Source organism: Alexandromys fortis, unplaced genomic scaffold (assembly GCF_014885135.2).
Source record: "Alexandromys fortis isolate MF-2015 unplaced genomic scaffold, M_Fortis_MF-2015_v1.1 scaffold_120, whole genome shotgun sequence".
NCBI lineage: Eukaryota > Metazoa > Chordata > Mammalia > Rodentia > Cricetidae > Alexandromys > Alexandromys fortis.
This window is the reverse complement of record NW_026067999.1, coordinates 3,590,810-3,734,988: the sequence shown is the minus strand read 5'-3', so window position 1 is coordinate 3,734,988 and position 144,179 is coordinate 3,590,810. Positions and strand designations below refer to the sequence as shown.

The window sequence follows — 144,179 nt, the reverse complement described above, 5'->3', positions numbered from 1 at the left end:
CTGACAGAGAAGGAAGGTATGGAAAAGTGTCCCTAAACAGAAGTTTTTTGTGTCCCTACAATCCTCTAAACAGGAGCAGCAACCAAAGTTCTAAATGGTCTCCTTTGCTCTTCCAAAATTCATTTTAAACCGACAACACTACAGTATCAGCTTTGTCCTTGCTGCCACACCCACAGTGCGAGTTCTCCAGACTTTTAACATGATACTGGATTGATTTGTCAGAAATCCAATGACATGATTCATAGGCCACTGAATGAAACTTCAGTAAGTCAGATGATGTGAACTATCAGCACACAAAAGTGTGCCAGAGAAGAAACTGGGTCAAAGGCAAATGGAGATAAGGGCTTTGAGAAAAGCCAAGCTTTGTTCCTTTCTTTAGAGAACTTAGACAAATAGATATACTAAGATTTTCCTCAGAGTTTAAAGCTTTCTTCTCATTAGTGATCTTGAAGCCTCATTGTGTGCTTGTCATATCTATGAAAACATATTAAGACATATTGAAACAGAAAAAGACACAAGTAATAAGTGAAATAAGCCCAGCAAAGAAAGACAAAGGCCACATTGATGAGGCTGTATGGACCCAAAATAAGTTAGACTCCGAATCAGAAAGGACAGTGGTTACCAAGAAGAGGGAGATGAGGAGGGGTCAGGAGAAAAATAACATAATGATCAAATGGTACAATATTTCAGCTAGGCAGGAAGAATAAGATGTACTGATCCATTGTATAAAATGGCACATGTTGCATATTTTGAAACTGCCAAAGAGTAGAATTTAAATGTTACCACAAATAAATAAGTGTATTAATTAGCTTAATCTTGTATTTCTGACATGTATGTATATATCAAAACATCACATTATACCAATAAATGAATAATAACTATTACTTTTTTATGTATGAAAAGAAAAATATTCTAAGTCAGCGATTCTCAACCTGTGGGTCTCAACCCCTTTGAGGGTCACATATCAGATATCCTGCATTTACATTACAATTCATAACAGTAGGAAAATTACAGTCAGGGAGTAGCAATGAAAATAATGTTATGGTTGGGGGTCATGACAGCATGAGGCACTGTATGAAAGGGCCGTAGCATTAGGAAGGTTGAGAACCACTGTTCTAAATTTGTATTATAAATCACAATTTAAAAGAATGTCCGTTTTCTAATTGCAAATGGTTTTCTTATTTTGGGCAATTTCATGAAAGTATGCAATATCGGTTTTGACACTTTCATAAAATATATTTTGATTAAAGTCACCAATTACTCTCTCTCATCTCCCTTTACCCCCTGCTGACCTCCTTCTTTCAAAATAGTTTCCATCCTGCTTTCATGTCTTTTCATTAGTGAACTCAGTATAAAGATCAGGAAGAAAAGATGAATGAAACAGATGAGACTTTCCATGAGAAACCAAGAAGTGGGAGCTTAGCTCAAAATAAAGTACTGACCAGGTATGCCCCAAATTCTGTATTTGATTTCTACACCACTACACCTGATAAAGAGGACACACAAAAAAAATGACAAGACAAAAAAAGTAATAATACAAATTCTACTTAAAGAAAACTAGAACATCAACAAAGCTTAGAAAGCCTAGATGTAGTAAGAAAATAACAGAAACAGAATTGGAGAAAGGTATAGTGAAAATGAAAATAAAGGAAAAGAAAAATAAAACCCAGCCTCTGAGGATGAGGCACTTCCCCGCTTGTCTAAAACTCTCTAAGAAACTCAATGAAGCCTGTTCTGGAAATCTGACAATCCTAGACTAAGTGCCAGTGTTAGACTGAGTGAAGACCCACTACTACAATGACAATGGCAGATAGGGACAGGTCTCCCTCTAGTGCCCCCTACTGGCAGAGCCATAAACGGGCAAAGGCTGACAAAATGCCTGCCTTAGCATGACAAAAACACTTATTTTTGGCAGCTTCATACATATATCCAATTTGACTTGACAAATCATATGAATTATTTTGATAAGACTCATCCATTACTCTCCTGTCTCCTTCTATCCCTTATTGAATCCCTTCATTCCAATAAATGACTATTTAAGTTTAAGATCTAAATACATGAAAATCAAATGAAAGAAACAGTAGGGGTTGGGGTGACCCAAATCACATGGGAAGGGCTACAGATCATATTGGTAACCAAGCGTGGGGAACAGTGTGACCCAAATCACATGGGAAGGGCTACAGAGCATCTTGGTAACCAAACTGGGTAACAGTGTGACCCAAATCACATGGGAAGGGATATAGAGCATCTTGGCAAGTTTTATCTTTTATACTGGTTCAGCAAAGGTGGCCCATTCTTCAAACAAATAACAAAACCATGTCATTAACAGAAGACTTTTCTTCCAGATGATGGCAGTCATGGGGATATTTGGAGTAATTACATTTAGAATCATGTTTCTTCTAAACAGTTCATATCACTCATTTAATTTTACAATATAGTTACATAGTTTTATATTACGTATTTCATGCATAGCACCGAGATTTTAAATTAATTTACTTTTAAATATTTATTTTGTTATGGTGGGGGAGATACACAAGGGTCTGGAAATCAGAAAAGAACTTGTTAGAATCAATTTTCTCCTTCTGCCATGTGGGTCCCAGTATTGAACTCAGGAGTGGTAACAAAGGCCGTTACCCATCAACTCATCTTATAGATCCTAGAAGCTGAATTTTTACATCTGATAAAACAAAAACAAAACAAAAAATAACTTCTCAAAGAACACAGTGTCTTCCTAGAGTCAACAAGACTAATACACAGGTCCAAGCCGGATGCAGTCCCAGAAACAAAAGGGGGAAGTAGACACAATGTCCCACTCCTAATCAAGATACTATTTGCAATTGGTACCTGCAGGGAAAATGAAAATCAGTTTGCTCCAATAGAGTGACACTGTGTATATTAACCACACCACAGGGTACACCCCAGTCCCAGGAGTAGATGGCCAATACAAAATTAACTAATTTTGTGTGGGGAGGACTTTTCTTTTGTTTTGGCATTTTGTTGGGTTTTGTTTGTTTGTTGGTTGGTTTGTTTTGGGTTTTGTTTGTTTTTGGTTTTTTTTGTCATACTAACTTTTTGTTTGTTTTGATTTTACGTTTTGTGGATTTTTTTAAAAAGAGAGATAAAGTATAAATATAATGTTGAGTGGCTAGTGAGGAGAGGAGGATCTGAGAGGAGTTAGGAGATGGGAAAATAAGATCAAAATCTATTACATGCAAAAAACAATTAAAAATGTATGTTTTTGTTCACGCAAGTAAACAAAAGGAACACTGAGAAATGGCATCTTTTCCTAGACCTTTAGTCCCTGAGCATGTCTAGCGGACTATATGCTTCTGGAGTTTGTAAATTATCCATCAAATTGTAATAAAAAAACTATAAGCAGCTACAACTTGACAGAGATACACAGCTGTTTCCAGAGCTGTTGATTAAACCTCTGGAAGTGCCTCAGGCTTTCAAAAGGGAGCCCAATTTTTTTTATTGAAAATTTCCACCTCCTCCCCTCCTTCCACTTCCCTCCCCTCCTTCCCCCACTCCCCCCTCCCTTTCCAGTCCAAGGAGCAAGGAGCCCACACTTTCACATGAGAATTTTCTTTTCTTTTCTTTTCTTTTTATTTTTTGAGAATTTTCATTTTCTTTGCTTGCAATTGTTTAGCAGGATGTTAAATGTTAGGAAAGAATAAACTGAGTCCAGAAATCCAAAAGTTGATAATGGAAGATAATCACATAAGGTATCACGACAATAAAAGTAATTTCAGCTCATAAAATACATTCGCAGCAGACCTCAGGGAAGAATAAAGGTTGTTTTTCTGGCTTGATGATGAGTCACCACATACCATCACAGGCAGGCTTTCGAAACAGCTCAGAATGAATCTTTCACCTGACAGTCTGGGATGTTTACAAGATGTTTGCTTATTACAGTAGTGGTGAGCGGAGTGCCTTGTGCTCTCGCTCTCTGTGATGCTGACCCTGACATTATCTCTGCTATGCTAATCAGAGGCAACGTGATGGACACCTGGTTAGGTCAGCCACTAGCTTTGACATGATCGGAGTTACCAAATTATTTAATCTTCAATTTCCTTACCCTTAAAGGATATCTTGAGGATTAAATGAGAGTATAAATCCATGTAAACAAGCTAAAACATTTTTATCATGTAGACTTGTACTATTATCAATAGATTTTTCCTGTAAAGAAACAATTATTGTTTCTTATCTGATAAACCAATTTGTATACTTAGCAAATGCTAATTGAGTGTATGCTAGGTACCAGACACTCCACTAGATTCTTGTGAACATATCAGTGAGAACATCAGACAAAAGTCCATGGCATTATGGAGTTAATGGTATTCATCATATCAAAGACATAACACCATTATTCATAAGGAGGAATCATTTCTGTCCTTTAGAAAGTGATATCCCTTTCCCTTAAAAACTTACAAATGCCCTTTGAGAGGAGTCATGATTAGCAACAAATGATTCATTCCTGATAATTAGAATTAAATGTATAGGAGGAAATCCCAACTTTAGTACCAGAGAAACTAGATAGTAGCACTATTTGAATTTCACATCTTACATTATCAAGAACACTCTCTGAATCCTTCTTTACCTACCAAAACAGGAGGAGGTACAAGGGTGTTCTCAGCAATAAAGTAGTATGTTATAAGCTTATTGTGATCATACTAATAAGATAGGATATGTTCATGAAGACTGAAAATATTTTTCTATTTAATATCATAACCAAAAGTACTTCTATCGTTGTAACTTGAGGTGGAAGCTTTTAGGGAATCAACATAATTTTTCTATTGAAAATAACAAAAATAAACTTTTTTCTTTTTTCTTTTTTGTTTATTTTTTAATTATTGAAAAAAAATTCTGCCTCCTCCCTGTTTCCCATTTCCCTCCCCCTCCTCCCACACATTGCCCCCTCCCCCTACTCCCCTTCCCCTCTCCCCCTCCCCCCCACTCCATTCCCCCTCCCTCTCAGGAATGAAGAGCAGTCCAGATTCCCTGCCCTAACTTATTTTTTTTTAATGGCAACTAAGCACCGCAGAATGTTGGCAATTTCTTTGACAAAACATCCTTAAAGCTCTACTAAGAGAAAAGCCCAGTGAGACCGGAGAAAGGTAACAGTAGCTAGTTATGGGGTTACTGTTATAACAACCAGTAACACTTATAACAACAGTAACAGTTGCTGTTATAGCAACAGCAATAGTTACTGTTACAGAGCCCTGTAACACCTGAACTTCTTCTCAAAGCTAGAATACCTCTCAGAATCGCCCACCAAAGGTAAGGAAGTCATCACACTTTCCCATTTGGGTTCAATTTCTAATTAAAGATTATTCCACAGATGTCAACAATTCCACTCTCTATACCCAGGCCATGGAGCAAAAGTAAGGTGTGAATTCATGGGTTGAACTGTGTCCCCATGGATTTCATATGTTGAAATGCTAACCCCAGTATTGTAGAATTTAACTTCATTTGGTAATAATCTTTGTAGGGATAATAAAATTATTAAATTGAGACCTAGACCACTACGACTGGTGTCCTCTAGAAAGTGGACAAGCGTAGACAGGGTGATACCAGCATTCAGGAGGTAGAAGACAGCAAGTTCCAAACCAGCCTGACCTAGAGGAAAAGATACCACTTCATGATTGGAGCTACCACCTCAAACTAAGAGACAAGCAGAAGCCATGAAAGAGCCCTGGAAAAGACAGACCCTTTCCCAGTATCTCCTGAGGGGTCAACAATGGCCAGCACCTTGATGTCAGCTTTCAGAACCTTGAGACCAAAAAAACTCTGCTGAGTGAGTCACTTGGTTTGTGGAATTTTGTTGCAAAAGCCTTGGCAAAATAATGACACCGCTGGGTGGAATTTGAGCATGGGAGGAACCGTGCGGCACAGCTGTGCCTGAATTCCCAAGTTGCAAGGGAGGTGTCCTGGGCACTGAAAATCATATGCCACAAAGGTTAAGGTTGGTAGAAGTACTTAGGCTGAGCAATCAGCCCCACTGTTTCTCAGCAGCGGCTCAAAAAGGGCAGAACAGGTATGACCAGTAATGGCTAGAATTGTAGCCTGAATCATCACAGGGTTTGTTCAATATATTTGAAGCAATGTTAAACTACCCTGTTCTCATCTATTGTTAATATACTATTTCTTCCTGGAGAAGCCATCTAGATTCCATTTCCCCTTTTATATGAACCAATTACATTTGCTAGCACATTTGAAAACAAGGACATTTTTAACAACCTGATTTCTTTGTATGGTGAGAATTACAGAAACAAAAAGTAGTATAAAAACTGTTTTAAACTTAAAATCCTACATTTATATTCATAATCTTTTTATACTGGGAAAGCTTTAAAAGGTGTAATGAACTCACTATAAATGTATTCTAGAACTGCCAGGGAAATTGGAAACCTGGGATTTTTTTTTTTTGCCTGAAATTTAAAATTCTCTAACTGGGTCAGGAATATCTTGCTAAAAGCACAGCTTCCAGACACTGTCATTTTGTACTTTTCCCCCCAAAAGCATCAATCTCAAAAGAATCACATGAAGAAATTAGTGAGATTTTATTTTCCAAGACACTGAACATGATAGGATAGAAGAGCAAGGTTCTCCATGCAAGCCTTTCCATGGCCTACTTTGATTAGGAACATGAACCTCCTTCCACACTTACCTGACCTGCCCATCCCCAAAGTGCAGCCATTTTCTGGAATGAATAAAGACTTTGCACCCTGCTGATGAACTGAAAGCAGGGGCCAGGTTTCGAAATCAATGCACCATTTTAAAACATCTGATACCTTGAATTCAAAAATTCAGTGCATTGTCTCACTTTAAAGGAGCTATAGGTTTTCAAGAGACAAAAATACAAAGAGTTTGTTGGAACTAGCCTTGAAATTTTGTCACAAATAGTCTTTCCATTTTAGTGCTGTAGATTTAAGAAGAAAAACGTGCCTTTTGGGTTTTATGATTTGTTGAATAAGGAATGAAAAGTGTTATCTTTTTCTAACACTTATTGTCAATACTAGATATATTCTAAAATATATCATAAGAGAACTTTTTTCCTCTCCATAACATTTCCAAAGAAAAAAGAGAAATTAAAGGCATGAATCTTATTTTATGGGAGAGATGTTGTTCCTGCCATGTTTTGAATTTGTACTTTTTAAAATGCCTAATGTCAAATATAACAGCAAGTAAAAGAAAATTATAGAAATTTGTAGCTAAATCTCCAACACTTCCCATTGAACTACTCAATTAAAAGCTGCATTGATGTTACAGTGAGGTATGACTTAATCAGTTAAACTTCCATATTTACTTGATATAATTTATCTGTGTTTTAATATGCTAAGGAATTGAATTCTCAAAAATGGTTAATCAATACCCATTTTACAATATTTAATTATAAATTCTTACATTGTTATAATTATATTGATTACAACTCTAATTAATTATTATAATTTTTACAGTGTTGATCATAAATTACATTATTTTTATTTGTATATATATGTGTATCTGTATGTAAATGTGGCTATAGCCCTCAGAAGACAACATTATAGCAGTTAGTATTTCCTTCCACCATTTCCATCTCTGGGACTCAGGTTTTTAGGCTTATGGCAAGTGCCTGCCTAATGTTCCATTTCACTGGCTATATATACATATATATATGTGTGTGCATATATGTACATACATACATATATGTATGTATATAAAGTTTCTCATCGATTTAAAAAAATCAGGGACCTAAAATGTTGGATCAAAAGTCTAAAACATGTTGCAATTAAAAGGAAATAAAGCATTTATTTATGCTAAAATATGGTTGAAATTTGAACATAATACACTAAGCAAAAAGAATCCAGTCAGAAAAAAATAGATACTATGTGGTTCTATTTACAGAAATGCAGAGAATAGGCAAATATACAAAAGTAGAAAAAGGATTATCAGTTACCTTGGAGTGATAGCTAAAATCAACCTAGTGAACAACAGACGAGAAAGTATGGGGAAGATGAGTGGAGTTATCATGCCGAAAACCAGATGCTTTGCTTAGGTTTGTTTCTAAGGAGGAAAGTACACAGATGTTTTTGGCAGTCACTTGTGAATATGGAAGGCATGAAAACTGCCAGCATAAAAGTAATTTTCCAAAATTAGCTCATGTAATGTCCATGGCTTTTGAATCTCTAGCTTCTCAGTTTCAATATGATGCTTCAAATGTTTCTTAAGTAGCCATTACATGCTCAAATTATTAGCATATTATTATCCTGACATGTCTCTATTTTTGTTCTAATACATTTGCTTTCTGCTGCTGCTGCTGCTTCTCAAAAGAAGAGACTCCAACCTTGATCTTCCTTTCCATTTTCAACAATATGCAATACGCACACTTGGGTAGATGCTGAAAGAGTAATTTGTAGTTCATTAAAATGTCACTGGCTCAAAGAGAAAGACCAGGTAGTCTTGAAGAGATGGCGGATTCTACTCCTCACGTGGATACTAAAGGTAACTCTGGTGAGGGTTCAGAGAGAAATGGGGTGCCCAGCACAGAAACTTCTACCATCTCAGAAGGAACTACTAGAACAGAATGTTAGTAGAACTATGAAAGTCCAAAGTGCTCCAGAAAAGTCTCTGGACACAAGAGGAAAGGCCATCTTGGTTATAAAGTGACAGAGAATGTGACCGAATTGTGTACTAGTATTTTGTGGAAAGTAGAACTTTAAACTGATCAGCTTTGTTCTCTACCTGAGATGATTTCCAAGCTAAGTGTTGGAGGCTAAGAACTGATTTCTCTTCACTACTTACAATAACATTCTAGAGGACAGGCGTAAACTGAATAAAGAATTGCTTTTAAAAAGAACTAGCACTTTGATGTCTTAGGAACGTCTCCACATTCTTAAATGCAGGAAAACAAATATCAGTGCTTAATGATGTGACTGATAAAGAGACTCAGGATGCAACACAGGTTTAGTGCACCATCTCAGCAGCAGACCAAAATAGTGATGGACTTGCCTAGGCAGAATCTGTACAGAACTGCCATGTCCAGTGACTTGAATGTCCATGAATTTCATTGAAAATGTATGCAGTTTGAGACTCTCATACTAGAAGAGACACTGTCGACTTGGACTGACAGGAAGAAGGAAAAGGTCTTTGGGAAGTCTCACAGGGAGAATGAATGCCATGTGGACGCAGAAATGGTTGGACTGACATATTTACAAGACAAACAAAGTGAAAGCTAGTCAGGAACTACCCAATGTCAGGAAGACAGAAATCCTAGCCTTAAGAACTCAGAAGTACCATGGCCTGCTGGGTACTTTGATTTCAGACTTGTACATATTAAACACAGGAGAATAAATTTCTAGTTTTTAAGGGACTCAGTTTGTAGTACTGTCGTGCCAATCCTAAGAAAGTAATACAGTATCAAAAAATACAAACTAGCTGAAATTTCCCCGTGTTGCAATTACACAAATGTTCTAGCCCAGTCTAGTGAACCAAAATAGACATTTTAATTTAATAAACTTTGCAATAAATTAATTAAACAATTTAACTAATAATTATATTTTTTAAAGCTGGCTTATGATACATTTAAAAATTCTAATATTTATCATTTTTGTCTATCTTCACCTTCTCTGATCTCTGAGGTCTTTGCCTCCCCTTTTATATGAGTGTAAATGTCTTAATGATTTTGCATGCTGAATCCAATTAAATAAAGCAAACATTATTTTGGCAAGCACCTCTGCTTGTTAGGAAAGGATTTAAATTCTGCACAGGTTTTTATTGATGCACTGAGTAACTAATTGTCAGTCACTTTGATACGCGCAGTAAATCAGAAACACCACCTTTATGAGATGAGTGTCACTGATTGGAAGTCACAAATGATGGAGGTATAGCACAGGCCTCCAAATCTCTGTGATCTAAGTTGCTAGGATGGAATGAACATCTAGTTTCTGACTTCATGCTCTATTGATCAGGTAACTTCTTTCAGCTCTTAGAAAAGTCTGGATTGGATTGCACTGCACACTTCTTTTAGCTTTAAAACTACAGGAAATGACATTCATTAGCTTGAGATTGATCCTACTGATTCCCATCACTCCCTTCTACAAGTAGTTGCTTCTTGTTGGGTCTCTGCAAACAAAGCTTATCTTTAGCATGTGCACGCACACGCACGCACACAAACACAGTGGGTGACAGAGCTGTGTGTCGCGTATCCTGTTGGGTGCCATGTTATAAAAATTTTGACAAATATAGCTCTCTTTGGCATTATCATGATTTCAAAGTATCTTCAGTTTAGAAATCAAAAGTCAGAGTTTAGGAGATGGAATTCTACTTCTGTTTACCTGATTTACACCTCCCATCCTAATGCTATCAAAGTTGTGGCCTTCTGACTGCATGATTCACTCCTGAACACTATTTTGCTTTATAGTCTCTTAGTTTACATTTATGCTTTAATGAGGACATGATTCTTAAGAATTCGAGATCGCTCTTTTCCTCCGGCGTGGTGAGTGAGTTGTCTGCTACCGACGGTCCTATTGTCATCATGTCATCATGTCATCATGGGTCGCCGCCCCGCCCGGTGTTACCGGTATTGTAAGAACAAGCCGTACCCAAAGTCTCGCTTCTGCCGAGGTGTCCCTGATGCTAAAATCCGCATCTTTGACTTGGGACGGAAGAAGGCAAAAGTTGATGAATTCCCGCTTTGTGGCCACATGGTGTCAGATGAATATGAACAACTCTCTTCCGAAGCTCTGGAGGCTGCCCGTATTTGTGCCAACAAATACACGGTAAAGAGTTGCGGCAAGGATGGCTTTCACATTCGAGTGAGGCTTCACCCCTTTCATGTCATCCGAATCAACAAGATGTTGTCCTGTGCTGGGGCTGACAGGCTCCAGACAGGCATGCGTGGTGCCTTTGGGAAACCCCAGGGCACAGTGGCCAGGGTTCACATTGGCCAGGTCATCATGTCCATCCGCACTAAGGTGCAGAATAAGGAACATGTGATTGAGGCTCTTCGTAGAGCCAAGTTCAAATTCCCTGGCCGCCAGAAGATGCACATCTCAACGAAATGGGGCTTTACTAAGTTTAATGCCGATGAATTTGAAGACATGGTTGCTGAGAAGTGACTCATTCCTGATGGCTGTGGGGTCAAATATATTCCTAATCGTGGTCCCCTGGACAAGTGGCGAGCCCTACACTCCTGAGGGCTTTCATGGTGCTCTCCTCTACCCTACCAAATCATATTCAGTAATAAATCTCACATCCAGTCAAAAGAAAAAAAAAAGAACGTTCGAGATCTAGTATGTTAAATCAGTGAGTGCTAGAACCTGAGACTTCGTAGCTGCTTACCAAACATATCCAAGACTGTTTCTCACTGGCACCTCAGGCAAACCACACAAATATCCAAACCCATGATCTTCATTGCCCCTCCAAACTGCTTCCCATATTTCAGAGAAGACATGATTATCCTTCTAAAATGTTCACCCTGGCTTAATCTTCCCAGTGACTCATTGACCCACCTGAATAGCCCATGAATTCACCGTGTTTCACCACCCCTCCTCTGCTTTAGCATAGGAATTGTGTATTTTATATCAGACTGGAAGGGTTTTTTTTTTTTTTTTTTTATTCTTCCACTGGGCTTCATTCTATGCCTGAGTGTAACCAGAGTCATCTTCGTAGACTTTAGCTTTAGCACCATACATTCAGTTTTTTGCTTTTGTTTTGGAGATGAGGTCTTATTTATGCAGCCCAAATTGGACTTGAACTTGGGGTTGATTCTCGTGGTTTCTATCCCCTAGTTCTGAGTTTACAGGAGTGCACCACCACAAGTGAATGAGCCTCTTTACAACTTTCAATAGCTTTTGGGGAAATATGCCCCAAAGTATTATATGGTACTCTATATGATATGGTTCATTTGGATGACTCCAATCCCATTAGCTACAATTCACTGGCATCCTCTAACTCTCCCATTCAGCTCCTTCCTGTCTTTAGAACTATCTAGTTCTTATCCTTCTTGAATGACTTCATTATTCCTATTGCTTCCTCCTTCTTCTCATTATCTTCAGCAGAAGTCCAATGTCTAATGAAACAATCATATAAGAAAATGCTCTTCTGAAACTTATATATGTATGGCATCCCAGAATAGATGGTCTGCATTTGGTAGAATGCATTATTGAAGTTCATATGGCAAAAAGATAAAAAAAAAGATTTGAATTCAATAGCGAGTCAGGTAAATTGCAGTATTTACCACAATAAGGCATTTATGACATTCAAAGGAATGGGATAAAGGGTTCTTGATAGAAGAGGCATGATGGTCCTATCAGAAAAAGGAAGAAGATTTGTCAGAAGAGTGTGCAAACGAAAGCATCCAATACTGTTGTTAGATGCCGTGACTTGAGAAGGAAGACATCCATTGAGTGGAAAGAACAGTCAAGAAATTATGCTGTACTGGAATGCCTATGGTTCAACTTCATATGGCTTCTTGTGACTCTTCTGAGATGTGAGCCTCTCTATGATTGGCAAAACTTCTGTAAAAATTGCTTCCACTGGCACATGTGTTGATGTAGGACAGTAACAAGAGAGAGGAAGAAGTGATACATGGCATGCAGAGAAGACAGAGCTGCCGATGTCTAAGCGGACCAAGGTCATAGTGAGGTGTAATCAGACAAAAGTTGGCTGGACAGCATTAACCAGACATCTTGAATAACATGATAGATTTTCTACCACTTGAATAATTTTGTCTCAGAGAAAGCAGCTTATCTGACATCAGAGTAAAAGGGGGTGTAACTATGACAAGGTGGAAAGAATTAGCAATTTTCAGGCAGCTGACCCTTGTGTTAGAATTTCAACCCAAATTATAAATTTGTATAACTGCTATAAAGTAACTAAAAATCTCTGAATAGATAATTATAATAACTATGCAAAATAGAATAAAATAAATATACTTCTATGAAAATAATAACAAAATTATACTACATTGTAGATCTAAGGCAACTATATAAGATCACTGATGATAATTTTTAAAGGGAGAATGTTCTCCGTGGTTCCTTAATTTACAAAAATATTGTGTTTCCAGTGGGTCATAGGCATAATTATGTAATTTTGATTCAAAGTGAATAGAAGAAGTATGTAGAAATGAAGAGAGAATTGATTATAATTGTCCTGGAATTTTTGCAATTTCTAATTTAGAAATCTAAGAAGCTAAATCAAATTTCCATTATATTTTGCATAATAGGACTTATATAATAGACAAAATTCCTCAAGTTTGGGATGTCACAGCTCAGAACAAATTTCAGTTCCAAAAGAAACCATTTAGGCATAATGTAGGCACATAGTTCAAACAGGTATATATAACATTCAGTACTTACTTGCAGGGACACAAGGATTTTAATGGAGGCTATCATCTCTCTAGCACCTTCATGCTAATTAGCAATAGAGAGAACAGTATGAAAGAATATGTATATAAAATAATACATCCTGATTTCCAAAACAAAAGCAACATCCCACAGATTTGTGGCAGCTCCTGGATTGTAGAGTAAAAGCTAATGAACTTTGGTGTATTCATCAAGATAATTTATACTGCACAGTAATAAATTCAATATTCTCAATGATACATCACAAGATTGCTTCTTAGTCATATAAAGTCTTCAACAGACTTTGGAAAATGGGTTAGTGCCACTGTTCTCTAAATAGACACAATTTTGTCACTTCAGTGTCCTTATTTGCCCATATCAATATGCACTTCCAGCAACTGTGTAAATAAGTATCAGGGCAAGAAAATGAGATGATATTCTGTCTAAATGAATAGAGAAAGAGCATCAGGAATAAGGATATTAGCAGACAGCTAAAAAGGATAGAGTAATGGAGGTGCTCCAGAGAAAAGTAAGAAATATCCCAGAGTTCCAACAAGAGGAACTATATTTAAAAGTATGAAGATTAAACAATATGCTTTTGAATGATAAATGGGTTATTTAAAAATCACGATGGAAAATTTTTAATTACTAGAATCAAATGGAAATAAAACACAACTTATCAGGCCTTTTGGGATATAGCAAAGTAGATCTAATAAAAATATTTGTGGTTATGAGTACCTACATGAAAAAAATGAAGATCTCAAGTAAACAACCTAATGCGGCATTTTCAATGTTCAAATTAACCAGAAAAAAGAAAAGACCTAAATTGATAGAACTATGTATTGGTTAAAGAATATTACAATAAGCACTACTGAAATCCAGATAATCAAGCAATATTTTAAAAAGTTATAATCAAAGAAGTTGGAAAATCTGAGAAACTGAACACATTTCTAGACAAATGCCACTTAATAAAACGTAATGAAGAAGGTATTAAGACTTAGTTTATTTCTATAATGAGCTATGATATTTAAACAATGAGTCTGACAACAAAGAGAAGCCTACTACTAGAATAGATTAACTGTCAAATTCTGACTACTAAAGAATAACACTTCTCAAACTATTTATAACTCATTCTAAAGAGTCAATATTAATGAATTAATGATATACAAAAGAGAGAAAGCTGAAAACATTGGTTCATCCTTGAAGAACGTGGATGCAAAAATTCTCATATATATGAATGTATGAATTTTGTATGCATTATTACGAATACATATATTTTGCATATATGTGTACACACATACAAATCTAAATTACTACATTTATATTACATATATGTACACACATACATATATAAATGTACTACAGAACATTTATAGAATCAAAGACAAAAATCACAAGTTATGAAACAAAGAAAAAACCTTTGATAAATGTCATGTTCCTTGATAATAAGAGCCCTAAAGAAACCAGGAAGACAAAGTATTATACACAAATACAATAAAAGCTTTATGTGACAAACCTATAGCCAACATTACACAGAATGGCAGAAAATAAAAAGTACTTCTTCTAAAATCAGGCAAGTGACAAGGATGTTTAATGTCTCTCTCTTATTCAATACAATGACTGAGCCCTCAGCTAGAGTAATGAGGCAAGAGAAGAAATACAAAAGGAATATGTAAACAGAAATGGGAAAAGCCTCATTACCTATTTGTGGACAGTATGATTCTAGGTTTAAAGATGAAAGACTCCACCAGAAAACTTTTAGACCAGATAAAAACTTTCAACAAAGTACTGGGATACAACAACAACATAAAAATTAGTAGTTATGGGTGTGGGTGTGGTAGTGTATACCTTTAATTCCAACACTGGAGAGAGTCCGGCCATTCTCTATAAATTCAAAGCCAGCCTGGTCTACCTATTGAGAACCTGTCTTAAAATAAAAACAAAATAATAACAGGCAACAACAACAAAATCAGTAGTTGTATATGTATTAATAGCAAACCCTATAAGGAAAGGAATTAAAAACGAGAGTAAAATATGGAAATGCCTTCCAATATTTAGTGATAGGAATAATTAATATTTTTGAAATGGTCATAGTACAAACAGCTATCTATGGTGTTAATACAATGTCCACAATTCCAGTGAATTTCTTTACTTTTTAAAAATTTGCATGCAAATAGCCAAATTATGACATTATCATGCATAGATGATTTTTATTGACTGACTTCACTGTACGCCCTTCACCTAGTCCCTCTCCCCTTTTTAGCTAGAGTAAGCCCTAATTGGGGGTTAATATTATAACAATTCTCTTACCCTCTTTTCTCTTACTCCTTTTCTTGAAGACCTTTTCTCCCCATCATCGTCCTAATCTAGTTTTTAAACCTATACCAGTAAAATAGCCCACAATGTATATATGCATATATAAAAATTAAACTTTTATGTCTGCATATGAAAAAATAATTACCTTTTGCACTAACATTAGAAATGACAGTTCCATTGGTTTTGAGAGAAATGTCATGACTTCATTTTTTGTTAAGGCTGGAAAAATTCCTTTGTGTGTGCCACATTTAAAAATCTTAGAAAAAAAGCAACTTCAGAATTCACATATTAAAGGATTATACACATTAGTGATTAACTATGAGTCACCAATAATGCGTCACTGTCACATTAAGGAAAGAAATAAAAGCACTTGAAGGAAGAAATAATAAAAGCACTTCCCCTTGGAATTGGTTAACAAAGAGCGAGTCCTGATTTGAATTATCTACTTTATACTCCTTGTGTCTTTCATCCTCGTCTGTCTGTTGTATGATCTAAATCTGTGCCCGTCTAATAGCTGTCTTGTGTGTTGCTGCTGCATGAGTTGTGTCTGTCTGTGTCCATACCAAGGGGCTTTGCTTTGTGTTTATTGAACATGACGGAAAGCGCCACAAGGGAAGGAATGGGATGCTTTACAGAAATCCTTAACAGTTTTTTATAAGGGCTTAAGTCACTGGCTCTAACTGAACACAGCTGACCCAGACAGCAAACATCATTGTTTATCATCTAATACGCATAAATGAACGCTTTCAACATTTATGGTAGACTTTAGGAAGTTGTTTTCAACTTCTGTATTTGCTGCTTTCAGCAAATGATACCCAGGCATTATCTGGGTCAGGAGCATGAAGGAATACATAACTTTAGGCTGCAGCTCTGTATTCGCTTAGGTTATAAAAGTTGATTGCATGTGAAATCAAACGCGAGTAATATTGGTTTTTACATTTGTTCTCCTAAAGGCACATTCAACAAACAGGTTGAGTGCACAGGAAGCTAGCCATCCTAAGTCAAGTGACCTCAGGGTGTATGATTAACTTTGGCTGTGAGGTTCAAAGTTCCGTTCTCCTAGAATGTAAGGGGTATTTTCATCATATTGCACGACCACACACCTGGCAGCTCAGCTGGAAGAGACATAGCAATCTTGAGCAAAATGAGTAATGCTACAAGCATCTCAATACCCCATTTCAAATTACATTACACAGCAACAGAAACAAAACCAGCGTGGTATGGGCAGAAAACAGGAATTTGTATCAATGGAGTAGAATAGAGGTCCTAGAAATAAATTCATGCAGTCACAGGCATATGATTCTTGACAGCGTTTCTAAAATTGGACACTAGGGGAGAACGGTATCTTCAAAAAGTAGCTCCATAAGAATCAGATGTCCCTAAGTAGAAGAATGAAACTAGATCCCTATGTCTTACAAAGTACAAAAAAAAAATTCAGTTTAAAGTGAATCACATACCTTGATGTGAGAGCTGCAATTTAGAAATTGTTAGAGAAAACATTTCAAGACATAGGCATAGGCAACAGCTTAAAGAAGATGCCAATGGCTAAGGAAATTATCACTGACAAATGGACAAATGAGATTGCATAAAATTTTTAAAAAATTGAACAACAAATGAAACAATTACCAGAGTGATGAGACAACTTACAAATCAGAAGAACTGCCCTAGCTAGTCTATTAACAGGATATTAATATACAAAATACATAAAGAAGTCTAAAATGCTAAACACTAAAATAACATGCAATTGGTTCAATAAATTGGCAGGTGAATTTAAAAGACAATTCTCAAAAGAAGTACTACTAGTCAATAAACAAAAACAGCATGCACAATGTATTTGGGGACTATAGAAATTTAAGTCAAGACTTCACTGAGATTCCATCACACTCTAATTAGAATAACTATCATCAACAAACAATAAGAAATGTTGGGAAGATTGTGGATGTGGGAGGGATTGTTAATATTTTATATTAATGAAAATGCAAATGTAGATTCGTTCTCAAAATCTATCCTTAGAATGGCCATATGATCTAGCTATAACTTTCCTGAGTGTGGTGGTTTGATTGCAAATGTCCTGTGTTGGTTCATCTGTTTGAATGGTCCCATGACCAAAAGCAACTTGGGGAGGAAAGAGTTTATTAGGTGTGAATATCCCAAAAACAGTCCATCATGAGGGGGAGTGAGGGCAGGATAGAAACTGAGGCAGCATGAAGGATTCCCGCTTCAGTGTCTTGCACTCATGTCTTGCTCGGCTCGCATTCTTCCACCACTCAGGACCACTTGCTCAGAGACAGTGAGCTGGGCCCTCCTGTATCAATCATTAGTCAAGAAAATTCTCCACAGACATTTCTCCAGGCCAGTTTGATGGAAGGCATATTCTTAATTGAGGTTCTCTTCTCAGTTGGCACCAGTTTTGTCGAAAAAAAAAAAAAAAAAAAAAAAAAAAACCTAGCCAGCACACACCCACACTCCAGCTCTGATAATCCAAAGGGTCTTTAGAAATTTGGCTTATTTCTCATTGAGAAGCTATTCATTATTTTAAGTGTGTTTTTGATTGAAGTAGAATTTTATCACTTTCCCTGCCTCCTTTCTGACAACCAGCCCCTCCCAAGAATCCTCCCTTCAGCCCCTCACAAGAACCCTCCCTCCAAACCTTCCCATCTCCCTACTCTCAAGCCGATAGCCTCTTCTTGTTTGATTATTATTGTTACGTGTGTGCACCCGCACATGCACACATAAATACAAACAGTTGGGTCCATTTTTGTTCCTGTGTGTATATGGTTTCTGGGCTGACTACTCGGCATTGGACAACCATTCAGCAGCCTCACTGAAGGGACACTGTACATGTGGCTCTGGAAAGCCTTGTCCCTCTCCCCCATTTTCCCTGTCTTGCTAAAATTGCTAGATGCCGCCAAGGTCTATCTCCTTATTTGGCCACTTCCTCCTCCTGAGGCTGACTACCCAGGTCCAGTGATCAAAGTATTGAAATCTAGCAATCAAAAGCTCCCTTTGGCTCACCTAATTAACATGCCCAATTAAAATTAAACACCTGATTTTAATACATCCATTTTATTTTTATAAACTGCTGTTTTCCTATGTTCCATGTCTGTCTCCTTTCCATTCAGAGACAGCCCTTTGTCCCTGGGAGACAAATATCCATTTCCTCTTTCTTGTTCCCTCCCCCTTCTCCCTATTCCCCTATCTCTTTTACCACCAGATCCTGGCCCATTCTAACACAGACCTTCCCTTCTCCTTGTAAAAGTTACACCTGCAAGGACATTGCTGCTGGTTTTCAGCCTGAGTCAGAAAGCAGCCAATTTAACTTTTCTTTCCTGCTTAATAAAGGATCCCTCTTTGAAAATGGGGGTTTGGGTGTGACTTGTGCCTAATCCCGGGTGAGGGGAAGCTCTTGTTGTACCCTCCACTCATCTCTGGAATAGTCAAATTCCTTGCAGTCATTGGTTAACTGTAGTTCTTTGTTTAGAGGTGGGACTGGTTCAATGCAATCTCTTCCATCCTCCATGTCAGCAGGGTTGTTGATATTTCCCTTGTTCTGGTCTTGTTTATGCAGCCATTTCTAAGAGAGCCTTTTTCATCATAGACTTCCTGGTAAGTATTCTGTCCCTTACACCCTTTCGGTTCTGTCTTTCATGATGTTCCTTGAACCATAGATGCAGGAGTTATGATATAAATGTATCTATTGGGGCTGTGTCCAATTGTCATTTTCTGTGATGGTTTCCGCTTGCTGTAAAGAGAGGCTTCTTTGATGAAGGGTGCTAGCTACACTTATACCTGAGGATTTGGATGGAGGAACCTTTGAGGAGAGAGCTTGTGGTGGTTGTCCTTTTGGACCTGGGTTGCCATACTCAGTATGATCTTTTCTAGGTCCATCCATTTACCTGTGAAGTTTATTTCATTTTTCTTCACAGATGAACAATATTCTAACATGTATATGTACCACATTTACATTATCCATTCATCTGTTAAATGTCATTTAGATTATTTACACTCCCTGGCTATTGTGGAGAAGGCAGCAATGTCCATGGCTGAGCAAGTATCTGTGGAGTAGGATGTCCAGTGCTTTGAACATATGCCAGCGAGAATCATAGCTGGGTCATAGGATATCTTTATTTTAATTTCGAAGACTTTTGAGGATTCAATCTAGAAAACAATGTCCATTTTGTTTTCTAGAACAGCTACACCATTTTGTTACCAACAGTGAATGAGAGTTGCTCTTTCTCTGTAGCCTTGCCAACATTTGTTGTCAATTGTTTTGGTGATCTTGGCCATTCTGCCAGGTGTGAGCTGAAATCTCCTTTACTCTGAGTTTTCTTAATTGACAAGGATGATAAACATTTTTTCGTGTATTTCTTAGCCATTTTTCTTCTTTTTAATAACTCTATTCAGATCCCAGGTCCATTTTTTTAATTGAGTCATTTATTTTCTTTTCTCATTTTTTGTTTGTTTGACGTCTTTATATATTCTTGGTATTATTCCTTTATCAGCTGTATAACTGACAAATTTTCTCCCCCATTCTGTGGGTTTCTTTACTCGATTTATTGTTTCTTAGCTATACAGAAGCTTTTAAATCTTACAAGGCAGCAGCTGGTAATTTTTTACCTTAATTCTTTGGAAAACATAGTCCTGGTCCGAAAGTCCTTTTCTATACCTGTATATTAGAGAATACTGCCTATGTTTTCTTCTGGAAGTTTTAGTTACTGAAGAATTATGGAAGGATTAACACGATCTGAGCCTTGTAATGGCTCAGAATTGGGGTCAGACAGAAATGGACTGAAGATGGAAGACTTTCTCTCAGCTCTACCACTCATTTCCACTGTGACTTTGGCATGTTCCTGAGCCTCTATTTATCCTCTCTGCAAAGCAGAAAGAAGAGTGTTGCTGTGCTCACTACATTATTGGAAGAACCAAAGGAGGCACTAAATTTTTTCTCTTTGTTTTTAGAAACTACTGATATTAGTAACTTCAGTTCCTGTATGAGTCAATCTGTGGAAATTTGGTTCTATCGTACTGTCTCTTTGCATATTCCTTTGCAAGTGCTTAGCCATCTTTGTTATCATTATTAAGTCCTTTATTGTCCACAGGTGATTTGTCTGAAAACTGAAAAGTAGAGATCTGCAGACGTCCTGTACTGAAGTTCAGACACATTCTTCAGGAAAAAGCTCTCCAAGAGAATTAAATCTGTTGAAAGCTACTGCTTTTTCATTCTTTCCACCATCCTGAGTATGGTAGACCACCATAGGCCCCTAATTAACTATTTTTGAGTAATTAAATGATCGATGTTTGACACAAGTCAAATTTAACATTTCTTGGTTGTTCCATATACCTTAGGTTAGAAGTCCCGGATCAGGTGAGCTTATTGATATGGGCAAAACTGGTATCAGTCGTAAGAAGTGAGAGCAACAGGTAACAGTCTGACATTAAAAGAGGAAATTAAAGGGCAAACTTTAATTAGAAATAAAAGCCACATGCTCTGGAGAGGAAACAGCTATCCATATCGCAATAGTCCCCTTAACTGCATTATAGTGTCAGCGAATAATTGACATTCCTAATAATGACTGTGACATTTTTTAAAATGTTAATTTCTGTTCAGTGTGTTCTATTTAAAAATTCGGGGTGGTGCATAAGGGATTCAAGCAAGATTTACATTGTAGACTTCTAAAACATGTGATTTGCAATGTACCTTAGGGATTACCTAGTCTCTTTTCTAGATGAGGAAAGTCAGCTCAAGAAGTGGGAAATACACTTACGCAAGGTCAGGCACCCAAGATGCACAATTAAACTAGAAGGCTTTGTTTGCTGACTAAATGACATTTTTCCACTGCTCTTCATCTTCACAGACATAAATATGTAATTTGAGTGTATTACGACTGAGAGTTTAACATTTATTGATTTAATAAGAATATATTTCACCTATTAAGAATTTTTCCTCAACTACTCCTTACTGAGTCTGCGTGTTGTTCAAAGAAACAGTAGATCCGATATATGTGTGAAAGAAAAAGAATGTCCTTGCCTCAAGTGACTTAAATTTTGAGAGGAGAGGGGAATTTTTACATAGAAGAAGTCAGAATGATATAAAGTTTCATGTGTGTAATTCAGCAGTCCGCATGCATAGCATCTCACACTAGGAGCTCCGGGAATCCAAAGAGAGGAAACAGCAAACCACAACAGGTCAGACATGGGCATTTGGAAGGGGAAGCTCAGCTAAAATAGACTCATATTCCTGTAGGCTTTGTAAAAGACAAATCAGAGGCTCCCATACAAAGAACAATATTAGAATACAGGAGGATGAAGACTGGGGTTGTGGCTTAAATGTATTTACTTCCCATGAGTGAGACCTGAGGCCCTTGGTTTAATCCCTGGTATTTTAGAGAAAGGAAATAAAACCTGCTAGGAGAGGATAGAAATTGGGATAACATTTAGAAGTCATGTCATAATGCATATTCTTTAAAAATATTATTCATCAAATTTGAGTACAGTAAATATTAAGATTTGAGCCTTCCCTGAAAAACCATAAAATTAAAGGATATAAAAATAAGGAAAATTGTCCAACTACTATAGAACATCATTCTTTTGCAGAAATATGATGCATAACAAATATGCAGATACTATTTCAAGTAGTCCCACCAAAACAAGGAAAAGTTTCCTCTGGCCCACCACTTTAGGGCCACTGCTTCCATTGCCAGAACCTTCTGACACCACTGGTATTCACTCTTATAAGCTTTCTGGATACATCTATATCTACCTCTCTACTAGAATAGTTCCACTTTCACATGGCCCTCAGAGATAGATGGACATGCCTTCAGCCAACACTCATCAATTATAACTGAAGAAGCTATAGTATATATGGTACTCAGCTGGAAACAAAATCAATAGTGCCTACCAACTTAATGCCCTAAGATACAACGTCATCTGGACTTTTGTTATAGAACTTTTTCTTTTCTTACTATTTCAACCTCATAGTTCATTATTGGTCCGTTTACACCCTGTCATTTTGTTGTTGTTGTTTAATTTTGGTATTATATGTACCCAAACAATTCCATGATTTTGTATATGTTTTATATAGTTGGTTATAATAATCTTTAGTGATTCATTGTATTCATTTGATATTAGTTGCAATATCTCTGATTTTGCTGATGTATTGGTAACTTAAGATCAACTACATATCTGTACGGTTGCAAATTTCTCAACAAAACACAAGCAAAGTACAGCAACACATCAAAATTATTATGCACCATGATAAGTGGGATTTATTCCAAAGACGCTTCAACAAATGCACATCAGTAATGCATTACAACACATGAAACGACTAAAAGATGCAACTAATGTAATAAGGCATTTAATACAATTCAGCGTGGCTTCAGGATAAAGCCCCTCAGAATTAGATATTGAAGGAACATACATCAATTAAGGCTGTGTATAATAAACTTATAGCTGAAATCATGCTAAATTGTCTGCAACAAGACAGTTATATTCACTTTTACCACTCCTAGTCAGCATAATATTGCTAAAACTTTTAGCTAGAGGAAACGGACAAGAGAGAGAAATAAAAGTTTTCTCAGTTGAAAAAGAAGAAGCGTGTTTTACATGATCAAATATGTAGAAAAACCTAAGGACCCCAGCAAAACTTTGAACTGATAGTCAAATCCAGGAAAGTCTCGAGTTATGAAATAAAAATTAAAAAGGCAATAACATTTATGTGCATCAATGACAGACTGGTTGCAAAAGAAGTTGAAAATGAATGCTATTCACAATAGCGACTCAAAAACCAAATGCCTAGAAATGAAATTAACCAAGGAAACGAAAGATTACTTATAATGAAAAATTTAAGATATTTGATGAAATAAGTTATAAGCTACAAAGTGGAAATACATGATCATGCTCATGAATTAAGATTAATATTTCTAAAATGTACATAACTACCCAAAATGATATATAGATTCATGCATTCTGCATCAGAGTATCAATGACATTCTGGCCAGAACTAGAAAGAAACAAATGCAACATGTTTATGGGACCACAAATGGTCTCAAAATAGCTAAAGAAAAATGCTGTGAGAGGAATATGGAGGCATCATAATTGCTGATGTCAAAACACACTACAAAACTATAGTAACTACTGTAATAAAACTATATTCATACACCAAAGCGATACAACAAAAAAATCCAGAAATTAATCTATGAATAACACCTAACTGATTTTCAGCAAACATGTCAAGAACATACATTGGAATAAGTCTTTTCTATAAATGATACTGAAAAACTAGATAAACATAGGCAGAATTACGAAACTAGGTCCCTGTCTCTTATCACATTCAAAAATCAACTCAAGGACTAAGGACCTAAATGTGACACACAGCACTGTGATATTGCTGGGCAAAAGATATAGAGGAAACAGTATTAGGAGAGGCAAATACTTTCTAAAAACGACTCTAGAATCACAGGTAACTCTAGAGAGATAGGACTATATCTAACCAAAGAAATTTCAACTCAAGAAAACAAACAAAAAAAAAGACCCAACAGTGAATAGACAAAATACAGAATGGGAGAAAATATTTGCCAACTCTTCTTTTGACAAGGAGCAGTATCTAGAATATATGCAAATAAAAATGAGCAAATGATCCTGCTAAATGGGCAAACGACATAATCTACATCTTCAAAGCAATTTATAGGTATATTGAATTATTCATTATCTCCCTTGAAGGGCAACCTATGTTTTGTTTTGAACCAGGCTTTTGCTTGGCAGCAAAGGCTGGGCTGGAACTCACTCCACAGCCCAGGATGGCCTCACGCTTGCAGCAGTTCCCCTGTGTCACCCACCCAGTTGTTGGGAGTACAGGTGTGAGCTGTGACAACCAGCTCTACAGGCAGCATATTACGCAAGCCATCAGCCAGTCCTGCCTTCTTAGATGTCAAAACATTTCTTAATTCCATTAACAGGCCTTGTCACTCACTTGTTTAGATCCTATCTTTCAGCTGTATTATTGCTGCAGCTTCCCAGTGCTGCCTGCTGGGGATTGCACCACTTCAACTCACATTCCAAATGATAGACACAGAATCCTTTGCAAACACACTTCAGAATATGTCCCCTCCATGTTTAACACGAATCACAGATTTCGATTCAGAAACTGTCAGGTTCGCAACTCTTCTGGAGCAAATCTAAAAAAAATAGTCCCCAGTTCAAATTTCCATCAAAATGCCTTTTGTTTTCTTCCTCTCTTCAGCTATGTCATCTCCTTTTCAAAACAAGGAATTTAAAAAATATATCAAGACAAAATAAATGAGAATCTGAACATTTTCCAAATCAAATATTAATGATTTCAATATCTACAGATACACACAGAACCTAAAAGATTAGCCTCTGCACAGTACTAAATGTGTCAGAATGAGTTTAGTTTATCCAACTTTCTCTTACTGATATGATGATAAAAGCTATAGAAAGGACAGTTTTTGCCATAAGCACATTTCTAACCTAAATATTCTGTAATGCTTTCAATGATTAAGATATTATTTTACTTAAGTAAGGTGGCCAATCAACTTAAATGAAATACTAATTCTGCCACATTTTAGTAACAGGTTGGGTCTCAGTTACAGAAAATCTTTGTGAGGAAGATAAAATTATATGAAAAGTGAAGTCCCATGCTGAGGGAAGAAGCTTGGTAAAAAGCAGTTAAGTGGGGAGAGGTCTATCTAATTTCATGTCTTAATTATATTTGACAATATCTAGTCCAAAAACTCTGCCCTCTAACTGCCAAATGTGCCCTCAGTCATACGACTGACAAAGAATTGTGGCATATGCCATGACAGGAACCTAACAGCATAAGACAAAACATTCCATACCGTTTGTAACATGTGTAACCTAATTATTTAAGCAGCTGGTTATTCGGCTACTAATTCATAGGAGGCTTTTCTTCATGTCTGGGAAGTTTGTTAAGCTCCCAGAGATGAGGCCAATAGGCATCAAGTGTCTAGTTCTCCGAGACACAGAATAACTGTTTCAGGGACCACCACTGTCCTCTATCGTGTTTGAGAGGAATCCCAGGAGACTTACTAGAAGAAAATAAGAAGTGAGAGAATTCTGGTGGTTTTGCTTTCTTTCTTGTGTGAACATTTTCTCTTCCCTCATGCAACCCAAGGGACAAACCACAAATCCTTGAGAGAGATGGATGGCATTCCGCTCAAAAAAGGACATTTCACTGGGCAACCGAAGCTTACTAGATGTGACATATCCGCAGGAAGGGTCCTTTGAGACCAGAGCAAACGCAGCTGGGTTCTTGGGGAGACCTGCAAGCACGGTCTGACTTCGGAGAAGCAGCGGCCCTAAATGCTACACTGTCCTTTGACCAAGCCAGAGTCACCTCCTGACAGCTAGAAGGGGAACAATGGGAGCAAGTATACTGCCAAGACTGGTGGGAGCAAGAGAGGCACATTTTCCTGCAGGCCAGCTAGACGCTGTGGAAGGTAGCCAGCTGCAACCATTTTGAAATTATCTGCCCATCCAGAACAGGGCAGTGCCCTACGAGATGTAATGCCAAAGGTTAGAAGTTCAGGGGGGTGTTCTGAAATCATTGTGAGCTTGGGCATAGGCTGGACCAATACCAAGGCCTCCACAAGGATATTTGAGGTTAGATACACAATGAGATAAAGACCTGCAGCTGTGTATTTGCTGATCAGTTGCTAGGGCCACTCAAGAATTGTTCTTTGCCTGTCGTGTGCATACATTTCAGAGGCTAGCCAAAAGTAGGGGGGGGGACTAAGTTCTAGAATAAGCTAGTCTTTTTCTTACTAACTGCTGGTCAGGCCTGAGCTAAGAAGGGGAAAGGGGCTGGGAGACATCTCATTTAAGTGCTTGCTTGCTGGATATTTCACACCTTCATAACAAGACAGGCATACTGGTGCTGTTATGGGTCTGGGGTCCTTCAAAGATTACCAGTCTGACTCAAGTTAATTTTAGTAAATTAAAGACTTTTTAAAATTGTTTTTATTGAGCTATATATTTTTCTCTGCTCCCCTTTCTTCCTCTCCCCTCCCCATCTACCCTCTCCCAAGGCCCTCACACTCCCAGTTTACTCAGGAGATCTTCTCTTTTTCTACTTCCCATGTAGATTACATCCATGTATGTCTCTCATAGTCTTTTTTGTTGTCTAGGTTTTCTGGAATTGTGAATTGTAGGCTATTTTTTCTGCTTTATGTCTAAAAGCTACTTATGAGTGAGTACGTATTATATTTCTCTTTTTAGGTCTGTGTTACCTCACCCAATAAGTCATTTTCTATATCCAACCATTTGCCTGCAAATTTTAAGATGTCATTATTTTTTCCCACTGTGTAGTACTCCATTATATAAATGTACCACATTAATCTTATCCATTCTTCAGTTGAGGAGCATTTAGACTGTTTCCAGGTTCTGGCTATGACAAATAATTTTTTATGAACATAGTTGAGCACATATCTTTGTGGTACTATTGAGATTCTTTGGGTATATACCCAAAATGGTATTATTTGATTTTGAGGTAGGTTGTTTCCTAATTTTCTGAGAAATTGCCACACTGGCATCCAAAGTGGCTGTACCAGTCTGCACTCACACCAGCAATGGAGAAGTATTCCCTTTACCCCACAACCTCTCCAGCATAAGTTGTCATCAGTGTTTTGATCTTTGCCATTCTTATAGGTGTAAGATGGAATCTCAGGGTTGTTTTGATTTGCATTTCTCTGATGACTAAGGATGTTGAACATTTCTTTAAGTGTCTTTCAGCCATTTTAGATTCCTCTGTTGAGAGTTCTCTGTTTAGATTTGTACCCCATTTTTTTTCTACTGGATCATTTGTTTTGCTGATGACCAATTTCTTGAGTTCTTTGTAAGTTTTGGAGATCAGTCCTCTGTCCAATGTAGGGTTGTTAAAGATCTTTTTCCATTATGTAGGCTACTGTTTTGTCTTGTTGACGGTGTCCTTTGCTTTACAGAAGCTTATAAGTTTCAGGAGGTCCCACTTTTTACTTGTTTCACTCAGTGTCTGTGCTACTAGAGTTATATTTAGGAAGTGGTCTCCTGTGCCAATGCGTCCAAGTGTATTCCTACTTTCTCTTCTGTAAGGTTCAATGTGGCTGGTTTTATGTTTGATCCGTTTGGACTTGAGTTTGGTGTATGGTGATAGATAATGGGTCTATTTTCATTCTTTTACATGTTGAAATCCAGTTATGCCAGCACCGTTTGTTATATATGCTTTCTTTTTTCCATTTGATATTTTTTGCTTATTTGTCAAAAATCAGGTGTTTGTAGGTGTGTGGATTGATATCTGGGTCTTCAGTTTTGTTCCATTGGTCCTCCTGTCTGTTTTTATGCCAGTACCAGGATGTTATCAGTACTGTTGCTCTGTAGTAGAGTTTAAAGTCAGGGATTATAATGCCTCCAGGTTTCTTTATTGTACAGGATTGTTTTGGCTATCCTGGGATTTTTGCTTTTCCATATGAAGTTGAGTATTCTTTTTATGTCTGTGAAGAAATTTGATGAATTTTGATGAACATTGCATTGAATTGGTAGATTGTTTTCAGCAAGACTGGCATTTTTTATGTTAATTATACCTACTCAAGAGCATGAGAGATCTTTTCATTTTCTAGTGTCTTCAATTTTTTCTTCAAAGATTTGAAATTCTTGTCATAGAGGTCTTCCACTTGTTTGGTTAGAGTTATACTCTAAGATATTTTATGTTATTTGTGGCTATTGTGAAGGGTGATGTTTTTCTGATTTCTTTCTCAGCCCATTTATCATCTGTGACAAGGAGGGCTACTGATTTTTTTCAAGTTAATCTTGTATCCTGCTACATTACTGAAGGTGTTTATGAGTTGTAGATGTTCCTAAGTAGAATTTTTGGGGTCGCTTATATAAACTATCATATCATCAGCAAATAGTGAGAGTTTGACTTTTTTTTTTCAATTTGTATCCCCTTGATCTTCTTTTGGTGTCTTATTGCTCTAGCTAGAACCTCAAATACTATATTGAATAGATATGGAGAGAATGGATAACCTGGTCTTATTCCTGATTTCAGTGGAATCACTTTGAGTTTCTCTCCACTTAGTTTGATGTTGGCTGTTGGCTTGCTGTATATTGCCTTTATTATGTTTAGTATGTTCCTTGTATCCCCGCTCTCTCCAAGACCTTTATCACAAAGGGATGCTGTATTTTGTTGAAGGCTTTTTCAGCATCTAATGAGATGATCATATTTTTTTCCATTTATTTATATGGTGGATTACATTGACAGATTTTTGTATGTTTAACCATCTCTGCATCTCTGGGATGAAGCCCACTTGATCATGTGGATGATTTTTCTTATGTGTTCTTGGATTTGGTTTGCCAGTATTTTATTGAGTATTTTTGCATCAATGTTCATGAGGGAGATTGGTCTGTAATTTTCTTTCTTAGTAATGTCTGTGTGGTTTGCATATCAGGGTAATTGTAGCCTCATAAAAAGAGTTCCTTCTGTTTCGATGTGTGGAACAATTTGAGGAGTATTGGTATTAGTTCTTCTTTGAAAATCTTGTAGAGTTCTACACTGAAATCATCTATCCCTAGGGTTTTTTTTTGGGGGGGGACTTTTTTTGATGACTGTTTCTATTTCTTCAGCAGTTATAGGTCTGTTTAACTTGCTTATTTGGTCTTGATTTAATTTTGGTAAATGATATTTATCCAGAAAATTGTCAATTTCCTTTAAGTTTTCCAATTTTGTATAGTATAGGTTTTCAAAATATGAACTAATGATTTTCTAGATTTCCTCCATGTCTGCTGTTATGTCCCTTTTCATTTCTGAATTTGTTAATTTGGATATTCTCTCTCTGTCTTTTGATTAGTTTGGATAAAGGTTTGTCTTTTGTGTTAATTTTCTTGAAGAACCAACTTTTTGTCTCATTGATTCTTTGTATTGTTTTCTTTGTTTCTATTTTGTTTATTTCAGCTCTCAATTTGATTATTTCCTGCCATCTCATTCTCTAGGGTGAGTTTGCTTCTTTTTGTTCTAGAGTTTTCGTTCTGTTAAGTCACTAGTGTGGGATTTTTCCAGCATTTTTTATGTAGTCATTTAGTGCTGTGAATTTTCCTCTTAACAATGCTTTCATTGTGTCCCATAAGTTTGGGTATGTTGTGCGGTCATTTTCATTGAATTTTAGGCAGTTTTTGATTTCTTCCTTTATTTCTTTCTTGACCCATTGATGATTCAAGTGAGCATTGTTTAATTTCCATGTGTTTGTGAGCTTTCTGAAATTAGTGTTGCTGTTGAATTCTAATTTTAAGCCATAGTTATCTAATAAGATATATGGGGTTATTCCAATTTTTTTGTGTCTATGGAGGTTTGTTTTGTTACCTAATATATGGTCAATTTTTGAGAAGGTTCCATGAGGTGCTGAGAAGGTATATCCTTTTATGTTTGGATGGAATGTTCTATAGATGTCTGTTAAGTCCATTTGATTCATAAAATCTGTTAGTGCTCTCATTTCTCTGTTAATTTCCTGTCTGACAGACCTGTCCAGGGGTGAGAGTGGGATGTTGAAGTCTCCCACTATTAGTGTGTGGGTTTTAATGTGTGATTTAAGCTTTAGAAGTGTTTCTTTTACATATGAGGGTGCCCTCGTATTTGGGGCATAGATGTTCTGTATTGAGATTTCCTCTTGATGGATTTTTCCTGTGACTAATAGGAAATGACCTTCTTTGTCTCTTTTGATTTATTTTAATTTGAAGTCTATTTTGTTAGATGATAAGATAGACACACCTGCTTGTTTCTCAGGTTCATTTCATTGGAAAATTTTTCCTAATCCTTTACTCTGAGGCAATGTCTGTCTTTGAGGTTGAGGTATGTTTCTTTTATGCATCAGAAGGATGAATTCTGGTTTTGTATCCAATCTGTTAATCTCTGTCTTTTTATAGGTGAGTTGAGTCCATTTATATTAAGGGATATTAATGACCAGTGATTGCTAGTTCCGGTTATTTTTGTTTTCCTTGTTGGTGATGTTATTGTGTGTGTTTCCCCTTCTTTAGAATTTACTGCTGTGACATCATCTGTTGCCTGTGTTTTTGTAGATGTAGCTAATTCTTTGGGTTGGAAGTTTCTTTTTAGTACCTTGTATAGGGCTGGGTTTGTGGCTAGGTATTGGTTAAATCTGATTCTTTCATGGAATATCTTGTTTTGTCCTTCTATGGTAATTGAAAGTTTCCCTGGGTATAGTAGTCTGGGCTACTCAGTTTGTATTTTTCTTTATTGTCTCTTTCTGTTTTTAAGTCTTGAATCATTTCTTTCATCTGTTTGATTGCTTTTTCTTTAAGGGATTTATTGACTTCTTCCAACTTTTTATTTTTTTTTTCATTTCCTTGAGAGATTTTTTATTTCTTCTTTAAGGGCCTCAAACATTTTTCTAAAGTTATTTCTTAGATCATTTTCTTCTGCTTCATTTATATTGTGGTGTTCAAGTCTTGCTGTTGTAGGATCACAAGTGTTTGTTGGTGTCGTGTTGCTCTTTGTGGTGTTGAATGTGTTCTTACGTTGTCTACCCATCTTTTCCTCTGATTGGTGTAGTTGGGGCTGTATTTCTGGTGATCAATCTTCCAGGTGCCAGCAGATCTAAGGCTAAGATAGTTACTCCTCATGGTGCAGTCAGGGCCATGGTTCCATTTGCCCCAGAGGTCACTCGGCATTTGTGGAGGTTGCTCATCACTCCCAGGGGTCTCTCTGCAATCCCAGGGGTTATTTGGCCCTGTTCCCACTGAGGTTGCTGCCTTAGGCCTGCTCCCTCAGCAGTGGTTGGCTCCCTTGTTCCTGCTCCTATGTAGGTCATTGCGTTGGGCCTGCTCTGGCTGAGGTCACTGGCTCAGGCCTGTTCCCACAGATGTCTCTGGCTTGGGCTGCTCCCACAGAGGTCCCTGGTTTGGGCCCAGTCACACAGAGTTCTCTAGCTCGGGCCTGCTCCCTCAGAGGTCCCTGGCTTGTGCCTAGTCCAGCAGAGGCCTGCGTCAGTGGTCACTCCCTTGTATCTGCTCCTGTGGAGGTCGCTGCCCTGAACTTGGTCCTGCTGAGGTCACTAGCTCGGGCCCGCTCCAGCAGAGGTTGTCTCAACCCTATTCCCACAGATGTCCCTGGCTTGGGCCTGCTCTTGCAGAGGTCCCTGGCTTGGGGCCGGTCCCACAGAGGTCTCTGGCTCAGGCCTACTCCCTCAGAGGTCCCTGACTCACACCCAGTCAGTCCCACAGAGGTCCCTGACTTGGGCCTGCTCCCTCCATGGTTGTTCCCTTGAACCTCTAACTTAGAGACTTTTTCTTAAGAAGAGAATGGCCAAGACCAAACCAGAGAGAGTTCTCTAAGTAAGGCTCTGGTTATTGTTAGCCCAAGGACTATAAAGGAAAAAATGACAGATATAATTTTGACTGGTTATAGGCAAGGTTTGATTTTGTAACAGACATCCAGCAGGTGCCTTAGCCATCCAAGCAAGCAAACATTTCATACAAAAGCAGATCTTTAATCCTGTGACCCATTCATTACCTTGTAGGAATAGCTGAGGAAGTGAAATATTTTGCAACAAACAGCAGTTTTTTAAAGAATAGTCCAAATGCACAAGGAAGTGGCCCATCTTGGGCCAGCTGACAGGTTGCATTCAGAGTAGGAGCAACTTATTCTTGACTATAAAAGCTAAAAAAGAAATTTTGTGTTTACGAGTCAAGCACAATAAATTTATCCTTTAAACACAATATTCACCATCACTGTGTACACCTGCAATTCCAGCACAGGGAAGGTGAAGGTACGAAGATCTCTGGGGCTTGCTGGCAAAATGAGTCTAGGCAACCCAGTGAACACTAGGTTCAGTGAGAGACCCTGCCTTATAAAATAGGCTGAGGAAGATTCCCAATACTGAGCTGTGTTGTCTACGTGCATGTGAGCATGGGTGTGAAACTCTCTATCACACATTTGTGATGACATCTTTAATTGTTTGAATTTTAAATTTTAAGTGGATCTATCTTATTTTGTAAATAAGACAACATAAAAAGATAACCAATGAAAATTTCTGGTCCTGCCTCTGTGTTTCAGTGCCCCATATTTCTCCCTAAGTGGTGACTATTTGTATTAGTTTTTTATGGGTACTGTAACAAATTATAAAGGCTGGTGTTCTAAGACAATAAGAAATTTATTCTCTCAAATTTCTGACCTTCAGTACAACTGAGTGAAAAGCAAGGGGTTAGCAGGGATATGCTCACTCTAGAGGCTTGTCTCTTTTGACTGTTAGAAGCTGCTGGCATTCCTTACAAACAGCTGTATAACTCCATTATCTGAGTCAATGAATAGGTTACCCCTCTTCGTGTATAGCCTCTCTGTCTTTCTGAGGATAATTGTGATGGCACTGAGACTTCCTCCCACAATACTGCATAGTACGATCAACTTGATCATCTTTTACCACACAATTTAATCCTTACACATTCCCAAGAATAGGAAGTAGATGCATCCTTGGAGGCTTTTACTCAGCCTACCATAATTTCTTACACATATTTGTAAATATAAGCAAATGGAACCAGATAAAAAGCATATTCATACTTTTCATTTTCCGGCAAAAGTCATAACAATATACTGTCCTGTACCTTGGACTGCTAATCTAACAATATATGTTGATGCAAAAGATTCTGGTATAAGACCAGCCTGAATTATATAGAGAGTTCCAGGCTACCCTGGGCTACAAAGTGAGACCTTATGTCCAAAAACAAAAACAAAAGCACAACCTCACAAACCTCACAATCTCATGATATTCTCATTCTCTCTCTCTCTCTCTCTCTCTCTCTCTCTCTCTCTCTCTCTCTCTCTCTCCCTCCTATCCCTCCCTTCCTTCCTCCCTCCCTCCCTCCCTCTCTTTTCCCCTCTCTCTGTCTGTATGTGTGTTACAAATTCTTAGAATATTTATCACTAAATGGGCATTTGCAATTTGCTGAATTAGTTCCTTCCATTATTATCAATCTTTTTCCATTCCAAACAGTGACAAAGCAAATAACATTGTATGCACGTATGCACAAATATACATAAAAATAAATTTAACCACAATTTTTCCAAAGAAGAATTTCTTTGTGACAGCATATATGAATTTGCAATTCTGTATAGATATTGCCAAACTACCTGCCTAAGGGATGTATCCATCTCCACTCCCACCTGCACTGTATGAGAGTACAAGTTTCCCCACGTTCTTGACAGCAGAACATATTGTCAAACAACACTTGGATATGTGCCCATCTTAAAGTTGAAATATATTATCTTGGTGAATCGTTTTTGTATATGTGAACAGAATTTTTAAGACTTGTAGAATAGTCCATCATATGAATGAAACAAATTCTAAATATCTTTTCCTATAGTCAGACATATCATGTTCTGTCATTTGAAGTAGTACAGTGATAATATCTGAGAACACATCATTTCTTGCTCCCTTAGAATATATTTCTAGCAGTGCATTTGCTAGATCTTAAGAATCTCAGGTCATGGACACATACTGTGAAACAGTCTTCTAGGAAAGTTTTACCTGATTTTCACCAGTTGTATGAATCAGATACCAAAAAAAAATTGAATTTTGATTTTTTTACAAGACTTGATAGTTATACTAGCTAAGGTTGTTAGCCCTGGGATGATGACAATATTACATTTATTAGAGGCTTATTGTTTGCTATTTTCATCAACACTTTATATATATTATTTTATATAGGAACCCATTTTATAGTTGAGGAACAAGAAGAATTCAGCTCTGAGCCAGAAATCTATCTATGTGTGAGTTTTCAGGTCCAACTACACAGGATTATGAAGGCTTACTTGGTAGGCTCCTCACGAAAAAGGAAACCTCCTTTCCCATATACATGCTGAAAGTCAACACCCTTCAGGAAATGCAGTTAAAACACAGATGACTTCATCAAGACCATAGAGAGAAGGAGAAGACCCTGGAGTTACTTTTATGTTCTTGAATTCACTCCTAGCTAATTTATTTCCTGCTACACCTAATCCTCAGGGATGGGAACTTCTTGTTTGGAATCTCTCAATGACAAGATTTTCTCACCTCTGTAGTGATGTAGATAATCTTCCATCCATGCATCACAATTCCACGGAGCTTGTGGTGAGGGGTGGGGGTTGGGAGTGGGGGTGGAATAAGAACAAGAAGACTCTGCTTCTTTCCCTGATTTAGTCTCCTCTTACATTATGCAGCAGACAAGCCAATGGTTACTTAGATGTTACTTTCATTTTGATGTGTCCTAACCAGTTACTGTAAAACTAGGCAGCTCGGTTCCCTCCAAGCTGAACTCCTGAAAGACATTTAGCCTAATGGAGGTGGAATAACTAGCCAGATCTTCCTAACTAGTCAGTGCTGGGTTCCACACTGGAACTCTGGCTGCCTATTTAGAAAAGAATATTCTTGATATTATATATGATTAGTTGAAAGCCATAAAATAAATTAGTGCATACAGAGTTCATAAATGGTATACTTTAAGTAAGACTTGCTACACATTACAAGTAATAAATAGGTATACAGTGTCTGATTTCCATGTGAACCCTCCAGAATTGAGATATGTCATTGAGGGAAATAAGTTTCTCCTATATCTATAAACTCTAGAAAATTCTCAATAATTCCCATTAATTCTACTTGTAGATTTGCTTCTCTCTAATGACTATAAAAAGACTGTTACCTTTTGCAAAAAAAAAATGTCTTTTCTCCCTAATCTGAAAAATGGTATATTTTGATTGTAATATAGGGTTCACATTGTTTGGCATTAATTTTAAAGCCAGACATTTTTTGGTGCTGATAAATAGGCTATAACCTGGAAAATTATTCAGTTCCTACTACCTATATATTACTATCATTATGCTAGGACTCTGAGATGTATGTATGTGCATATTCCTGAGTGTTAGACAGCTTATGCAACATGTGTAAGGCCCTAGGTTTGGTACACACATACACACACACACATGTATTCTACTATGTTACCCTTGATTTAAAGTTTGCATAACATATTTTGTCTACATTATTACTTTCTATCTTTCTACATATTATTTAAAGCATATCTCATATATACAGTACAAACTAAGCAAAAATGTTACCAATAATAGTGATAACCTTTAAAATATTCATTTATTTTGTATTTAATGTAGGTACTGATATAGTAGGATTTATACCCATAATCTTTTTTTTATAGATTTATTTATTATGTATACAACATTCTGCCTCCATGTATGCCTGCACGCCAGAAGAGGGCGCCAGATCTCATTACAGATGGTTGTGAGCCACCATGTGGTTTCTGGGAATTGAACTCTGGACCTATGGAAGAGCAGCCATCTCTCCAGCCCTATACCCATCATCTTGATGCTTGTTTTTATTTTACTCACCTATTCTATGTCCACTTATTATTTGCCTTTTTGATTAATAAAATTTTGCTATCTTTTAGAACTTAATACATGAATGTCATATTTATATCATTTTCCACACCTTTGTGTTCCTTTCCAATTCCTGCTGTGTCCCATACTCTATTTCAAATCCATGGCCTCTTCAATTATTGTTTTACATACGCTCACATTACTGAGTCTATTTAGTGTTGTTCATAAGTGCACGTCTCACATATTTTTCTGGCATTAGTATTTGGTCAACAATTTAGCTACAGTTACATAAAATTATGTCCACAAAAGCCACTCTGTATATCAGTATGGGATGTCATTAAATAACTAAAAATAATTCTACTGTTTGACACAACTATACAATTCCTTGGCATATGCCCAAAAGACTTAACATCCTACTCCACAGATACTTGCTCAACAATGCTCATAACTGTTATATTCACAATAGCTAGGGAAAGGAAACAACCTAAATATCTTTCAATAGAAAATGGATAATGAAAATGCAATACATACACTATAGAATTCTATTCAGAAAAAAAAAAGAAATCATGAAACTTCTCAGGTAAATGGATGAAACCAGAAAAGATCATATTGAGTGAGGTAGCTAAGACCCAGAAAGACAAACCTTGAATATCCTCTCTTGCTGAAGGCCCCTAGCTTCAAAGCCTCAGATATGAGTGTAAACCAGGAATGTATAAAGGGATCATGGGGGCTTGGATTGAAAGAGGGATAACAGGATACAGGTGATAGTAAGTGAAAAATGGAATAATGGGAGGGGAGCTCCAATTGGAGAGGAGGGAGGGAGGTCAATACAGGAGGAGAAGTGGAAAAAACAAATAGCACCAAGAGTGTTTGATAAAACTTCAAGCAATCCCATTATTTTGTATTTACCTAAAACTGTTCACAATACACATATATACATTGCCATGATATAGTTACAGATATAGTTATGTATCTTTAAAAAAAAGCATGCCATCAGGCCTGACAATGCTCCCCCCAAAAAGCTACAGACTAATAAAATCCCTAGTACCATGCATGAAATACCACATTTTCAATGGTTGATAAGAGCAGTCTAAGTGACTCTCAAACAATATAAACTATCAGTGTAGTCCTTGGTTTCTTCTCAGGAGTTAAGGATGCACCCATATTGCTGAAGACACTGTACAGTTGGATGATTATAAATGGACCTCACACAAAGCCTTTTTAGTGTAGTCTAGTTTCCATGGTTCCAGAAAATACTATTTAAGTTGCCAAGGAAGGGAAGAAATTAATCAGGTCTACCCTGCTGTGACACCTATGAACTACAACAAAGATCAGCATAGCAAGATATCCATAAATTTATACTAATATGTTTATGGTAACCAACAACTATTTAATTGAATCTAGGGCACACTCAACAGAAAGGAAATCATGCCTGGTACTGAAATCCTTGCCAGCTTCCCAGAAGTAGTGAGGCTATATACCTTAAAAAAAAAGAATCTATTATAGTCACTTCACTAGAAAAGAATAATTCCTGACAACCTTCTAAATCTTATCACAACATCTACAGATAAGTGTAGCTATCGCTGCACATGAAAGAATCCTCTCTTCATATCAAATCATAGAAAACCACAACTGTACATAATACAGAGATCAAAGGATCATGAAGAACCCAACAGATAGCTACATCACAATTCTTACATCTATGGCTAAAGGAACATCATGGAAGAGAGAGTAGAAAGACTATAAGATCCAGAGGACCAGGAAGTCTGTGATGAAATGGGATCCTCTAGAATTGGCTGCACAAACAAGGCTTGAACATTGACAATAACAATAGCCATCCTAAGATTGTTAGAGGAAGGCCATTAGTTTGTCCCCGGCTGCTTAGCCCTAAAATAATCACACAGAAACTGTATTAATTAAATCACCACTTGACCCATTAGCTCTAGCTTCTTATTGACTAACTAGTAAATCTTAATTTAACCCATTTTTATTAATCTGTATATCACCATGAAGTCATGGCCTACCAACAAAGTTTCAGCACATCTATCTCAGCTGGTGGATCCATGGCATCTCCCTCTCTGCCTCCTTCTCCCAACATCCAGTCCAGTTTTCCCCACCTACGTAAGTTCTGCCCCATCAACAGGCCAAAGCAGTTTCTTTATTCATTAACCAATAAAAGCAACACATAGACAGAAGGACCTCACATACCATAAGAAAAAATGAAGAAAAATTTAAGTGGATCCTACCCCTAGACAAAGAGCTACTGACAACTAACGACTTCTGTGAACAGGAGAATTAGCCTCTTCCAAAAATAAAACTTACTGGCCGACCAATTCAGAATGGTCACCTGAAACCATACACATATAAATAACAAAAAGGGACTGGAAAATAGTATTTATATGTTTATGTACACACATAACAGTAATAATTAAAGAAAAGGAGACTATAAACTTGAGAGTGGGTGGGGCATAAGAGAGATTAGAGGGAGAGTACTTAGGATGGCCTGGAGGAACAAAAAGGAGATGAGAAAATGATGTAATTTTATTTCAATTAAAAATTTAAAAATGAAAATTTATATTGAAAATAAATACCCTATCAGAAATATTCAAACATCAAATAATATATTCATATGCTCACTTAAAATTTATGTACATAGATCATTCTTTTTTCTTTTATATATTGTGTCTATGAGACTAATACATACAATTGCTCCTTTTTATTTCTGAGTAGTATTTCATATATGGATGAATAACACAATTTGTTTATATATTTTCTTTTTCAAGAACATTCTGGTTATTTTATTCAGTAGTTATTAAAATAAATATATCATGAACATTGATCTGTACGTGTTTCTATCAAATTTTTTTCATGTACATTTGTAAGCACCTAGCAATGCTAAGTAATCCATAGAGGGGTTCTATTAACTTTTACTTAAAGGTCGAACATGCATTTGGCCTTATTATATACCGATATATGGCATTTTGTCTGATACTTCTAAAACCTAACAAGCTTTAGACCTCACTTATTATACTGAATCATCTTAGGGTTGTTACACAGTCTTGTTTCACAGATACTAATGTTATGACAATTATCTTGAGGAGAAATCATCATTTATACTTACACAGTTTTAATGTGTTCATATCCTATTTCAGTTCCAAGTTCTACTGTCATTCCATTTTTCCCTGAATCATTTCTTCTAATATTTTTAGAGCACTCTGAAAAAATGGAATCCCCTTGATCTTTGTCTGAAAACCTTCATTTATGATGCATATTTTGATAGACATGGGCTTTTGATTTCATTTACTAAAGTATTTGTATGTGTGTGGGAGGGTGCAATGGCAGGGTGTTGCAAAGTCAAAGAATGACTTGAAGGAGTTGGTTCTCTCCTTCTATCATGTTTGTCCCAAGGATCAAATTCAGGCTTTCAGGCTTGATTGCAAGTACCCTTGAGTCACTGAGCCATCTCTCCAGTCCCCACAGCCTCATGTTTTAAAAATAAGTTTATTCTTTCAGCTTATTTATATGATGGATTACATTGATAGATTTTCGTATGTTGAACCAGCCCTGCATCTCTGGGATGAAGCCTACTTGATCGTAATGGATAATTTTTCTAATGTGTGATAGAGAAATCTTTCTTCAAACCTTTGCTATTAACATGGTGTTTGTTATTAAAGTCTGAGGCTTCTATCAAATTTCCTACCAATAGTTGATCAGTTTCATCATTATCTTGTGATAGATGGCCTGATAGACCAGTATGAGATCTAATATATGTCATATACAAGAGATTATTTATATTTCTGATTATTTCCAGTTATTGAATAAATACCAAAGTTAATCATGAATCATCTGAAATAAGTTCAGAGGTTTCAATATGTAAAACAACTCTTCCTGCATATTGAGAGTCAGAAACTTGTTGTGGGATAATACTCTTGTACACTGTAAAGATTATCACTCATACTAGTTTAATAAGACACTGATTGGCCAGTAGCCAGATATGAAGTATATGTGGAGCAACTAGACCAGGAGAATTCTGGGAGGAAGAAAGGCAGAGAGTCAGTTTCTAGCTAGATATAAGATGAGAATGCCTCACCGAGAAAAGGTGCCAAGCCATGTGGCTACACATAGGCAAGAATTATGGGTTAGTTTAAGTTTTATATTTATATTTTATATTTAACTTATGAGCTAGTTAAAAATAATGAGCTAATAATTAATAATTAAATTAATTTATAATTAATTTAAGCTTCCATGTGCTTCATTGGGAACAGGCATAACAGAAACTTGTGCCTACAATAACTATATTAAGAGGTTTGGAAAAACCTAATAATATCATGAGACTAGCATATAATTCTGACTTTTAAACAGAATCATATGGGCTATGAGCTACTTTATTTACATTTCCTGACATATAACCTGCCATTTCTTGTTTATCTGCATCACTATAGAATGTAGGGGCTTCAGAAATTGGTGGACCCCACACAATGTGAAGAAGGTTCCAATTATGTTTCTTTTATAAACTGAAGTCTCTTGCCTTAGGGATATTTATTGCTAATCCCTCCAAAAAAAACACAGCAAGCTCTTTCTCAATGTTCATTTTCTGTTCATAATGAGGCAATTTTAGCATTAGTAAAAGGCACTACAATTTTTTTCTGATTCTATCCTTGTTAATTGACAAAGTCATAATTTTCCTTTCAGAATCAGTTCAGAAACCTTTTCTACATTGGTTTTATTTTAACTTTATTTTTTTACTTTGTATGAAAAAATCCATTCTAAAAATCATTCCACATAAGAATTCCTGTGGGAGACTGCATAGAAGATAAAATAACCAGACTACAATCAAGCACTAGATCTAAATGACCCACATGTGCATCCTATAATTTCTTTTCTACCAAAGCCAATTCTCTCTCAACATTAACTGATAACTTTCTTGGACTATTTGAGTCCTTATCATCTTGTAGGTTTGAAATAAATTACCTAGTTGTTGAGTTGTCTATCCAGTTGTGGAACATAACCAGTTAATATCTCCTAATATTTTTTTAAAAATTATTGAGTTTGTAATTGTTACTTCCTGATTTGTACTTTCTATAGTTTTTTTTTTTTGTAAACCTATTTTATATCCTAAGTAATCTATAGACCTTCCTCTCTGTACTTTTTGGGTGTAATTAATAATCCCCAACAATGCAAAAATTTCTTTACCTCTTCAAACATTTTTTCCTAAGGTATCTAGTATGAATCAAGTAGTAAGATATACCATATAATGGTAAATTATAGATTGAGAAAACTTTATGAATTATTTCCAATAGTTGTGGTACAAAAATATTAACACAAGTTGGGGCTCTTTAACTTCCCTTGTAGAAAAACTTTCCACTGATACCTTTTAACACACGGGGACTTATTATAAGTAGGCACTGTGAAGGCAAATTTTTCTCTATTCTGTTCTTGTAAAGGTATAGTAAAAAAGCATTCTTTTAAATCAATTGCTATACTAGACAATCCTTTAGGTAATAAAGATGGCAAGAAAATTCCAGGCTGTAAAGCACCCATTGGCTAGATCACCTTATTAATAGCTCTTAGATCTTTTTACCATTCTCCATTTTCCAGTTTTCTTTTCATTTGCACGCGAAATTTGAGAAGTCATTGTTTTTTACCGCTGAGTAGTATTCTAATGTGTATATATTCCATACTTTCTTCATCCATTCTTCCATTGAAGGACATCTAGGTTGTTTCCAGGTTCTGGCTATTACAAATAATGCTGCTATGAACATAGTTGAACAAATGCCCCTGTCATATGATCGGGCATCTCTTGGGTATATTCCCAAGAGTGGCATTGCTGGGTCCAGGGGTAGGTTGATCCCGAATTTCCTGAGAAACCGCCACACTGCTTTCCAAAGTGGTTGCACAAGTTTGCATTCCCACCAGCAATGGATGAGGGTACCCCTTTCTCCACAACCTCTCCAGCAAAGGCTATCATTGGTGTTTTTGATTTTAGCCATTCTGACAGGTGTAAGATGATATCTCAAAGTTGTTTTGATTTGCATTTCCCTGATCGCTAAGGAGGTTGAGCATACCCTTAAGTGTCTTTTAGCCATTTGAACTTCTTTTCAGTGACAAATATAAGAGCATTTCAAGGACCGGTTGTTTCTTTGATATGCTGAGCATTTAGCTGCTCTTGTACCAACTGTTCTAATGCCTGTAATTTTCCTGATGTCAAAGGTTTTTGTTCCGCCCACACAGGTTTGTCACTCAATCATTTTAAAGGTAGGGCTGTTGGTACCTTTAAAAGATTAATAACTGTTGTGCCTTGTTTATGTACAACCAGTTCTGTTCTTGCTAACACCTTTTAATATTATCTCATAAGCATTTTTTATTTTACAGTTTATTTCTGAGATTGGAGGAATGTTAATCTGGGTTTTTCATGGTTGTACCAAATCATGTACCCATAAATTCATTACTATATTAGCCACATATTGCTTTAATTTTCGTATCTGTCCTTCTGGTCTTGTACACTTGACCCATCTTGCACTTTGTTTTACTTGAGATAAAACCCTAGAAGCTAAATATTTACCTCCGGAAGAGACCAATCTGAATGCCAAGATTTTAGTGAATTATTGTTACATCTATGCCTGTGTCTGGTAAACCTTCAATCACAAAACCATTTATTTGTACTTTTAGTTTTGATCTTTGATCATTTATAGAAGTTTGTCAAAATATATGTTTTAGGGTCTCTCCTGAAAATTTTGTTTTATCTACTGAAGCTCTTCTGTCACTCAGAGCAGAATGGTTTTGTACAATATGCATTAAGTCATTTAAAAGCTCTTTGGAATAGTTTCCCCAAGGCTGACAGGGAATAAAATATTGAAATTGACATAGGGATTTGCAACAGACCCCCTAAGGCATTTCCTAATGGCAAATGGTTACCTTATCTGTCCCATGGTGATCTGCATTCATTAGTCCAATACCTTCTCATTATTCTAGAAGTCTGAGATCTTCTATTTGGATTATCTCTAGAAAACAAACATTGTTTCTAGAAACACCTTGCATATAGTCTCTTTACAGATGACTTGGTTTACCAGAATCAAAACATCTAACTTTCTGATTTTTCTTAAATTTTTTAGAAATCACTTCTTTTATCCCAGTGTCATCATAAGTATGAAATCCAATATTGCCTGCATTTCAAATCCATTCATCTGTTGGTGCTGATCTTGCCGTTAAAAATCTAAATCACCCATTTGCATTCTGAATTAGCGTTTTAAAAAGCCAATAATTCAGTTAATATTTGTCTAACTTCTGGATACGATATCAATTCGATTTACAGCTGAAGTCAATCTTTGTAAAAAAAAATTAGTGAAGGTTTCTTTTGGGCCTTGTATAATCTTATTAAATGACTCAGTCCTCTTTTCTAATTCTTCAATCCTGTCCCAATATACAGTATAGAACCAAGATATGATCAAATGTAATCTGCCTTTGCAAATAAACATACTGACCTTCACCAAGGAGTTGATCTTGAAAAATTTCAATACCCCTAGCCATATTTTGTTATTCTATGACCATAGTTTTCTCTCTCCACCATGTTTTCCATTGTAACTGAAGGTCAGCTTCCAATATTCCAATACTGCTATGGCTAAATCTTTCCAATCTTGTGAAATAATTCTATTCTGAGTTACCCATGAATTTAACATGGCTTTCACAAAAGGTGAATGCATTCCATATGAAACTACTGCTTCCTTAAATCTCCTCAAATCTAACAATCTACAGGATCCCAATTAACTTCTGAATAGCATTGGTAGTATGTCTCATCTGGAGGTCACTCTTGAATAGTAACTGGATAAATTAAGCTTAATTTCTAATAACCTTAAATTGTTCATCTTCAGTTTCATAATGTAATGGTGCAGTAGGTTCTGCTCTAAACTCCTCTGCTCATATGTAAATATTTTTCTTAGTTTCATTCATAGGTCTTTCTAAGGATTGTATCTTCTCAGCCAATTTTTTTTTGTCTTGGTATTGTTATCAAACCACTCTTTTAAAGGATAAAATACAAATTATCAAACTTATAATGATTATAATCAACATTATATCAATCTTAAGTTGATTATCCAGTCATTTAATTTTTTTTTCATTTTTAACTATCCATTGTGGAACTGTACAGAGATCTAACTGCCTGCATCGTAAAAGTCTTGTCCATTTTTAATGTGGGTGAAACTCTTTTTTTTAAAAAAAAATCTAAGTCCCCCCTTTAAGAACTCCCAGGTGTCTCATCATATATGCTGAAAATGGCAGTGAAGTGTGAGGTTGATTCACATTGCTCAACTGTATCGATAATTGCTCAACACATTGCTCAACTGTATAGATAATGCAAGCAGGACATAGCCTGGCTGAGGGGACCTTCAGCTGCTTGTGTGTAGTTGGGGGCTAAGAGTGTGTGGCTGTGGCAGCAGCAGTAAAAACCTGAGTGGCTGTTGAAGTGACTAACCTGTGGTGGCAGCAGCCTGAGAAGGGAGTCCAGGGAAAACTTGCAACTCATTATGAGAGGGATTCAGGTGCCTGAAAAGAAGACACGGGAGGATTTGCAGAAGGAGCCCATGTGGTGGGAAATGAGGGCCTGGAATACTTCAGTGACAGAGCCAGCTCTTGGTGATTATCTAAATCCTGCAGCATTTCAGACCTAGCTGCCTATACCCCATTTTTAAATTGACTTGGTTTTTTCTAAATTGATAAAAAAATATTTTCCCATTCTGTAAGCTGCTTCTTTGTCTTAATGGTGGTGTTCTTTGCCTTACATAAGCTCTTCAGTTTCATTAGGTCCCATTTACTAATTGTTGCTCTTAGTGCCAATGCTGTAGCTAGAACTTCAAGTACTATATTGAATAGATATGGAGAGAGCAGACAGCTGGTCTTGTTCCTGATTTTACTGGAATCATTTTGAGTTTCTCTCCATTTAATTTGATGTTGGCTGTCAGCTTGCTGTATATTGATTTTATTATGTTTACATTAATTCCTTGTATCCCTGATCTCTCCAAGACTTATCAAGAAGGAGTGTTGAGTTTTGTCAAAGGCTTTTTCAGCATCAAATGCGATGATCATATGCTTTTTCTTTCAGTTTATTTATATGGTGGATTACATTGACAGATTTTCATACATCGAATCATCCCTGTGTCTCTGGGATAGAGCCCACTTGATCATGGTGGATGATTTTTTAATGTGTTCTTGGATTCTGATTGCCAGTATTTTATTGAGTATTTTTGCATCAATGTTCATGAGGGAAATTGGTCTGTAGTTCTCTTTTTTAAATGAGTTTTTGTGTGGTTTGGGTATCAGGATAACTGTAGACTCATTTTTAAAAAGTTTGGCAATGTTTCTTCTGTTTCTATTAGGTTGGAAAAGTTTTCTTCTATAATTTTGTTGAATATATTTTCTGTGACTTTGAGCTGGAGTTCTTTTCCTTCTTTTATCCCTATTATTCTTAGGTTTCCAGATTTCCTGGATGTTTTATGTTAAGGATTTGATAGAGTTAACATTTTCTTTGACCAATGAATCTATTTCCTCTACCATAACTTCAACTCCTGAGATTCTCTCTTCCATCTTTTGTAACCTGTTGGTTAAGGTTACATCTGAAGCTTCTGATTGTTTCCCCAGCTTTTCTACTTCCAGAATTCCCTCAGTTTGTGTTTTCTTTATTTTCTCTATTTCAATTTTCAAGCCTTGAACTGTTTGAACTGTTTGCTTCACCTGTTTGAATGTTTTTTCTTGACTTTCTTTAAGAGACTTGTTGATTATTTTTTTTCCAGTTTTTAGTTTGTCTTTTCCTCCATTTCTTCAAGGGCATTTTTCAATTTCTCTTTAAGGGTCTCTATCATCTTCATAAAGTTATGTTTAAGGATATATTCTTTTGATTCTTCTGGGTTAGGATGTTTAGGTATTTTATTTTATAGGACCACTAGGTTCAGGTGCTGCCATATTACTCTTTTATTGAATATACTCTTGCATTGGCACCTACCTATCTCTTCCTCCAATTGGTGCTTCATGGGGTCTCTCCTCCTCCAATTGGTGTAGGTGGGGCCTGTGGCTTAGGTGGTCACTCTTTCTCCTGGTACAGGTGGGACCATGTCTCTGCTAGTTGCTGATGTGCCTCTGAAAGGTCATTTCTAAGGTGCAGTCAAGCCCAAGTCTCCAGTGGTCATAGGTGCAGAGGGGGATGGTTTCAGGTATAGGGAGGCTGCTCTGGGATCTCTGGGATTTGGTGGTTCAGGGTAGGGCACGGGATGTTTCTCCATGGGCTAGGACCTGGAGAGCAGGTTCCTCCAGCTGGAAACCCAGACACTCCCCTCTCCAGGGACAGTCAGGGCCAAGGTTCTAGTTGTTACAGATGCAGTAAGGGATGGTGGACAGTTTGGGGAAGTTGCTCCTAGGTCTCTATGGCTTTGCTGGGTGTGGGTGGGGTGTGGGATGTACCTCTCTTGGCTAGGGTCCAGAGAGTAGGGCCCTCCGGATGGGAACCCAGATACTCACCTCTCCAGGTGCTGTCAGGTCCAAGGTTGGGTGGTATCAGATGCAGTGGGGTATGGTTGTGGCTGTGGGGAAGCTGTTTCTAGGTCTCTGGTGTCATGAGCCATTTCCCCCCTAAAAATCATTACAGGAACCATCACCCTGGGGAGTCTGCAGGGAACCTCACACCCATAATTATGTTCTATTGACAAAACCTGCCCCACACCCAATTAACTGTTATCTGTTAGCAGAACACACCTCACATTCCAGCTATCCAGGGAACCAGGTGTGGCAACTCGTGACTTCTTGGCCTACCTGTCCGAATGTAACCTCTTGGCCTACGTGAAGAACCTGAACCACATGACCTGGAACACACGGCAAGAGTCCAGTTTCCCTGCCCCCCAAAGTCCTCATCCAGGGCCTATATAAACAGCAACCATGATCCTAATAAAGGGGGCTTTGACAAATCTGCTTGGCTTCATTCTTCTGTCCTAGCTCATTCCCTTCCAGGTAGCGCCCCTTTGAGACCCTGGAATAACTAGCTGCAGGGTGGGTTACAACCCCTAGACTAGTGACCCACCCAAGGCGGCAACACTCTGGGACTTCACTGGATGGGGTTAGAGCACTGGATGTGCCTCCAGGGCCTAGGGTCTAGAGATCAGGGCCCTACATCCATGAATCCAGACAGTCACCTTCCAGGGGCAGTCAAGGTCAAGGATCCAGTGGTCAGAGATGCAGTAGGGGCTGGTTGCAGGTGTGTGGAGGCTGCTCCCAGGTCTCTGGGACTTTGGTGGGTGGGGGTAGGGGTGGGACACCGGAAATGCCTCTAAGGGCTAGGGGCTAGAAAGCTGAGCCCTCCAGCCATGAACTCAGACACTCAGCTTTGCAGGGGCAGTCAGGGCCAAGGCTCCTGTGGAATACCTTTAGTCTTATAACTCGTTCCAAATGAACACTCTTGGCATTTGTCACATTCCCAAAAGATATCCTCTGACTCAAAATGAAGATCTCTTTTCTCAGATTATGCTTCTATTGGACATAGCCTTTTAAACTTGCCCCCATGGAACACCAGGGATACTTGTTTAGCTTATTCTAGAGTACAGCTGTGTGTATTTGTCCATTAAGAGTGCAAGCTTCTGAAAAACCATGAAAATTATCTTTGTATCTTCAGCCTTTAGATGTATACAAGATATTCAATGAAATCCCATGGAAACACAGGCTTGAATGGACAGATCTCTTTATATCTTCCTACTTCATGAACACTGGTATTTTCACAAAGGAGAAACATTTTTTATAGGAATATCATCTGACAGTATTACAGCAGACAAAAATTGTAAATAGAAAACCTAATCTCACATTTTTTTCCCTCTCAAAAGATGTAGTCTCACATAAAACAAAGACCTAAGGTTCTAGAATAGACAGTTTACATCCCCCACCCCTGGAATTCTAAGTCCTCTATTCTAGTGATGGAAAATAATAATAACAAATACTTCTGATACTGAAAGACTTAGGTGAGTCTCAAAAAGTCCTGCCCAGTCCTAAAGCCATTAAGTCCCAAAGAATCACACAGAGGTCTACATTAGTTATAAACTGATCAGCCCATTAGCTCAGGCTTCTTATTAACTCCTTCTTATAACTTACATTAGCCCATAATTCTTATCTGAGTTAGCCACGTGGCTTTGCTGATCTTTTTCAGCAAAGCAGTCACATCTTGTTTCCTCTGAGGCTGGTTCCCAACTTTAGACTAAAACTTCCCTCTTCCCAGAATTCTCCTTGTCCTGCCTCTACTTCCTGTCTGGTTACCCCGCCTCTACTTCCTGCCTAACCACTGTCTAATCAGTGTTTATTTAAAATGCAAGTGACCATTGTCCCACAGCAGTCTACCTTTTCCTTCATATTTGAATTATATTAATAAAGTTACAGTTTTAGTAACTATGTACTTACAATTTCATCTTTTAGAAATAATATAAATAATTTGCAAATATAAAACTGCCATATCATGACTGTTTTATTAATAAACTGACTATAAGCAGTTTGATAGAGCAAAGGTTATGGTTACTGGAGGCTTAAAATCTTAGCTCTGTTCCTGACTGTCCATATAACCTTGGCTATATATTAGTTGACCTGTGTGGGTGTCAGTGTTTTTTATTGGTAAACAAGTGGCAGACAGTAGTACACATCTTAAAGCAGCACTGGAAGAAAACATTCTGTGACTATGTCCTAGTCTGCACTGACCAAATGCTTGCCACTAGCCACATGGGACATTCTTGTTAGATCAAGTAAGTAACTCAATTTAATTTTTTTTATTTTTAATTTTTATTTATTTATTTTTTATATACCAATCCTTGTTGCCCCTCCATCCCCTTCTCCCACTCCTCCCCCTCCCCCTACTCCCCATTTGCTCCTCAGCGAGGTTAAAGCCTCCCCTGAAAGTCAACTAAGTCTGTCCCATCACCTCGTAGAGGCAGGACCAAGCCTCCTCCAGCTCCCCCACCCCATGCCTAGGCTGAGCAAGGTATCTCTCCATAGAGAATGGGCTCCACAAAGTCAGTTCATGCATTAGAGTTAGAGCCTGGTCCTACTGCCAGTGGTCCCATATACTGCCCAAGCCACACCACTGTCACCTGTCTTCAGGGAGCCTAGTTCAGTCCTATGCAGGTGCCTCAGTTGTCCTAGCCTAGGAGAGCTAGGGTGATCTCCTCCTAGCTCATGTCAGCTGGTTCTGTGGGTTCCCCCACCATGGTCTTTTTTGTTCATATTATCACCCATCCCTCTCTTCACCAGGAGCTCTGCCCAGTGGTTAGTTGTGGATCTCTGCATCTGCTTCCATCTGTTTCTGGAGGAGGTCAATTTAATTTTTTTAATTCTGTTCTAACTAATGCAAATGTAAATTAGAATGGCAACACACATGGCTAGTGGCCCCTCCCCTGAAAAGCAGTCTTAAAACAAACAGCATTTAGTTCAATGAATGGTATAAGTGCTATCCAGCAATCCACGCCACAGAAAAGTGGCACACAAGTCAATCTTCTTCTACCTAAATCTCATGAATATTTTTTTCCTAATAATTTTGCTTTCCGACTAATTTTCCCCCTTGCAGGAGGCATGGGTTTCAGAAAACAACTGACTACTCAGCACACCTCCCCCCACCTTCTCTGGGACCAACATATATACTGCATCCTTATCCTATTTTGAAGAAATTTTCCACCAGTAATGGATCCTGGATCTAGTCAGATTCTAACAGTGTTTTTACTACTATTGCTAGACTTTTAAAAGTATAAAGCTCTAGCATAAATTTCTTATTTGGATTAACTTACAAGAGGATTTTATTAATGTGCTTGAAATAAATAAATTACTCAACCATTCTAAACCTTAATACATCTAATGCCTCTCAAAATGCACTCTGTAACTTACCTTGCTTTTTAAGGTTAGAAGATGGTTTAATGTTTCACCATTAAGTTGGAAAAGGGTGTGATCTCAATATTAATAACCCCATGTCTATCTCAATATAGCAATGCTACTCTACTTTGCAAACAGCCCTAGGACACGAAACCAGTTATTTTTTTCCCTGCAAAAGACTCTGTGAACAATAAAAATGATCAAGGTTTCTTCTCTTGCTATAGGACAGGAGCCAGCTGAGAAGATGAGAACAATTGCTATAAGAAATAATTGAAGGTCTAAAGTTTTCAGATGTTTTAAGAAACACACAAGCCAGAAACATGTTAGCCAGACACAGTCCTTCCATTTACCATTTCTAAGACGGGAAATGCAGAGATGCAACTGCAATGGGCTGGCATACAACCTTCCTCAATGAGGATGCCAAGGGAAACTGGCCTGCTGTAACAGGGAGGAAGCAGAGGATATGGGGTGGCGGCACACACAAGTCACCTTAGCACCTGGGAAGTTAAGCAGAGATTACTGTTTTTTTTTTAGTTTGAGGTCAACCTGCACTATGTAGCAAGGTCGACGCCAGTTTAGACAGCACAATGAGACTCTGTCCAATAGAGAGAGAGACAGGCAGAGGGGGAGGATAATTAAACACAGTTTTTAAGTATGTGTTGGTATCAAAGCTAGCAGCTAGAAACTATTCAGTTCTAACAGAACCTTTACTTTTTGTCAAAGGGAATTTTTTTTTTCTGAAGTAATTGGCAGTGCAGTTAAAACAGCATTTGGTTTGACTCAGATCTAACAATAAAAATGCTGTCTACTTTTAATCTCATTCCAAGGCTTAATTTCCTGTGATTATAGCTCTCAGCTTTGAAAATTAGGACTAGCTACTTCAAGCAGGATGTACATAGAGTCCTTTCCTCTACAGAGACCCAAGTCCTCTCTGTCTGATTAAGTCCACCTCCACATTCACTTGAACTGGGGAGAAAGGAACTTTCTAAATAAAAGGAAGTTGTGATACAGCAAGAGAAGATGGCGTGCAAGTGGCAATTAGCACAGCACATGCTACCTCTAACTCCTCTCGGAACCTGTTAGGACTAATGGGAAGCATTTTGGTAACAATTGCTATGCTTTACTGACCATGACACTGTTTATGATTTGTCCTAATAAGTAACTAATACTATGAGGAAATGCATAATTAAAGAGGAAGTTAAAACGGGGAGGGGAAACTTGCTAGCTGAATCAGGGCCATGATTTTGAATTATTTATAGGCCCAATGCTTTCTTTTTAAATTTATTCTTCTCTTAGATAATATATCCCAAGCACAGTTTTCCCTCTTTCCCCTCCTCCCAGTCCCCCCAACACACACACCACCCCCCAACACAAGTACTTTCATCCAGCAAATTCGCTCAGAGGTGTACATGGCCAATAACCCAACATGAAAACACTGTGGGGTGTTTGGTTCACTATTCTTATCAAAAATCAGTATCTAAACAGTACCTGGCCCCTACTGCATAAAATCAGCAGGATAGATTACCAAAATGAGGTCCTAATAGGATACCAAAGGGCTAAAGTCAGGGGACTTCTGTTTCAGTGGTACAATATGTTATCAGCATCCAAAATGCAAAATACCCATGGGCTATAAATGAAGACATTTTCTTCAATATACTAATAAAAGTTAGAGGTAATTTAAAAATAGGAGCAGACCATTACCATTCCGAAAGTACAGAGCAAAGAAAAATCAGGCTTTTCTTGTTCTTGAGGCAGTAAGCAACTCAGATCACAGATACATATAACCCCAAATGTCAAAAAGAACAAGGCCTTGGAAAAACTCAATGAAATATATAGTTTGTGTGTCTTTCTACTGTAACAAATGTCCTTAGAAGGAAATATGCCATGCTCTTCAAATGGGAAAAATTACCTGAGAAAAAAGGTGTACATTTACAAGTTCTGAAAATGGGAGATGATGGTTTTGCAAAGTGAGATTAGAGACCATGGGGAGGGAGGAAGCATTTTTCTTTATGTCTAGGACTGTGGAAGAGGAAAAGGAAAAGCAGGGAAGAGAGGAAAGGGAGAAACTGAAGCTTTAGCTTAGATGGCTCAGGTTTTTATTGTTTTAGGGGGATTATATTTGTTTTTTTTTCCCTGAGACTGGGGGAAAAATTTAGTGGATTCTAAATGGTATAAAAGGATGCTCTCAAGACAATAAAGTGTTCAATTACATATTGTTAGAGTTTGTAAAGTACTTACCAGGGCATAAGTTTCCAAAAAAATTCCCCAAGTAGGCAACAATACTAATTAATAACTATACCTTATACGTTTAGGTGCAAAACTAATCATGTGTAGTCAGAACAGGTAACAAAAGTCTCTAATTGTAGCTACTTGGGATAATGGGGCAGGAAAATCCTACGTTTCCATGCCTAGTAGGCTACAGAGTGAGTTCAAGATCAGCCTAGATATCTTAGTGAGATCCTGTCACAAGACCATTACAGACAACCACGACTGCATATAATGCAGAGGTCAACAGATCACAGGGAGCCCAGCCCCAGCAGATATAACTTCAACGCATCTCCTGCACCAAGGACTCTGGGAACATCATGAAAGATGGGACAGAAAGGTTGAAAGAGCCAGAGGGCCAAGAAGTCTTCTGGAAGGCTGTGTCTCCTAGATGTGACTGCCTAAATAAGACCTGAACATGATATTGACAGATATGCTACTGGAGAAAGAAAAAGATCTCACAGGGGCCCACCCGTATACAAAGAACTGTAGGCAAATAGACACTCCCAGGCATGAGTCCCCTAATTGCTTATACAATACAGAGTGATCAGGCCAGAATTCATATACACACAAATAAAAATGGGCTCAGCAAGCTGTTTTGATGTCTTTGTTACATACACACACATACCACCACCACCAACAACAACAACAAAAGCAGCACCACCATCACCAACAATAATCAAAGAAAGGAGGCCATCACTTTGAGAAGAGACAGGTATGGGAACATGGGAGGAACTGGTAGGAGGGGACATGGGAGAGGTTGGAGGAAAGGGATAAATGATAAAATTATATTTTAATTAAAATATACTTTTTAAAGTTAGAGAACTGGATTTGTATAGTTTAGTGGTTGAGCATTTACTTAGCTGGTATGGGAACCTAGGCTTAATCACTAATACTGAACAGCAAATTAACCTTATGTTTGTACAGATATGCATATGAATGTATTTATATGTATCTCGAGATTACTGATAGGCATACAGCTACCTGTCAGTAAATATTATATTCCTTGCCCCTTCACTAAATCTAGGCCCAGAACTAAACAACTGTCACACTTAAGATGTCTTGAAAATGTTCTCTATGGTATTTGGGCAAATTGACAGTTGTCAAGAAAATAACCTATATTCATTCTTTTCAAACCATTTACATATCCAGATCATTAGTTTACAAGGAGCAGGGGAGCAATTAGTACATCATGTATGCAAACAAAAGGTACCACTTTCTACAATCATCTTTAGCTCTTTCAACTGAGAAGGCAATCAGCATCTTAGTCAAAGATTGTAAAACACAAAGGATCGTGAAGATTCCTTTTTGCCTACACTTGCCCCCACTTCCTCTCCTTTCCAGACACTGTTATTAGTTAAGAATTCGTTTTCAGGGTTAGCGAGTGGGTGGGTAGAGACACTAGCCACCAAGCCTGATGACCTGAGCCCAATCCCATGGAACCACACCGTGGCAGGACAATGACTCCCCAAAGTGTTCTAGGACATTTACATGCATACCACGGCACCTGCACACCCCCACGCATACTAATTACAGTCTTAATCCAATTCTTTTCCAGAAAGAGAAGGTAGGCTAGATTTTAATCTCTTTCAAATGTCTCAATAGATCTTAAACATCAGTTCTTTAATATCTTCCCTTACTTTAAAATTTTTGCCTCTGTTGAGAACCATATCCTTTCTTTTTCTTTAGTTAGACTGTTGTATTTCCATTTTCGCCTACAGTTGGAATTTCAGAAGGCATCGAAAGCATTTTCACGATTGGCATGTATAATGTGTGTGCACCCAGGACATGTGCGGCAACCTTCTATCTGGTTTGAGATGGAGTCTCTTACTGTTTGCCATTTCACGTGAGTTTTCAGGAATTCCTCTCTCCACTTCTCATCTCCTTGCGCGAGCCTTGCATTAGAGGTGAATGCTTCTGCATCCAGCTTTCTGAAGATGTCAAGAGCAGAATTCAGGTCCCCAGCCTTGCAGGGCAAATGCTTTAACCCTTTAAGCTCTCTGCCCAGCCCCACAATTTTACTTTTGATAATATAGTAGCTTGCGAGGTACACTTTGTCTCTTGAGAGAGATGAGAGATCTACTTTTAAGAAAAATGTCCCAAGTTCTTTTCTTTACATTCCTACAGAGTTGTCTAATTTCGGAGCAGCTGTCTAATACAATATAACCAGAGCTTTACAAACTGGTCTCACGCAACGCTACATTTAGCTTTCCAGAAGAGCTAAATATAGCAAGTAGTAGTTTCTGATCATCTGACTTAATTCATCCACTTGAAGCTTTTTTTCACATGCCCTGTTTTACTAAACAGAATACCCAAAAAGAATCACATGTTTTTTAAATCATCAACATTTTAGTTCTTTGGATTATTGGATTTGGTTCTTTGCATAGAAGGTTTCATAGGATGCTGGCCTTTACTTCCCAGCAAAGGTCAGCTGGGAATATTATGGGCATCTAGTGGGTAGAGGAAACCAAAGATGCTGCTAAACTTCCTACTAACATAAAGCAAAACCCCACAACAAATACTCATCTATTCCAAAGTGTCTCTAATATAGATCTTTAATTTGCCTTAGTTTTTCTGAATATAAAATATAAAAGCACTTAACCCTCCACATTCTAAACAAGAAAAGAAGTCTCCAGCCACAGTTAAATGTCCCTTGCATTAGAAAGTAGAAGCAGGGGAAGATAAAAGGAGAACATAATAAACTTCTGCTTTACTAGAAATACTATATTGTGTCATCAAAACTGATCATTGAGCCGGCGTAGTGGCACACCCATGTAATTTTGGTACTCAGGAGGTTGAGGCAAGGGGATTTCTCCAATCCTAAATAAAACCAATCTGAGCTCCATAACGAGTTCTAGAACAGCCTGGATTATGGAATTGCAGCATACACAAAAATAATAGAAGAAAAACAAGATCCTAGGGATTATAATAAGTTTTAATCTTTATATTAAATAAGGATAGCAAATTAAACACTTCATGATAGCTGGAATATCCTAAAACAAGACTTTGAAAGTGCAATTACAAATTGGCCAGTTTCTCTGCAATAAGGTCTGATTTCAGCTGAGTCTCAGCTAAAGCCAAAGTCATCTGCACATAACTGCTGCCATTCACTTTCAAATTCAAGTCCTTTATCATTCGTTCTCTCTGCACTTCCTGCTTGTGCAGACAGATCTTGTTCTCTTCCTCTGAAGCAGCTGCAGGACTATTCTTTGCTTCATTTGTCTTATGCATAGCTCCATCTCTAGCATACTCAAAGGCAGAAGTGGAAAGAGAACAAAAGGTAACTAGTTCCTTCTCCAGAGTGTCTAACCAGTGACCCATTAGGAAAGCCTCATTTCCTAATCTCAGATAACTGAAGAAACATCTTTCAGGGAGAACTCTGATCAGTTGGTCAAGACAGTGGAACAAAACTCCCTCATTCCTGAAATAAAAGACAGACATAATGTGACCCAGTTACAACAGCACACAACAGTCACATGCAAAAGATTACAGCAGTCAATTAATATGCATTCATAAACACTAAGATGGATAATAAAAGATGCATGCTTTCGATAATAAAATTCGGATTATATCAGTATCCATCTCTTGTGCTAATTAACTCACTAGCAGTCCGGTTACTGGCCTGACTATGAATCTTTTGCTTAGTAAGAAGAGCAGCATACTAGTCACTGAAAATGGAATTCTACACAGGATTGTTATTAGACCACTCAGACACATGGAAAATAGAATTCTACACAGGACTGTAATTAGACCACTCAGACACATGGACTCCTTGGAGCTGATTTGAACTGGTTGTGCATTACCTGCAATAGACTGTTAAAATTCCTTCAAATGTTGTTCTCGGCTCCCAAGAGAAGAGTGCCCCACAATTTCGGAGCATTTTATAAAGGTATATTTCTCTAAATCCATTGATTATTTCACATTTCATGTGTTTCAAGAGCCATATCTTCATTAGATTCGGGGCATGGGTAGGCGATGTGACAAGAAAACAATATTTGTGCAGTGCTGCAAGAAGCAATAAAAGATCTTCCATATGTTCTACAAGAAAAACACATCACAGATTCTAGCTTTAAATTCTGTCTAATATCAACCGATTTTCAAAAACTTCTGATTCAATTAAGCATACAATAAAAAATTACCCCCTCAAATTACCTATTGATTCCTTCTTTGGGAATGCCAGTAGGTGGTTCATACTAAAAAGGTCTTGTAGATTAAAATCAAGGCTGCCACATATAACATAATCATGCACGGTGTTTTTAACACTATCTCTGTCACTAATGTTTAACAGCAAAGTGCAACACAGTTTGCTGAATACTAGAAGTGGTGAAAGAGCCGTGACAGCAGTAATTATGTGGGTAGATTCTATCTTAGATAATTGTTCACAAGAAGAGTTTTCTTCTTCCTTGCTACCAGAGGTCAACTTGATCCTTTTTGTCTCTGGTCCTGTTTCCACGGGCTTCAAGTCTGCTTCTGGAAAAGAATACATACTCAACCTAGTCACCTGACTTTGACACTTCAGAAGCTGAAAGGTGGACCTGTTGCTTTGATCCATTATCAGTGATAAAGTCATTTCATTGGAAGAGCTGCAAAAAAACAAGAATTTGGTTTATTCTGCATGTTCTTTTAAAAGAATCAAATAAATAGTTAAGTATTTACAAAAGCAAAAGAGAGTTATTGTCTCCTTACCTAGAGAAAATTATATGAATTTAAAATTTGACAGAGTTGGGCGTAAAAGCCATGCAAACTTGAAAAGGTCTAACATCAAATATATCAACCATACTCCTCGTTAATCCCACACCCAAGAGGAGCTGAGCAATACAAACTAGATTTTCTGTTTTTTTTTTAAAAAAAGGGTTTTTAAGAATAAAATCTGAATTATCCACAACTTTTAGAGAAATTGATCACCAGATTAAAATTAGCTCATGAGAAAATTCCAGGTATCCACTGCTTTCCAGATCAGTACAACCAAATGGCAAAGTCTATATAATTTATAATTTGGATTTTATACAGTGTTCCATAGAACAGGAAAAACAAAACAAAACAACCCAACTTCTTCAGAGGCAGAGCTGACAGGATAGCTTGAGCCCAGGAATTCTGGGCCAGCCTAGACAACAAAGCAAGACTTGACATGAATAAGTAAATGAACAAATGAGCAAACTATTACAGCTTTGGTACTAAAACCAAGAAAATATTATTGAAGGAAATTTCAAGCCAACTTTACTCATGTTCACAAATGCAAATATTTTTGACTAAACATGATCAAACCAAATCTATCATTAATGCAGCACAATTATATAATGAATTTGTAGTTATAAAATTCAGGATTGTAAAACTGGTTTTTTACTAGAAAAAGAATTCACCTAACTCACTGCATGAAATAAAAAAGCCCCAAATCTGATGATCTGTCACCTCAAACACCTTAGAAGTCTGAAACACTAGGCCTGGTAACACATACTGGAATCCTGATGTTGGAATGGCTGGGATACAAGAATCAAGAGTTTGAAGCCAGGCTGAGCAAAACAGAGTCCTAGATCAACTTAGGCTACAGTGAGATCTTTTGTGGTGAAATAAAAAGAAACTCACTAAAATGAGTCAAGTAGAAAACTCAAATTGCTGGGTAAGTTGTTTAAACTCGATACTGTTATAGTCAAATAGACTAGCAGAGTCTCTCCAACTTGTCTGCACACACATTTGTGGTTTATTGTTTTGGTGGGAAAGCTTTTGGGTAGGCTCCAGAGAGTAGAGATATTGTTTTCCTCTTCATGATTTCAATAGCTCGAGGAAAAAAAAAATCTTCTATTATCAGAGACTTAGTTACTTAACTAAACTTTCTCCAGTCCATGCTAGTTTAAAGTTTCCACATGGTCCTAATTCTTCTCAATGCATTGATCAAAAGTTTCATGTGCTCTTTAATTATCTCCTTCCTGAGAATACTATCTTAATTTTGTAAATGTCATGCTCCTCAAATAAACTCAATGCATTTGCACAAAATGAAGATTTGTAGAGCATTGCAGGCAAAACACATATAGCTACTAAAGAGCAGAAACATGGTGAGAATTAAAATGTGTTACAAAAACCACAACAGATTGGCACTCCAATGTGTACTAGCTAAATCCACATAAAACCTGAGAGGACTTGGAAAGGAATTCTAGAAACTAAAAAACAAAGTTTAGCCACATTTTTTTTCAGATGGGCTCTGCTTGCTGGCAGTATGCTGCAGCTCCTTTAAGAGAGGTCTTCCTGATTCAGTGGTAGCAAAAACAAAAACAAAAGCAAAACAAAAAAATGCAGTTTGGAAATGGTAGATTCCTTGGCCATGCTGCCAGCACAAACTCTGACTCTTTAGGGAAGTCCAGCTATGGAGTATTTAAATGAGGTTTGTGAGCAGAGGCCTACAACTTGCTTAATAGCAACCCAGACCTGATGCGACCTGACCCTGGATCTGAGGTGGAGAGAATGGCTCTCAGAGGCAATGAATGGACCTCCAACATGTTCGACTGGGCAGAGCCAAAAGGTAAAGCAACCTTAGTCCTAGTAATGTCACTTTGCATTTTAAGAAGCATTCCTGGACAAAAAATAATTACAGATACATAATAAAGACAGATCCAGAAAAAAAGACTTCTAAATGGGTCACAGTGTTGGATAAATGTATGCAGGCTTAGGAGAAAAAAATAAGAGTATAGTTACAAAAAGATATTATTGTTTTTTTTTTTAAATTTTTGAATGTGAAGGAGCTAAGTGCAGAGAAACATTTTTTGTATGGGTTGCTAAGCTAAACCAACATATATATTTTTAAATCTTGACTTAAAAATTTGAGTCTAAGGATATATTACTTTGGAAAAAGAGTTCTTTTGTTTCCACAGAAGATGTGGACCTATGGACTCCTTCCAGACTAATATGGTTTAATGGACCAAGGCCCCACTGAAAGGTTGCTGTGAATACCCCCAGTAAATTACTTCGACCAACAAAAAGCAAAAAAGAAGTTTGGGAAAAACTATTCCCAAATTCCCTAAATAATTATTTATAAATGTTTGCTTACATTTAAAGGGGGATATGCTATAGAGATTTGCATTGGTATGGATCTTGGTTTACTGATACAAATTTAAGGTCAATTTTGTTATATGTATATTTCTGTTCCTGATTAAGGTATCGTGTTTGTTGAGCTCATTTAAAAATGTAATGTATAATTAAGAAATATAGGTTAATATATAATCATCTATAATAGTCAAGCTTGTAGTCATGCTAGTTAGGTTTTCTAGGTGTATAGATATATTTTCAGTTAGATAGATATTCATCAAATCTTTCAGAGACCTTCAGAATATGGCATTTAATATGTTTTAAGATCTTAAGACTTTTCATGAAAATGAGACACATCCTGGCAGCACCAATCTGCTTCAAGAGGATAAATGGCATCAAAAAGACTCCTTATGTAGTTTGCTAGCCATTTAGGCAAGAAAGTGCTCTTGCCTGGAATGCTTGATGTTATGGTGTATGAACTGAACATGCAGGTCACACGGAGAAATGACTGCTGAACTTGCCTAAAGGTAAGATGGTCCTTTAGGGTTCCTGCTTTATGAAAGAATCTGCCAGACATTCTGCAGGACACAAAAGAAAGTGACCAACAAACTGCCAATATAGGTGAAGCTATCGTTGACATTTCCTGCTTCGTGGAAAAATCTGCTGGATACTATGTGCCTGTAGGCTGAAGATGGATGCCCCAATGGTACAGAAGAACTTTGGGTAACTATCCAGGCAGCAAGATGTCTCTGTCAATTCTAGAGTTTGGGAAGTTGCCTACAATGCACTTCCTGTTTACTTAGGTAATATTATATCCTTCTGGTATCTTTGATGGAGTTGAAGAATAAATTGTTATCATTATAGTTTTCCTTAGTTATGATAAAAGATAAGGTAGACATAAATATCTTAACTATAATTCTTGCTTAATATCTATTTTGTTAGATGTAATTTTACTATATTAAAGTTAAAACCTTCCTTTTTATTTAGACAGAAAAGGCGAGATGATGTGGAAAGTTCTTCTGTGTATGTGTTGCTTTTATTAGTTAATGAATAAAGAAACAGCTTTGGCATGTGATAGGACAGAATAGAGCTGGGTGTGTTAAACTAAACTGAATGCTGAGAAAAACAAGGCAAAGACAAGGAGACACCATGTAGCCATAAGAGGGGAAAGATGTGAGCTGCCAGCTGGAAACTTGCCAGTAGGCCATGAGCCTTATGGTAAAATATAAAATAATGGAAATGGATTAATACTAGATATAAGAGCTAGCTAGCAATATGCTTAAGCTATTGGCCAAACAGTATTGCAAATAATATAGTTTCTGTGTGATTATTTCAGGAGTCTGGGCAGCTGGGAAACAAACAAGCAGCCTCCAATAACAACAACTTTCAAAAGCTCAGTATGAAAACGAATATCTCATTGATTCATTATATACTGAAATGAAACTTTGGATGGAGGATACCCAATAAAATATTGAAATTAATTTTACTTGCTTTTATTTCAATTTTTAATATGGCTACTAGAACAATTAAAATTACATGTGCATTTCATTAATTTCTATTAGACAGTGTTGGTATGCAGTATTAATACAGAATTATTACATAAAATTTACTTACGGGTTCAAAGATGTGACTTTCAGTCCAATTACTAAGTCATCGTCTAGTACACGACACCATGTCTGCTTTACAATATGTTCTGGCTCTTGAAAATTCTCACGACACCATGTCTGCTTTACAATATGTTCTGGCTCTTGAAAATTCTCTGATACCTTTTCCTCAGGGGTATGGATACTGCTTTCATCTTCATCACAGAATGGAACAAGCTCGTCCTTAATGAAAAAAGTGTTAAGATAGGTGACTACAAAAAAATGCACTGAATGAATCAAAAATAATAAGGGAGATTAGCTTTGTGGCCTTATGACATGAAGAAATGTGCACAGCCCAAGACCAATAGACCACATGCTTCCCAAGATGGCTATGAATGCAGCCCAACACATTTGTAGATGATTATATAATGCTGATGTCAAAAGGCTGTCAAAACACTACAGAAGCATTTTTAAAATAAATTATAATACAGTATTATAATAAAATAATACAATAAAAAGTTATAGATTACATATAACTTACTAAAATAAAAATTCATGAAACATAACTATATACTCAGGTCAAGAATCCTAACTGGAAGATGAGCTATCTGATATAGAGCCAGTGGGTACAAAAAAACAGATTTTAATAATGTTTGATAATATACTCCACAAGTATAGTGAAAACAATCAATGTGGAACTTGCACTGAGCTTAAATCTAAAAGTCTGCATTAATAAAACTGATTAAATTATCATTTATGGGTAGTTTATAGAATTCTGCTGAAATTTTATGTTACTGTGTAGCCCATTCTCATGTCATTACCATAAACACAGGACTATAATAACAATAGAAACCACAGAGTTAGGGGAAATAACTGTGTTACTTATCGAATCTTTATTTTTATGTCTAAATGCCATTTGTACACCAATCCTCACAATAACCATAGCATCCTTTGTTTGTTGTATTGTTCTCTACAATTTATAGATAAGACAAACTCTGAGTTACAGAGAGGCAAAGTAACTTGCCAGATATCACACAGCTACAAAGTGGCAGATCTGGGTTGAAACAGACTGATATTGGCTCTTTAAGCAAATGTTTTTCAATATTATGAAAATCTACCATTACCCTGACTGCAATCCAGTAAGCGATATTTTCTACTATACTCTAATTTGAACAACTCTTCAACACATTGCACGTTATCAACTGATTAAATGATAAAGTAGTCACAGGATTAACTTTACCTCCTCATCGTTTGACGAAATATCAATGTTCCCATAAATTGAGTTTAAAAGAATCTTCCAAGAGTTTGCAATAAATTTATCTTTAAATGAGATATGCTTCTGTAATTTGTTAAGATAAACAAATGAAGCCTGTAAAATAGAAAGAAAAAAGTTACCAGAGGCAGTTCCAAATGAAACTGGACATGTCATTAATTCAGGAAGTACTTTCTGCAGATAAGCTCGGCAGAAATCACTTTCAAAGAGAAACTCTTTTGTTTTTAGATTCTGTTTCTCTTACAAACGAAGTGCTTTGTGCTCATAGGAAGACAGGGAAGTAACTGCTGTGGAGTCTATGCACTAAACTGAACATACTGATACAATAGTATCCATTTCAACGCTGAGTTAAATAATATGTATCGCTTTGAATAAAACTGAGTTCTCCCACCTAACAATGGCCACAATCTGTTTTATGGTGGTTTTTTTTTTTTTCCTAGTAAACTCTAAAAAAAAAAAAAATCAAACGAAAACTATTGAAGAAACTAACTTTGGCTCAGAGCAGGGAATAGAGCATACATTTCTTTTATTGTGCAAGATAATTAGATTTCAGTTCCAAGGATGAAAAAATCGTAGAATATATTTTGCTACTAAAAGTGTAAATAGTCTTGTTGAATTGACTGAAGTTGTTTTATTTTAGACAGACATGTGAGGCTGTTTAAATATTAATCTAGCTTCAAATAAAATGTCTTTCCATATTTAAAAATCTTTTGTGCTCCATTCTTTTGAGCAGAACTTTTTTTCTTAATCAATGACTAGAAGTTGGAGCAGGGAGACTGAATTATTTCTCTTACCTCATTATAAAAAGGGCGTAAAGAGTAGCTACGATTTTGAAACATCTCATGTTGGCCTCGTTCTATTGGCTTCATAGTGCTCATATTCCATTGCTCATGGACTTGGTAGCTTGTAATTTGGATACGAGTAGATGTACACATTCAAGGTGGGCTGACTGACAATGAACTCTCTGAAATTAGCACTGGCCTCTCCCGGTTCTTTCTCTCATCATGTCCTCTGTGCTCCAGGAAAAACTAGCAAATCTCTAGTTTAAAATATTGTGAAGTTTTGTTATTAAACCAAAAACTAAACCAAGCTCACTGCAAGAAATTTAGACAGGAAAGTATTCCCCTCTTTTTCCTATACACATAATCCTGCAACCAATAGACAGATGGCTTACCTTCCAGAATTTTCCCGTATATGTTAAGGACTATTTTCTTTCATTTCCTTACAACCAGAAACCAGAACAAAAACCCAATTTAGGGACAAACTACCCTGCTTGACACTGAGCCTTGCTTTAATATTCATAGTAATATTAATATAATAATACATGTCCCAAATGCCAAAATTTGGAAAAGTTTGAAGACTAAAAATGATGTCAACACCCACAAAAGTATATCCGAGTAATGGAAGCACTCTGGAAGCTGCCTAGGAGACCTAAATAATCACAAATATCTTTTTCTAGCCAGAAGGCAAGACTACCTGGTCTTACCACACCTTCCTTGCTTTTCTTCTGTGTTTACCATCTTTTCTACATGTCCGTAAGGGATGTTTTCAGTCTTGTATGTTTTCTGCGTATTTCTTAAATTGAATCACTCTGTGCACATCAGATTTTAAAGTTGGTTATGTTGCCCCTAACAGCTGTAGATCTTTCCTTTTCAGTGACCTACAGTCCTCCATCACATGACCCCAATGCACTCCTGTTGATGAGCACGTGTGTTATGTCAACGTCTTGCTACATGCTTATAACTTTCTTCAAGGTATGAGTCTTCCACATTCCCCTGCTGATACCTATGTTGGTGCAATGGACTCTAGTTTGAACTCTAAGGCACTTAATCTTTCTGGGTCTACGCATCTCATCATGTACAAAATGACAAGCGGGGGAGGAATAGTTCATCTCCAAAAGACTTTCCTCTTCCCAGATGACTCTGGCTTCTGTCAAGTTGATTTAAAAAAAAAAAAAAAACTAATGAGCACAGGATTTGTGAGGGTATTTCCCAAAATAATAAACTAAGGGGGACAGGAGCCATCACCCCGCAGGCTAAGGGTATGATGTTAAAAGGGGAAGGAAGAAGCGCACTAACACAAGCATCCTCTCTCTGCTTTCAAGCTACCATGAGACGCCTCGTGGCTACCATGTGATGCACAGCTGTGCTCCACCACACGCCTGCTGTCACAATTTGCCGCCTCATCGCAAGCCCTGAGCAACAACTGCAGCTGGCTAGCCAAGAATGGAACTATCTGAACCTGGGATCCAAAAGACATCCTTCCCGTAGGGCAGTGGTTCTCAACTTTCCTAAAGCTGTGACCCTTTAATACAGTTCCTCACGTTGTAGTGACCCCCAACCACAAAATTATTTAGGTGTTACTTCATAACTGTAATTTTGCTACTGTTTTGAGTCATAGTATAATATATCTGCTATACAGGGTAACTGATAAGCAGCCCTCGTGAAAGGGTCATTCAACTACCCCAAGGGGTCGCATCCCACAGACTGAGAACCAGTGCTTAGATGCTCTATTAGGAACTCTGTCAGTGATGAAAACTAATGCATTGCAATAAAGCTGGTATATTTAGCCAAAACTAATAGTTCTCTTACAGGAATTATTGAGAGAGTCTCTTCTATGCTGGTTTGGAATGTGGTATGTATTGACCTTAAACTCTTGTTCCCCTTAAGTGCTGGGGTAACAGCCATGTGCTACCATGCCTAGCTTTTGTAGAGTTTATTAGTGAAACACTGAGAGTAGACTGTTGCATGTCTGTTAATGTGCTATAGCCTTTTATAGTCACTGCCATTCTAAGAGAGATGCTGTGGCATGCTGATTCTATAGGTCAGGCTCCTTTTAAAACTGAGCTTCTGCCAATTTCATTCATATAGCTTGTTAAGCTTACCAAATCCTACTACTGAAAGTTGTCATTTCCAGACAATATACTTACATGTAGCCTCACAAGAGTTCGAGTTAGTAATTTTGAGACAGTTCTTGCTGTGTTGCCTAAGCTGTCCTGGAACTGTGTATAGCCAAACTGGACTCAAACTAACAATTAGCCTGCTTCACCATCTCAAATGCTAAAAGCACAGGCCTGTAATACCACACTCACCTTCATAATATTAATAGTTTTTCCAGCAGTGCCCAAAATCTAGAGCTCTCTGAAATACCCCTTTCTTCTAAACACTGAGTTGCTGAATACTGTAAACACCCCTCTACGTTATTTACTTCAGTTAGAATTCGTTAATCAAAAAGCAGAAGGAGACAGCAGACAGAGACACTAACTTCCAATTGTGCTTCCAGTGCCGGAAGCACCAAATAATAATTTTCATGTTCCTCTTCAGCAAAAGGGTCTTCAATGCAATAATCCAGTGGTTCAGTCTAATAACAGGAAAGAACAAGAAAAAAATTCTAAAATAAATTGAAAATTCAGAGGATTAAAAAATACAGTCACTATGTGTCCAAAGTGCAGTACTACATTAAAAAATGTATTTTCACCATCTGGAAATTAGGTGAGTATCACTGTGGGTCCTAAAATTTGTATACAGTATCACAAATTAGTAGGCTGTATCACTATTCTCAATAAAACCCTAGGGCAAACAACAATCATCTTAATTTTACAAAAGAAAAAAATTGGGGAGATTCTGATTCTACTTAGATCTGAAACTTCGGGGAAAATCCTTTCTCTTATGATAAAGACTTCCAAGACCACTTTAAATCTTTTTTGTATTTCAAAACATTTACATTAATGCTTTCTGGGGTTGGATGTGTTCAACAGCATGTATCCTCGCATGTATGTGGAGCTCAAAGTACAACCTGTGGAAGTCAGCTTCCTCCTTCTGCCATGTAGGTTCTAGGCATACAACTCAGGTCATCAGGCTGGGCAACAAAGTACCCTTACCACTGAGGCATTTCATGGTCACTTATTTCCTCTTTTGAGAAGTAGTTATTCTTCCTTTTATTCCTTAATTAATGCAATATTATTTAGTGATACAAAATGAAATTTCAGAAGCAACAATAAAGTTGACTTACGGCATTCCCATCATTTGAGTGACCCTTAGATATATCACAATACAAGTTTATAAGAAAAGGATGGTCAACTTATACAGCGTTTGTTGAAAAGGACAATGTACACATTTAAAGGACTGAGTCTATATACTTTTAAAGTTAAAGTATGAAATCATTTAGATAGAGGATTTAGATAAAGATAGAAACTATTTATTTAGATAGAGGATCAAACTTTTAAGTAGTAAAATGGCTCTTAAATTACACTATATAAACAGAACTTACTGAAAAGTTTATTCTGACAAAATCTGTTATAGCAAATGAAGTCAGCTGATCTGTGTTCAGAACGGCATCAAAAATGACCAGTAGTTGATCAGTTCCAACTCCAACAAAGTCATTTATCAAGATTAAGCTAAGTTGTTCCCACTTAGCAACAACCTGAAAGAATAAGAACATTACAGGAGGGATGCAGAAAGGAAAAATAGGAACCAACTAGTTAGTAAGTCTCTTTGTTCCATGCATTTATAATGTTAACCTCATTCTTACAAAAGACTGATGAAAGTCGTAATACAAAAGCTAAAGAAAAAGCTACTACAGGATCCAAAACCATAAGGAACTAGGACAACTCTGTAAATAGCAAGATATTTATGTCATATTTTATTAATGCTTATCTAGAGAAGATCACGGTTCTGATTTCTGTATTCAAATCGTATGATCTATATACAAATTCAAATACTTCTCATAACTAAGACTTTGGGAGGCCTAACATCTAGTATGGATAATTTAAGGATGACCCTATTTCCAATAAGCCTCAGTGGACATGCTGTTTCCAATCAGAGCAATTCCCCAAGGAATTCAGTAGCACTGGATAACTGAAAGGTACCAGTACATTTTGAAGAATTCTCAAAGTAGAATAAGCTCAAGATGAACTTAACAGCTTAACCCCAGTAGCAGTGGCACAGGCATTATTATTATCAGGGACAAAAAAGGAAACGAATGGATCCGTAACAGCAGGACACCTAGAAGCATTTTACTTAAATAGAATGATTTGTTAAGTTTATAATAGAATAGGAGATGGGGAGTTTAAAATAGATGCCTTAAAGGTCCAAAGAGCTAAAGGCTTTAACATTGCGTGTATCAGATCACCTAAGGCAGAAGAGCTACACTTCCTACCCAGAATCCACGGTTTCTAGAGGACCCAGGAATGTGACTTATACTTCAGAAAGAATGTAAGTAAGGCACTTCAATCTACATAATGAAATACCAATCCTGGCTCTACAGGATTAATTCCCAAATGTGGTTCTTCACTTGGACAGGGAAACAGCATATCTGAAAACCCATATGTCCCCATACAATTATGGGGCATCATGAACTACAGAAATGAGAAACTGGCAATCAAAATTTGGTTAACATATTCAGCTCATGTTTAGGCAGACGTGTTGGTGAGATTTGTGTGGGTGAAGCTTCCGACATTCCTAGGACATGGAAACATCAAAGAACTATGCAGAAATGTGCATGCCTGTTTGTAAAGAATATCTGTCAAAAAGTACTATTTAACACAAATACAAGTGAACCAAAAATGGGAAGCACACACATAATTTTAAACTATCAGTAAAAATGTAATAGTCATTTCTCAATGTAAGTGGAAGAGTAGCTCCTAGACCCTCTGTAGATTCAAGACTGTGTAGATGCTTATTGGTTTATAATTTGTATATAATATTCAGCTAAGCATAATGGTGCATGCCTTTAATCCTAGTACTAGGAAGGCAGAGGCAGGAGGATTTCTGAGTTCAAGGCCAGCTTGGTCTATATAGTGAATTCCAGGACATTCAGGACTGTTACATAGAGAAATACTGTCTTGAAAAACCAAAAACAACAAAAACAAGAATGACAATAATAATAATAATAATAATAAATTTACCCATATCCTGCCATACGCTTTAAAACATCTCTAGGTTATTAATAATGTCAAATACAATATTACAGTGGCTATACTGTACTTGTTAGGGCATAAAGACAAGGAAAAAGGTTATACATGTTCAATACAAACCCTAGTTTTTGTCAAATATTTTAAATTGCAGTTGGCACAATCAGTGTTTGCAGAACACTCAGATATGGAGGGCTAACTATTTAACACAGTTTGTTCAGAACATTGCCACTACAATTCAATATAATCAACTAAGAATCAAAATGTTTTACTGAATCTTTATTAAAATATTTTTTTCAAAGACAGGCTCTTACTAGTTTGCCTTGATCTCTCCACTGTTGGCATTACACTATGGCACCATACCTAGCTCTTTACGAAGTCTGAAATCTCAGGTGGACTTGGCATTTTTAATATATTTTAATTCAGACCACTCATATTTCAAATACTCCGTAACTTCAAGGCTATTAGCTATATTTAATAGTACAATTACAGAACATATGAATCTCCTCTATTGAAAACACAAATATCTGTGCCTACCTGACAATGGCTTCAAATTTGAAATGGTCACTAAATAGATTCTTGTCAAAACGTGCAGAGACAATTTCCACTTGAGAGAAAGCCTAAGAGAAAATGTAGTCCTGTCACTGAACTAAATATCTCTAAGGCTTTTATGAAGGGCTAGTCTGGGAGCATGATGAGATTTTCTTTATTTACTTAAATCTATGCTTGTATGTATTTTTGTAATCTACCTCAATTCCTTCTTGAAATGAAGCAGAATAAACAGATTCATACCTTCCACAAAGATATGCTACTTTCTATATAGGGACAAAACTGTTATTAGCCAGGTGGTGGTGGCACACGCCTTTAATCCCAGCACTCAGGAGGCAGAGGCAGGTGGATCTGTTAGTTTGAGGCCAACATGGTCTATAGAGTAAATTCCAGAATAGCTAAGGCTACACAGAGAAAACTTGTCTTGAAAAACAAAAAAGAAAGAAAGGAAGAAAAAAGGAAGGAAGGACGGAAGGCAAGCAGGCAGGAAGGAGGGAGAGAGGGAGGAGGAAGGAACGGAGGGAGGGAGGGAGGGAGGGAGGGAGGGAGGGAGAGGGGAAGGAAGAAAGGAAGGAAGGAAGGAAGGAAGGAAGGAAGGAAGGAAGGAAGGAAGGAAGGAAGGAAGGAAGAAAAACCAATCTTTGCCAGATAGCCAGGGCACACACCTTTAACCCCAGCACTCTGTAGGCAGAGGCAAGTGAATCTCTTTGAGTTTGAGACCAGCCTGGTCTACAAAGGGAGTTCCAGGACAGCCAGAGCTGTTATACAAGAGAAACCCTGTCTTGAAAAAAAAAAAACCCCGACTATTAAAGAAATGATTTTATTATTTAATAAAATATTAATTCTATTATCTAAAACCTTTCATGGTAGGTCATCAATAGTAAAGGCTTGGTATTGAATATTAGAAAATGTTTCATTCCATTTTAAATCCTACCACGTTTATTGTTTTGTCTTAACTACTAAGTATAATTGTTCAGGTATAATAACTGTACTTCTTCTAACTTAGGTATTGCAGTATGATCACATTGATAAAAATGACACATAGAATAAATGACAGATAAATATAATTAGTTATATATTTATGCTTCCAAACTCAAAGGCTTTATGACTTCAAACACCAAGGCCCCAAATCATTATCAAGTAGAATTCAGACAATTTCAAGAACAAAAAACAAAAACGAAACCAGAAAAGCAATAAAACATCTACAAAGCCTAATGCTAAAAACTGACTTACGAAAAACTGGAATGCTTAGAAAGTCTACGAAGAGTTGGACATGATGGAAGCACAAGGCTGTAATCTAGGACTCCTGAAAGTAGACAACTCTCCAGCTGTCTGTACTAGCTATTAAGACCCAGCCCTGTTTCAAAAAAACCCAACACAGCAAACACAGGAAAAGAAAAGCCCAAGACGACCCGCTGAATTATTGTTAAGATTAAGATCAAGCACTGTACCTTAAATTTCTTTTCCGAAACAGCACAAGCCTTGGAGTTGAATGACACGATGAAAAATCGGTTTCTTTTGCCTGAATCGAGGATCTGAACGGAACAAGGATCTACAAAGGGAAGCTGGCATACTCGTACAGGAATGCCATTGTGGAACAAAATGAGCTGGTTCTTTTGCGTCAGGGCAATCAGAGCCATTCGTAGCTGATGGTCGACCATTTCAGCAGCACGGACGTGCACGTGAGTTATAATACTACTATAAGCAAGAGGGATCAGGTAACTAGTGCTTAATTTTTCTTGAGTTTTAAGGTCATATGCACAAAGGTTGGAATCAGAAAATTCACAATCTGATTCTGAAAACTTATGGGTACCAGCGGCAGGTGGTTCTGCCAGCCCCAAAAATCCTACACCAAAATTTTCGATCTCACCTACCCACTCAACGGAAGAAAGAGTAGCTGATATGTTGGTAACCTCTCCAGTTTGGGAAGAGATATAGAAGAATTTGTTGAGATATTGCCAAAAAATTATAGGACCGTCAAAGATCTTTAAGCTCTCGTCCAGCGCATGATCGAGTGTGAAGCTCAAATGTCGTTCAAATTTATTCAGATTGTGAAGAAACAGTATACAATAGGTGAAGTCTCTACTATTATATTTCTGATATTGTATCAAAATGCAAGGGAGGTTAATTCCAGTTTTGAAATCTGACACACATTTACAAGACAGAATTTTTAAATGTGAAGCTTTCTCCTTAATCCTTAAAAAACCCGTGGAGATCAGAACAAAGGCTCCTTTTTCTCTGTCAAATAGCATCCTTTTGACATATAATGCAGACGTGTCTGTAGGCATTTCACAATCTTCAAAATAGGCTTTGGACAAATGAAAAACAAGGACTTCTCCATTATAAGACAAGAATTTTGCTTGCTCCTTAAATGGCATTTCTTGGTTGCTAGCCATCCTAATACACATCCAGTCTCTGTGTTGACCCCGGTCCAAATGCAAGGGGATTCCAATTGAGGCCGTTAATCCTAAGGGGAAAACAAAGAAGGAAGACTGAATGGAGTAGGCAGAGTAGAAAGCATATTTTGTTAGAAAATTATCACCCAGGTAACCATATATTTCATTTTAAGTAAACAGATCAAAAAACTTCTTATACAATTGTGACACCATTTTATGAAGAGACGGCCTTGCTGAATAATAGACCTTTGCTGCCCTTGACCTCCTAACCCTTTGCCTCAGCCTCTGGAGTGCTGGAATTACAGGTATGCATTACACACCTGGTGACAAGGCCATACTTACACAATGCAAGACTGTGACTCACTAATTCAGAAAAGAGACCTGAATGTGCTCTGAGCGCGGCAAGCTTTATTTAGAAGTTCTATTAAAAGTCCCTTTTATCAGGCGAGTAAAGGTGCTAACTGCACAGGACTGCACAAGCAGAAGAGGCAGACTTCAGGAAAAAAAAACAGCAGCCTGCTGCAGGGGTGTGCCTTGCAATCCCAGCATTCCATTGGTGAGATGGGACCCAGAGACCAGAGAACCTCCGGCAAGCCCACAGGACATCTAAACCTGGAACGTGGAAAACATCAGCAGAAACTAGACTGTCCCGACAGAGTAAGAAGGCAAGAAGCAACTCCAGAAAACTGTCCTCTGACATTCCTATGTGCGCCACGGCCGGCCACACACACAAAACCGCACCCCAAATTTAATTTAAAGGTGTCTGGAGGCTAGATGTGGTAGACTATACCTCTAATTTACTCTGGAGATAAAAACGGGAGAAGGCTAGCATAGGCCAGAGAAACTCTGAGAGCACTAAAAAAAAAAAAAAAAAAATTCTGGCTCAGCGAATTTTCTACTTCCCTCTGTTACAAATCTACTAAATCTAATCTGGGTTTATCTTAATATCTTTGGAATGAGATTCGGTTAATCAATGCTTTACTTGTCTTGAAACTCAGACTTCCCTAAAAAGGTTGATGGCTGAATTAGTTTGCTCCCCATAGCCAAGACACTTGGCCCCTGTTTCCTAAGGCCAACGTTTGTACAGGATGCATGATGAAAGAAAACTCTGAAAAACAAAGCTTCCAAATCACTATAGAAAACAAACAAACAAACAAAAGAAATACCTCTTACTTTACAATACATCCTTATGACTGGAGGAAACTATTGCTATTCAAAATAGAGGAAAACTGAGGGCGAAGACAGCTAACTATAATGAAGAGAAGAATTAAGTAACTGTGGGCAATGACTTGTGCTTATTATCTGTTTCAACACAGCACTCGTCACTTCAGGTTTACAACTACACTCTCAAAATAACCATTCTCCTCCTTCCTTTCTGTAAATTCAGACCCCTTACTCTAATGAAGGTAAACGGTCCCAAGGTTGCAGCATGGATCCATGCTTACAATACTCATCGGCAATGCTGCCAGCTTTCGAAAAGAATCACCTTGTCTCTTTAGCCAACGCGGTTAATCATACTGCCCTGGTAAGCATTTCCCTATTAAGAAAAAAACTGCCAGCTAGGAGGTGGTGGCGCACGCCTTTAATCCCAGCACTTGAGAGGCAGAGGGAGTTCGAGGCCAGCCTGGTCTACAAAGTGAGTTCCAGGACAGCCAGGAATGCTTATAGGAAAGCAGAGTGAGAGAAGGAGTAAAAGCAACGTAATTAAAGGAACAGCCTCTAAATTCAACAGACATAGGAAAATGTTGTTCTCTCTTGTTTCAGTGGCTATGTACATACAGAATCACTCGTTTAAATAATGACAACACATGGAATGGATTAAAAACACAAACATCACAGAATGGTACTACTGCATCTGAGTGGCAGTCCTGAAATATATGAATGGGGAACAAAGTTCATGATTGGGGGATAATTAATAAGCAATTTATGAAAGAGAGCAGTGACTATAGAATTTAACTTGGCCTAGCCTGGTGGTGGTGGCGCACGCCTTTAATCCCAGCACTTGGGAGGCAGAGGTGGATCTCTTTGAGTTCAAGGCCAGCCTGGTCTACAAGAGCTAGTTCCAGGACAGACTCCAAAGCTCCAGAGAAACCCTGTCTTGAAAAAAAAAAAAAAAAAAGAAAGAAAGAAAGAAAGAAAGAAAGATAGATTAACCTGGCAATAAATTGAAATGTGTATCTTTGGAAATTGCATTTCTGAGCTGATTCCAGAGAAACAGAACTACTTAGAGCAGGATACCACTACTCTAAAATATATACTGCATTGCTATTTGAAATATAAAAATTACAAATTCAAATGATTACCAGTAGGAAAATAAACAGATGGAACATCACACTACAGTTAAGAGGGATGTATTGCATATCATGATGGTTAAATTTTAATAAGGAATATGCGTATCAAACTAGGGGAATGGAGGTTAGGGGAGATTTTATCTATTCAAGTAATTTTATGATTATTTTCAAACAAGTTTTAGACAATGTGTTCAACTTTTGCAATAAAAGCATAAACATTGGAAACACTGTGGGAAAGATGCTACATGCCTTATTATGGTGAACCAGCTACAGATGAGTGATTTATGAGGAAACACTCGGGTTTTCTATTTTGGTGGAGGGGAAGGGCTGCTGGATTTGCAATTTCTACAAGTAGACTTTAGTATCTGTCAATTTTTAAGAAAGGCAGCATTATGTTCAACTAAACCACCACACTAAGGTTTGTTCCAGTGCTTTATAAATCTAAGTTTTACCAGCCTTGGCAAGGTTTGCATTTTGCCCTGGTAAGGACTGTGACTTGTCCCACAAGCCTGGCAGCATCCCAGGCTTTTAGCCATTCAAAATCAGATGCACTCCCTTCCCCAACCTGTGACAACCACAAATGTCACTTATATGGCAGAAACGAGCCCTACCCCCACCTCGTTAGCAACAAGCAACCTTTCCTTTTAACTTTTTATAACCACTTCAACTCGAGAGTTGAAAGACATTTTCCTTGCAAGCGTCTCACTCCACAACCAAGAGTGGTGGTGTAACACTTGCAGTCTCGATCTGAGAAACAGAAACAGGAGCCTGTGTGAGAGTTGAGGCCAACCTGGGCTACAGACCAAGTTCCAGCCAGGCCTGTCAGCACTATAATGCAAGACACTACAACAAAAACTCTTAACAGAACTCATCGCCGGATATAGAGAACACTCACAATCCAAACCATCCTCGACGGGTCAGGAGACAGAAATAGTTCTCCAAGGCAGCCAAATCGCCATGTTCCAGAAGCACCTATTACTCCAAACCTCCCGCTCGCGCATTGCACGCTGGGACAGCCGGCCCAATAGCTGAGTGAAAAAAAATTAGAAGGCTGAGCCTGATGGAGACGGTTGCCAGGGGAGACCGGAGCGGGTGGAGCCTCCGAGTGGTGGAAGCGAATAACCAGCTTCTCTGCCAGGGGCTGTGCTTCAGGGACAGCGTCTGAGTGCTCCAGGCTGCTGGGGGCAGGACAGCTGTGCCTGGAGGATGGCGGAGGGCGGAGTTTCTGCTTATAGAAACAAGTGGGAGCCTAGCAGAGCACTTCTTCCCGCCTCTACCCCCGGACGACAGTAGGGGATTGGACAGTATGAAGGCACTTCCTTCTACCTTCCGGTGTCACGCGACCGCCTCCTCCTCCTCCTCCCTCCCTTCTTAGTCTACCTTTGGGCTGGGTTGGCTGGTGATGAGATACTTGGTTGCGGGCTGTGGAACAGGCGACGGCTACAGCTACAATCAAGTCCGCGACTGTGACCATGGCCGAGGTGAGCAGCACCGCACCACTGCTGGGTCACCGGACCGGGAAGCCGTCTTCCTGGTCCAGGGTCCGTGCGCTCCGGTGTAGGTGCGCTGTGTTGAGAGTGAGCTGAGTAAAGATCATAAGCATCTAAGGTTCTGTTGTGTCTCCCATGCAGAATAACGCTCAGAATAAAGCCAAGCTAATCTCTGAGACCCGGCGAAGATTCGAAACTGAGTATGTGACAGGTGAGCATGCGTTCTAGGGCTTGAAATGGGGTGTGCAGCGAACATATCTAACTTTTGCTAGGATGTTCGGGTGTTTTTGCTGGCAGATGTTAGAGACCTTTTCAACCTTCCCTGGAAAGATGCTGTCCGTGTTTCAAGGGTTTTGCCATGCTGTGTGCTCTGCTTCAGACGGGCAGATGGTGTGCTCGCTTCTTCCTTTAAAAGGTTAATGTAAGTTAGAAACCAGAATGTTTAGCATCTTGTGTTCATGGCCCTGGCGGGCTATTTGGTAAATGGCATACTGCAGTTCACGGTTCTTGTCTTGGCCTTTCACCAGAAAATAAACTGGAAACTGTCATTGTACTTTTGCTATACGCTTTGGACATAATTTGGTAATCCAGTTCCCTTTATTTTGCTTAATTCCGCTTCTTAAAACCAAAAGTGCTATTCACAAGTATCTATCACGCTCTGTATTTGAAAGTTTCTGTAAGTCAGAGTTGATTTATTGGTTGAACATTCACTGTCTCAATGTCATAGATACTTGAGTTGTCAAGTACATCTGATCAGTATTTTTTAAATATTTACAATAGTTATAAATATGGAATTTAAAAGCTCAAGTTGCCATCTGCCTTGATTGATGCTACTCTGGACCCTTCCACTAAATAGCTTATTTACATGCTCTGAGTTCCTGCTGCCATATCTGTGAAATGTAAATAAGGTTAGAGGAGTAAGTAAAGAAGCATGTTTTAGTTTGTCAAGTATGGAAGTAAAAACTAGTCGGTTGTCAATATAGATTTTGCCTCAGTCCTTTGGTTACTGCGAAAGGAATTAAACTTATGACTTTAGTGCTTACCAGAAGATTCCTATACTTCTATACTGTTCTGTATTGTACATCAGTTGATGACCTAGAACAAATGTAAGGAAATCTGTTCCAAATAGTCCTGTCAGTAAACCTTTTCATACCTCATGGCCAGTTTTCTTCACGCACCAAACTTTGTACCAGAGAGTTGCAAAAGCACTCCACTCGCTTTTACCACCGAGATCTCACTCGTGCCTGATATCATAGCTGGTTACAGTAAGGCCATCGTTGTAAAATAGTGCTCTATATGAATGTAATTCACAGCTACATGGGTTAGAGTATACTAAGATGTAACTCATAACTAAAGAATTGGTGATTCTATAATAGTCATTTACTTATGCTCAAGGGTTCAAGCAGAAGATAACTATGTTATGTAATCTCCAAGGTCTTAAAGGTCATCTTGATTCAGTCTTCTCATTTTTTTTTTTAAATGAGGGAAGCGGAGTGTAGTAAGATTAAGCAATTTTCTCAGAATCCTCAGTGTTAAGAGTTTTGGCCTGGCCTTTTGGATTTCGCTTTAGTAATCTTTCAGCAACGTCGCAATGTCGGATTAAGTCCTGTCCCTCCCCAGCCTGAAACCTTTCAGTGCCTTCCCACTGTGTGTATTTAGAATAAAGTTCCAGTTCTTCCCGGTGGCCTACAAATGCAAAGCCATATATTGCCTAGCTCTTGGCTACCTGTCCATCCTCACCTGTTATTACTGTCCTTGCTTAGTGCAGATTTGACCACCCCCTGCATTAAGAAACACACAAATAGCAAGCCAATACACACACACACACACACACACACACACACGAAGCAAAAGTTCATTAAAAAATAGTCTAGAAACATGTGGCTGGTGGATTTTCTATTTGACTTTCTTTTATAAAATGCAGCGACCCACAAAATTGACATCACACTCCAAAACATGATCCCCAGTTCGATAAATATATCTACACTGCCTCGCTTGTGTTCTTCAAACAGAGTGCATCTGTCTGCATCTTGGGACCTTTCCATTCCTCAGGGCCTGGGTTGCTCTTCGCCAGTTACTGTGTCTGGTTGGGCCTTTTTGTTTTGTTTTGTTTTTGTCTTTTCAGGGTTTCAATGTATCTGAGAGGCCTTCACTGGTTATTAAGTAGCTTCCTGTCCTGCATACTTTCCCTCCTAGCCTGTAATTGTCCTGTTTGTTTATTGTTCCTTTCCGCCTGTAGATGACAGGTTCGGGAATAGTTACTAGTAGCAGCCTATGGAAGTTGAAGGCAGATGCTTTATGTATTTTTCTCACCCCTCAGTACCTTGCAGTGTTCAGTACATAATCATTGAATGACTATGGCACTCCTTTAAGATATGCATCAGAAGATCATTGGAAGAACTGCCATTCCATGTCAACTGACCTAAGCAGCTCCCCTTTGCTACCAACAGTCTGGCAAAGAGTAGCCTTCACAATGTATGTCAGAAAGACAAACTGTTTTTTTTTTCTTTCAGAGAAAGATAGTGTTTGGCATGGGGTGGCTTTTTACACTTAATACACACCCTTAGGTATAGGTGAACTGGTCTGTGAGTTATCTACACCAGAGTTGTAAACTAGACTCTATCGGCAAGGCAAGTAGAAACCATGAAAGACTTTCTCACTGGAAAGTTGCGGGTGTACTGTGAAGGCTTTTTTATTTTTTAGTTCATGTGGATTCTCCCTTATAAGGTTACTATCTACAAATTCACCTTGGTAAAGATGACGTGCTTCTTAGTGCATGTAATCCTAGAACCGCAGGAGGACATTTGAGTTCCAGGTGAGTATGAACAAAAGTGAAATCCCATCATTAAAAACTATAAATAGTAGCCGGGTGGTGGTAGTGCAGGCCTTTATCGCAGCACTCAGGAGGCAGAAGCAGGTAGATCTCTGTGAGTTCGAGGCCAGCCTGGTCTACAGAGTTAGTTCTAGGACAGCGAAGGATATACAAAGAAACCCTGTCTTGAAAAAATAAAAATGTGTGTGTGTGTGTATGTGTGTGTGTATGTGTGTAGAAAGAGATAAAATAAAAAGAAAACCTAACTTTCTGTTTAGAACATCCACTTTTGTTTTTCAGTTTCTATTGTCATTAACAATATTTTGCTTCATAAAAGGTTTAAGGCATACAAGCCATAATGATGTTTTTCCTAAAGAAAAGTATTATCCACTAGTATCTCTCTTTAGACATTCATATGAAAACAGGTTCTTGGGAATTCCAAGCTCAATTTTTTTTTGCCTGTAGAAAATATTACCAAATATGGGGAAGATCTTGAACAGGCAAAAAGAGGAAAATACGGGTCCGTAATTATGGTACTTTTCTCAGTCATTGTTACTGTGAGAAGTTCCATGCTGAGTCTCAAATAAGAAACATTTCCTGTTTTTTTCTTCTTTCTCTTTGTGACAATAATGTATTCAGCTCTGAAAGTACTCATTATCTGTTTAATTCTGTAAACCAGGCTGTCAGTATTAATGAATGATAGAGCCATTTTCCTAATGTGTGCACTCTAGTGGTGGCCTTAGGACAGAATAAACCACTCGACAAGGTGAGCTGGATCCCAAGGACTAAGGACCAAATGAGTCCCTCCAGCACAGAGTATTCACCTGTAATTCCAGGAAGTGGGAACTGAAAGCAGGATTGGGAATTGAGAAAGGTTAGCCTTGACTACCTAGAGATTTGCCCTCCGCCCTAAACTTCTGAGACCTTTTCTCAAAGAAGCCTGAGAAGACAAAGATACCTGCAGCTTGGTGAGCAGGTTAGTACTGAGTTCAAAGCAATGTTGTGGAAAAGCTGAGCAGCTCCCAAACCTTAGAAAAGCTTGTTCTAAATCATGGTGCTAGTGGGAAATTGCAGAATCTTGAAGAGCTATTTATAGCCCAGCCAATGCTGGCACAGGCCTTTAATCCCTCCCAGAGGCCAGAGGCAGGCGGAAATCTGTGAGTTCAAGGCCATCCTGGTCTATAAAGTAAGTTCCAAGACACCTGGGGCCACACAGAGAAACCCTGTGTTGAAAAACCGAAACCAACCAAACAAAAGAAGGACTGACCATCTAGTAAGAGTTCTTGGGAATGGTTCCTTTAAACATGATTATGAAACCTTGGTTCCTTCCTTGTCTTGTTGTTCCCTGACCATGTTGTTATCAGTTTGGGCCTCTTACGTGCTACCTGCCTCATGTCCTTCCTCACCACAGGTTCAAAAGCAACTAGGCTTACTGATCACAGCCTGAACCTCTGACACTCTGAGCCAAAATAAACCTTCACTCTCTTGATCTCTGCTATTTGTTGTGGTGACAGAAAGCTGACTAACCCAGGTGGTGTTTCTTATGAACTCAGGTGGAACTTGGCCAGGTAGAGAAGGTGATCTAGGTGGGTCAGGCTGTCTGAGCAAAGGCACTGAGGCGAAAAGGTATGCATCTTGTTCAGGAAGCACTGGAAGCTTGCTGTGCACATGGATGAAAACAATAGAAATATGGTGTAGAGAACCTGAAATGTCCGGGTGGTGCGTTATACTTCAGTACGTGTGCTCAAGGGCTTTTCTGACCTTAAAGGTAGAGGAATTTATTTAAATAAACTTAGTTGGTAGCAGAACAGTAAAAAAAAAAAGGGGGGGGGGCCTGCCTACCATCTAGAAATAATTAATAGTGGTAGATTTTCTTCTAATCTTTTCTCTATATCCTTATGAAAGCAAAGTTTAAAGACCATTCTGATTATCATTTGTATGTTACATTTTCATTGACATGATCTTATTCCCCAAAGTAAGTCACATTGTATAGATTTTTTTCAAAAATATTTGAACCTACTAGTAAAACACAATTGTCATTTCATTTAGAGAATCCCTTTCTGCACATCGAGATTACTCCCATGTTTTTGTTAGCACAACTTTATGAAGCAGTTCAGATTACTTCTTTAGAGTCATGTCTTGGAATCAAATTATTGTTTTCCCAAGTAAATAACTGGGGCCTGTTTGATAATATACATCAAACTTCCATCATACTTCCTGCCCAAGTTGATTTCTGCTGGCCTTGTGCAATATTCTTTGTCTCCCACACCTTAGCCATGGTTAGTGTCATCATTGCTAAACTAATAGTTTTTAAGTTTGCATTTCATTACTAGTTTGGCTAACCTTCTTTCTGTATGATTATGTTTATTTATACATACACCTTTCTTTGTTTATGTCACTATTGCTGATTTTGGCAGCTTTTTAAACTAAAAATCGCCCATTGTTTTATGTTTCTTCAGTTGCTATTTAAGGTGATTCCTCTCACCCAGTGATATTACTGACCTTTTCACTTTCATTTTGTCTTAGTTGAATGTTGATGATTTTAATGGATGTAGTCCCTAAAAATGAAAGGATATGCAACCATGTACTTACTATTCAGCCAGAGATCTAGGTCCATTATCTTAGATGCTTCCCATGAACTGTGGCATTTGCGAGACACCTTTCCTGCCTTTTGTATTACTCATTGTCTTGATTTTCCTTAGTTTTATTGCCTAAGAAGTCTCCTCCACAAAAACTTGATTACATTTTTGTTTCTTTTTAACCTTTATATTTCCAGTGATTTGCCTGAGTTTGGGATTCCTTCATATTGTAATATAACTAATTTGGGGATGTTGTAATAGTTCCTAGGATGCATAAAGCAGTTGACATTCAGTTGTTGACAGGCTTGGTTTCTTACACACTGCTGCTGTGAACATTGCCTATACATTTCTGAACACAGAAAGAAACGGAGGGTCAACAGATAGAAAATATCAGACAGCAGGCATGAGTTCAAGAGATCTTTGTAAAACACAGTGAGTATAGTTAATAGCAACATTGTATACCTGTAAGTTACTAAGGCAGATTTTAGGTACACTTAAAATAAAAGTGAAATGTATTGGGCTGGGAGGTGGTGGGGTATGCCTTTAATCCCAGCACTTGGGAGGCAGAGGCAGGTGGATCTCTGTGAGTTCGAGGCTAGCCTGGTCTACAAGAGCTATTTCCAGGACAGGCTCCAAAAGGCACAGAGAAACCCTGTCTCGAAAAAATAAAAAAAATAAAAAGTATGGAAAAATATCTCTCCATTAGCTTGATTTATATGTTCTACGATGTTTACATGTGCCATAAATGTGTATAATTGTCAGTCAGATTTTGAAAAGGATTGATTTTCATCCTTATGATAGTTCTAAAGTGACTAAGTCTCTGCTTTAGAGGACATGAAATGTGGCTTTTGTCAAAGGCTTGAGTCATAAACTTAGATGAGAATGAAGAATTGGTAGACCTGTTGCTTACTTTTTAATCTTTAGTCCCAGTAATGACCCTTTACACTACCTAGCAAATATCCTTTTACTTTTCAGTGGGTTTTAAAAATTCATCTCTCTATGTAATTTATCCCTAGTCATATACCACCCTGACCAAAAGATAACTGAGAGGAGAAATGGATTTATTTTACTTCTCAGTGTTATGGGTGAGTGGAGACAGGGACTTCAAATAGCAAGTCCCACTGTATCTACATTCCAGAGAAGAGCAAAATGCATGCGTCTGGAGTCATTTGTTTGCTTGCATATGCCCCATTCCTCTCCTCTTCCATAGTTCTGGACTTCTTGACAAGGTAATAGTGCTGCCTACAGTGGGCTGGGCCTTGTCACGTCAATTAACTTGATTAAGACAGTCCTCCACAGACAAGCCCACAGTTCAACCCAATGTATCCAGTCCCTCACTGAGACTCTCTCTAGATATTTCTAGGCTACAGCAAGATGACATTAAGTTAGCCATCACAATAAAATATCTAGAAGAACCAAGTGTGGTGGTAGCTCAGGTCTGTAATCCCAGCACTTGATTTAGACATAGGAAATCAGAAGTTGAAAGCCAGCCTCAGCTCCGTATTGTGTCTGAGGCCCTTCTGGGCTACATGGATTCCTGTCTCAAAATTAAATAAAACAACAACAATAAAAGATCTGTAGACTATTGAATAGAATCAGAATTTTCCAAAGGACTCTCTCCCCCTGCAGTCACCGTTTTACAAAGAATGAGAGGACATAAATTTGATACATTTCACTAACTAACGTAACAATGTTACAAAGTTTATGTTTGTGGAGAACTTATTCATTTACCTTTTCTAGTTGCCCATGGTTCTTTTTTTTTCATAATACTGCTGTATATTTTCAGTGAACAAGACATTCGACGACTCAAAAAATACTTAATGATGTATGTAGCTTTAAAAATTCAAGTTCCCGGAATTAAAAAAGGAAACTTAAGAAATCTATAAACATGCAAAAAAAATCAATTCCAGCAGATTTCTTTCACAACTAGAACACAGCAGGTGAAATTACCCTTAAAATTTTACATTTTATCAGCACAGTGAACAAAGTTGATTGTAGACACACCGTTGAGTAACTTTGTTGTATGTGTTTGTGTGTGTGTGCGTGTATAGGTTTTCCGACCCAACAAATAGAAAATGGATACAGGAGCTTTTGCAAACACGTCTCATGTGATAAGTAATAAAAGAACTCTCAGAAAGTTCTAAAGCAACTAGATCAGAAAGGCTGGGTTCTCACATCACTAGGCAAGTATATTTGGAGTCATAATAAGCAGGTACTTAGAAACAAATTAAATTTCAGGAAGCTAAAACAACATACCTCTATGGATTAATAACCTCCCAGCAATGTGTGCAATTCTTACTTCTGCTAAATAACCCGGGGTTTAATGAGAGTAGCACAATGGAAAGTACCAGAAAAATGTTAAAACTAGGAAAAGATCATTGGAAGATCAGGGGTAATTTTAGCTGAAGTCAGTAAGTTCAGTAAGTTTGGGTTTGATTTTTTTTTTCTCCAATTCAGGGTCTTTGCTGCCTTGGTATTTGATAACTTTATTTTCTCTTCTGTACATTTTTAACTTTTCAAAAGGGCAAGAACAATGCAATCTATTATTGAAGATCAAGGCCCTGAGAAATGTCAGGGTAGGTGGGGGGGCAGACTTATACAGAGATAATCACTCGGATTCAAAGTTTTCATGCACATCTATTGTTGGTAGGCATTGAGAGGATGGAGAGGCGACTCTCCCACCTTCCTGAGCTCTTGGAGCTCAGCAGAGCAGGAGCAGCCGCAGCCTGCACTCCCATCATGCCCTCTGCCTCATTACACAGGCTCTCCGACATTTGCCTGTGATTTAAAGAGCTGTTTCCTTAAAAATGAATGCTTATTGCTTATTTTCCCTAGTGTTTCCATAGGGCGTGTGTGCATGTTTGTGAGCTGGAGATTGAACCCAGGGATTCATACGTGCTAGGCTAGCACACTACCATTCTTCCATTCAGTTGTATAACTTAGCCATTTTTTTTTCCCAGTTTTTAGTTTGAAAAGGTATCTGTTAAGTCTGTGAAGCTGAAGTAGGCCTTGGACTCCCGAGTAACCGGAATTACAGGCTTGTGTCACCAAGCCTGGATTTTTAATGAGATGGGCCCCACATTCTCCCGCATTTGATTTGAACTAAGAAGAGCACACACCAGATTGTATATAATGAGTCCACACTGAGGCCTTGACACAGCCCATAACATGTAGGAATGGCCAAAATCCATGAAGTCTCTTTAGCCTGGATAGTTAGCTGGTGACTGGTGAAAATTTAGACCTTGGTGCTCTGGAAGGAAAGCAGCTGAAGTAGTAGAATGTTCCACCTTCCCTGCAACTGACTAGAGATCATCCAAGGCCTGTTTCTGTACAGCCCTCACCTGAGGATTACTTGGTTCAGTTTATATTTTAAAGGACTTTCAAATACACATACAAGGAATCGGCAACAGGATATCTGTGTCCCTAAGGTTTAAGATATTTACCATCTAACCCTACATAGGGTAGGGTGGTGGGAATTGCCAAGCCTTGCAGTCGACCAGAGGTTCACTAGATATGGGCCTATGCCAGCTTTCTGATGCTTGGATCGCCTCCAAAATTCACGATCTAGGTACGGAACCTGTGTTGCCAGCCCTGAGTGGTTCTGATGCACTCTGCAACGTGAGACTTGTTCTGTTATAGATCGCCTTTCACTCAGTCTTCCAGCTAGCTTGACAGATATGGAGAGATTCCGAGTAGATGTGGCCAACTGGGTTTTGTTGATATTATTGTTGTTTTGTTTCCCAATGACTTCCATTCTCAACACATCTATAGTTTGTACTTCTCTCCCAAACCCCTGTCCAGACTTTCATCCGACCTAAAGATACGTGGAGGAATCTACAGCCTGTGTATGAAAACAAGAGATTTGAGGGCTCCTTAAAATGGCTCAGTGGCTAAAGGTGCAGACCACCAACTCTGACTGAGTTCAATTCCTAGAACACATACGGTAGGGGAGAACTGGCTCCCTCCAGAAAGTTGTCCTCTGACCACCACACGTGCACGCTGTAGATAATAGAAAGAAATTGATGAATGATATAATGAAGTTTAAAAGAAAACTGTGGATTTTAGTGTACTAAGTATAGTTAGTCATGTCCCTCAACTGTGTGATCCAAAGTCATAGAATGCTGACTGGTCACTTCCTTCCCTGTTCCCATTCTCTTCCTTCTGTCTGCCTTTATGTCCCTCTTCTCTCTTGCTGTCTTCTACTCTCTCCCGCCTGCCTCCCTTGGCCCTTTCCCTATTTCCTTTTGTTCTGTATCCCTGCTTCTACTCTTCTCCTGCCTCCCTCTGCTAACCTTTGCCTCTTCCCCTCTCCAGCTGTCTCTTCTCATTTTTTCCCCCTTATCTGATTTCATGTCTGCTTGTCCAGGGTTAAGGTTAAGACAGCAGCAGCAGCATTTCCTGTGTAAATACATTCCTGTTACTAAGCACGTTACCTGGAACTTCTGCCTGCAGAGATTGGTATCTATGAACCCTAGCAAAGGAAGAGGGCTTTACATTGCCGGTAGTGGCCAGCGTCTTGATGGCAGCGCTACCAAGAGTAATAACGTTAGCGATAACGTTTCTCTGTTTATGCCACTTGGGAATACTTTTCTACCAAAGTCCTTTTCAGTATAGTCTGGGACCCTAGTGGGTGCCTAAGACTTTTCCAGAGCTTCTGAGGTCAAACGGTTTTTAATCACAGTCCTAAGATATAATTTTGCTTTTTCCATTTGTACTGATTATACAAAGCAATACCAGGGAAAACGGCTGACTCTGTGACTGGAGCCAAGGAAAGTAGTCATCGTAGTGCTTATGATGTTCATGAAAGGAGAGAGAATAGTCGGATTTATTTTAGAAGATCTCTAATGATACCGCTAATTTTATTAAACCTTGATCTTTGAAGACACGTGCTTTTAATGCCTTGTGTGAGAAGATGGGGGTGTGCCCATAGAACATTTCTCCATGGTAAGTGTGTTTGACTTGGGAGCTTACTTAGTCCCCTTGTCACTGAGCACCATTTTTATCTGGAAGACGAGCTGCAAAGGAAACTGTGCCTATGCTAACTTGGACTGTGTGGCAGACATTTTCCTTCAAGTGAATGAAGGCAGCTGTAATATTAAGGAAAATATCCTACTGGTACAATGGCGAAACAGTGAGCCCTCCTTAATGAGACAGAGGCTGTGTTAACTCTTTTAAAGCCGCCTTATGCTCTCAAATGTCATTTACTGTTCAAGGAAAATGTGCTTGCGATGCTAAGGAGTCTTCAAATTACAGAGCTAAGACTGTTTCCTAAAGTTTACGTAGTGGGGAACCACTTATTTTCTAGATTAGAAAAATCGAGCCCATGCATTAAAATCTTCACCCCAGACGACTTTCCACAAATGTGCGATTTATGGTCTCATACTGTGTAGTGTTTTACATTTTCACACACTTTCATCCATTCTTTCTCATCTGACCCTCATGCAGGCCTCTGAGTGTCTAAAACAGTTTGAAGATGAGAAAGTGGAGACTCAAAGAGGTTAATTGTCTTAATGCACTGTACCCTTTCCTGCCCTTCCATCTGTTATCTCAAGGCCCTGAACTAAAGGCTGTACGAGTGGAGAGGAGGTAGGCGGTGTACAACCTAGCAACTAAATACTTGTGAAAGAAAAGGAGATACAGAAACCAGGGAATTTTCCAGATCTCTTTGCTTTAGCATTTAAGAGGGAATGGATGGTTGAAGAAGTAAAAATAAAGACAGACTAGAGTCTGTCAAAAAATGTGTCATCTGCTTGGGAGAATTCGTTTTGTTTGTTTGTTTTTTGAGGCCGTGTTTCTCTGAGGAATAGCCCTAGCTGGAACTAGCTCTGTGAACTAGGCTGGCCTTGAACTCAAGGAGATCCACCTGCCTTTGCCTCCCTGGGATTAAAGGCGTGTGCCAGCTGGGGAATTCTCAAGGCAGAAAGACTGGGACTTTACTATTTACTTGGGAGAGGTGGTGTGCGCACCAGTGGTCTCTGATTCAAGAGAAATACGAATGAATGCCTTAGGAAAAGCTTAAATGAAGACCTGTTGCTGCAGCTCACCCAAGAATGACTTTTGGTCACAGGAAATATTTGTGAGAAGAGGAAGTATCTGAAAAGGCTGCTCCCAAATGGTCAAATTTGGATGTGCAAATTTGAAGAATTCCCTCATGATAAACTTGTAGATAGCACTACAAGCAGGCTGATCTGGTAGAGAAGGTAGTGGGGAGCATGGCATGTGTATGAAAATGCACAATTATAATTAAATCTAATCACTCTACTAAATTATTGGAGATGTTGGCCTCAGAGTCTGAAAAGATGGTGATGCTGTATGTTATGGTTTCGATGTAAAATATTTCCTGAAAAATAGCTTGTGTTGTTGGACTCTAGTGTCCAAACACCGAGGAGGAGTCACCCCCAGAGACCACCTCATATACCATAGCTGATGCAAAAGCATGAGGATTTTGTTAATTCTGTCATGACAGGGTCCCTTAGCATTCGGGAAGCCGAGGGACCTCGAATAGCGGGTATAGTCTACTTTTAAAGGGGCCACAGAAGCAACAGGGGTTGTTCTTTGACTATTCTGATTGGCTTATTTGAAATGGCTATTACCAATAATTGACTGGAGAGCTGTTGCCAGATCAGATGAGGTAAGAGGTCATTTTGACCCTGTTTCCCAGGGAACTGAATCAAAACATACGTATATGGGTAATTGTTCAGGAACTGAGTACGTGCGAGTGTAGCTGTTAGGTCCTTGGTTCCCAGGGGAGGAGGGGAAGCACTATGGCACAGAGGCTGAGAGGATTCAGAATTGTCAGAAATGGCTTCAGAATTGTCTTACAGTTTTACAGTGTGTTGAAGGCCTTGGTCCCCAGCTGGCAGCAGATGAGAAATGACTGGGTCATGAGGGTACTGACTGACCTCATCAGTGGACAAATCCACTGATGAGTTTGTAGCTGAGTGGTCTAATAGGGGCCTTGCTGGAAGAAGTTTGTCACTGGGGGAATGTGCATTTGAACAGTATATCTATTCCTTGGTCCCTTGCTGGCTGTCTCTCTGCTTCCTGGCTGCCATGATATGAGCAGTTTTGTTCCCTAGTACATTTCTGCCATGACATACTGCCTCATCACAGGCCGAAGAATAACAGAGACAGTTGGCATAGCTTTAAACCCCTGAAGCTGCAAGCGAAAATCAGTGCTTCCTTAGCTGCTCTCCGCGGTGCACCCATGTAACCCCAGTACTTGGGAAACTGAGGAAGAACGACTGCAAATTAGAGATCACCTTATAATCCACAAAAAACTCTTTCTTTCTTTCCTTTGATTTTGTCACAGGAACGAAGTATTAGCTAGTACACTTTAGATAATGGACAGTTTTCTGCTTGTTTTTTTTTTTTTAAACAAAACTGTGTTCTGTGCCATGTGCAGAAGTACACAGCTATAATTCTAGCTACTAAGACTGGGGCAAGAGGATCACTTGAGCTCCAAGAATTCAAAGACATCTTGGACAGCATAGGTAGACATCTTCTCAAATCTACAGACTTTGGATAACTTTATTCTGCTCTCACTTAGACATCTAGTCAATTCCTTAGCTTGCATTTTTACCTGAAAAACATCCCTGTGTGTGTGTGTGTGTGTGTGTGTGTGTGTGTGTGTCTTGGAGAAGTATGCCTTTGTCTTCCAGATCCTTCTTCTCTTTGCCATTATTTTTGTTATTTCTCACAGCAGAATCAATCTGATATAGATGTTCGCTATTGTTTTTTCCTTAGAAAAGTCAGAAAAATATGATGTGCGTGATGTTGAAAGGCTTCAGCAAGATGATAACTGGGTTGAAAGTTACTTGTTTTGGAGACACAATGTTGTGGATGAAACCCTGAAGATGCTTGATGAGAGTTTCCAGTGGAGGAAAGAATTTTCTGTCAATGGTAAGCTGTTGGACTTCACCTTGACAGGGTTACACCATCTATGCAAATGTTACTGTTAGACACTTGTCTGTATTTTCACACATCCCTAGCTATCATTATAAACACTAGAATATTACCCTTAGGGGCCTAATCGTACTTTCAAACGGACAGTGTGTGACAAAATCTTAGAAGGAAAATCATTCATAAGAAAATCAGATCACAGTTATCAAGTCACGCATTGTCACGAAAAGCATGGTTGCCTAATTTGTGTTTGGTTCGATTCCATTAAACAATGGAGAAATAAGAAGATATTGCTGTCCTGTTTTGCTTTCTCAGTTGTTGCTCATGCTTGTGAATGTTGTGTAACCTACTGGGGAGCCCAGAAAAGCAAGCTTATCCCCAAGGGTTCCCTGTGGCAGACTTCTCTAAACTCTTGCACTAAGTCGAAATCTGTCATCAAAGTGTGTGTTCGAAATCTTAGAGGGAATTTTACAGTCGTTTGCAGATGTGGGAAGAATGCTGCCAGAATGCTTACCTATTGTCTCCCTCTAAGACGTTAGCAAGAATAAGTAGACATAATTGGCCATTTCAGCTACTTGTACAGCATTACCTGTCCTAGATGACTGTGGCTCTGGAGTGACTGAGTCTAAAGACTTAATGCAAAGTAGTCAACAGATCTAGAGCTAATTCCCTCCTCCATTCTTTAGATTAGAGTCCACAAGAAAGGGCATACTGAAAATAGAAGTAAAATGGTGGGAAATGTAAACACTCTAGTAAGTTTAAACAAAAAAAAACGTGTATTTGTCAAAAATGGAGCACATAGCTGCAATTTCTAAATCTTTTTAGCTCATTGAGAATGTCATACTAAATGCAACAGTGCATATATTCTTGCACAGGTTGCTAGTTCCTGGTGACATAGAGCAAAGATATAAACTAGGCAGAGGGAATGAGAGAGAAACTTGGAAAGTTCTCTGGGAAGTGCTGGCGACGGAAACGATCATCCGTGCGCTGCCTTGTCACCTTCGTCCTCAGCCTCCCTTAGACACTAGTTAGGTCTGTTGTTTGTTTTTCCTGCTAAAGAAGTTTAGGTTTTTTTCTTGAATTATTTCCCACCTGCTCTAGAACATTAGAGTTCACTGTATGTATATAAAACTTTGTAGAAAAACACCATCTTGGGGGTGGGCAGATAGCACTGTAGGTAAGTTACCTGTTGTACAAGCATGGCTAGGTTGAGATCCCTAGCACTCCCTTCAAAAGCTAGGCATGGCAAGATGCATGTGTAATTGGAGTGCTGGGCATGGAGGGTGGGGCAAAGCCAGTATTCCAGGGGGCTTTGCTGGCCAGCTAGTATAATATAACCACATTGGTTCATCAAGCTCTAAATTCAGTGAGAGACTCTCTCGTGAACTTAAGGTGACAGTGGTAGAGGAACCCAACCCACATTAGTGCCTGGAGGGGGCTAGAGAGGAAGAGAGAAAACACAGAGAAAAGTCGCATCTTGCTAGACTAAATAGTGATATTTGTCCCCTTCAAATTCCAAGGTCATGTGAATATTATTAGTACAATATTACTAATGTATTTTTTATTTGTTTAGGAGGAACCTAGGAATGGAATCTATGACCTTGTGTGTGCTAAGCAAGTACCCTCCTACCACTGGATTACACTCAGACCCACCCCACCCCCGGTGTTAAATCAAATGGTCTCATAGTGTTAACATGTGTTGATAAGTCAAATCATGGCTTGATAGCTGACCAGAATCTGCAGATACCCATCAAAATAAGAGTTTTTTCCTGTTTTTTTTTTTTCCAGCATCTATAAATCTTGTGTCAGTTTTTCTCAGCAGGAAATAGCTTTTGTGTTACCAGCCACTCTTTCTAATTTTTGAATAAGTTGTGTTTTAGTCAAGATTTAAGTAAGTTGTGTCTTGTTCAAGTTTGAGTGATCGTAGAACTACTGTGTACCGTTCCCTTGACAGTGTGAGTTTTCTTTTAGGTACATAGGTTACTGTTACTGATCAGAGTTTACCACTTTCCAGATCTTAGCGAATCCTCTATTCCAAGGTGGTTATTAGAACTTGGTGGTATTTATCTCCATGGTTATGACAAAGAAGGAAACAAATTACGTAAGTATATTCAGTTCATACCCTAGTGTTTTAAGATTTTGAAATGTGTGTCTGTGTCTCAATTAATAATCACAGAACTTTTCTATATATCTATGCAACAAATTTCCTGCAACTAGAGGTGTGTGGCCTTCTTTACCCCTGTCAAATAATATCAAGGCATAGTTTGCATTATCATAAACTAGGCCTACACACAAGTGCTGTTTCTTAGTTACTTATCTAGTTCTGTGATAGCACTGAGAAGACCTCATGACCAAGGCAACTTAATCAAAGTGTTTATTTAAGGCTTATGGTTTCAGAGGGTTAGAGTCCACCATGACCATCATGACGGGGAGGGTGGTAGCAGGCAGGCAGGCAGGCAGGCAGGCACTCGAGCAGTGGTGACATAGCCAGCATCATACCAGTTAGTCATTGTCTTCTTCCTCCTCGTTGGTAGCACTTCACCTAGTATGTATTTTTATGGAGAATCTTTTGATAGTTTCTAAATATGCAAAATGGCCTTTAAGTCTCTCCTGGTCTCCTCTTAGCTTTTTCTGAAATCTGTGTGGCAATGGGAAGAACAGCAGTCATCTGCTGTCCACATGACTTTCTTCTTCTTTCTTCCACTCACCCCAGCCGAGCCCGACGTGGTACTAAGGCTGGGAGAGCCTGCATGTGCATCTTGCTTGCCTTTTCTTCAGCTGTGAGTTGCACTATATTTTGACAGTACAGTGCACTTTCCTCGTATCCCTGCGTCTTCTTTTGCCATTTTCTTTTCTTAGAGCTCTTTCGTGGTTTGCTCCTGAAACGTGTTTCGCAGAGCCTGTTTTGTTCATGGTTTCTTATGCTTTGCAGCTGATACTGTCCCATGGGGTCATCTCAGATACATCAGCTTTTTAGCAGCCTCCCAATTCACAGTGCAGGTCCCGTGCAACTCCCAAGCTACTTGCACATACCCAGCTGCCTGCCACCTGCTGTCCCTTGACTGTGAGCCACCTTCACCATGGCCAACAACTCACCCTCATGTCCTGCCACTCATGTTCCTTCTGGATTGCCAGCTCTGGCCCATTTCTTGGCTCTCCCTGTAATTTAGCTTCATTTTGGTTTCTGTTTTATCTTCACCAGCCACTTCCTCAGTTTAGTCCTGCCTAGCCTGTTCCGTTATTGTCAGTTCCTTCCCAGGTTACGACGAGATAGATTACCTCCCTGGCCTCTTTTCCACTCCAACCTCTATCGCACTGCCAAGCTAGGTTTTGAAATAGGAAAACCAAAATGGAGCTAAAACTTCAGAGTCATCTAGCCGTCCCCTGCTTCTGTTCTGCTTCTCTTCTCCCCGTCCCATTTCACCTGAAGCTTTTGCATGTTCCACTCCCCTGCACGGCACTCCCCCGTCCTCCCTCCTGCCTGTCTGTGTGTCCACTCCCCTGCATGGCACTCCCCAGGCCTCCCTCCTGCCTGTGTGTCTGTTCTGGGTGGAACATGTTTTCTAGCATTTGATCAGACCAGTGGCTTTCCTCTTTAGTAAGCGTAGAGGAGAGCACTTCTGGGTTATTATAAAGTGGTGTTTGGTCACCTGCATTTTCTCTTCACCTCACTTAAAAGTGACGTCTGTTTATCTCGTAAAATAGCCTCTCTGCTACTCTGTAATTTAAAGGTCCCAAGTGTAACTATTTTCCTTGTAAGGAGGCAAGAGATGTATTTTATTCAAAACAAGATGAATTTTAAATGGAGGAACATGCCATGGGAAGGATATATATCCAATAAAATGCTACAGATAATATGCTTATTTTTTTTTATCTGCTGTTTTGCTTGAAGTCTGGATCAGAGTGAAATATCATATAAAAGACCAGAAAACCATAATGGACAAAAAGAAGCTCATAGCGTTCTGGTTGGAACGATATGCCAAGAGAGAAAATGGGAAGCCTATCACGGTGATGTTTGACATGTCAGAAACTGGACTCAATAGCATAGTAAGCATTCTTCATTAATCCTAAATCGTGCCTTGTTCTGGTTTCCTCTGTTTTCCCTGTATTCTTGCCATCCAAATAATGTTGTAATAAAGCTAGCAGAATCCAAAAGGATTATTTTCCCCCTTGCATTCTATGTGAAACCAAATGTGGAATAGGGTTTGCTGAGAATTCAATTTGCTTCAGTATTTGGTATGGGTACTGTGTTTCCTAACAATGGTCCATGTCTGTTGTGAAAGGCGAAGAGGTAAGACATGGAGGCCAGTAGGACATGGGTCATCGTGATGAACACTGAACTTTGTGACCATGCTAATATGCCCCAGCACCAACCACCATGCCTGGCACAGAATAACATAGCCACTAAGTACTGAATACGTGCATGAGCACTGTGATCTTATATTTCTTATATTTCTGCCTTGTCTTAAAGGTACAAGATGTTCATGTGGGTGTCCCTCATGTAACACACTGTGCTTTTGTCGGGCACTTGTGTATACTTCTTGAATGTTTTTATTTGTTCATTTTATTTAGTAATCTTGGGGATTTTACCAGCCTTAAAACTTAGTTAAATCACTAGTTACAATAAGAATACATTATCCTATGTATACCAATGGCTATAGCTACTTGTGAAGCTGAGGTATAAAGATCATTTAAACCTAGGAATTCAAGGATAGCTTGGACAGCACGGTGAGACTGTCTCAAAAAATAATGAGTAGGAAAAAGTCTAGATGGCCAACATGACAAAATGGTAAATTATGTTATACCTAATTGATAAGGTATACGTAACTATATATGTTGGTATTTGTGGAGAACTTTAATAATATTGGTGAATACTTGTTTAAGATCAAAAGAACTATTTTATTTTATTTCAGTATGTGTGTTGGTGTGTAGCCCAAAATAGTGATGTCTTAGATTTAAACAAGAACAGAACCAGAGTAGAGAGAACAAATCAAAAGAGCTTTTGGAGAGGGAAGTGGCAGAATGTTTTCTCACATTAACAATGCAATTCCCTGCAGTTTTAAAAAATGTAATTTCCATTGAGTGGATTATAAGTTATAAAGTAAAACGTTTTATGTTCTAAATGAAACTAAAATTACTTAGATAAGATAACATTCAATAAGGATAGATTATGATTTTATTGTTCTTTAGGTACCAAAGTCGCCTATTTATTACCTCATAACCATGAACAATGTATGGTAATGTTTTATGTTACCCAATATAGTGAATTGACAAGAGCTATCTGATGGTTTCTTAAACCTTGCATAGTGTCATTTCTAATTTGTAAAGAAAGACTATTGGTACTATTGCATATTTCAGTCATTATTAGTGTTATATAGCACCTGAATCTTTATTGGATAATTTCTTTTATATATATATATATATATCACTTTTATGATTCACAAAGTCAGCTGAGAAAGATGCATAAAAATGTGTTAGTAAAAGTTGGACTGCCGTGTTGACAATAGCCTTTGACCTTCCTTGCTAAAAGAATGAAATCACTTAAAATCATACAAATAGCTAGACTTTAAATAATCAGCATTGTAGGAGAAATATAGCCATTCTCAGCAGTTGAACTAGAAAGAAAAATCTTGCATGCATCATCAGAGGATGAACACTTCACATAAGGGCACCATTCTGAAAAGCACCCTGAGAGATTATAAAACAGGCTGTTTCATGGAGCTGTGTTATGTGGTGCCCAGTGTAGACACACACCGCTGACATCAAGTCTCCTAAGATTAGCAGTAACTCAAGCTTTTATGAACAAGGACATTCAACTGAATAAATGATAGCAATGACTACTAAATGAAGACTAACTAGTAAGAGTATCTGAGAGTGGTCATGCTTGCTTTTAAAATAGGTAACCAAAATTTTGTTCAGCTAGTTTTTTAAGCCCTTTCTCTGAGTCTTTATATAGATTTTTGAAACTATGTCCAGTGGATATCATGATTATTTTGAAAGGTATTTATTATATACTAGGGCTTTTCCCATATTAAATAGTTATGGCTGAGGATGCCTACTTTCAGTTTACTGTAATTAAAGGTGCTGCAACTCAGATGCTAGGAATGACTTTGTAGCTTGTCCCATCCAGAATAACCAGCTCTTTAGTAGCTGTCCTGGATTTCAGCTTGTCTGCTTAACTCTTCAAATTAGCAGTGTTTATAAGGTGGCCGAGCAGGATTAATGAAACAGCCTGCTAGCATGGGGGAAATGAAACATGAAAAATATCCCTAATGACCTAATTTCCTGTTGGTGCATATGAAGCAGGAGAACTAACCAGACAGCTGCCTAATACAGTCTCCTAACAATTGGAATGAATGAACAGCACTTGATTATAAACTTAAGAAAAAAAACAACAAAAACAAAAGTAATCTGACTCCTCTTAAAAGTGAACAGGCAGGTCTGATCAGTGGGATCTTGGGTAAAATATTAATACCGTATTCTTGTTGAAACTCTTCTAAGGTAAAAATTAGATTTAGAAAGTAAATACTTAACCATAACGTATATATGTATAGCTACAAATTAATGCATATATATTTTTCCAGTTAATCAGGTTATAAACTCTACCCTTTTTAATAATTCTTTAGTTGTTAACTAGAATTTTAGAGTCTCTGTTCAGATAACTTTTACATACCCTATAGCTCTTGTAGCCTGAAGCATAAAACTAGTGTGAAGTAATACAAATAATTTTTAAAATACCAGTAAGTGTCTAGCTTCTTCAACTCAGTTTCAGAGCCAATCCTTAGCTTAATGATATAAAACCTTAACCCTTGGGTCTATAGATATTTATAATGGCTTATCTTTTAAGAATAATAGTTATCTCATTTGTATTGAATAATTTGTCACCTTTAGAAATGTGTAATTTGAAGTTCTAAAGTCTCAAATCTTTAATCTTTATTTTAGGACATGGACTTTGTACGCTTTATCATCAACTGCTTTAAGGTATATTACCCCAAATACCTCTGTAAGTAACTTACTCCTTTATAAAAATATATCATGTTGAAATTATAGATGATGTCCAAAAATTATGAAGCTTTCTATTGTAGAGTTTCCTACCTCGAACATTGTTTGCTGATGAAGCACTTTAAATGTATTCCTAGGTAGACCTGTAAATCCTTATCATGGTAGACAATTTTTTGAAGTCGTTTTCCTTCACAGTTACTTGTACAAGTGACATTCTAAACACCAAAATATTCCATAGCTTCTAACACACAGCTGTGTGCAGTTGTATATTTATTTGCAACATGAGCCCGTTTTTCTTGATCTTTGTCTAAAATTATATTTATTATATGGCACTTGCTGCTTGCAAAAGCAGGTTAGGAGTACTGGTAAGGTACATTTTACATTAAATAAATGTAGGATGTTACTACTTGCTGTTTTCAAATTGGCACTAGGAAAATACTGAATAAGAATGCACTACATTTGACTCTGGTATTTAGAGCTTCATAGTCTTTTGTTTCCTTCTGGTGCTAGAGATTGGAGCCAGGGCTTTGTACGTGCCAGGCAGTGTTTTACCACTGAACTAACATCCTCCGCCTTGTTTAGTTTGTTTTTAGTGGTAATTCTCCCATTAATGATACAAACGATGGACTCATAAGTCTTATGTGCACATTTTTCATCTGTTGGATTTATGTAATGGCTTTGCCATGGGGAAAATAAGTGGCCAACCAACATAAACAGTCAAATATATTCAACTCCAGTTCAGTAAAATTGAAAGGGCAGGAGAGGCAAAAAGGATATCAAAATGGCAATTTACAAAACTGCCTGCACATATTCCTGAGAGATACCACAATTTGGGTCTCTTGGGTAACCCAATCCATAATGGATGTCTAGAATCAGCACCACCTACAACTCTATACTGCATTCTCTTTAGAGAATGTTTATCAAGAAAATGACTGTGCCCAGGTTGGGAAACTTGAACGATCTATTACTCCTTGTGTATCTGCCACGTATCCTGACTCAGTAAGTTTTGCTGAGCAGTGAGAGTACCAGTGGGTACTCTAGAATTACTACTTCATGATATTAACTTGCTTCTTTTATGGACAAAACAAAACTGAAATGTTTGTTTATTTGGGTATCTAAAGGATGTGGTGAGCCACGCAGAAATAATACTAATATAAGTATTACATTATAAAATATACTCCACCTTCTAAAATACCTGTTGACTGAAATAAATAAAAGCATTTGTGATGAGACACTGAGAAAAAAAATATAACTGTAGTTATTTATCAAATATGTCCAGGAGTATTTTGAAAGGGCTGTTCATGGGTTCATATAAAAGTGAACGGGAATATTTATTGTTCATTTCAGTTAACTATAGATTGTGTCTGTGTTCTACCAAAATAATGTGGTTTTGCAGACATTTGGTTTTATGGGCTCTTAAACCTATAGTTCTTCAAAACCTGCCATGAACCTTAATTATAACCCCGCTGAGTAAGAGAACCACTGAGCGCCAGGCTACCTCTCGCTGATGCCATGTTCTTTCTGTGCACTTTACTTCATGCTACTTTCGTGTCGCCTTCTCTGGGAGTCTCTGCTCAGAGTAGAGGGAAATTACATATTTGGTTCATCTGGAATAGAAGAACAAAGTAGCTATCACAAATCTCCCTTGTGGTTACGGATTTTTTTTTCCCCTCAGAGGTGTTGATGGTGCTACTTAAGAGCCTCAGTTCCGTATGTAAAATAACAGTTCTGTGGACTTCGGAAGTGTTGGCTTCCTGGGCTCACAGCGTTTAAGAAAAAATAGTTTCTGTTTCTTAGAACCAGAAGAAAGGGGCAGCTCTGTGACCAGTTTAAGGGTGCAATCTCCAGGATATTATAAGGGAAGCCATAAATTACGCATGTAAATATTGTTGTTCAAGTGCAGTTGCTTTCAACACTGATCTGACATGCCACACGCATGTCCCCTTAACTGTTCTGTGTACTTTTGTTCAAGCAGTAACATCAGCAAAAGAACAGAGGAATGCTTTGTTTGCCAAAGGACAATGACAGTGCATTCTTGGGACCCCTCCCCATTGTGAGCTGCTGGTCAGTCCCAGCACCACCCATATGTCCTTGAATTAAAACTTGGCCCATCAGCTCAATTTTCCCTCACGTGGGTTTTTTTCTAGATAAGGTCAAACTCTTGGAGTAATGTAAACTTACTAAGTTGAACTGAGTGATTTTTTTTCCGTCTTTCAGCAAAAATTGTGATCTTTGATATGCCTTGGATAATGAATGGTGAGTATATTACTTGTGTTTTCCCACAGCATCTCGGTTTTCTTTTGTCTTACTTGGCCAGTTCAGCCATGTTTATACAGCTGTTTAGGAAAATATGTGTATTATACTTCTGTACTCTTAAGAGGCTACAGCTGGAGTACTGAACGATTGCTTTTAAACAAACAGGGCTGACATTCTCTTCTGAGACACTGAGAGTTTTCCGACTAGTCTTCTCTAAAACCAGCCTCAAGATAATGTGCCATTTAGGCAAAACAATGACAAGAAGCCTTGTTCTGTTTCCCACACATAGGGTATCTAATAAAACATACGTTGGCTAGCTTTTCTCTGGGGCTTTCAAGTGTTGAGGAACAAGGTGGGAGGACTCTGAGTCACTCTAAATCACTGTAGTCACTTAGCCCTTTTTGACAGTCATAATTTTCCTCTGAGCGATTTGAAAGGGAGTTGCTGCTGCTTCCACGTTCTGTTTTCATTGGTATTGCATGCACAGCAAACAGGAGGGTCACGCTACGAACTGAAATTCGGGTCTGTGAAAACTTTTTGACTGGCAAACCTTTTAATACTGGTAAAGAATAAAGAAAACTTCGTAAAATGTGAAATCAAAAACCAGAGGTCACTCCTGAGCTTATGGAATTCAAAAATAATTTTAGCGATGAAATTAGAAAACTAGATGAAAACTGATAAATTATTAGAAAGACATAGACTACTCAAACTGGCTCAAAAATAATCAGAAGAAGTAGCCAACCACCCCCCCCCCAAAAAAAAATCCCACAAAGAAACATTCAGGCCCTGGTGGCTTTTCTGGCAAATTCTATGAAACGGCTAAAGAATTTACCCTGATCCTTTGTAAACAGTTCTAAAAATTGTCCACAAAAGACTGCTTGTAACTCATTTATGAGTAAGTCCAGGCCTGACACTAACATCAGGTGAAAAGAAAACTACAAACTGCAACCCCTTGCACCTAGAGATGCACCAGTCCTCTGAAGGTACTATGGCGAGGGGTGTGGACTAGCCTGTGTGAAGCCCCACCCCTAGTGCTACAGAAGGCCATAGCTAACCAACTGTAGCCAAAGCAATATAAAAAAAAATTATAGGCTACAGAGATGCCTCACTCAGTTGGTAAAGTGCTTGGGAACCGAGTTTAATCCCCCAAGAACCTGTGCAAAGAAGCCAGTCAGTAGTAGTAGCATGTGCCTATAACCTTAGCATTGGGAGTGAGGGGTGAGGGTACCAACAGGCAGAACTCTGGGGCTATACGGCTAGCCAGTCTGATCTAATTCATGAGCTCAGGCTGGGGAGATCCTGTCTCAAAAAAACAATGTAGATAACTCTTGAGGAATGACCCCTAAAATTGTCTTATGGCTCCCAGATTCATGCATATGCTTGTACACACACACACACACACACACACACACACACACACACACAAACACACACCAAAAAGCATTACAAACCATGACAAAACAGGAGTTGTCTTAAGAATGCGAAGTCGGTCCAACTGAAAAAATCAGTGTAATACACCACATTAATAAAATGAAAAATGAAAAAAAAACTTATACCATTTCATAAAACGCTTTAAAAAGTAGGACCAGAAAGTGCTGTTGAAACAGTCGATTTTAAAAGGATCCTAGCAGATCATAGAAGGCTACCTTCCACAAACTCAAGAAGCTCCCCAAATGCCTCGCATGTTCCATCATTCACTATGACTGCTATAACTCACTGAAAGCAAGGATGCTCACTTTTGTGATTTCTTGCAAGGAACGGATTCAGAGAGACGTTCCAGATGTGAAACAGATCTCCCTGTCAGCCTCAGAATGAGCAGCACATGTGTAGTATTGCCAACCAAGGAAATTCTTTGACGCCTTTGTGCCTTGGTGCTCAGAAATTGTCTTAGAACTCCATTATGTGGGCATGATTGAGTTTGCCTGTTGTTAGTCACTTCATGGCTCACTGCCCCTACCTTAAATCACGTGTTGGTTTTCCAAGTCCCAACCTAAATCCAAAATCCTGCTGTTCTCTCTAAGGCCCCTAGACTTAAAAAAGACAATCCTACCAGATAGGAAAGCTACCTCCCAGAAGCTGGGAGCAAAGGGCCAGACCTCTCTTTAGGTAAGGGTAATTTTTAACTGCACAGAACAGAGGGCTTTGGCATTTATGATAACCCACGGCTAGAATCATTTGGGAATTCTTTCAATAAAGCTGGCATAAAAAAAAAACAGAGTTAACACTTCATTTAATTTCAATAGCATGACTGTAATCCTGACAAGTCACAAACTGTTTTAAATTGAAAAGGAAAGTTTAAATAGTAGTTGAACAAAAGCTTAAATCCTAGTGAACCAGAATTAACAAAAACCATGATTTTCTAAAGCACACTTTAATGTTTTTATTATTCCCCCCCTTTTCTACTATCATATTTGCACATGTACTGTAGCATTCTGCTTTCAGCTTTTTCCAAATGGGTTAAATCTCCCAACAGAAATATTTTAAAAACTGAGCATGAAACAAAGGGCATGGCACGGGACAAAAGTGGAACTGTCACCGAGCTGTGCCTGCGTGTAGTTTATTCTCAGCGTCTTGCTCGTGGTTATATAAACGGTGAGGCCTGGGAAAAATGCAGAGTATTGAGTCAGGAAGGAAGCTGGTTCTGGCGCACACCCATAATGAGCAGGGCCTCTTCCTCCTGTTTCTGCCTTTTCCTTTGAAGAGGGTTTTCAAATTGAGGGTTTATCAGAAGAAGCACAAAGTAAAAGGTTCTTCACGATATCATGCAATTCCTTCCTGAACCACCGAGCAGTTTGGTCCATTGTCTCAGAGTCAGAGCTGATGAGAGGCCACACTGATAGATGTGGTCAGAGGTCAAAGCCCTGAAAAGCTGTTCGGTGAGCATCAGGGGAATTGAGTCTTCCTGAATCTCCATGGGACATTTGCAACCTGTGAGGGCTGTGCCTACCGTAAAGCCTCCCCCTGGAATTATGATGGTACGTGTCCTTGCCTCAGAAGAAACACCTTAACAGCTCCTCATTCAAACTGGTTCCAAGAGATGTGGGTTGGGACATAGAATGAAGTGCTTGACGAAGCAGGTAAACTTCTGTGACTTGATTGTTTTTTCCTCAGCTGCTTTCAAAATCGTGAAAAGCTGGCTTGGCCCCGAAGCAGTAAGTTTGTTGAAGTTTACAAGTAAAAATGAAATCCAGGAGTATGTCAGTGTGGAATACCTGCCTCCCCACATGGGTGGGACAGTAAGTACAGTCCTTGACACTTACAGAATACCACTAACCAATAGCCCTCTACAGTATGTACTCATAAGGAAAAGGCTGTACTTTTAAAAATGTTTTTGTTTATTCTTCTCTCCTACAATACATTCCAACCATAGCTATGGGCTGTGTTCTGGTGTCCTCAACACCTCCGGCTCCTATAGTCCTTCCTCCCCTCTTACACAGGGTTCCCCCAAGCCCCTCCTAATGTTTGGTTTGGCTATGGATCTCTTCATCTACTCCCATCAGCTCCCAGAGGAAGCCTCTGATGGCAACTGAGCTAGGCACTGATCTATGAGTGACAGAATATTATTAGAAATCATTTCATTGACTTTTTTCCATTTGTGTTTCAGTCTGTCTGGCCTAGGTCCTTGGGCTATCCAGCCTTCAGTTCCTGGTCATCCTGGCAGTATTGGGCATGGGCTCCCTTTCATGGTGTAGGCCTCAAATTAGACCAGTCATTGGTTGGCCCCTCCCACAAGTCCTGCACCACCATTGTCCCAACACATCTTGCAGGCAGTGCAGGCTATAGGTAGAAGGTTTTGTGGCTGGGTTAGGGTCACAGTCCCACCACTAGAAGTCTTGCCTTGTTTAGGAGGATGGCTGGTTCAGGCTCCAGAGACTCCTTTACTAGGAGTCCTCGATATGGTCGCCAGGGATATAGATTCCAGGGAGTTTCCACTGCACTGTTTCCCATCAGGCCCCAGATGCCCTACAATTCCAGTTGTCTCTCCCCATACTTTCTCCCTCCTCCCCCCCCCCCACCTGATCCCTCCTGTTCATCTGCACCTGCCCCCAGGCTGCCTGTGAAATTTATCCTATTTCCCCTTCCCAGGGAGATCCTTGCCATATCTTAATGCCCAAGGAAGGATTACTGATAGCCCCCCAAAAAGATGCAAAGGTGTAAATACTTTTCACTTATGTTTCAAAGTTCACTAACTTGAATAGCTATATATATATATATATATATATATATGCATCTAAGATGAAGTGCATTTAGGATTCAAAAGTATATTCAGAAACAAGTATTCAGACATGGCTTCTACTCTTGTTTCAACTACCCTATTGCCTTCCATGATTGCATTCCATATCTTAATTTCCAGGGGTGTGTATTGCGCATGTACGCAAGTGTGCATAAGCCTTCCTCCTACTCATCTACTAGGTGGTGTGAGGGGAACCCCACATCAGTAGTGTATTGGTACAGTATTTTATTTATCAGGTTTTTCTTTACAACACAGTGGCGAGATCATTCCAAATGCGTGGGTGGCCAGCTTCTGCCTGTGTGCTACAGTGTTCCAGCATCTAACACGAACCATAAGTTACCCAATTTGCTTTTCATGTGTGTTCTTGTTTTTTTTTCCCCCATCTTTCCTATCCAGTAGTCTTACTAACTTGAAATGTATCCTTTAAAATGTGCTTCCAAAGTTTGGAAGGGGTGTTTGCGTTTTATTGATTGATTTTCCTTTATTGTGAGTGTTAAGAATCAAACCAGGGGCCAGATACACACTAGGCAAATGCACTTGCCCAGCCCTAAGAATAGATTTGAACTGATTTTTATTACTTATTAACAGAGGTCAGGAACAGGTGGGTGTGTTTGAAATTTTTAATGTTGTGACCAGAAGTGGTAGTCTATACCTGTAACCTCAGTACCCAAGGAGGATTGCAAATTCTAAGCCAGCCTGGACTTCATGCTGATTCCCCATCACAAATAATTCTTTTTAATATCTCCATAACTGTGAAAATGAATATGACAGTGACTTTTCCTAAAGTGTGAAACCTATGTAAATAACTGCAAGTATATTTTGCCTGCCTGACCAAATTGTATTTAAGGAGAACCAAGGACTAGCAGGATTAGAATTTCAGTGTTTCCTGTTTGTTTTCATTAATCAAAAGAAACTCAAACCAAATAATTTAATTTGAAGTCTGTACCTTTCTTATTCTGGAACTTTGTAGTTTACATTTTAACCTAGAAAAACTGAATATTTTGCATTTCAGATACTAAGCTTGTAATTAAAGTAAACCATCCTTGCAATTATCCCCTTCTTTGTTTATGTTTTTTTTTTATTTTGAGACTGAATCTCTTCTAGACTCTGAAGTACTCAGATTATAGGCATATAATTATCATATTTAGCTATCATGCCCTACCTCTTCATGTGTTTTGTTCACTTGTGTTTTTTTAAGATACATTCTCTTCTCTCTGTCTCTGCCTCTCTCTCTCTCTCTCTCTCTCTCTCTCTCTCTCTCTCTCTCTCTCTCTCTCTCTGTGTGTGTGTGTGCAGGTACCTATAGAGGCCAAAAGGAACTAAAAAATACCTTGGAACTGTAGTCCCAAGTACAATTCTCTGTGAGCATCCTGATATGGGTGCTGGGATCCGAACTCTGGTCCCTGATAGCACAGGGAGCACTCTTCAGCACTGAACCCACCTCTCCAGCCCTTGTGTTTACTTCTGCTTGCTTTCTGTGTGGTGTATAAGTATGTGTGCATGTGTGTCCATACCTGTACATGTGGAGGCTTGGGCTCAACATTAGCTAACTTCCTCTATTGCTCTCCACCTTAGTTTTTGAGACAGGGTCTCTCACTGCACCTGAAACTTACTGTTTAGCTAGACTCGGTGACCATTAAACCCCTAGGGTCCCCCTGTCTGCCTCCCAGTACTGGAATTACAGGCAAGTATTGCCTCATGTGCCTTTTCACATGGGATCTAAATTCAACTCTTTGTACTTGCTTGGCAGTCACTTAATCCATCTTTAGCCCTCTTTATATTTTTTTTTTATATTTTGTTTTAGTAATATGGTTTTTTTTTAATTTTTTGTTAATTGATTGAGGTTTGTCTAATTCTTAGTGCTAGTCATTGAACCGAAGTTCTCCAACATGCTAGGGAAGTACTCTAACATTGTCACTCGTCCTGCATTATCTGTGTTCTGTGTTGGATAGGAGAATCTGCCTTATTTAGATTTTAGTGGATTTATTTTATTCCTTTTCTGTTTTAATGTATGGTTTAAAAACCACACAAAGATACACACACTACATTTAATGCTTCTAGCCATCTGAACATTTTTTTTTTTTTTTTTTTGCTGTGGAGTAAGCTAAAGAAGTAACTTGATTGATTTTTTTTTTGCATAGCTCATAATTATCTGTTTACTGCCCTTTCCCTTTCTAGTTTGAAATGAATCCCATTTTTTTCCTTCTTTCACTAATTAAGCATATCTTCTTGGCTAAAGTAATCAATTTTTAATATACCATGAGGGAATTATTTCTCTCTACATTACTAGCAGGCTGATAAGGAAAATTCTCTCCTTTAGGATCCTTTCAAGTATAGCTACCCACCACTGGTAGATGATGACTTCCAGACACCTCTGTGTGAGAATGGGCCAATTGCCAGTGAGGACGAAACCTCAAGCAAGGAAGACATAGAAGGGGATGGTAAGGAAACCGTGGAAACAGTTTCTAATGAAGAACAACCAGCTCTGTCAGAAAAGGTAATGTTAGGAATAGAGTCAAACGGAATCCAAAGCTGGCATCTAAAACTTGGGCCATAGCTCGGTGGTAGAGCGCTTGTTCAGCATGCATGATGCCCTGGGTTCGATCCCCAGTGCGAACAGGAGAAGTGCTTTCCTGTCTCCCCAGCTCTGCCTGTGTCTTTGAGATAACCTAATCTTGCTTCCACATTTTTCTGGAGAAAATGAAGGAGGAGGCATGAGGTAAATTAAATTGCAGTATCCTTTTTTTTTCAATCGTGTAAAAAGAGCTGACTTCATGCTCTGTGTAAAACTTGGCAAAGTACATCTGGAAGGAATTTTTTGTCAAAAATATATTTATTTATCTAAGATAAAATAAAACTGATTAATATAAAGCTTCACCTGGGTGAAGTTACTCTATCTCACTTTGAAGGGCTTGATAATTGTCACTCTTTACAAAACTTAGCAAGGGCTTGCTTGATAAGTACATTGTAATTTACAACAAATATCTTCAATAATGTCATGTTTATAAGAGAATCATAATGTTTCTCAGGGTCATGTCAATATATGTTAAACATGTCATTCAGGCATGCTAAACATGTTAAAAACTAATTTGCATTGAGTCTAGATGTTTATTTGTTCTCTCATGACATGTCCAACTAGAACTGAAGCATCGTCATCTTTTCTCCTTTGTTTCTATTTTTGTTTTTTTATCTTTAGACTAGCCCAACTGAATCTGCTTCCAAACCAGAGGAAAATGAAAAAGTTGATTCAAAGATGAAAACTTTTAAAAAGCCATTGAGTGTTTTTAAAGGGCCCTTATTACACATCAGGTAACAAAGATTTTACTCACTGCATTGCTGTAACCTCTCTTGATCGTCTTGGGGGTGAGGAGGACTGCAAGATTAAGAAAGCTTCCTAAGAGTACAGTTTGTTCAGAGGACAATTTGCCTTGTTTTCCAGCCTTAGTGACCACTTCTACCTACCTTTTTATTTTTTCTCCACTGAATATGTGTCAAAGTCCTCATCACACTTAAGATAGTAATATTCAATCTTCATTTACTAATCTTGTTGCATTTGTTTGTATTACTGATACTTGTAGAAATAAGGGGATGTATTTGTCAATTTGACCTTCTGAAAGCCCAGCATGTTCTTGGAAAATAGGGTTTTGATGAAACCCTAATTTCAGACATGTTTATCTCTGTTCTTTGTTATTAATCCACTAATCCAGATTTGGGATTGGGAGCTGAGGGTACAGGTTATTGGTGCAATTGTTTAAAGCCCTGAGTTTGATCCCTAGCACTGAAAAAAGCCCAGGACTATTTCCTGTATTGTTATGTGCAATATTGCTATACCAACACTAGTTAGTGATGACCTAATTATGGCATTTTTGTCCTTTGTCTTAAAACCTTCTTGTGTAACTGTATTTGGAGTTTATTGGAGTACATATTCCATCAACAATATAGCTATAGTTCTAAAAAAATGTAATCTGAAATTCTCTAATTGATAAAACTGGTTTGTTTCCACGTGTCTTGATTCTTGGTGGTGTTGGGTTTGGGTTTATGCCATTGTCTGTGTATGTATGCGAGTAAAGGAGAGACACACAACATAAATTTTGTCTCCCATGGTTTTTCTTTGCCTTTTTTCCCCTTTGGAGTTCGTGTGTTTGCACCTTTTCTTCTACTAGTTTTGAAGTCAACATTTCATACTTCACAGAAGGACCATCCAAAGCATAGATCTAGCCTACAACTCTGAGGTTTACCAATGAAAGCAGCTGAGAAGGCAGGGTAGAATAGGACAGTTTCCAGGGCTACACTTTGAACATGACCCCACTCCCTGTGGCCCTGAGTCGCAGAGCTGCTCCTTCACATACACAAGGATGCCACCAGTGTCATCTCCCTAAGCTGCTTCTGATTTCTATAGTGTTTACTGAGACACGCTCTAGCATCTATACCATCCCTGTGTTTTCATGTCTCCTACAGGAATTAAGCAATCCTGTATGTTTGTTGTCTTGCCCAAAGGTGGGCAAGTTCATTCTTAACCACAGGTCTTCTCTAGACTAATGAATATCCTTGGTGTGAAGACATTTCTTGTGTAACAGAGCAGATAGAAACATAGCTCCATCTGGGCTTACCAAAAGCAGGCCTTCAATTCCAGGAGTTTTAAGAGACAAGAGGCTTGCTGGGTGGTGGTGGCACATGCGTTTAATCCCAGCACTCAGGAGGTAGAGGCAGGAGGATCTCTGTGAGTTCAAGGCAAGCCTGGTCTACAAGAGCTAGTTCCAGGACAGGCTCCAAAGCTACAGAGAAACCCTGTCTCAAAAAAGAGACAAGAGGCTCACACTTGGAGCCTAACCTGGGCTACCTAAAGAGTCTCAAAACTTTAAAATACATACACACAGGCACACATACTCACACACTTAGGGTTATTTTAAAAAAATCACTTAAGCTATTCAGTTTTCAATTTAAAGAAAAAACCCTACTCCAAATGTCCTTTCTGTAATTTTGAGGCACCTGATACAGTTTGGCTAAAGTTAAACTATACAATTTTTCTGGAGAATTGAATCTTTTCATTTTAGGTTATAGATATTACAGTAGCAGTAATAGCATTCTTGGAAGCTTGAGGCTTCCTAGTTTTACCAGTTTAAGTGCCCTCCGGTTGCTACTCCAAATTACTCAGAATAGCCATTGTGTAGTAAGCAATTATTCTGTTACATAAATATATCCCTAATAATGATTCTGCGAGATTATGTCCTTGTTGGTCTAAAAAGGCTGCTCAAATCTAATGTGTTTGTAGTTAGGGAGAGCTGAAGCAGTACTGAGGTCTGGCCTTTTTCTTTTATTATAATCCACAACCTCCCAGAGAGCTTACACAGATCCACCTCAGATTGTGTTGATTATAGGATTACTTCAGTGCCTTCAGAATTCTCTCTTCTCTTCCTGCCTGTTTTCCTTCTGACCTTAGGGAAAACCACAGTGTTTCCTAGCATGCATAGCATCAGGAAGTTTAAAGTACAAAATGATATTAGGTAACTGGTTTTGTAGTCCTCTTGTATAAGGAAGTCTCTTCATGCAAATGAGCATAAACTATCAGCCAAACAGTTTTTCCAGACTAAGGATTATAATGCTATTTAGTCTGAGTACTACAAATGCCGTATTTGTTTATCCACCTAGCCCTGCCGAAGAATTATATTTTGGAAGCATGGAATCTGGAGAGAAGAAAACTCTAATAGTGTTGACAAACGTCACGAAAAATATAGTGGCCTTTAAGGTAAAATAAAAAAACAAACAAACAAACAATTTAAAGCCATAATAAATTATGAGGGTGAGATAATGGCAAATGATTTGGGGCATATACTTAATGGGAAGAGTAGAAGTCAGACAATAAACAACTGTGTGTCACTTACCAAGCTGGTGCCCTGTTTTTATTTCTAGTACTGTGAACCCTGTTCTATTCCCTTCTAGTAAGGCTTATAGTGAGCATAGTCTCCTACACTTCGTATTTGCTGATCCACGAGGGTCCAATAGAAACTACACTCCAGGTTCTATGCAATGTGAGGGCAAAGACACTTTCAATTTGACTGTTTTATCCTTCCGTGTTGGAAAGCAGATGTTTCATCTAATGAAGGTTTCCTGGGGGCTGCACATACATGTGCACATATATGTTTACATACAAGAGGAAAGCTAGGGCCAGGTGTGGGGGTGCATGCCTTTAATCCCAGATCATGAGAGGCAGAGGTAGGTGGATCTCTATGAGTGTACGGCTAGCCTAGCCAACATAGCCAGCTTCAGGCCAGTAATGGCTACAAAGTAACACGCTGTTTCAGAGAGAGAGAGAGAGAGAGAGAGAGGGGGGGGGGGCAAGGCCAAGTGTCAGTAGGATTTTAAAGTAGGTTTTAAATAACCCGGGATGTTTTTATCTTATCGGGGAAGACAAATAGCATTGTCCATGCAACAACCAAGGTGGATGCATAGACTTCACTCATTGTCTATTAGCTGCTCTTTTGTTTGTTTTGAGACCGGGTTTCTCTGTGTAACAGTTCTGGCTGTCCTGGAACTAGCTCTTGTAAACCAAGCTGGCCTCGAACTCACAGAGATCCGCCTGTCTATACTCCCGAGTGCAGCTGCTCTTTTTTCAAGTCATTCTTAAACGATTTCTCTAAAGCAGCGTGAGGTTATGTGCTGTTTCTGAACAGGTGCGCACTACTGCCCCAGAGAAGTACAGAGTCAAGCCAAGCAACAGCAGCTGCGACCCTGGAGCTTCCGTTGATATCATCGTTTCTCCGCATGGAGGTGAGCTGCCTTGCCTTCTTTTTCTCTGCATGCATTCTTAATGCCTCATGTTCAGAAGTAGTTGGCCAATATATAATGGACTCCACAGGACTTTCTGTATGCTTTTATTTGGCTGCAGTTTGGTCGGTTTTTGGTTGGTTGCTTGTTTGTTTTGGGTGGTGTTTTATTTTGTTTTCTTAGGTGGAGGGTTATTGTTGTTATTGGATTTTCCTTTGTTTTTTTAAGAAAGAACTTATAGTTGGATGCGTATGAAGGTACATTTGTACCGAAATCTCGGTGGAGACCTCCAATTGCCGTGCACCGCGCCCCCGTGTCTGCGCTCTGTGCACGGGCACCCAGTTCCCGAGCTTCGGGCAAGGGGCTGGAGGTTAAAATACACAGACACACACAGTGACAACGACACGGGTCATCCTTGAATTCCCCAAGAATGCCCCCTTTATTGTGTTCAGGGGCAGATTATATAGAGATAGCCATGCCCCAGCCGAACCCACCAGAAACCACTCTCCTGCCATCAGGAACTCCTGAAGGTCTCGTGCTCAGAGCAGCTGTAGGCACTCAGATCAGGGAATTACAAGAAATTCAGGATCTGGGGTCTCACTGCTCCCAACACGTATGGAGGATCTGTAAGGACTGAGGGTGGGGAAGAATATGATCAAAATATATTTAAGTTTACCTTTTTTAAATAATAAAATTATTAATAAGAATGATCATAATGCCTTAAACCATATATCTAGCCCCCTGACCGTTGGTGTTCATATGTTACACTACTCTTGTGGAATGCAGGCTTGAGAGTCTCTGCCCAAGACCGGTTTCTGATAATGGCTGCTGAAATGGAGCAGTCCTCTGGCACTGGGCCAGCAGAATTGACCCAGTTCTGGAAAGAAGTTCCAAGAAGCAAAGTGATGGAGCACAGGTAAGCGCTTTTTTCTCACAGCCTTTCAAATGTGACGAGGACTCAAAATCAGAAATTCCTTCCTGGGGTGGAGGGCACTGTCCTTTCCTTACAGATGTCAGAGTCTTGGAGTACCTGGACTGAAAGAGGGATGCGGCCCAGACTGGCCAGTTGACAGGTGCGCATCTCTAACCCTCAAGTCCACCGTATCAGAAAGTTGCTGTGTAGACTGTGGGCAGCATTGTCTGAAGCAGTGAAAAGTCAAAGGGAAAGGCAAGACGTGGAGGGCCACGGGGAAATCCTAGTTGAGATGCATTGGCGCATGCCCGTGCTGGTGTACTCTGGAACCACTCCGAAGATTCAGTCACTCTGTTCCCACATGAAGTATCACAGTAGATAAATGATTGGAAAAGCTGCCCAAAGAGACATAGATACAGTATCCTATTTAAAATAGAGTGCACAGTTGTACACTTGTGTGACAGCCATATGCCCCTGTATGTCATCTGTGACAAATGTCTTTAAATATATATGGGAAAGTAAAGGAAGCAAGAAAAGACTGCTTTCTACTTTGCTTTGCTTTATTCCTTTTTAAAATAAAGTTATAATTTATTTAAGTGACATCAGTTTTTACCCCCCCCCCCCATGCACCTAAGGACATTTGCCCACACCCAGAGACATCTTTATTTTTCACAACTCAGGGGTGGAGTACAGTGGACATCTAGCAAATGCTCCTAAGCCTCCTACAATGCATTTGATGGACACTATTCCCCCAAAATCATGAGCCCCCCACAACCAGTAGCACTGAGCTAGGAAACCCTGGTTTATGAAGTGGTTGAGGATAGTCTCTCTGCTGACACATTGACTCAGACATGAAGGAAATGAAAGAGGAAGTAACATCGTTACTCACTGTAACTGCACAAAAAGCTTTGTGGTGGCAGGCAAAGCAAGTTTCAAGAAAAAGAAATGTGCTTGGCTTACATGAAAAACAGCAAGGAGGTCTATTTGCCTTAACTGGGGGGGGGGGAGGTGTACCCAAGAGACAGCTAGCAGAGCCCTAGATCATTGCTTATGAGGAGTATTGAATCGGGCCCAGCCTAGAGGCGTATTCCATGATCAAAGGATAGCTCTTATCAGCTCATTAAAACTCGCGGAAGAAAGTGTGTTGCAGAGAAATAAGCAGCAGTACTAAGTACTGTCATGCGGATAAAGAAAGATGAGGTATTGATGCTGCCCACTGATGGTCACATTATTAAAGGTACTGATGACCTTCAAGAGCACTTTTAGGATGGCAGGAACCACAGAACCAGAGCCCGAGCTGAAGAGATGGATGGGGACAACTGGGCTAGACTAGAGGTGTGGGAGATTACAGAGCAACTATAAAGTTGATGAAGGGATCTTTGGCTTCTTCTGTTGTAGGTTTTTGTTTTTGTTTGGGGTAGTGGTTTGTTTTTGTATTGTATAGGGGATGCATGTTGGCTTAGGGAGTTGTTTGTTTGTTTAGACAGGGTGTCATTGTATAGCCAAGCATTAGCCTCAAACTTGTAACAATTCTCCTGGCTTGACCTTGCAAGTGCTCTCTGCTATGCCCAGCCTGCCTTGAGGTTTTAACCATGAGAAATTTAAGCACTGTTTACATCAACAGGCTGGAAGAGATAATCTCAGTACTACAGGACTTACCTCACACGTTCCATCCTTTATATAGCCAAACAAACAAACACAAAAATGAGGGACGTGGCAATAGAAACCTATAATCCCAAGACAGAGTACTTGCAGGTTGCAGCAGGAAGATCAAAAGTTTGAGGCTAACATGAACTACATAGGGAAACCATGTTACAAAGAAGGGGGAAAAAAAAAGCAAACAAAAACCACTGGAGAAGTTGATATAGGGCCGACTGTGCAAAAGTACCACCTGCTTTTCACAAAATAATACTTACATTTTCAAATTATATCATAGGAACAAACACTGCCTTCTGTCAAGCTTTGTTTGTTTTGGTTTAGTTTGGTTTGTTCTGCTCATGAAACAGGGCTTTGCTTTGTACTCCCGGGGTGACCTGGGCCTCAAGAGCTTTTTGTTTTTGTTTAAAAGCATGGGAAATTTTTGAAAGGTTAAGAAGGAGTGACACAAAAGAATTCGAGATTAATTCAGAGTGCTTATAAAACACTCAAAATGAAGGGGTTTGTTAAATATAAGTTGCTTTACAGTCTTTGCTTTGGCTTTTACCAGTTCCTAATGGCTACCTTCTCGGGAGCTCTCTTGAGAGAATCTCTGTTCCCACCTAGAAGGTGGGAGGGATCCTAGTGGTTTGCTGCTAAAAACTCAAGTAAAGCACCATCCTCCCTTCTAGACACTGAAAGATAAGTAGGGTAAATTCTACTCAACCACATAGAAAAAAAGCTTTCTATTGCATCCCGTGGGGCAGTGGGCAGTGTACACAGTCTCTTGTTCTTTATACACATTTGGTAGCTAAAGGAGACTGAGGGTTAAGCTCCATGGTTTAGAAGCAAGCACAAAGCCCCAGCTTTCATTTTCCCTGGAGAAGAAAAGACCTTGGAAGATAATAGACAAGTATAGACTGAGCTGCTTGTTGAATTGTGCTTACGGAGAGGTGTGAAACCTTGTACCTCTGGTACACAAGCACTTGCATTTAACCCTGCATTCCCTATTCTACTTTCAGAAAAAAAAAATGTTTGCTAAAACTTTGAAGAAGTTATGTTGCCTTTGCATTTCCTAGGTTACGATGCCATACTGTTGAGAGCAGCAAACCGAACACTCTCACACTGAAGGACAGTGCTTCTAACATGTCAGATAAAACCAGTGAAGATCTATATCTGCAAGTAAGTGTGCTTTCTCCTTGCCTAAACAAATCACCAGTGGTAATCAGCACCAGAAGGCTGTCTGTGCTCCCCTAATGGAAGGGAGTCTTTTAGCAGAGACACAGTGAAAGTTTGCTGTTTGCTCTCTAGCCCTCTCTTTTCTTCCTCGTTTTGGTTTTGTTTCTCTTGTGGGGTTTAGGGTTTGTTTGTTGTTTGTTGGGGTTTCAGTGTTTTTGCTGTTGGAGACAAAGACTCACCTTGAACCCAGTCTGGCCTGAAACTTATAATCCTCTTGCCTCAGCCTTCCAAGTGCTAGAGCTCCAGGTGTGAGCCACCACTCCTGGCTTGGAAGCGCCCTCTTCTCCGCCTAAGAGGCTAGTTAGAAATGGGAAGCCACGGGCTGCATTCAGACGGCCACAAGCATTTAAAGACTCTGGTAATTTTACTATGGAATCGGGGCCAAGTAGTAAAGCACATGGTGCTTTGGTGAAGTACAAAAGAGTTCCATCTTGTCACCAACTAGTGTATTTCAATCGGAAAGAAACAAAGGGGCTTCTCGTCTATAACCCAGTGGTGGAATTCTTACTTGCCATGGCAGTGCTGTAGGTGTGATGCCCACATGAAAGAGAAACCAAAGAGATATAAATAGTTCAAAGGTATCTGAACCTCCAGGAAGTGATTCCTCTGTTCCTGTTTCAACTAGAAAATAGGACTTTTCAGAGTAGAGCAAGAAGGACATATATGTCCACCAGACTTTACATTGGATGCCTTCTTGTATTTTTAGCCCCCAGCTTTTCAGAGTAGATGGGCCCCATCCCTTCAGTGTTTGGCATGCTCCTGATTAATGATTGTTTCGTTGATGTCAATCTTTCGTCCCTTTTTTTTTTCTTCCCATTCAGCTCAATCGTTTACTAGAAAGCAATAGGAAACTTGAAGACCAACTCCAGCGCTCTCTCTGGTTCCAGCAGCTGCTGCTTGCCTTAACAGTGGTCTTGCTTGCTTTTGTTGTTTCTTTCTTTTATTCGTTATACAGTTAAAGAAGTGGTGCCTGGTCAGAAACGTAACTCCTTTAGACATTGTCTGGAGAAGGTATACAGACGGCACTCAAACTTCTCCACCCACCTTCTAGGACTACTGTACATCTGGGCTTCCTAAAAGGAAATATGTAGCACATAGCAGGGTGCCTGGCTTGAAACTAAGTTGTTTGGATAGAGCAATGTTCAAGGCATTGATTATTAGAGACTGTAGCTAGTTAGGAAACTAAGTAAAGGCATATGCAGTGTATAAATCAATCGCTTAAACATAATTTATTTTTTCTTTTTCATTTGAATGCGTTCAAAGCAAAGTTTTTCATGTAAATGCACAAGCTGGGCTGAAAAGTCTATGTAACATGCTTTGGTGTCGCCAAAAGATGTAATCTGCTTTTTTTTTTTAAATACAGAATTACTAGCTGAGCTGACTTACTAGCTTTTCTATACTACGTATGTAAAATATGTATATTGAAAAGGAGACCTACTTAAGCAGAGTAATTTATGTAACCATGACTTTGTAACTTTGAGAACTACTTCCAGATGATAGTCAATATTCTTTTTGGAATGTAAAGCTATTTAATGCCAAACCACTTTAGCCTTTGTTTCTCAGCGTCGCTGAGCAGCCTGCCTCTTATTAATCTGGGCTCTTCACTGATCACTTTGGTTTTGACACAATATGGAAAGCTACATGTGGTTGAATTTTCATAGATTTCTGGTAGTCGTGCCCAGAAGGAAAGTCTCCAAAACAGCCCCCTTTCTCGTCATTTCTATGCAGTTCAATGCCATTCACTGTGTTTGAACAGTGAACCTTTGCCTGGTTTAGTATAAGGGCCTACTCTTCCATTGTCCCATCTTTACCTTCATTCCAGGGCAAAGGAGTCTCCTCTGTGGACCACAAATTATGCCTTGTTCACCCTCACTTTTCCATGAGAGAAAGGCATTAGGTAACGTTGTTGAAACTCTGCTTATTTTAGCTGATCATTAGTCTGACTAACCTTAGGTTCAAAATGATCCTTGTTAAAATTGGTGGTGAGAAGGAAACGCTGAAAAGACCGGAGTATCCGTGTGTGCAATTATAAAAAGAGGCTCAGAGAATGGGAGCCACCACTCCCAATGGGCTCTCTGGACCACTTTGATACTCTGCCTTCGGTACATTCATCTGACTCCTAAATCCCTAACGAGATACACCTTGCAGAAGCAGAGGCTGATGCAATTGGTTTGTGTTGTCATTAGCATGACCAGCTTCAGTTGCTTTAGGTTCAAATGTACATCTGTTTTGATGAAAGAAAAGTAGTCTGCCTAGCAAATGAATGTTTAGCCATGTTTGGAGATTTAGGATTCTCAGGAGGAGAGTTGCGGGCTCTCAACTTGAAGAAATTGATTCCAACACTGAATTTGGAGGAGTGATGGAACAGAGCCCCTGACAAAGTCAGCTGAGGAAATAAAACCTTAAAAGGACACTAGTGTGATACTCTGTCTTAACTTGGGTTTTTCTGTTTCAGTTTGCCACCTCCAGATGTGGAACAGACTGCAGTCCACACTAAGTCCTGTGCACAGTGTCTATGCCCCTGTATGTCCACAGAGACTTCCCACTGTGCTGGGAATCTTCCCAAGTGGTAGATTCGGGGCCTTAATACTCTCATTCCAAAGTATTTGTCTGTGCTTTTCATTCCTCATAAAGAAATGAGGAATCAATTAGCCAAGAGGAGGAATATAATTGTCCTAACAGTGTCCCTTTCATGTTGACCCACTAAACACCCTCCCTTGCTTAATGTCTGGTCAGTTGAATTTAGTAACATACCTTGTTGGCATTCATTGTAGTGTAACATACATGAATGTAACATATATACATTGTTACATCCCTCCTCAAAACTGTGTGGTAAATGTGACTAAACAGAACTGCGGAAAATTAACCATAATGTGGAAGGCATCTAAACTTTTCTGCCAATCTTGATTAGTCTATATATTTGCATTTTATTGGTTCTGTCTTTGTTTAATTGAATCATATTTGCATGATTATTTTTGGTATTCTGATCAATACTTTTATCTTTAATCATGCCATTGCTTTCTTGTGATCAAATTGCCAGAGATTTTCATTTTGATTTTTGTTTTCACTTGGGAATGGAAATTAATACATTTTCCATGAAAACATTAATAAAAGATCATTAGCTTGATCTGTAAGCCGCCTAAAATGCAATTGCTGGTAAGCCTAGTCTCAAATTTCATAAAACCATAACTTTTTATATCTTGCCACTAATTTTGACTGGATTTAATAGCACTTTATTGTATAATTATAAAAAATATATTCCTAGAATTGTTGCCAGTGTAATTTCTCTAATGTTCTGGTGCTTTTCATATATTTTCAGTATTTTTATTACTATATTGGTATTTTCTTTGTATGAATTGATCAAAAGAACATGTTTTCTATTTTAATATGTTTTAGAAAATAATTACATTTATGAAATAAATATCATCAGGAAAAACTTTTGTCTCTAATTGAGAAATCATTGTCTTAAAAAGAAAATCAGTGTTCAGACCAGACCATCTCTGCCCTTTTAAAGATCATCAGAATTTCATTTGGATCACCTTTGCATTTTTATAAGGACCCTACTTTGGGCTTCCAAAGGTGACTGCCATGTCAAGAACCCCTGTCCTTGAGTGTGTCCAGTTTCTCCTTGTCCCTGTGTCTAGTTAAGGCTGCACAGCAGTGCAGTTTTTGACATTAAACTCAAGGCTTTGGCTTGAGACTCTGGAACCACCGAAGTCTGGACGACCCCATGTACCCTCTTGCGTCCTGGTAGCCACATACCTTTGTACTTGACGGGTGATTGCCACAAGGAGAGCTCAAGCTGGTGACAGAAGCTAATACTTTCTGTCCCCTCACTATTCGAAGACATAACTTTTCCAGAAAGCAGCCCCCCTCCATAAAAATCAAATGAATAACTGATCCTCCTCCATTGAGATGCAGAGATATAGAATCAGTTTAGGAAAAGGGCCCATGTGATAAAAGAAAGAGAGACTTGCAAAGACAGAACATAACCTGCAGATTAAGTACCAACCCGGGACTGGGTGATCCTTCCTAAAGGAAGATTTTCTTGGCAGCACGTTTCTCGGGGGAATTCTCTGCCTAGGGAAGGGTCGATGACAGCAAGCTGCTCTTTGTCCCTGCAGTTTTCACCACCCACTGGAGGGTTCCTGACCTCACTGGTAGCATGGGCCCTCCCAACACACAGGGTGTTTCCTTCCTCCAGAACCCAAAGGAACTGGCTGGAATTTTTCCCACTTGTTCCATCTGAGACAGTGGTTAGGCAGACTGCCCATGTCCTGGTCACCTCCCTTCATATCTGGGGCAAGGTAAACCATGTGTACTTTCTCCCTTTGGAGTGATTGTAGCTTAGATATGATAGGGGTGAGAGTGAGGAAATAATGTATTTAATCTGTCTACTGAGGCTGGCCTCCCTCTGCCTTCTTAGAACTGTTATAGGTGAATATCCTGAACACTGCACCTTACTGAGAGCCAAGTATCAGTTCTTCAAATTTCCCTGCTTGGTATTCCTACCTCTGCCCTGGCACCCCAATATAATCACCAATCAGATCTTTTCCACTTGCCTACTGATGGTTTCCTTCTTTGAATAAACAGTATTGGCTTTTAGCATCCAAAATCTCATACCTTCCCTACCCCACTCACGTTTCCTAATCTTTTGTGCATGTTAAAACATTTGAAGATAACCAGGACTAGGAACTTAGCTCACTCAGAAAAAATGCTAGCCTTTTAGATAAAACAACCAGAGTTTGATCCCCAAAGCACACATTTAAAAAAAAAAGGAGGAAGAGGAAGGAAGGAAGGAAGGGAGGGAGGGAGGGAGGGAGGGAGGGAGGGAGGGAGGGAGAGAGAGAGAGAAAGAAAGAAAGAAAGAAAGAAAGAAAGAAAGAAAGAAAGAAAGAAAGAAAGAAAGAAAGAAAGAAAGAGAAAGAAAAAGAAAATAGCCAGGCATATTATCATACACTCATAATTCAAACACTAGGGAAGCAGAGAGGAGAATATCACTGCTCACTGGCCACCCAGTCTACCTATGCAGCAAGCTTCACATTTAATAAGAGACACTTTTTCAAAAAAAAAAAGGTGGCTAATACGTAAGGAAAGACACCTGAGATTGTAGTCTGAATCCAATACACATACACCACACCAAAATTTTCAAGATAGTTGGTTTAATTGACCAGACCGTTGTCTGTAAACAGAATACACACACTCTAGAGCAAGTTTGGTCCTTGAAACAAGTTTTCCATGCTCCTTTCTCCTAACAGCCTGCCTCAGTGTATCTTGGTTTTTATGGTCTTGGGTTTTATGGACAAGGAAAATGAGGAACCTAGAAGTCATTCTTTTTCCCCAAGATTGCATACTCTACAACTTCAGAGCTAAGTTGAGCCACCTTCCCCCTGGTAAAGTCTGTTAAAACCACCCAGAGGTAGCTCTATACTGGGTTGCCCAGGCATGGTGGAGGGGCCACTCTCCTGAGTGCTTCAGCACATGAAGGGCAGGCCTAGCTCCTGCTCATCTGACCTCAAGGCCAGCTCTCCCAAGGCCGGCCTCAAGCATTGATGGGTGTGTGTGGGGGGAGTCTCTGACTTGATAAATGAATCAGTATCTACCCCATCTGGGCTGTGCTGGAGCACATCAAGGAACAGGCCATGCTGATCCAAAGCTGCAGGATCTCCACAACACGGCAACAGCAGGATAACCAAGAGTTCTAGTGAGGGCCCAGCATTGATAGTGTAGCAGAAACCAGAGGCCTTGAACTGGACCAATGACTCTCGGCAATGAACAATTGCAAGATCTATGGACACAGCGGTTCATGGCATGACTCATGGTATCACACTACAGCTTCTGTGACGAGATTGTTTTTTTTTTTTCCTTTTTTCTCTTAAATTTTGCGGGGGGTAGATATGCAAGGACAGGAAATGAATGGAATTGAGATGCATTATGTGAAAGACAAAAAGAATAAATAAAAGAAGTTAAAAAAAAAACAGAGCTGTTGCATCTGAGAAACTGGTTAAAATGTAGAATGGGGAGATCCAACCCTGCTTTACATTCACTAAATGGGATGAAAAGAAAAATAAAATGAACAGAAAAGGCTCAAAGAAAACCAGGTGATAGAAAAAATGAATAACTGGTTTCTTGGGACTGGAGAGATGGCTCGGTGGGTAAGGGCACTTGCAGAGTTCAGATCCTAGCCCCCAGGTTAAAAAGCAGGGTGTGGTCATACCTGTAATTGCAGAGCTGGGAGAGACACAGAGACAGGAGGATTTCTTTGGGCTTGCTGGCCATCAGCCTAGCTCCATGTTCACCGAGTTAACGTTATTTCAGTGGAATGTTCATATGTGTGCATACACCCCCACACACACACTGAGATTTTTAGTTTTCTAAGTGACAGATGGACTATTTGGGATCCCTCAGTTCTTATCTTTTTGAATGTAGTCAAGAGCCATAGACAATTTCAGCATATATTTAGCAAATCTCAGCAAAGCTAAGCAAAGTAAATACTCCCAAGAGAGGTTGGAGTGGGCTGCCCCAGAGCAGGGAGCAGCCCAGTAGGTTCTGCAGCATGAATTTTAAAAGGTTTCATATGAATATTTTTATGGTTTTTTTTTTTTTGAGACAGGGTTTCTCTGTAGCTTTGGAGCCTATCCTAGAACTAGCTCTTGTAGACCAGGCTGGCCTCAAACTCACAGAGATCTTCCTGCCTCTGCCTCCTGAGTGCTGGGATTACAGGTATATGCCACTATCGCCTGGCTCATATGAATATTTTTTAAGTGGGTGGCATACTCCGGGAGTATGCCTTTTTCCTTCCTGTTATGATAGATGGAAGCCCCTTTGGGGGATATTTCTTATTATGATATTCTAGAAAAGTCCACAAAAATGGGGGAGGGTCAAAACAAGTGATATCTTATTGATGTCCAACTTTTTGAGAGTGCGGGCCCTTTATTAGTGCACAGGTGTGGGAGAGTGCCCAGGTGCTTTAGCTTGACTTGTTGGTGGCAGAGGGCCTTACTGGTAGCTCCCCAGAGCTACTCCTTTGGAAACTTCATTAAGCCTAAGCCTGCAAAGTGTCTGCCATACAGCATACCTTAATTAGAAGAGTGATAGAAAGTCACATTCTCAAGCCCCACCCCCACCGGCAAGTAGACGGTTCATAGAAGGCTGTGTTGGGTGGGACCTATCTGAAAGTTCTCCCAACTCAGGACCCCAGGAATCAGGGTCAGAGCTCAACCTTGTGGTCTGCTGGTGGAGGGCTTTCGAGATGTTCCTCACTTCCAAGAACATCCATGAGAGCTTCTGGGCTAGGCACCAAGTGCCAGGCTCTGGAGAGTTTCTCTCTAGCCTAGTCACAGCTTTAGTCTCTCATGACGAAATTCTTCAGAGAAAGCACGTGGCCCCACCTTGAACATCAATCCCATTGCAAAGGCACTAAAAAAAGATTCTGACAGTGAGTTCATTGGCTAGGACAAAGGGTATTTCCAGGAATTGTGTACTCTTCTAAATGAAGCTCTAGTAAGACCCGCTCGCTTTTAAAACATGTCTCTTGCGTAAGCTTCGGAATCATCCATTTACTTCAGTGGGTTTATTCACGTTCATTTTCTTACACATAAGGATTCTCTATGAAAATGTTAAAACTATAAAGGGGAAAATAGGAAGAATGAAAAGGAGAGCACGTACCTTCTTTTCCCCGTGACCTGCATGCAGTTTCTAACATTTAAGCTGTCCAATTTGTTTTGAACCAAGTTTACCTTACAAGCTCTTTTTTCTTTGCCAGCAGACTCTTTCTGCATTTTCAAGTCGTTCTCAAGCTGCGCATGCATGATGAAAATCTCACTGATTTCCTGATTCATATCAGAATTTGATATGTAGAAATTGCTGACTGTGAGAAACTTCCCAAACTTTTGATATCATGCCTGCTCCCTTTCCTTGCTGGAGCTGGGATTATAACAAATTAAGAAATCATTTGTCTTTCCCTAATGTAATAGTCACCTGTCACTTTTATGAACCAGACGCTCTTATGCTTCCATACAGATTCATTGAGTAAAACTTACTTGCAGTCCAATTTGTACTGAAATGTAATGAAATGCAGATGTGGTAGAGGAACATGAATCAGAAGCCAAACTAAAAAGTGCTCTCAACTAAATGTCAAAACAAAAGTGATTTCACTATCACAACCCCGTGACTCCAACTATTTCCTTCTGGTAGTGGAGACTAAAGGAGGTTATTATTATAAGACAGGAAAAGTAGTCTGACAAAGTCCAGAAAATGGACCTTTCTAATGTGACTTGAACTGATAGGTGGTAAAAAGAGGAAGTTGAAAGAAAACTCTGTGAGTTCGAGGCCAGCCTGGTCTACAAGAGCTAGTTCCAGGACAGACCCCAAAGCTACAGAGAAACTCTGTCTTGAAAAAAAAAAGCGAATTGATATAAAAAGCAAATCTTCTTTACAAGTCCAGTTCTTCTCTGAGATTGCTGGAAAGACTTACGATCATAGGCATTAAAAGCAGAGAGCTCTGTCTTACACAAGTGACGTTTTAAAGTCAATGCATGCTTAGGGCAGAATTTCTTCTAGACTGAATTTTCCTTAACCATGTGTAAGGGCATTGTTAGGACAGAGACAGGCACAGAAATCTCTAACATGATGAATGTGAACTTTCATTGTAATAGCACATACAATATTTGTTTTCATTTTCTTGTTTCAGTGAGAGGACAAAGGTCATGTATCATAATAAATGTACAATACATTCTTATGTATTATTTACTTACTTGTTTATGTGGTGCTGTGATTCAAATCATGCTCCATGCACGCTACACAGATACTCTGTTCTTAATACCCCATGTCCAGTGTTATGTCTTTAAAACTAGGGGCCTAGAGAGATGGCTTAGCCAGGAAGAGCACCTCCAGCTCTTTCGAGTGATCCAGCTTGGATTGCAGCACCCGTGTGATGACTCCCAGCTGTCTGTAACTCCAATTTGTGGTGATCTGACACCATCTTCTGGTCGCTAGAGGCACTGCACCTATGTGTTACACAAGCATACATGTAGGCAAAACACTCTTACACATAAAATATAAATATATATTGAAAACAAGTGAATCAATAAAACTTGATATCAGAAAGAATTTCTTGCTTTAAGAGGCACAAAGGAATTATGGGTGAATGAGAATCTGTATATTTATCATCCTGTGCAGAGCTGAGTCAGTCGTCTGTCTTAATTTCATTTCCAGTTACTGACAAAAGCAATTTAGGGGAGAAGGGGCTTGATTTGGGCACACAATTCCAGGTTATAGTCCATCATGCAGGGGAGTCACGGCTGAAGGAGCTGGGGTGAACTGCTTACATTCCAACCATAGTTAGAAGAGAGCAATAGATCCATACTAGGGTTCAGCTGGCTCTTTGCTTGGTATCAGTCCAGAGCACAGCCCATGAAATGGTGCCACGGACATTCGGGCGGCACCACCTTCAACTAACAAAATGAAGAAAATTCTTCAAGGGCATGCCCAGAAGCCAACCTCATCTAGACAGTTTTTCATTGAGACTCTTTCCAGGTGCCACTAGATTGTATCAAGTTGACAATGACAACCAACCATCACAATTTTCTGCATTTCTAAATGGTGAGAACCGATCCAAGGGAGGTTGCTCACTTGCTTGTGGCCAAATAAGGCCGACAATCGCTCTTCCTTTAGTCTTTGAAAAGAGAATCATCTCCCTCAATTCTAGCATCTCTGCTTATCATTCCAGCTACAGTGCTTGTCAAAGATCAGCAATAGCCACCTTGTTGTTTCATCCAGTGAGTGGATTTGCTATGACTCCGACTTGAATTGAGTTCTTGTTACAGTGTGTAGCTCTATCAATAACACTAGGTTTCTGACACAACAGACCTCCCCATTCTACCATTAGTAACCTATAATTTCTTTCTCTGGCACCTATCTTTGAACCCTTTAAGATGCCAGAGTTAAAATTGTGCTCTCCTCCCTCTCTTTAACTGAACTCCATAGCCATGGTAGTAAGTGCCACTGGTAAACCGTTTCTCCTTGTATATTTGTAGCCCAGATACACGGTTGTGAGTTGGCACACATGTTTGTACTATCAGCTTAGGAGTGGTAAGGCTCTGTCACAAATGAGAAAAAAAAAATTCATGATCACCCACTTGAGTTTGAAGTCTAACCTCTATTTCAATGGCTGCTCCATTTTAGTGATGATAGCACGTCCTCCATTTATACCACCTTGGAATTTGGCTTTTGACCTTGACACCATTCCTTATCTAGCTGTCTGTCTGTCTATCTATCATTCTGTAAGTCTACCTATCTATCATCTCTCCATATTTCTATTTCCCTCTCTCCCCTTCTACTATCCCCAAGTATATCATAGTTTCTCTCACCTGGACTCCCGCAAGAGTCTCAACAGATCTGGGCAACTTCTGTTTATCAATTCAGAAATACAAACAATGTGAAAACTATAGATCTAGTGAGATTTGATTAAAGCCCTCAAAATAGAGGCAGCAAGATAGCCCAGTAAGTGAAAGTGTTTGCAACACAAGCCTGATGACCTGGGTCTGGTGCGATAGCGGAGAAAAGCAACTCGCCAAAGCTGACCTTTGGCTTCCGCATGTGCAGTGTAGCACAGGCAGGCCTGGATCCACGCATACACATTGTACATATACTAAATGAAACACGAGATGGCTCTCATATCTGCTAGCACATGAATAACTTCATAACTTTCCTTCCAACTCCCTGAATAATCAAGGCCTTGTGTACCTTCCTAGCCCCTTTCTCAAATCCTCAAGTGCCTTTACGGCTCAGGCCCAGTTCTCTGTCTGACATTTTCTAAATCCTACCTTCCTCACCCACTTCCCATTGTCTCTCAACTCATCATTGGCTTAGAGAATTAAATGTTCCCTCAACTGACAGTGCCAGGGTTTTTTTTTTTTCATAGCACACTCATAATATCTTGTATTTAAAAAAATCTTTATAATTTGTATTAACCCCTCTCTCCCTATTAGATTCTAAATTCCACAAGAGTTCATCAAGGAGACCTGGCATGAAGGAAAAAAAATGAATACGGTTTTAAAACTAGAAAATACTTAATTTCTGTGCTTGTATTCTCCCTGCTCATTCCTGACTGTCCTCATGTGCATAAATTTATGCCCACCAGCACAGTTTTAGGCAAAGGCTATATCAGTACTATAGAACCTAGATTAACTGGTCTGGGGTCTTACTGGTAAGTGGAGGTAAGTGGGGGCATTATCTTTCTAGAACATGCGATAAAATTTCTTCCATCCTGGCTTCACTAGAGTGGAAAAGTTTTGGGGCTCACCCAAAGTTTTGATGAATAGGCCATTTTCCCAGCTTTTAGACGTTGCTCCTATCCTAGCAGGGAACACTATGACCCATGTAATATTGCATTAGGATACATTTCTGTGTTCTATTTTCCAACTCTGTAAGTCATCATTTCCTTGGGAAGATTTCTCCCAACACTCCTTCCTCCCTAACTCACACTGGGACAAAAATTTGCTATTTCATATAATGTTAAGAAACATGGCATTGGACAAAATTGTTTCTTCCCTATAGAATTTCTCTCAATCTATTTCTGCTTTGTTGTGGTGCTGGGGATGGAATTCAGGGTCTTTGATGCTGGTAAACCGCCCTACCTTGAGCTACACCTCAGCTCAAATGTGCTAGAATCTGTATATGCTAACATGTATAATGATATTTTTTAGAGTAAAAGGTATTCCCAAAATTTGCAGAGTTCATATTAAGTAAAAATTTTAGGTGACTCTTTTTGAACCAATCTCCTGCATTAGGCCCCAATAAACCAATCTAAAAATCAAAATGGAATCATTTATGCTAAAATTCCCTTTTACCAAGACACCACTGAAATTTTTGCAAATACAAGAATTGCATATAGCTATGATGTTCTTTCTGCTTCAAACTACAGATGAAAGAAGTAACTTGAAATAGCTGGTCAGTTACCTTCTGCTGGTCTTTCACCCTGCCCCCACCCCCACTTTTGAGAAAAGTGGCTTCAAAATGACCATTCCAACTGGGCCTGCCACACACCTGTTGCTCTAGGTAACCATGAGACTAAGGCTGGAGAAAGCTAGTCTTGGCAGCACATCAAGACTCAGTCTCAAACCAAAACAACGGACAGGGAACTTTTTGTTTTGGTTCTTCCTTATTTAAATTACTTATCGATAAAGCCAGCCTCCTTCACTCTATCAGAATACTAAGACAGGCAAAGTCAAAATGCCATGACAATTGTAAATAAAAGAGGAGAGAGAAGACTCTGTTTTCTGAATGGCATTTGTAAAGTTAGTCGGTTTTGCCAAAGTGTGGGTTTTACCAACGAGGACAACAAGAACCACAAGGAATCTCTAAGCCCCCTCAGGGAATTTGCATTCCTGTTTTTCATTTCCTTCTACAGTAGTCTAGAGTTTAGTCACCGCCAGAGTACAATCTGTGTGTGTGTGGCTCCCTTCCTTCCTAGTCTGGTCTTTCTCAACCAGGTTGTTATCTCTGTGTGGTTTGATTGAACAAGGAAACGGCAACTGAGACTCACTGAAAGGCAAGGTCATCATGAAAGCCACTATTGCTCCATGCTTGCTGCCCTGCTGGGCTCTTGCCAACCCCCACAGAGCTTAGGACCCACATTCCTGACTGTGAGGCAGTCATTAGCAGCAAATATTCACTTGGGGTAAAGTCAAGTAGACCTCAGAGGCATTATGAAAACCCTAACGTTAGGCGATCTCATTACAAACACAACCTGTAGGTATCCACGTGACAAGCTTGTTTCAGGTGTGTGCTCTTCTCTAGACTAGACTTCACACAATTTCATGACAGCTTGACTCTTCATGGGTTTGTGACATTTCTTTATGTGGCATGGCATCTTGCTAATTTATGTTCCTCTGAGCGCTTCTTTTCGTTTCAGTACTATTTTCTTCACTGACATTTGGAATTCCAATGATTCCGACACTAATCTTTGGCTAATTGTTCCTATTAACCCTTCCGTTTAAAATCAATGTACATTTTCATTAAAGGTTCAGGGAAACGACCCTGTGAACTTGCTGTATATCAATGCATTTTATTTACCCCAGGCACACCGCTCAGCTACTTATTGAAATCTAATGTTAACTCGATTATAGGTGAAATTTCCACATTCCCTTTCTTGCCCACGGGACTCATTATTCAATATTGTATTTTCCTGCCTTCCAGTAAACCGCATATATAATAGTATTAGACTCTTTTCAAAGCAGTCCATAACATGTAGGGCTTAAATCAAATGGACCGAAAGGTCAACATCTATAGGTTCTGAAAAGTATGAAGGATAGAAAACTGGTTTGTCATCTCTTAGGTCTAAGCCCGTAAAAGCCAACCAATCATAATGGGGATATAAAAGAAGCAACGAAAATATCACTTCTTAAGCAGGGTCAGATAACCTCGAAGAGAGATCAATAAGGAATCCTTAGACCTTTACCAGGAGTGTGTCTGAAGGACTCATTGAATGAGGAGCCGGAGCGTGACTAAGAAGGGTTGGCACTGGGCTGGAGATTGTGCTCTCCTAACATGCCAGCAATGCTCGGGTCAAAGTACCTGGACTATGCTTTAAGGAAGACTATTGAAATATTAGGAAAGACTAAAACCAGTGCCAGCTGGGCATGTGGCCCAGTAAGTAGAGCACTTGCTGAGCGAGCATGAAGATCTGATTCTGGAGGCCAGAACCCACATAAAGCTGAGCATTGGAGTGGGTGTCTGCAATCCCAGCGTTCTTGCGGCTGCATGAGAGATGGAGCCTGGGGAATCCCTGGCATGTCAGCAAGAGGTCTGGTCTCAGACGAGGTGGACAGTGAGGACTGATACTTGAAGGTGGCCTTCCAACTCCACAAGTGCACTATGGCATGCATGCCTGCATTCACACACATGAACATGTTCTCTCTCTCTCTACACACACACACACAGAGAGAGAGAGAGAGAGAGAGAGAGAGAGACAGAGACAGAGACAGAGACAGAGAGACAGAGAGGAGAAGAGAGAGAACAGAGTCTACATGTGTATATGTGCATAAGATTCCCAAGTTCTCAAGTGGTCATATGTAAAGTCTGACAAACATTCATAGAAAAGATACTTTTCCCTCTGTCCTAAATGATTTCTCCTTTTACTTGATTATTAATCATTCCCCCAACTTCAAGACTTGTGGTTAGAAGCTGTTTTGTATGCTCCTCCATGGGTTTCATAATTTATATAACTTATGTCCATTTATAAGGAACCTTATGCTATGTATGGATATTCTTCTAAATAAGTTAAACGTGTATTGAATGCTTTCTACATGTTGTGTGCTATGCTTGGCACAGTGTCCCAAGGAGAAACAAGATACAGCCCCTGCTGTCAGGAAATCATAGAATTAGAATAGGGTGTTTGGTCCCAATCCAGATTTAACATACAAAATAGCAAATTGTTGTTTGAAGTATGTGGGAGGCTATCCAAACACAAACTATTTTGTGTCATGAAACATCTTCCTTCTGCAGTTGGATAATTAGAAGTGTAGTATTTTTCAGCTGGGCATGCCCCAGAAATCTACAGGTGCCTGGTGGTACTATCTTAAGTAATAATAGTCCAACTCGGTGTATTAACGAGGACATTGTGTAGGTAAGGACTCCCCATGAGGAAACACCATCAGTAGGTCAATTAGCAAATCTACAAGGAGAGTTGGCAGAGTCCGGCTTCCTAATTTTACTGGGGAGGGAAAGGCTAGAATGCAAACCAAAATTCAACCTTTCTTTTCCATAGGCCTAGGTGGCCTTCCTAGGGGCTAGCTGATAATATGAACAGTCTCCAAAGGGAAGTGTGTGAGTAAAAACGTGTGTGCATGGGAAATACTCCACCCCCAGTTCCACAGATGTATCCTAGAAATGGAAGGTAGTAAATAAGAACTAAATAATGCATTTGCTACTTTTCTGGTTGCTATAACAAAAACAATTTAGGGAAGAAAGGGATTATTTTGGCTCATAGTTCCAGGCTGTAGAGACCATCATGGTGTAGAGGCAAGAAGGAGGAAAGGGAGGCGGCAGCAAATAGCATCCATGGCGAGGAAACAAAGAGAAAGGAATGGTGGTACTCAAATATCCTTTGCTTTTTTTATCCAGTCAACCCATAAATAGTGTCAGCCAAATTTAAGGTGTGCTTTCTTACCTTAATTAACTTAATCTAGAAATCCTTCAGAGATATGGTCATAGCTTTTCACCGTCGTGGGATCCTAAAGCTCACCAAGTTGGCAATCAAAATTAACCATCACAAGTGGAAATGTAAGTGTCTTAGGGTATATTGCCTGGAAGACTATCTGATACATAATGCATCCCTGTGTTGTCTCAAAGACATTAATGATTAACCAAGTGTCACGCTGTAGTTTGGGGGCCATATAACTATGCACATTAACCTAACATTTAAAAAAAATAGTGCATATGGTGACCTGCATTGGGTGGAGTCTAGCAGTTACAACTGCTCGTGTGATCACTAGTAGAAAATGACATTTTGACATTCATCTCTAAAAAATTAATTCAGATGTTTAATGCAAATTAGCAGAATTGTTTAATCTTTTAAACCCATGATCCAAACAGAGCTTATTCTAGGGACTAATTATTCAACATTCGAAATCTCTCAAGGGGTGGAGAGAAAGAGAGAGAGAGAACAACCGACCTAAACAGGTATTACGCACAGGTTTTTTTTTTACATTATTTCTATTTTTACACATAATATGATCCTTGGAAATAGGAAATACTTCCCAAACTCTTTCCTGAAATCCACCATATTAAGTGAATGGATTTCATTTGTGTGCTCATTACATGGATTTTGCTTTAGTGGGTCTGTGAAATCAATCCATTTCTTACTGAATCTCCTCTAGCTAATGTGTCTACTAACTTGTCTCCATTTACTTTCACCCTATGGGGAAAAATGGTTCTCCCCTCTAAGGCTAGCTACCAAACATCCTTGGGATGGGAGAGAAGGGTATGTTTCTAGATAGTGGTTATTTTGCAAAGAAATGTCACTGAAAGGTAGCTGGGGAAAGCAAGGGCTTTTTTGTTTGTTTGTTTGTTTCTTTGCAACAACATCTCTGCCTGTCACTCTTAAGGTGAAAATAAAAGGGCAAGTCTGCATCTAAAAATAGGTTCAACAAATAGCCACTGAATTCAATCAGCAACTCTTCTGGGCTTTGCTGCCAATGGAGAGATTAGATTTCTTTGCTCCCAAATGAGATAAGTGGTGGGCTGTACTAAGAGAGGTCTCTTGGGTTAAACACTTCTTTGAGTAGGTGATAGGGTCTTCAGAACTTTCTAGAGGTATTTACCTGAATAATTATGTCTCGTAAGACCTGTGAAATTCACACACTTGCAAATTCAACCATTTTCACAAATCAGTAGAGTGATCTTATACCCAAAAGGATGCAAAGATCATAGCATGACAAAATGTTTTATGATAAGGGTTGGTGGCATTGCTTTGTTGGTTAAGAGCACTTTTTGCTCCCCCAGGGGAACCACATTCAGTACCCTGCACCCACATCAGTCCTCTCACTAACAGCCTGTGACTCCAGTTCCCAGGTATTGATGACCTCTTCTAACCACCAGGGGCGCTCCCATCCATGTGCTTATAACCACACACAGAGAGAAAGGAAGAAAATTACAAATTTGTTTTAAAATTTTATTTCACGTGTATAAATGTTTATCTGCATGTATGCGAGTGTACCTCGTGAGTCCAGTGCCCAAAGAGGCCAGAGGAGGACATTGAAGCTTCAGAGGAGGATTGTGAGCTACCCTATGTGTGCTGGGCCCCAAACCTGGGTTCTCTGCAAAAGCACCAAGTGATCTTAACCACTGAGCCCTCTCTACATCCCCTAAAATTAAAATCTTAAAATAGATTGTAAGAAAATGTATGTGAAGAAAGCAGACAGTGTATATATGTGTGTATCCATAATTACTGAAAAAACATAATTCAAAAAAATGTTTAATCATTCCAGAAAGATGGAACACTCGGAGAATATACTTAATCAACAGCAATTGTTTTCATGGTAAACATACGGTTTCCGCCATTTTTCTCTTTCCTTATTTTTTTTTAACTTTATGTGCATTTGGTGTCTGTGGGAGGGATCAGATTCCTAGAACTGGAATTACAAATAGTGGTGAGCTGTCATGTGGATGCTGGGAATTAAACCTGGGTCCTCTGAAAGAACAGTAAGTGTTCTTAACTGCTGAGCCATCTCTCCAGTCTCTCATTTTTTTAGAAAATGAGCTTATGATACTTCTACATTTTATAATTGAAATTTGATGAAAGACCTTAAAAATTAATTATGAAAACAAATTTAATTATGACCTATATTAGTTACATAATTTTCTTTGATACACCAAGATTGTTATAAAACAACATCAAAAATAAAGTGATGAAGCATTGCCACTGAGTGCAACAGGAAAAATGCTTTTCCCATCGAGGTGTCTTTCATTTCATCGATGGTCCATGTCTCTGCATTTGGTTTCTTCCCATTTCAAAGAGCTAGCCAGGCTCATTCCTCAGAGTGAACATCTCAAAACCAGAGTCCTTTTTTCTTGTTTGACTTACGGGCCATGAATAATTATAACCTTAGTTCTCTCCCAAAACAGCCCCATGGTAACTTGCTTTGTTAGACACCAATCTACATATTGCTTAGGATTTTGGAAGATTGTTCTTGCTTTAAAGACAGTTTTACTCTCTGTCTTGAATGCACCACACTCCCTGCATCCAACTTGCTGGGGTTGGATTTATCCTTTCTACCTCCTCATAGACATTACTTGGTCTATAAGGCATAGGAATGTGAGAGCATAGGAATGTGGCTATTCGTGGCTTAGCCAACCTTTAGTATTCAAACATCTTATAATAGCTATCTGTATCTGTGATAGCTTATATTGACATTCAATATAAGGTGGATTTAGATCACGGAAACAAATGTCTGTACACGTCTCTGAGGGAGTTAATGCGCTCGTTTAGCCAAGGTGAGAAAACTCACCCTAAGTGTGCATGGTACCATTCTCTGGGTTCTGGTTCTGGACTGAGTAAAAAGGAGAAAGTGAGCTGAGCACCAGCGTCTCTCTTTTTATGCTTCCTGATTGTGGATACAATACAATCAGCCACTTGAAGCTCCTTCCACTATGATGTCTCCTCCATGATAGGCTGTAACCTTGACTTTGGAGTCCAAATAAAACCTGTGTTGATTTTGTCACCATATTTGATCACAGTTACAGGAAATGGTATTACCACAATATCCCTCTGGTAAAATAGTATAGAGTTCAATCTTTCTATTGTCTTATAGCAATGCTTCCAGCTCCTACTAAGCCAATGGAATCCCTGGGACTTTTGTAAAAATGCGGCTTATGACTCAGTAGGTCTGAAGCGAGGCCTAAGATTCTGTAGTTTCATAAAGTTCCCAGGTATTGCTGATGCTGCACTAGAGTGGTTGCTCCAGTATGTTGTTCCTATAATAGGAGATCTCAAATGGGTAATCCATAAAGGAAGGAAGTTGATTCTGTTCATGGTTCTGGGAACTAGAATTCCAGAATCTGGAAGCTGCATTTGGTGAAGGCCCTTGATAGATGACAACGCAATGGACAGTAGAAAGCCAGTGGGCATGAATGGAAGAGGCCAACCATAAAGGGCAGCCTGAAGTTACAGCAACGCATCCTTGGGTAACTAATCCAGTCCCTTAAGGAAGACATTGAGAACCAGTGAGATGCTTCAGTGGGTAAAGCCACTTTCCTCCAAGCTGAAGGCCTGAGGTCGAGCTTCAGGACCCACATGGTAGAAAGAGAAAACTGCCTGGAAGTGGTCCTTTTCATTACATGAGTGTACAACCTAATAGGGACTTACATTGGGAATTTAGGGCCAGCCTGGGCTACATGAGACATCACATAAAAAAAATGAATTGTGATAAAGCATGCTTGTTCCTACAAGTCATGAAATAGGTAGAAAATATTTGACGTTTGCAGACCTATGACGTGATGCTACCCTACCTTTATGATACTAGAGAAGACCATTTAAAGGTATCATTTGAGACTAGATGTACGTTTCCAGCACAGGCCCTAAAGAATGGTATGACTGAGCTCTTCAGAGAAATGCATTATCTTAGACAGCCTTTCCTTTTGTGGGAGAACAGTTCTAAGTACTCATTCTCTTTTTGAATATCAGGGGAAATTGTTCATACAAAAACAAACAGGAAATTCTTCCCACTGTCTTAGTTAGGGTTTCGATTGCTGTGAAGAGAAACCATGACCACAACAAGGCATAAAGAAAAACATTTGATTGGTGCTGCCTTCCGGTTTCAGAGGTTTAGTTCATTATTGTCACGGCAGGAAGCATGGCAGCAAGCAGGCAGACTCAGTGTTGGAGGAGGAGCAGAAAGCTCCACATCTGGATCAGCAGGCAGCAGGAAGTGAATGCCACATTCGAGCATTTAAGACCCCAAAGCCCGGCCTTTAGTGATGCACTTTCTCCGACAAAGTCACACCTACTCCAACAAGGCCACACACCCTAATACCGCCAGTCCCTATGAGTCTATGGGGGCCATTTTCTTTCAAACCACCATACCCACCAAAACAAAAACCAACTAACAAACCAACAGACAAAAAAAAAAAAAAAAACAAACCCAAACCACCACAACAAAGTCCAGCCATCCATAAAAAGACGACAGAATGGAGACAAGCAAGACATAGTCTAGCTAGTATTTCAGTGAATCTGTCATTGGAGGAGAACTGCTGCAAAGAGAAAGAGGACATGCCACACAGGGCTTCAAAGAGGGCATGCCACACAGGGCTTCAAAGAGGACATGCCACACAGGGCATCAAAGCTACAAAACGCACTGCTCTGAGCAAAAGAAGTAACCAAATATTGTATTTTTGGACGTGTTTAAGGATTGTGGCTTCAGTGATTTCTCATCTGCCTACTCATCCAGGAAGGAGAGATCAGTTACTACTGAATTTCCACGTTTCAAATCTTACGCTGTGGTAGCGAAAAGAAAGAAGGCTCCTGCATCCAGCGCTAGTTCACCACCGCTACTGATGTCAAGAGCATAGCCAAGGATCTTAAAGGGACAAAATAACCACAGCTGACACATTAGCTAACACTGCCCCATTGTTTGTCCTGAACTGCTCCACCGTACTGCGCTGTCATTTCCCCCTGAGTTCTGGTGCTTTATCTAATCAGAAAGATCTCCATGCCTAAGCTGAGGGCGTTAAGGAACATGTGAATGTATTACTTACAAATTCTGATGAAGACGCATGGCCACCAACTGAGCAAACTTTATTCACTAGATTCACATTTGCAAAGCCTCATTCCAGTGCAGCTGCTGTTACTTGCCTTACTCTGTTTTTAAATAACAATGTTTATTTAAGGTGTGATTTTACCAGAAGGTGATTTATTACACAATGATACAGTTTTATTATGTCTTAAAGATACTTTGGTTCATAATGGATTTGAAAACCTTTAAGAAATTCATTGGGGGTGGCTGAGGAGACGGCTCAGCAGGTAAGACACTTGCCACACAAGTGTGGGGGCACTGAGTATGAATCTTCAGAACCCACAGAAACATGGGTGCAGGAGCATGAATGTCTGTAACACCAGCGCTTCTGTGAAGAGATGGGGTGCAGAGACAAGAGACTCCTCAGGGCCATCACCCAGCAAGCAGTCAACAACAAAGAGACCATGTCTCTTAGGTGCTGAGGAGCTCCACCTGGACGGAACCTTCATATGGCGATGGATCGAGATAGAGACAGAGACCCAAATTGGAGCACCAGACTGAGCTCTTAAGATCCAAATGAGGAGCAGAAGGAGGGAGAACATGAGCAAGGACGTCAGGACCACGAGGGGTGCACCCACCTGCTGTGACAGTGGAACTGATCTATTGGGAGCTCACCAAGGCCAGCGGGACTGGGACTGAATAAGCATGGGAGGAAACCGGACTTTCTCAACGTGGCGGACGATGAAGGCTGATGAGAAGCCAAGGACAATGGCACTAGGTTTTGATCCTAATACATGAACTGGCTTTGTGGGAGCCTAGCCTGTTTGGATGCTCACCTTCCTAGACCTGGATGGAGGGGGGAGGACCTTGGACTTCCGGCAGGGCAAGGAATCTGGACTGCTCTTCATTCTTGAGAGGGAGGGGGAATGGAGTGGGGGGGAGGGGGAGAGGGGTAGGGGAGTGAGGGGAGGAGTGATGTGTGTGAGGCCGGGGAGGGATGGAAAACGGTGAGGAGGTGGAAATTTTTTTTTGTTTGCAACAACTAAAAATAAAATAAAATAAACAAACAAAAAAAGGAGACCATGTCTCAAACAAGGCGAAAGGCAAGGGCTGACTCCCAAGCTTGTTGTCTGACCTCCACACAACAACCATAGCATTTACTTGTACTCAAGCACACGAACACACATCACACATACATGCACACACAAACTGGTTTTTCTCCATCAATAATTTTGGAGGTTTTGCTCTAAATCTTCCAATCTGGCTCAGATCATCTGAAGCAGTGGTGATCAGTTGGTGGTCAGATGAGGAGTTGCTTGCCCCTGGTAGGCATTTGGCAATGGCTGGAGACATTTTTGATGTTCTTAACTGGGAAGGTATGTATTGTTTGGCTGGAAAAGGGCAGTGATGTTGTGAAATGTCACACAGTACACAGAGCAGTTCCTCAAAGACTATCTCACTGTCAAAGGTCAGTGATCTGAGATTGAGGAAGATGTATCTAAGCACAGAAACTTATATCCAATTCTTCCCCTCCTCCACCCTTCCCTTATCCTTCTCTCCACCCCTTTCCTTCCTTCCCCCTAAATTGTCTCAGCTGATAAACTGCTTCTTTCTATCAGAACCACTAATATAAAGCAGCACACTCACATGACCTCACTGTTGGGTTTGCTAAGAACTTTCTGTTCCTGACCCCCTGGGTTTCTTCATGGGAGAGTAGATTTTTTTCAGGATGTTTCCCTCTGTCATCTGACGGTTCTTGTTTTGTTTTCCCAGGCCCATGTTTCGAAGGGAGGTTAGCACTAATTTGGAAGTAATGTTCAGGAATTCCCAATCCAAATACTTTTCTATCCTAACTCTTTTTTTTTTTCTAGTTTTGAAGCTCCAGTTCAAGATCCTTGAAAAATAATTTTTTTTTTTTTTTGGTTTTTCGAGACAGGGTTTCTCTGTAGCTTTGGAGCCTGTCCTGGCACTAGCTCTTGTAGACCAGGCTGGCCTCGAACTCACAGAGATCCGCCTGCCTCTGCCTCCCGAGTGCTGGGATTAAAGGCGTGCACCACCACCGCCCGGCTGAAAAATAAGTTTCCAAATACATAGTAAATAAACTCTAAAAAGAGCTGCTAAACAAAAAGATTAAATTCATAATGGATTAGAAAATCTTTAAAAATTTATCACATTCAATTAATTCAAGATTAAGTCAACTTGATTAGATTAAGAAACACCTGGTTCAGTTGGTAAGGTGCCAGCTATGCAGTCTTGAAGACCTGAAATTTGTATCCCTGGCATGCATATAAAAGATGGGCATGTTGATGTTGAAGAGTCATAAAGGCTCTTCATCCAGCCAGCTTAGCCGGTCAGTGAGCTGCATGGTCAGTGAGTGACCCTGTCTCAAAGAATCAGATGGATACAAGTTGGGGAGGATTCCCATCACCAACCCCTGTCCTCTAAATGTACATACAGGTATATGCACATGCACACGCACATATGCCAAACACACAGAAAAATAAAATAGGACATTAATGAGGGACAGTTTGGGTGTTTCTGTGAAAATGTGTCTAGATCAGATTAGCTAAGATGGGAAGATCTGTTCCGAGGGTGGATGGCATCATTCTATGGGTTGTGGGTCCTGAACTAAATACAAGCAGAAAAGGGAAACCCATCAACATCATTACCCCACTCCACCTCCTGATTGGCTCAGAAGGGATCAGGGCCCCATCACCATAGCTGTGAGCTGCTGCTACCATGCTTTTCCCTACCATATGGTCTCTATCCCCTTAAACTGCGTGAACCAAAATAAACCTTTGCTCCCTCAAGTTGCTTTAGGCAGCTATTTCATGAGAGCGTGTGGCACGGCGCTGGGGAAGTAGCTCAGGTGCAGAACTCGGTTAGCACACACGTGGCTCTGAGATCAATTCCCTGCTCTTTCTACAGTCACCCTAAAGAGGAAATTACTGATCAGAACAAAATGAGTTTGTCACAGTGACTCTCATTTACTTAAGGGACTAAGCCACATCCTCAGGGCACTACACCATTAAGCTATACCCTCGGTCCCATCAGTTACCGCTTTTACCTTAGAAGCAAAGCGACTTTGAAATGGGCTGTCTACTTTTTGTTGTTTTGCTTCTGCTTTCTCCTGTTCTGCCATACTTATGAACTCGCTGCTTCTTGGCCCATCAGGACATTTTATCCTATCACCGAATGAAGGATCGCCTGGCTCTGCAAGAATTGAGATTGCTCACTTAAATTGTTGCATTTTCTCACATGGCTGCAACTCCTGATAATACCCCAGAAATCAGCCACACGTCTGTTCAAGGTGGATCCAAGGTAGTTCAAATCCCCTAATTTCGATGTTGATTAAATCCCCAAGTCTGGATCTGTCTTGCTGGTCATCACTAGAATGGGGTGCCACAGGTTTCCCCTTTCAGAAGACATGGGGCAGGCACTGAAAGCATCATGCTGTCTATCTTCTTTTTTAATTTCCAAGTAGATTTGATGAGTTTTTTTTTAAATATTTATTTATTTATTCATTCATTATGTATACAATGTATTTATTTATTCATTATGTATACAATGTATGTCTGCAGGCCAGAAGAGGGCACCAGACCTTATTACAGATGGTTGTGAGCCACCATGGTTGCCGGGAATTGAACTCAGGACCTTTGGAAGAGCAGGCAGTGCTCTTAACCACTGAGCCATCTCTCCAGCCCAGATTTGATGAGTTTGAACTGTGCTTCAAGCACAAGCACAGCATCCCTAAGTGGTCCCTTTTGTTCTGTCCATTGTCCCTGGATTCTAGTAAACCCACTTCTTGGTTTAGTCCTATACTTCAATTCCCAGCTTCTACCCACAATGCCACTTATAATCCTGCATATGTCCATTCATGCGCTGTGCAGAGACAACCATAATACCGAATAAAGTCTCTTTGGGGAACTCTGGCAAAGAAGAGGAAGACTTCTGACTCTAGTGTCATCTTTCTGCCCGGAGAAACAGGCAGACTCTTTCCATATGTGTGGGAATCCAAGCTGTCTCTTCCAGGATGAGGAGAAGCTCATTGGGCAGTGAATAATCTTGAAATTGGTAGGAAAAAAAAAACCCACACCTGTGTTGAAGAATCTACAAGGCTTACTGATGGCTTAGAACTCTGGGCTGATGAGATGGCTCAATAGGTACAAACCTGAGTTCAATCCCCAGAACCCACATTTAAAAACCTGGTATGGTGGCTGTTATTTAAATTCCTTCTCAGAGGAAGACATAAGCAAAGTCTAGCCCTTCTCCTAAATTTCCAATTCCAAAGTCCCCAAAACAAATTGAGTCACGATTCTGCCAAAGTTGGCTCTGCAGAATCAATGAATTTATCGGGCTTCCTCACAGAACATGGGTGGAGAGCATGGGTATTCCTCTTCCAACAAGCCACAGGGCCTGAAAAGCCTTACTCAGCAGGGCAGAAGGCCACATAGACAACAACAAGCCTGCTTTCCCTAGGCTTCTCAGGCCTCTGTACTCTGGCCCCTCCTCTAGGCCATTTGCAGTTAAGACAGAGTTGCATACAATAGGTGGTAAGGAGCAGCTGGACACTTAGGTGAGGGTCTCCTGACCCTCCCCATACCTCTATTGGAGGTACAAACTGTCACCAAGATCAAGTGGAATGCTGTTTTTCAGGGTGGGGGGCACAGCTGCATGCCCCAAGATGGCAATTGCTTGCCCCTGAAGACTGACACTCATGACAGCTACATGCCTATGTAATCCCAGAAATGAGCACACAGGTGTAGGTAGACTCCTGAGGCTCCCCAGCCTGCCAGCCTAACCTAATTGGCAAGCTCCAGGTTACTGAGGGACCCTGTCTCAAAATAATGCGGATGACTCCTGAGTAACAGTAATTGAGGTTTTCCTCTAGTCTCCACATGTATCCAGATACATGCATTCTTACCTACCTGTGAACATACACACATGTATACACAAAGAACTTTATGATTGAGGGGTAGTAGGAATACTGCAGAGCTAGAGCTAAAATATTTGGGGCTACCTTTATTAATAGTATTGTTATTGCCATCATTGAAACAAGATCTCACACTGTAGCTCAGGCTGCCTTGGGACTCAGTGTGTAGAGCAGGTTGGCCTCAAACTTGTGGTTATCTTCCTGTCTGCCTCCCACGCTAGCAGGTGCTAGTCAGTATGCCTTGCCTTTTGGCCTATATTCAGTCCTCTTAATAGCCATTCATTATGGATCTCCGTGTCTGACCTAATGTACTTCGGCTAGTCAGGTACACCCTTTGAATGTATTTGCTCAATTCCATCAACGAAAAAGCCAAGAACGCCATTAGATAACATCTGTGATGGACAGGATACAGAGCAGAGCTTGCCCACACTGGATGAAATGCCTCTCTGCTGTCCCCATCAGTGTGGGGGTGGGTGGTACATACCTTGACTTATGACTTTCTTTTGTTCTGTGACTATAAACGTTCCACACTGGAACATGTTATTCAGGGCCACTTGAATCTGTGTTCCAAGGCCATGACCACTCATGCTTGGTTCAGAACAAATGCTCTCATTTCTTTTGAGGCAAGAGCTGTGTTTTGCATCAGTATAAGAATATAGCTGACTTCTTGATGTTAAGGTGTCCATAGTACTGTGACCCGAAAACCAGGCAACATTTTCGCTATGACTAACAACTTCCATAAGAACTCTGAGAAAGCATCAAAAATAAATTGGAGTGGTCCATAATATTAAAGGAATTCTGTTAGTCATGTGAATCTTCAAATTTGGCAGAGGCCAAGAAGGAAGAAAGGGAATGAAGGGAAGGAGGGAGGGAGGAAGGAAGGAATGAAGGAAAGAAGGAATGAAGGAATGAAGGAAGGAAGGAAGGAAGATTGCTCAATTAAGGGCTTTCCTAGCATGTTACGAAACCCTAGGTTTCTTCAGCAAGAATAAACCCAGTATGTTTGCATAGGTTTATAATCCCAGTCCTGGGAGGTGGAGGCAAGAGATCAAAAGGTTAGGGTTAGCCTGAGCCATATGGTGAGTTTGAGATCAGGCTGACATGCATGAGGTCCTTCCTAAAAAAGTTAAGAAGAAGGGAAATGAGAATGGAGAGGAAACAATGCACTTTCGAAATTCATTTCAGTGGGGTTCAATGAGTCTCAGTTCAGTGTGATCTCTAAGGGTCATTCAGCAGTGTCTAGAGATAATATTTGACATGGACATTGGGGATCACATACCCTAACAGTGCACATGAGAGCCCCTCAGCAAGAACATTTTTTTTAAAAAATTAAAAATAACAAATGTTATCAGCATTGAGGGTGAGAAGTCTAGCTGGTGCTGGGTGCGGGAGAGTGCATTTATTTCAATCTGCATGCATTCATTTGTAGAATGGAAATCAGTTCTGCTCAGCATTTTGTTCCTTAGACAGTTTAAGTGATGACATGGAAGATTTACCTTGTCCCACCTTCAGTGCCGCACCATCCCATCTATAAACAAGGCTCTCATGAATTTAGAACACTGTGCAAACTCATGTGAATTTAATAACTTTGGTCGAGGGAAAATAAGATAAGATCCAAGCATAGGGAGAAGACATCATGGCTCTCAGGCTGTGGGGCCATCACTGTCAGTCCGATATAAATATTTATATCAGCACATTCCGCCGTGAATGCATTCGTCCAGGACAAGATTGTTTCATCCCGCTCTAATCAGAAGCCAGGCTTTCCATCTACAGCTGCTATTATTTGAAGTGAGTGGATCCTACATTGGCTTCAGGTAGAAGCAGTACGTGAGATTACTATTCAGTTAACAAACATGAGAAAGATAGGGATGGAGAATAAGAATTCCTTTGCCCGGAACTGTGATTTCCAAAACACTAGGCATTAACCCTTGGTGATTACTGAGCATTTGAAATGTGGTAGCACAAATTGAGGTGTATATAGATGTCAGATACACAGGGGTGTTTCATTTTTGTTTTGTTTTATTTATTTGGGGGAGAAGCACATACATGTGTGGCGGTCAGGCGACAGCTTGTAGAAGTCGGTCACTACTTCCACCACGAGGATTCCAGGGACTGAACTCCAGCTGGCAAACTTCAGACTTAGTGCCAAGACCTTTGCTCACTGAGCCATTTCACTGGCTCAAACTGGGTTTTAAATACTTTATAAGAAAGGATACAAAATGCCTCAATAAATTTCTAGACTGTTTGACATTGAAGTGATAATTTCTAACTATGCTGAAGTAAATAAATTAGATTGTTAAAATTGAGTTCAGCTATGAGCCTGTGACTTTTCCTTAAAAAGACAGGGTCTCACTATGTAGCCTAAGCTATCCTTAAACTCACGATCTTCCTGGCCTCCACTCCTGAGTGCTAGAACTACAGACCTGTGACACCATGCCTGACTGTTCTACTCTTTTAAATTTTTTTTGGGGGGGGATGCAACCCAGCTCCCAAATAAATCACACACAGAGGCTTATCCTTAGTTGTGAATGCCTGGCCTTAGCTTGGTTTGTTGCTTGCCAGCTTTTTTTTTTAATTATCCCAACTACCTTTTGCCTCTGGGCTTTTGTCTTTCTCTGTTTCTGTATACCTTACTTTACTTCTTTCTCCATGGCTTGCTGTGTAGCTGGGTGACTAGCCCCTGATGTTCTCCCTGTCTGAATGCTTCTTCTATTTATACACTTTGCCTGCTAGGCCCCTGCCTTGCTATTGGCCATTCATCTCTTTATTAGGACCATCAGGTGTTTTAGACAGGCACAGTAACACAGCTTCACAGAGTCAAATAAATGCAGCAGAAACAAAAGTCCCACACCTGAAAATAATATTCCCCAACATTTCCCCTTTTTTCCTTTCTAAAAAATGAAGTTTTGACTTTAACATAGTAAGACTGTATACAATAAGAACAATTATCAAGTAAATATTACATTCACAATATACTGAATTCCAATTCATATGTGTCTGGTAAATTTAAAGAAAATACTCCATAATCTATCCTATCTTTGTAAATCCAAAATTTTATACCCAACTTACTATCATATCTAAGAACTATATTTATCTAGTCTTTCTCATGAGAAAGCATCACACAGCTCCACAGGTCTTCAGGCTTGGCTACACAAATGACTTTGAGAGCTTTTATTTTATTTACAAATAGAATCCATGTTTATTATTTATTTATTTCAATCATGGCATGTGAGTGTGTATGTGCATACACGTGCACACATGGGTGCACCATAATGCATGCCCACAGGTCAGAGGGCAGTTTGCAGGAGTTGGTTCTTTCCTTCCACTGTGTGGGTCACAGGGACTGAACTCAAGTTGCCATGTTTGGTGGCAAGTATCTTTACCTAGTGAGTCATCTTACCAGCTATGGGGAGCTTTTAAAAATACTGTTGCAGAGCTGGAGAGATGACTTAGTGGTTAAGAACATCTGTTGCTATTGTAGAGGATCCAAGTTCAGTTCCCAGAACCCACATGGTAGCTCACAGCCATCTGTAACTTCAGTTACATGGGATCTTATTCTTCTTCTGACCTCCTTAGGCACCAGTCATGTGCATAGTACATATAAATGCATGTGACTAAAGCGTTCATTCACATAAAATAAAAAAATAAATTTTAAAATGCCAATTAGCGACATCCACAGACATAGAAAGAAAGGAAGAAAGAAAGAAAGAGAAATAAAGGCAATAGATGTATTCTCTGACTCATAAAAACTTTACTCAAAATAGATATGCTCAAATGAAAAATGTGCCTTGCTATGAAGATGACACACTGAAAATGAAGGAATGTTCTGCTTCTAAAAAAAAGACAAAAGTGCTGAAATGAGTCTGCAACCTCCACACCCAACCTCTGGCCGAAAAACAAAACAAAACCAAAATGCCCTGTGATCCCCGAGTCTGAGTTCATGGTGCATGTCCAAACCAACAAGCACCAGGCACCAGAGCAAACAGGCTGTAGAGCTCTGTGACATGGTTGCAGTCGATGTCAATCCTGTGATGGGGCCTGATGGCGAGAAGCCTCCTGTTCTCCTGGCTACTCTTTGCGGTACGTTGGATCTCAACAAAACTTAGATCATCTAAACTGAAGCCAGGTGACTAATTCCAAAAGTACATCATTTTATCAAAAAAGTAAAATGTAAAACTATAAAGCTTGTGGCATACTTATTCTCTGAGAAGTTCATACATGTATAGAATGCATTTTGATCCTATCCACTCCTGCTCCCCCCCCACCAACTTCCTGTCTTTTATTCTTTTCAAAAAAAAATCTTTATAACTCACGAAATCCAATTACTACTGCTACTGAGCCACCTACTGAAAGGAAAACACAGTTTGTGTGTGTAGGATGTGGGGAAGCTTCAGGAACAGAGGCTGAATTCTTTGACTTTGTACAAAAAGCATTATTCATTAGAAGAAATACCAGTAAGCGGAACTTCATCAAGACTGAAAACTTTTGTTCTATGGACGCCTGTGTACAAAGGGTGAAAAGACAAGCTATAGTGTGCGAAAACGTATTTGTACCAGTTTATTATTATTTTATTTTTTATTGAAAATTTCCACCTCCTCCCCTCTTCCCTCTTCCCTTTCCTCCCCACCACTTCCTCTTCCCCTCCCTCTCCAGTCCGACAAGCAGTCAGGGTTCCCTACCCTATGGGATGTCCAAGGTCCTCCCTGCTCCCCCCAGGTCCAGGAAGGTGAGCATCCAAACAGACTAGGCTCCCACAAAGCCCGTCCATGCAGTAGAATCAAAACCCAGTGTCATTGTCCTTGGTTTCTCCGTCAGCCTCCACCGTCAGCCACATTCAGAGAGTCCGTTTGTACCAATTTTTTCATTGCAATGACAAAAATACCTGCTAAGAAACAGTTTTAGAAAGGCAGGTTTTGATTTTCTTTGATGCTTTTTGTTTTAGGGTCACAATGTCAGGGATATTGTCCATCAGTGGGGGAAAACATGGGAACAGGGCAGAAGGCATCTGGTCACATCGTTCCCATAGGCAGGAAGCAGAGACTAATGTTTGTGCTTGGAGAGAGAACAAGATGAGTGTCCTGCTCAGCTACCTTTTCCCCTTATAGGTTATGCAATATGAAATCTCAGCTCAGAGAAGGGCAGATCCTACATCTCAGGCAGCTGTGTCCACCTCAGTTAACCTAATGTAGAAAAACCTCCACACACATGCTCAGAAGCTTGTTTCCATGGTAATTCTAGACCCTGTCAAGGTGACAATGATAACCAACACAGTGTCTTACAAAGCTCGACAGAACTCTCAAGCTCAACAGGAAAACTACAAAGAATGTTTTAGAATATGGGCAAAAGACTCAAACAAATATCTCCCCAGAGAGGATATATGGCCAACAAAGAAGCACGTGAAAAAAGCGTTGGATATCCTTTAGAGAAATGCACATCAAAGCTGCTGCGTGAAAATCTGAAATTATCTGAATACATTTTCCAGTTTAAAAACACACTGGGACTGGTGGTGGGAACTCAAGGCAAAGCTTTCACTTACCATACAGGAGGCATGTGCGCGCTCACACACACACACACACACACACACACACACACACACACACACACTCTTAGTATGAACTCCACCCCTCCCTCATCTCTCCCGGACTCTGCATTCATTAACCTGGAGTGAGACCCGAGCAGTAAAGATTTGAAATCTCTTCCTGTGATTTTTAATACACAGCTGAAGTTAAGGCATGATTCTCCCTGGGTAAAGCGGGTCTCGTAATAGGAATTTTAAAAATAGAGCCCGGAGGCAGGTGGGGGAAAATGCTGATCTGGGGTTTTCTGAATAAGGGTGACCTTCACCTTCAATACATAAAATAAGAGGAAGAATTCAGCCTCTTCAGGGGATACTTTATACCTCAACATAATGTCAAACCAGGGAACAAGCTGTTTGGATTCACTGGACTTGTTCCAGGACTTGAAAAACAATCATTTATAAGAACCGAATTTGAGCAGTTGATCAAGTGTACAAAATTATTAGTGATGTCTTCCTATATCCTCTTTTCTTCCTCTATTAGCCTCTCTTCCACCTGTGAGAGGACTAGTTCTCAGGTGGGTCTGGACTTACCCAGGGAGGCTATACACTGTCCATAACTGAGCCATACCCTGAGGAGTCTCAGGTCACTTGTGTGGCTAATATCATGTGCTATTTTTTAAAGATTACACTGCGCCTAAGGGGGATTGCTAGTCTGCACCCAAATGTGAGGAGCACTGTTTCAAACCACTGCTTCTTCACCTTGCAGGCAAGTCAGAAATTACCTGCGGGTACTTTTTGTTTGGTTTGGTTTTGTCTTGTTTTTCCACTACCCGATGCAGCTTGACAGAGGAAGAGGAAAGAAATGGCAGACATTTAAGTTTTCTGTACGTGAAGATGTCACAGGAAAAAAAAATCAGTATCTAATAACCAAATGAGATTCAGAAATATAGATGTTTCCTTTTTAAAAATATTCATTTTATTTTTCAAACGTGTATGGGGGTTTCTACATAAATACCTACATGTGAATGCAAGTACCCTGGAAGCCAGCAGTGGCAGATCCCCTGAAACCGGACTAACAGATAATTATTTGGGAGCCTCCTGACATGGGTGTTGGGACCCAAAATGGATCCTCTGGAAGAGTACTGTTTGCTCTTAACTACCAATCTACGTCTGCACTTCCCCTATGTTTTGTTTATAAGGAAGTGGATGATGTAGGCATTTTTTGAGGAAGTGTAAAAGATTCCAAGAGAAGTAAATGGGCCCATAGAGCAGACAAGAGTCTGAAACAGTTTCTCTGGACTCTGAGTGTTCTTTGGACTCTAGCGCTTGAGTTTTTCTTCCTGTAACATATATCAGTCTCACCCATTTGATAACATCAGAGAAAGTCTTTCCATGTTTTAAGGGAATCATTTTCTGATCATTGGGATTTCTTTTTATTACATTTATCTTTTTAAGTGTGTGTGTGTGTAGGGGGTAGGACACATCATGCAAGTGA

General features: G+C 39.3%; 3 protein-coding genes across 4 annotated transcripts; 2 read left to right on the top strand and 1 right to left on the bottom strand.

Moving 5' to 3' along the window:
- Positions 1-10,520: 10,520 nt before the first annotated feature.
- On the top strand, positions 10,521-11,164 carry LOC126512707 (60S ribosomal protein L10-like). Its single transcript, XM_050160620.1, has one exon. It carries the CDS (start codon positions 10,530-10,532, stop codon positions 11,094-11,096), a length of 567 nt encoding a protein of 188 aa, XP_050016577.1. The 5' UTR covers positions 10,521-10,529; the 3' UTR covers positions 11,097-11,164.
- A 43,905-nt stretch (positions 11,165-55,069) lies between these two features.
- Fancb (FA complementation group B) lies at positions 55,070-74,370 on the bottom strand. Its single transcript, XM_050160661.1, has 9 exons — positions 74,068-74,370; positions 69,937-70,952; positions 66,295-66,447; positions 65,290-65,385; positions 61,993-62,121; positions 60,784-60,995; positions 56,305-56,735; positions 55,956-56,190; positions 55,070-55,573 (listed from the first exon to the last, which is right to left on the bottom strand). Exons 2-9 carry the CDS (start codon positions 70,891-70,893, stop codon positions 55,171-55,173), a joined length of 2,616 nt encoding a protein of 871 aa, XP_050016618.1. The 5' UTR covers positions 70,894-70,952; positions 74,068-74,370; the 3' UTR covers positions 55,070-55,170.
- A 144-nt stretch (positions 74,371-74,514) lies between these two features.
- Positions 74,515-115,436, top strand: Mospd2 (motile sperm domain containing 2). 2 transcript variants are annotated; one of them, XM_050160627.1, is made up of 15 exons: positions 74,515-74,653; positions 74,804-74,873; positions 87,800-87,955; positions 89,970-90,056; positions 91,848-92,002; positions 94,898-94,958; positions 97,175-97,213; positions 100,325-100,449; positions 103,768-103,944; positions 104,644-104,756; positions 107,097-107,193; positions 108,119-108,215; positions 108,999-109,128; positions 111,840-111,942; positions 114,455-115,436. In XM_050160627.1, exons 1-15 carry the CDS (start codon positions 74,645-74,647, stop codon positions 114,494-114,496), a joined length of 1,461 nt encoding a protein of 486 aa, XP_050016584.1. In that variant the 5' UTR covers positions 74,515-74,644; the 3' UTR covers positions 114,497-115,436. The 2 variants fall into 2 exon arrangements, with proteins under 2 accessions (XP_050016584.1, XP_050016583.1); XM_050160626.1 differs by having other exon boundaries at positions 112,821-115,436.
- Positions 115,437-144,179: the final 28,743 nt, after the last annotated feature.

Bases quoted from the DNA above. Each gene is read 5' to 3' on its own strand.
- LOC126512707 (XM_050160620.1), top strand. From the start codon at position 10,530: ATGGGTCGCCGCCCCGCCCGGTGTTACCGGTATTGTAAGAACAAGCCG.
- Fancb (XM_050160661.1), bottom strand. From the start codon at position 70,893: ATGTGTATTAGGATGGCTAGCAACCAAGAAATGCCATTTAAGGAGCAA. The intron at 66,448-69,936 runs GTACAGTGCTTG...TTATTCTTTCAG, and splicing joins TTTCGGAAAAGAAATTTAAG to GTTGTTGCTAAGTGGGAACA. The intron at 56,191-56,304 runs GTAATTTGAGGG...TTTTTCTTGTAG, and splicing joins CCCAAAGAAGGAATCAATAG to AACATATGGAAGATCTTTTA.
- Mospd2 (XM_050160626.1), top strand. The intron at 92,003-94,897 runs GTAAGCATTCTT...TCTTTATTTTAG, and splicing joins AAACTGGACTCAATAGCATA to GACATGGACTTTGTACGCTT. The intron at 104,757-107,096 runs GTAACAAAGATT...TTATCCACCTAG, and splicing joins GGGCCCTTATTACACATCAG to CCCTGCCGAAGAATTATATT.